Source organism: Ammospiza nelsoni, chromosome 9 (genome assembly GCF_027579445.1).
Source record: "Ammospiza nelsoni isolate bAmmNel1 chromosome 9, bAmmNel1.pri, whole genome shotgun sequence".
NCBI classification, from domain to species: Eukaryota; Metazoa; Chordata; class Aves; order Passeriformes; family Passerellidae; genus Ammospiza; species Ammospiza nelsoni.
The window spans coordinates 7351157-7492776 of record NC_080641.1 but is presented as its reverse complement, the minus strand read 5'-3'; the positions used below and the strand labels follow the sequence as shown (position 1 = coordinate 7492776).

The 141620-nt window shown below is 42.8% G+C and overlaps 6 protein-coding genes across 16 annotated transcripts; 2 read left to right on the top strand and 4 right to left on the bottom strand.

Annotated features, from left to right (window-relative positions):
• Positions 1-5906: 5906 nt before the first annotated feature.
• Positions 5907-13375, bottom strand: SELE (selectin E). Its single transcript, XM_059478090.1, has 13 exons — positions 13283-13375; positions 12954-13026; positions 12148-12534; positions 11707-11814; positions 11402-11587; positions 10609-10794; positions 9942-10127; positions 9191-9376; positions 8842-9027; positions 7770-7877; positions 7464-7485; positions 7279-7350; positions 5907-6919 (listed from the first exon to the last, which is right to left on the bottom strand). Exons 2-12 carry the CDS (start codon positions 12988-12990, stop codon positions 7293-7295), a joined length of 1650 nt encoding a protein of 549 aa, XP_059334073.1. The 5' UTR covers positions 12991-13026; positions 13283-13375; the 3' UTR covers positions 5907-6919; positions 7279-7292.
• A 12784-nt stretch (positions 13376-26159) lies between these two features.
• On the top strand, positions 26160-29065 carry LOC132077081 (14 kDa phosphohistidine phosphatase-like). Its single transcript, XM_059478539.1, has 3 exons — positions 26160-26378; positions 27218-27342; positions 28895-29065. Exons 1-3 carry the CDS (start codon positions 26249-26251, stop codon positions 28985-28987), a joined length of 348 nt encoding a protein of 115 aa, XP_059334522.1. The 5' UTR covers positions 26160-26248; the 3' UTR covers positions 28988-29065.
• Positions 29066-33180: 4115 nt separating this feature from the next.
• METTL18 (methyltransferase 18, RPL3 N3(tau)-histidine) lies at positions 33181-34960 on the bottom strand. 7 transcript variants are annotated; one of them, XM_059478788.1, is made up of 3 exons: positions 34761-34882; positions 34550-34678; positions 33181-34460 (listed from the first exon to the last, which is right to left on the bottom strand). In XM_059478788.1, exon 3 carries the CDS (start codon positions 34334-34336, stop codon positions 33296-33298), a length of 1041 nt encoding a protein of 346 aa, XP_059334771.1. In that variant the 5' UTR covers positions 34337-34460; positions 34550-34678; positions 34761-34882; the 3' UTR covers positions 33181-33295. The 7 variants fall into 7 exon arrangements, with proteins under 7 accessions (XP_059334771.1, XP_059334770.1, XP_059334775.1 ...); XM_059478787.1 differs by having other exon boundaries at positions 34550-34683; positions 34761-34808; XM_059478792.1 differs by lacking the exons at positions 34550-34678; positions 34761-34882 and adding an exon at positions 34909-34960.
• A 719-nt stretch (positions 34961-35679) lies between these two features.
• Positions 35680-52401, top strand: FIRRM (FIGNL1 interacting regulator of recombination and mitosis). 2 transcript variants are annotated; one of them, XM_059478329.1, is made up of 24 exons: positions 35695-35719; positions 36427-36515; positions 37754-37858; positions 38406-38543; positions 40321-40483; positions 40810-40894; positions 41406-41544; positions 41993-42073; positions 42407-42471; positions 43800-43948; positions 44436-44544; positions 45058-45244; positions 45566-45648; positions 46028-46079; positions 46339-46428; positions 47096-47281; positions 47925-48047; positions 48930-49025; positions 49443-49556; positions 49957-50061; positions 50310-50390; positions 51073-51186; positions 51466-51647; positions 52029-52401. In XM_059478329.1, exons 2-24 carry the CDS (start codon positions 36450-36452, stop codon positions 52030-52032), a joined length of 2517 nt encoding a protein of 838 aa, XP_059334312.1. In that variant the 5' UTR covers positions 35695-35719; positions 36427-36449; the 3' UTR covers positions 52033-52401. The 2 variants fall into 2 exon arrangements, with proteins under 2 accessions (XP_059334313.1, XP_059334312.1); XM_059478330.1 differs by lacking the exon at positions 52029-52401 and having other exon boundaries at positions 35680-35719; positions 51466-51917.
• SCYL3 (SCY1 like pseudokinase 3) lies at positions 52283-68829 on the bottom strand. 3 transcript variants are annotated; one of them, XM_059478327.1, is made up of 14 exons: positions 68747-68829; positions 64749-65023; positions 63731-63916; positions 63001-63114; positions 62017-62073; positions 61236-61338; positions 60616-60727; positions 60212-60289; positions 58719-58858; positions 58246-58433; positions 57071-57242; positions 55153-55296; positions 53878-54605; positions 52283-52729 (listed from the first exon to the last, which is right to left on the bottom strand). In XM_059478327.1, exons 2-14 carry the CDS (start codon positions 64911-64913, stop codon positions 52667-52669), a joined length of 2250 nt encoding a protein of 749 aa, XP_059334310.1. In that variant the 5' UTR covers positions 64914-65023; positions 68747-68829; the 3' UTR covers positions 52283-52666. The 3 variants fall into 3 exon arrangements, with proteins under 3 accessions (XP_059334310.1, XP_059334309.1, XP_059334311.1); XM_059478326.1 differs by lacking the exon at positions 68747-68829 and adding an exon at positions 67624-68110; XM_059478328.1 differs by lacking the exon at positions 68747-68829 and adding an exon at positions 67166-67236.
• A 4742-nt stretch (positions 68830-73571) lies between these two features.
• KIFAP3 (kinesin associated protein 3) lies at positions 73572-141043 on the bottom strand. Of its 2 annotated transcripts, none has more exons than XM_059478646.1 (20): positions 140891-141043; positions 137081-137212; positions 135734-135888; positions 134597-134652; positions 133972-134113; positions 132796-132895; positions 131941-132065; positions 131401-131499; positions 130541-130719; positions 128287-128449; positions 115507-115607; positions 111159-111267; positions 110021-110133; positions 108925-109090; positions 108582-108710; positions 108256-108354; positions 107390-107475; positions 98880-99069; positions 94358-94457; positions 73572-74898 (listed from the first exon to the last, which is right to left on the bottom strand). In XM_059478646.1, exons 1-20 carry the CDS (start codon positions 140920-140922, stop codon positions 74790-74792), a joined length of 2385 nt encoding a protein of 794 aa, XP_059334629.1. In that variant the 5' UTR covers positions 140923-141043; the 3' UTR covers positions 73572-74789. The 2 variants fall into 2 exon arrangements, with proteins under 2 accessions (XP_059334629.1, XP_059334630.1); XM_059478647.1 differs by having other exon boundaries at positions 108582-108707.
• Positions 141044-141620: the final 577 nt, after the last annotated feature.

The following is a 141620-nucleotide window of genomic DNA, read 5'->3' as shown; positions in this document are numbered from 1 at the left end:
CTGGCAGCATTTGAAACACTTTCGTCAGCCACTAAAGGAACCACTTCTGAATTTAATGCAGCCAAACTGGACAAACAGCAGTCTGGAGAAAATGAGGATCTGTGTCTGGTTTCTTTTCAGCAGAGCCCAACACTTGTAAGCAGTTGCAGTTACTTTACAAGACACTTTGTAAGCCTGGTAAATTTTAAAAATGCAGATTTTAAACCTAGTTGTAGGATTAGAAGACAGAACAGAAGAACCTCTGCTGCATCTGGTTGTTTCCAGGGGTTGCACTGACCAAAAGTGATTTGCTATAGAATAACAGAGATCTTCTGCATGGTCTGACAGTGACCCTGCAGTTCCCACCTCACCTGCAGAGCTTTTCTCTGCTGCCTTCAGCAGAAATGCAGAGAGGGCTGGAGAGAGCCCTTGCTCTCAGCCTTAGACAGGACTTTCCAGGACAGCCCCCAGTGCCTTTCTGCTCAAACTGTGCCGTTTCCCCACGGATATCTTGGTTGTTTGTGCAATGACAGCATTCCTCCATGTCTGATTTTCCTGTTATCTGGGCTGTTTGCACTGACGCATCATGGGGTAAAGCAGGGACATTGCTTTTTCCTGCTGCGTTTTCACCTTGGTTTGGGCCAGGCTGAGCTTGATTTCCCAAGATCCTGAAGTGAATTCATCCTGCATGATTACAACCCCTCCTTTCCCAGAAATCATCCTATGGAATAAGCCCAAAGTGTTTCCCATCTCCCCTTTAACCCTTTTCCTTCCCCCCAAGTGCTCCATGGCCCAAGGCCTGCTCCAGAAGGCAGGAATTCAGCGTGATCCCCTCATCCTGCCCACTCAGAGGCTGTCAGAAGCCCAAAATGACAGCACTGGAGTGCCAGGAGCAAGCAAGTCACCTGCAATTTCACACCTGCCATGGCTGCCTTCATGGCAGCTGGCAAGGTGAGAAGCTGATGAAGGTCCCACTTGGCCCAGGCTGAAAGTCAGAGCAACTGTTGTGCTTTTCAGGGAACGTCCTTCCCTGAAGTAGGAAGGCAGGTAGAAAAGCTGCTGGCAGCTGCCCCGGGGCATCTGCTGCCTTGCTTAGGAGGAATTTGTGCCTTTTGCAGCTGTTCTTGGCAGCTCTCAGGTTGGCTGTTGATATTTGCTGCCCTGAGATGTGCAGGATGTCTCTGCTTCAGCCAACGCAACTGAAGAACGAGTCTTCACTTTTCAGTCTTGAGGTTGTTTATTAATTCTTATCTATAAAATTTTCTTTCTGCCCAGCCGAGGTCTGCTCAGCAGGGCAGCCACAGGCACTCTGTGTTGTCCTTTTATACTACAAACTACGTATAAGATATTTACACTTAATTCCCAATACCTATCACCTATGTGAGACAGTGCACTTCTACTCTAAACCAATCCCAAAGTGCCAACATCACAGCAGAAAATGAAGAACAAGAAGAAGAAGGAGAAAGGCTGGACATGCCCAGATTCCTCCATCTTGTCCCCATAACCCCCCATACCAAAAATCCTAAAATCTACATTTTCGCCCTGTGATTACTTTGCTATTACACTATGCAGACCTGTGTGACTTTCAGGTCCTCATACAAAGTTGGTAACTTGCTCCAAGGGTGAATATCAAATCCCCAGGTGTTCAAGGTCTCCAAGCCCCCCAACGGGGTCCTTGGCAACTCTGGACACCCGGAGGGATGCACTGAGTTCTGACAGGCAGCAGCTTTCCTGAGCTGGAAAAAGCACTGGACACCATCAGCTGTGGAAACACTTTCTGGGCTGCAGATTTCTGTCTGTGGAGCCATGGCTGAACTGTACTGGCCAAGTCTGTGTCCCTTCCAAGTGAGTGCCAGGTGAGTAGCAAAAACCATCCAGCAGGTTTTGGCTCCACTGGTCGAATCTAACCTGCAGTTTTGATTGTTTCTTCCTACAGATGTGCAGGAGAGAGGCCTTAAACCAGGCTAAGGAGCTCCAGAGGACAGCTGTGCAAATGCTGTGACAGGCTGGACTCTGGCAGCTGCTTTCCTGCTTTTCACCAAGTTCCTGTTGCCCAGTACCAGCAGGAACCTGTCCTGCCCGTGGCTGGGCAAGCCCCGCCTGTATTTATTTCTCATTTGCTGTGAGTTATGGCTCCCAGGGAGCAGCAAACCTGTGGGCTTCTCTGTCCCTGACCAAGAGCTCATCACACAAATTTGCTCCTCTAGGTCAGTGTGGGCTGAAGAGCCCTGAGCAAACACCCAGCAGCAGCCACACAAGGGCAGGGATGAGCCAGCCCCTGCCAGAACCAGAGGAATCCAAACAGCAGCAAGGCTCAGCACAGAAAGCAGACTCAGAGAGGCCCAGGAGTGTTGCATTGCACAGACAGCCTGGTCTCCTGGCCCTAAAATATCCTCTGGCAGCTCCCAGAGCAGGTTATGGCCACTGGATCACGGCACCAATTCCTGTGGGAGCTGCTGCTCCTGCCAGGCCTCAGCACAGCACGCGAGGAGCTGCAGAGCCTGGAGCATCACTCATCTTCACAAGAGAAACACTGGCCAAATTCTGGCCCCAGCCCTTAAAAACTGGAGTTTTGGAAGGCAGCTTCAGCCAGGCCCAGGTACATGACTGCTTGTATGAAAACAGAGGGCACAAACCCAATCTTGTGTCTTACACTGTGTCACCAAAGCCCACAGAAACACCCACCCCAAATCAAACGCTGCCTGCCTGAGACTTGAATTTTGTTTCCAACTCCCCCAGTCTGTCAGCCTGTAGGAGTGAACAAGCTGAAGCCACCCTGGGTAGCTGGGTTTGTCAGGGATGTGTTGAGTTACACCACAAACTCCATCCCCGTGCCAAGGGCCAACTCCATCCCCTGCACCAATTCCTGTGGGAGCTGCTGCTCCTGCCAGGCCTCAGCACAGCACATGAAGACCTGCAGGGATGTGCAGCCCCCAGAGCCTGGAGCATCACTCATCTTCACAAGAGAAACACTGGCCAAATGCTACCTCCAGCCCTTAAAAACTGGGGTTTTGGAAGGCAGCTTCAGCCAGGCCCAGGTACATGGGCTTGTTTGGTGGGTAATGCCTTATGAAAACAGAGGGAACCATCCCAATCTGTGTCTTTCACTGTGTCACCAAAGCCCACAGAAACACTCACATTGCCTGTCTGAGACTTGAATTTTGTTTCTAACTCCCCAAGTCTGCCAGCCTGCTGTGTGAACAAGCTGAGGCCACCCCGGGTAGCTGGGTTCATCAGGGATGTGTTGAGTTACACCACAAACTCCATCCCCGTGCCAAGCAGCACACACACAAAGCTGTGAAAGGACACGAGTGCCTCCCAGTTAATGTCACCTTCACAGCTTCCATAGGTCACAGCACAAGCAGACACCACTACAAGATGCCAGGCAGAACACTCTGAACAATGCCACGAGCCCAGGGAGAGATGAGGAATTTCAGGGATGCAGAACAACAGGAAATAAGGAAAGTCCCTCCAGTAAAGGTCCTGTGGCCCATCAGTGGCTGCTCAGCGCTGCAGTGACACAATGGAGTGACTGAATGGCCAGCATTCCCAAGGCCATTGTTGCCAGCACGAGAAGGACACAGATACAAACAAGAGCTGTGTTCCCAGGCAAATGAAATGACATCCACTGCAAATGAAATTACTTCCTGGAGCTCCCCAAGGCCTGCATGCACCATGCCATCCTAGCTGGGAAATCATATCCTGAGGCAGGAAAAGCTGTGCCAGGAGGGGATAAAGAATCAAGCAAACTGCATGGGCACAGGCTGGGTTTTTGCCTGTGGTGGCAAAACTGGACCAACATTAATTATGTTGCCTGTGTGCTAGACCAAAATTAATTATGAGGATAGATGGAACTTGAGCATCACTGCAAGGAAAGAGATCCCCTTCAGAGAGTCCTTGTCTGGCCTAGGGGATATATGGGAGAGGTAGAGGATGAATCCCACCCAAATGTGATCTCAACAGAAGAGCATTGAGTCACAAGTCGCAACAGAAGAGATTCTAGAAGTCACAAGGCTTGGAGAAAGAAGAGGGATAATTTTATTTGCTGGCAATAAAGCCCCTGTAAGATCCCAGGGAAAACTGCTAGAAGCACCAGCTCTGGTGAGGAAAGGAGAAGCTGAACTGCCCTGGGCAGCAGGGTGGGATCCATGCTGGATAAAGGATGGCCATGCAGTAGAGGACACCAACAAGGGCAGCCCAGGGGATCCATGTGGTGCTTTAGCTCTCAAAACAGCTCCTCAGGGATTCAGAGCAGGGCGTTCCGGGCTAATCCCTGCGTCCCTCAGGGAACCTGAGGATTACTGCTCTACATCTGCTCCCAGGGCTGGGCCCCACCTTGGCCAGGCAGTGGAAGTGCTGACAGCCACTCTCAGCTCTTTAATCGCTTTGGGACAAGCAGCAATGGGCTCTGTCCCCTGTGGGGCAGCACCTTGGGGCATTCACATTCTCTGAACAATCCCTTCGCCCAGGGTTTTCCTCCTGGGAAGCTGAGAAGCCTCAGAGAAAAGGAAAACAATTCTTATCTCAATTGTTTCTCCTGTGTTGTGCTCATGTGGAATGTGTTTGGAGATTGTTTACCCACAGGTGATTGTTCCATTGGATTCTGCTCTGAGTTGTTTTGACTCATTGGCCAATCAGGACCAAGCTGTGTCAGGACTCTGGAAAGAGCCACAATTTTTCATTATTGTCTTTTTAGCATTCAGCAAGTATCCTTTCTGTATTCTTTAGTATAGTATAGTATAGTATTCTTTAATATAATATATTATTATAAAATAATAAATTAGCCTTCTGAGTACATGGAGTCAGATGCATCATTCCTCCCTGCCATGGGGAACCCTCCAAATACAGCAGCACCTCTAAGCCTCTAATGGCTTTTTTTGACTTTTGGTTGGGGCAGAAATGGCCCTCAGATTTTGTCTGGAAGCAGCTTCAGAGGTACAGTGCAGCTTCCCTGCTGTAGTGGGTTTGGTTTGTTAATTTGAGGTTTTGTTAATTTTGAGATTTCTTGATTAACGTACTGAAGAGCATTGTGTGTTCGGAGATGGTTAATTATTAATGTGTTTATTTTTTGTTGTGAGATGGGATTAGGAGAAAGGTAAAGTAGGTTTCAAACTTTAAAAGGGTATAAAGAAAAATGTATTCATTATCTCAGACCTGTGATAACTCCTTCAACATCCCAGCATAAAGAGTTGCAAAAACCTGGGGTTTGTGCTGTTAGCTATGCACCAAGATCACCTGCTCGCTTCTCTTGCTGCTCTCCTCTCCCTCCTGCACTGGCCTGCCGGAGCTGGGGCACTGGTCCTTCCTCCTCCCTTTCAGACTGGGGATGCTGGTTTGGGATCAGCCCTGGTTGTCCCAGTCCCGGGCAGTCAGCCCCATCTGCTGGCTGCTAGGGAAATGCGGGAAGCTCCAGGGGAAATTTAGGTTGTATTTTAGGGAAAAATTTTTTTGTTGAAAGAGTGATAAATACTGGAATGGTCTGCGCTGGGAGGTGGTGGAGTCACCGTCCCTGGGTGTGTTTAAAAAAGGATTGGTTGTGGCATTCAGTGCCATGGTTTAATTGAGGTGGTGTTAGGGCATGGGTGAGACTCAATGGTCTTAAAGGTCTCTTCCAAGCCAGTGATTCTGTGATTCTCCAGTAATGGACAGCCCTGCTTTTAGCCAGTCTTTTCCCTACCCTCTGTTGAAGCCACAAGTCACAGGGCCAACCTAAATATGATGAATCTGACTCCATTCTTCTGCTGAAGCCACAAGTCACAGAGCCGACCCAAATAATTTAAATTATTCACATTTACAAATAGGGAGTGTTAAATTGAAAAACATTTTATTAAAAAATGTTACAAATAGGACAATTCACATTTACAAATAGGGAGTGTTAAATTGAAAACATTTTATTAAAAAAAATGTTACAAATAGGACAATACATATCAGGTTAAATGAGAGATTTTTAATTTATAATCATAACTTAAACATAAATTAAAAGAGTCTCATTTGAAGACTTTTAACAGCTAACAAAAATCATATTTTCAATACATAAACATACAAATCTCAGTCTTCCATTTCATTCGTAAACATTATGCAGTCATGCAATCCTTACAAACACTTCCCATTTAGTTTCAAATAAATTCTGATCAACAGCCACAGACCTACTCAAGAACAAGTATTTTACAACACATGTACAGTTAAGAGCACAGAAATATCCACAATAAAAACTGCTCAAATAAATACATATGTATACACACATATTACAGTACAGAATCCCACAGGGATGAGATAATTTCAGATCTACCTGCTGTGTTCAGAAACCAGAGTACCCTGTGTAAGCACCATGGCTCCTAGTGCTGTCATATTTAAAAAAAAAAAAGGCATCTAAGTTTTCTGGGATATGCAGCAGAAATCCAAATAATTGCCCATATCACTGCAGGCATATCTATTGACTGGGATATAAAAATATAAACTGACTTTCACAAACCAGATCAATAAGTTTCAAAGTTGTTCAGTGAATATTTTTCCATCCTGATTCTTCTGTTTCTGCAGGCATAACCCCTGTGACTCCAGAGGAGACACCTGCAGCAGAGTAGTAAATGATGTGAAATAATGCATTTCTTCACCTCACCTTGGTACCTTTGAGTGGAGCAGAGGAGGAACCAGCCTCCTCTTTGGGCAGCAGTGCTCTGCTTACTCACCACCTGCACAGGAGATGGCAAGCTCCCAGTTCAGGATAAATACATGGCTGAATGGAGGCAGGATTTGGCCTCAAGGCCAGAGTTCTCTGTTTGTCATCAATGGAAATACCAGACAGCTTGAGTTCAAGATTTCTGAATCACACACAAGGTCAATCTTCTTGTCAGCAAAAGGTAAAAACATCTGGACAGCTGCTGATTTGCAGGCAGTTTCATTCTCCAGAAATCTGAGATGTAAGTGAAGGTGGCTGCAATTCCTGTGGAGAGAACAAAATTCCTCCATAAATCAGAAAACTGGCAGAGATTTGTATTTGCTCTCATCTCAGAGGAATTTTGTATGCAGCAGGTAGCAGAACTGCACAAAAGTGTTCCTAATACCATTTGCAGCTGGACAGAATGCTGAGCACAATCATCCTTCAGGAGCTGAACAATCATTTCTACAGCAATAAATCCATCAGTCTTGTTAGGAACTGCCATGCAATGCCAAGATGCATATTAGGTGTCCCAAAGCACACATTGCTGTGTCAGCAACTGTACAGCAATTAGCAGCTCTGATTGATTGCTTGTGTGATTAAAAGGAGGAGAATTTGTGAGTGAAGCCATCACATGTGCTTACCTGAAGCACCTGGGTTAGACATTCTCGCCAGCACTTTGGAAGCTACCTTCACTGGCTGTTTCCTGCCAGTCCCTATAAAACAAAAAGTGAAAAGTACTTTAGTGACAACAGGTTTTTATCAAATGGATTTTAGCAAGGTGATGGCAGGGGTTTTTTTCATGTTGCTTTTTTGAGACACAACTTACCTGAAAGGAATAAACTTCTTTGCTGCAAGAAGAATAAGAAAATATATTAGTATTTCAAGACAAGAGCCCTAATTCTTGTTGTCTAAATATTTGGGGTTTACTATTTTTTTTTTCCTTTTCCAGATGTCCGTCCAAAAGCCAAACATGGCATACATGGAGTGTACTTGAAAATAATTTTGGAATTATAGGTATGGGAATTACTACTTTTTCAAGGAGAAAGGTATAGAGCTTTGGTGGTTTGGAATAGGGTTTTTTCCTCCGCAGAAAACTTTTCAGGAGGATAAATAAAGCAGAGCAGGTGCTCACCTTTTCTCCGGAAGCGCCTTGCGAGCCAAAGGAGGAATGATGCTGTGGACAGCAGAGAGGCAGAGGTGGCTGCTATGCCCACAGAGATGTAGCTGGCTTGGTCAGAGGCTGAAAGGATGAAAAGATTTCAGTGAGATCAAGGTGGTCTTTGAAGCCCTCTCTCCTTCTTCCCTTTCCTCGTGCTCTTCAAGAGGAACCAGAAGTGCAACTGGTAACGCTTAAATTTTTGCTTGCTGAAACAGGATTGTTGCTGTACACAAGGTAAAAAGCTGAATACTAAAAATTACCCCATCCATTGCCAAAGTAATGGCAAAGGCAAGAAGCTCCCTACACCAGGGTCTGTCTCTAACCTCCAGCCTTGCATAGCAATTTGTGCTCCTCTTATTTTTCATGTTGCAGTGCATATTTTAACTCCCTCTGTGCTATCTTCCTCTTTGAGCAATCCTGCTGAGATCAATGAAATTCTTCAAGGATCTAAATTCTGCTCAAGCAAATGAAAGTGGGATTGAGCTTTTAGGACCTCCAGCAAAAGCATTCCAGGCAGGCCAGGGGTGTTCCAGCTGAGGGCAGTGACAGAGCTCTTACTGCCTAAATGAGAAGGCAAGGCTGAGCTTCTGTCCTTTGAAATTGCAGCCTCTGAGAGAAAAGCTCTGGGAAGTCTTTAGGATGAGGAGTCCTTCCAAGAAACTATCACACCAAATCAAAAAACCTATAAAATTTTCCTAATGAGAAACAAACTTATGAGTGCAGATTTCCCCACAAGGTTCTGCTTGTCTAGAAAAGCTTTGAGAAATGTTTTGTTTAAAAACCGAACAGAGAGAACTGAAATCTGGTTGCAGGGGTTTTTTATAGATAAATATATATAAGAAATCAATATTTTCCATCAAGATTTTTTAGGATTTTTCCCCTCTTCTATTTTCAAGCATGAGTGATTTTGTTGGGCTTTTGAATTAACGGAGTTCTCCACATGTTCTAACTCACTGGTTGCTATTACCACCACTACCACCCTTCCACGCCTCATCTGACTAAAAATACAGTGCCACCTCCCTGTGGCTGCTCACAGACAAAATACCTTCACATGTGGGCAGGCTGGCACTCCAGTTTCCTGAGGAGCTGCACTCCAGAACACGAGAGCCATTGAGACTCCATCCTTCCAGGCAGCTGAAGTGGCAGGAGGTGTTGTAGGTGAACATCCCAGCCCCGTGGGAGCAATCCATGGAGCCTTTCTCAGGAGAGCTCAGTGCTTCACACTGTATGACTGAAACACAAAAAGATTTGGTTATTCCTGCTGTTTGTCACCCTGAACTGCTGTTTCCTCACTAAAACACGAGGCTAAATGAGCCCACTTTGGGATCTGCTTAGGAAAAGTGCTGGGGATGAATGCCACTCTTGGATTACATCTGACTGAGAAAGGGAATTACCTGCACACTGTGGCTGCTGCCTGTCCCAGGCCCCTGCAGAGCCACACTGCAGGGTAGCTGCTCCTGTCAGGGTAAATCCTTCCTCACAGCTGAACTCACAGGTGGTTCCCCAGGTGAGCTGCTCTGAGGGGTGGGAGCAGTTCACAGCCCCGTGGGCAGGCACGTCCAGGGCAGGACAGGTCACAGCTGAAAGGGACAAGAGCACAGAGCTTAGTTTGGGGTAGGTCAGGATGAGCAAACACTCTTCTAGGAGCTGGCAAGAAGACATGCCCTGCCTGGATCTGTTCCTACAGAGCCATCATACCTCCCTTCCAGTGTCTCAGAAACAGATTTCAGCAGGTTGCACAGTGCTGCCAGAACCCTTAAATCTGCACCCAAAGCACCCAAGTCGTCCTGGGAATGGCTCCAGATTACTTTCCACCCTAGACTGCATAAACAGACACTTGCTCCATTTGGGGAATAAAGAATCCCTGCCAGAACACTCCACTGTTAAAGTGTGGTGTTGTGTGTGTTGGGGACACTGCCCCAGAGTGTTGTTTGTCACTCTCCTCTGCTGTTTCCTCACTAATACACACACCTAAATGACCCCACCTTGGGATCTGCTTAGGAAAAGGGCTGGGGATGAATGCCACTCTTGGATTACATCTGACTGAGAAAGTCTCTCCAGATTCTTCCAACTTTAATCAATGATTTCCAACCCAGCAAGCCTCACCTTTGCATTTGAGCAGGGAGAAGGAAATTAGGAAATTACCTGCACACTGTGGCTGCTGCCTGTCCCAGGCCCCTGCAGAGCCACACTGCAGGGTAGCTGCTCCTGTCAGAGTAAATCCTTCCTCACAGCTGAACTCACAGGTTGTTCCCCAGGTGAGCTGCTCTGAGGGGTGGGAGCAGTTCACAGCCCCGTGGGCAGGCACTTCCAGGGCAGGACAGGTCACAGCTGAAAGGGACAAGAGCACAGAGCTTAGTTTGGGGTAGGTCAGGATAAAGAAATACCCTTCTAGGAGCTGGCAACAAGACATGCCCTGCCTAGATCTGTCCTCTACAGAGCCAGCATAGCTCCCTTCCAGTGTCTCAGAAACAAATTTCAACAGGCTGTACAAGACAGCCAGAACCCTTAAATCTGCACCCAAAGCACACAAATCACCCTGGGAATGGCTCCAGATTACTTTCCACCCTAGACTGCATAAACAGACACTTGCTCCATTTGGGGAATAAAGAATCCCTGCCAGAACACTCCACTGTTAAAGTGTGGTGTTGTGTGTGTTGGGGACACTGCCCCAGAGTGCTGTTTGTCACCCTGCTCTGCTGTTTGCTCACTAAAACACGAGGCTAAATGACCCCACCTTGGGATCTGCTTAGGAAAAGTGCTGAGGATGAATGCCACTCTTGGATTACATCTGACTGAGAAAGGGAATTACCTGCACACTGTGGCTGCTGCCTGTCCCAGGCCCCTGCAGAGCCACACTGCAGGGTAGCTGCTCCTGTCAGGGTAAATCCTTCCTCACAGCTGAACTCACAGGTGGTTCCCCAGGTGAGCTGCTCTGAGGGGTGGGAGCAGTTCACAGCCCCGTGGGCAGGCACTTCCAGGGCAGGACAGGTCACAGCTGAAAGGCACAAGAGCACAGAGCTTAGCTTGCAACAAACCATTTTAAGTCTTTTTCTTTTCTGAAATTTAGCAACACATGCACTAAACAGGAGCAGGTTTAGAAAAGCTACTACTATGGCATACTGCTATGCCACCATCCCACAAAGCAGACAGAAGGGGAAATATTTTAAAATGGAAAACTGGCTCTTCAGGCAAGACTGTTAATTTATCCTTAGCTCATGACAGCAACTCTTTACAATCCAAAATTTCCCTATTTTGATTGTTGCTGGGTGACCTTTGATGCTTTCATTTGCTTAGAAAAGTATCTTATTCTAAGTCAAACACCTCAGAAAATTATTCCTACAGTCAGGAGTAATTGAGAGCAGTCTCACAGCTAGGTCATCTCAATTCCCTGTTTCCACCTTAGAGCTGGAAAATTCTTTCCCTGCAAGGAACAAGGCCAGAACATTCACCCTACTCATCTCACCTCGTCAGGAACAGAGACCTGAGTTGCTGAAATAAAATAGCACCTACATCACATAATGTCTTACAAAGGAATTGGCCAAACTTCCATTTGTACCTACTGCCTGAGGTGTAGAGGGCCATGTGCAATGCAGCAAACTCACCTTTGCATGCTGCAAGGGGGGCAGACCAGAGCCCAGCAGAGGTACAGTGCAAAGACTCCAGTGCAGTCAGCTCATAGCCCTCCTCACACTGAACTGTGCAGGACGAGTTGTAGCTGAAGTCCCCCAATGGATGGTGGCACTCAAGGCTCCCATGGTCAGGTTTCTCTAGTGGATCACAACTCTCAACTTCAAAGAAGCACAAGAAGATACACAGTCAGTGTCTTTGGCTGAGCAGTTAAACCAAGAAGCCAAACTGAGCACTAGGCAGCATGAGCTGGTCAAAAAGCAGGATGAAATAATCTTACCAAACTCGCATTCCGGCCCATAGAAGCCAGGGTTGCAACGGCAGGTGTAGTTGTTGATGGTCTCTATGCATTCTCCATGGCCACTGCAGAGAGATGGGTTGCAAGAAGCTGGAAAAAAAAAAAAATAAAGCAAATTATGAAAGAATCAACAACAGCCACTAAGAAAACCTGGCTAGCACTTTGTTTATCTTTCTGACACTAAACAAGCTCTTTGTATAGGAAAAGAAAATCAGGGGGTTTGCTATTTAGGGTTATCCTGTCATTTCACAGAAGAATTTCTGAAATGCACACCTTTTACAGACTAGCTCACAGTAAAAGGATTCTGCTGGCTAGAAACTCCAAGACCACTTTCTGAGGTAAATATTAAATGAAGTTAAACAACTCATCCCAGCCACCACCTCAGCTCCAGCTCACACTGGAGTGACCTTTATCAGGCCATACCTGTGTAGCACAAGGCAACCTTCTTCTTCTCACACTGCTCATCATTCCATTTGCCATCATCCTTCCCTCTTTTGATGTAGATCTCCACGCAGTCCTCGTTGTTCCCTTTGCCATTTGGCTCCCCTGAAGCCCAGTTTCTTGCTTCTTCTGTCAGTTCTTTGTTAGTTCCAGTCCAGGTCCACACACCATTAATTTTTCTGATTCCAATCCAGTAGTAACCCGGATTGAAGGGTAAGAAGGTATTGAGATGATTGATTTCCTCCTTGTTCTGGATGGCAACCAGGTTGGTATACTTCTTTCTGCACCACAGCTCTGCTTCCCTGTAGGTCATGTTTGTGTCTGAATAATGGTATGTCCACCCATTCACCCCCTGCAGCACTGTGAGTCCTAGAATGAGAAAATATCCAAAAGTTGGTGTGTGACTTTTCCCCTCCTCTCTCTCTAGAAGAGGACATTTAAGCTGTATAAACACTGCAAACTTGTCAATATCTGAAAAATGCATAAAAACTAGTGGTAATTATTTTATAAACAATCACCTGGCAAGCTTCAAACCAAGCAAGTCAGCTTCAAGTCCAGGACTTCAGCCTGTGAAACTACAAAAGCTCTGAGACTTATAGGAGCCAATTATGGCTTTGACAGGAAAGCAGGGAAAACGTGCCATTGCATCCAAAGGTTTTTCTGTGTGAGCACAGCCTCAGGTTAATTAGGGCAGGTTCAAAAATTCTCTTTGATGCTGAGCTCAAAGAGAACAGTCACACTAATATTGCCATCCCACTAGTTTTCTACACAGAGAAATACACGCTTACCATAGGTAAGAAGAGATAGGAACTGCAAGCAAATCATGTTTCTGAGGGTTTTCTCTGTCTTTCAAGCAGATGGCTATGAGAAATCAAAGAAACACATTTGTAAAAAACAAATTAGTCAAAAGTTCATATAAAGTACTGGTCATGCAATTTTTGCTATGTACTTTTAAACAAGTAGGATTTCCACAAATTATTAATTTAAAAACTGGTTTTAATATCAAGACACTTTAAAATGTAAGCAGCTTTTAAAGAAAATAGACACAGATTTCCAGCTGTCCAGTTTTCCTTTAGCTGGGCAGTGAAGCAGAATATCAGAGTCCATTTCTACTCACATTTTGTAGCTGCAGTGTCCAGGTGACAGAATTCCTCTGCGCTGCTTCCCGGAGACTGTGGCAAAGTGGATGAACTCAGCCTTGAAAATCAAGTTCAGCTCCAAGTGTCTGGACTGTGAAATGCTCTGCCTTTTATTCCCTCAAGTAGCCTGCCCTCCACGAGATGGGAAATTCCGCATGGAAAACAAATTTCTTGGAAAATCCCAGGATCTGGCCCTCCCACACGTCAGGACGGATGTTTCCCCTTGCCAGAGAGACACACTGTGGTGACAGAGTGCCAAGTGCCACATGACCAACTTTTACTGACAGAAACACACAATTCCAGGATATCAAGGAGGAGGAGGAGGAGGACAATTAGATGGAATTAAATGCATGAATAAGCAGATTGCAATTTTTTTCACCTGGCATAATGTTCTGCAGTAAGGAGGCGTCAGTTCTTCCGGCATCTCTGTAGGAAAGGCACCAACACTCAAAGCTGGAGCAAAAATGGGAACTGCAGCAAAGCACAAGCCCTTCCTATGGATCTCAGCTGTGCAGAGCTCTCATTTGTGTCAGGTTTGTCAGCTCCAGGATTGCTGGAACTCTTCACAATACAGTCAGGCTTGAAACGTGGACCTTGCTTTGAAGAGTCCCTTGAACCAAATTCTTCAATGTCCTAATCTCAGTAGAGTTACAGCACCTGAACATATAATAATTTCAGTGGACAAGATATAATATTTCAGTGGACAAGGCAATACACTAGGAATTCATGCACATTTATTGTGTATACTTTGATTAATTATACTGCTTATGGATGGGATTTAATGAGGCTGAACATGCAAAGGACTCATCAAGTGCTGGCAACAATAGGAGGCCACAGGGTAGCACCCACTTCACATCTGTAAAGCATTGATTGAGTTTATACAGTGCATGCTGGAGCTCTGATTTTGGAGCCTCAGCCTGTTCTTACAGAATAAAAATCAGTGGCTTCTGGATTCCAAGCTGACATCAACTGGTATCGCCCATTTTTTTCCACAAAAAAAAGAAAGAACTGTCAAATAGCCAAAGATCTCTGCCCCATCAAAGAAATTATCTCAGAAAAGAGCATGGAATAAAGAGTATATTCTAGAACAGCCTCAGTTACTAACAAATCAGGAGAGTTGACTAGAAATTGCAACAAAGTCTTAGAAAGCAAGGCAGTTACTGAAGAGTGTGAGGATTAAAAACAGCAATAACAACTGAATATTTGTAGGCACATGAACATTTTCTAGCAGGTGAGAACTAGAAACACAAATCAAGAAACTCTGGAAAGCTGAGGTCAGCTTTTGGCTGGCCTGGGCAAGCCTGGCTTAGAGGCACCAGAAATCCTGAGGTCTCCAGGCAGCATCAGATCAGGGCTGCTGTTTATTTAGCCTCAAACTGGAAATGAAAACTTTTCCTGTTTGCCAGCCCTTCTCTGTTAGGAGGCTTAACCACCTGAAGGACACAGACAGAAGCTGGTATTTTAATGCACTTATACAGCAGGGCCTAATTTCAACATTATTCTACAACAAACTAATGTTAATAAATCTTGATAGGGCAGGGTTGTTGTTGTTTTCTTTTTTGTTTTCTAAAACATTGATCATCTGTTACAACTGTATGCACAGAAAATTTATAGACAACTTCAGGAGAGTTTTTATCCTCCCAGGCACCAAAAGGCAGAAAATGCTACGCCTTTTCCTGGAGATTCCCTTTTCCAAGTCATTTAATGAGCTTCCTACTGGTAAGCACTCACCCTTGTCATGGCAGAAACTGTGAAGAAAGCTCTGAGGAAACTTCATCAGAGCTCATTTGCCAGTGGAATCTCCGGAGGAAGGAAGAGTTTATTTCATAGTTTACAGTAGTCTTCCTTTGCAGGGGCTGTCTGAGACCTCTTGTCTGCAGCAGATAAAGAAAGCCCCACAAAAAATAACAGAACACCAAAGCCTACAAGCAATGTGCTTGTAAAAACTCCAGCCTAAAAAAAGACTTGTTTCTTTTTGTTGGCTGTATTCCCTTGTGCATCATTGCCATGGGGCTCTTCTTGGTTTTTCCCAGGGAATTCTGCTGTCCACTGATTGTATTCTTATTTCCCTCTAATGTACTGGAAGATGAAGGCAAAATTTTCAGGAAAAAAGAAAGCCTGAAAATCATTCTCAAAACCCCACAATAGAGGTTAAAACCTCACTATTAAAAGTCAAAAGCCCTTTAAAACTGAAGGGGGACTGGGATTCCTATGAGCTAAAGCTCATCTTGGATGCTAAACTACATCTATATTTCAGGGAAAATACCTGGGATACATTTTCTTAGGTTGAACTGGAGATAATCAAGCTAAAAATACCATTTCTGATTTCTGTGTTACTTATTTATTCTCTTCTCAAAATTATTTCACATTTATGCTTTCTTACTCTTTTTCCAGTTGATTTGGGAATGTAATATCCTTGTTTTTTGTGCTGTACAGAGCTGGATGAAGTGGTTGTTCTCTTCTTATATTACATAAGCACAGAGGTAGTTTCTTAAAATTAATACAATTCCTCTCTGCCAGAATAACAGGAGACTCTAAAGACAAGTTTTTAGAAATGCTGAACACTTCTTGTTTTTATACACTCCAGAATTTCATTTGCACAAGTGAAGGCCCAGCTTTTTATAGGGAACACTCCAGATCGCCTCTTTTCCCTTACAAACAGAGGTGAATTAACAATTATGTTGCCACAAATGATTTTCCAGTTGAAAGGTGCACTTAGGAGGCCACTATGAGACATAAAGGGTAAGAAAGGACTTTATAAACATATTAGGAATAAAACAAAATCCAGCCAGGTCTGCCATTTAAAGGACAGCAATTGAAAGAGGACATGTCAAATGTCATTTCTTTCTATATAAAGTTAATATTCACTGTAATAGTGTGGGAAAAGAGAACAGGTCAGATTATGGAGTGAAGAATATTTAGGTTGGTTATAACCAATCAAGCTACAGTTAAAAGATCCAAACCTCAGTAATTAACTTTGAGAATATGAGCAAAAAAGATGTAAAAAAATGAACAAAAAGCAAATATTGCCTCTCTGTATCTCAGAAAAGAAGATCAAGGTAATTAGAGGCCAGACCTTCCATGTGAGCACCTAGAAAAGACATTAGAATATTGAAAAATGTTAAAGAAAACCACTGAAAAATCAGCAGAAGGCAGCTAGGCTGTCAAGAACAGCTGACATTGAGGTGATTGATCTGTTCCTGGTAGATCAACCTGGCTTGTGCCTCAAGGCTGTGTCAGTAATAAAGAAACAATGGTGCACTGGGGTTTGTAATAATTAAGATTTTTAATATCATCCCCTGAGACATTCTTATGAGGAAACAAGTGAAACAATGCTTAGCTGAAATCACCATTAAATGAGCACACAAGGGATGGAATCAGAACTCAAAGGGCAGATTTTCAAACAGTTCTGTCCAAGAGAACTGTTTTATTCCCACCCCACTGTAAAAAAAGGGTGCTGGAGGAAAGAAATCTTTATATTCTATTTACAAAGAAAGAAAGAAATCTTTACAATCTTCTAATACCCAAAAGGTGTTTTAGAGAATTTAGGAGGCACGTGATCAACAATGTTTCACATCCACTTGGTGCATAACAAGTAGGGGTGGATTGATTTATAGGGACAAAGTTTTAATTGAATTTTTTTCAAAGGGGCCATGAATTGCTAAAACATGGGTTTTGTAGAGTCTGCCTTTCTGCTGGAAATTTGTAAATTTTGGTTTGAGAACCATTTTTTCAGTATCTCAAGAAAATTTAATGCAGTGAAAAATTATTTAATTTTATCTAAAGCTCTGTTGGACTTGAAGAAATCAGAAATTCAAGACAAACAGAGAATGTGGTGGTATCCCAGGTAAACAGAGTATATAGATATACATTTGTACATGCAGAAAAAGACAGAGATTAATTTCCCATGTGTTTTTTAAAGACTGGTTCTTTATCTAAAAGATTGCATCTGCATTTACCTATCAACAGATAAAAATATACCTGTAAGTGTCTCTGAGTACTCCAGTTCCATCTCTCCTAGAAGATATTTTTGTCATTCCGAAATTAAAACATTTAATAGGTATTTATTTCAAAGTGCTTTGTATAATGGACATTTATCCCATGGCCAAGAGTCATAGAACCACTTGAAATTTTGAAATAGTGGAAAAACCTCCAGCCTCACCCACAGTAATACTAGGAGAGGCAAAGTAAGAGATTTAGCCAGCCTGGAGGGGGGGAAAGGAGTTCTAGCGCCAGTAGTGAAGGTGTTTCCTGTTTGGAGAGGAGCTTGCAACACTTAATTCTTTAGAAATTAAGAGACAAAGGGTTTAAATCACAAGTTTTCCCTGAGGTCCAGATGGGAAGAAAAGATAATTTCTGAAAACATACTCATCCCTCAGGCTCTGTGTGTGATTAAGTGTGAATAAGGTAGGCAATGCAAGCGCTCCAAAGGCGCTGGAATTTCTCAAGGCTGCCTGAGGCAGTCTCCACTCTGTCTGGAGTGGAACCCCAGGAGTCAGAAAATCTTATCTCCACTTCTCTTTTCGGGAATTCTGATGTGACTCATAGCGTTCAATTTCCTCCAAACAGGCAAAAATACACACTGAAGAATCTAACCTGGGGCTGGGGGGTCACTTGCACTGGCCAGGTGTGATTCAGAGCATTGAGACATGAAAGGAGAACCAAAAAGCAGAGGAAACAACAAATCACACCCCGAGTTAAGATAAAAGCAGGGATGGCCTTAACACCACACACTGGCTGCCTGCAAGTGGAACTGATCCCATGCAGAACTTGATTCTTTCTAATTCCACTGCTGGAAATTGTGGCACAGAAGCTCTTGGAGCCTTGTCACCCTTCATGTACAGATAGAAAGAATAGAGACAGAAATAGATACAGATAGAAATAGAATAGAATATATATATATAATAGTATATAATATTATATACTATAATAATAATATACTAATATAATAATAATATACTACAATATATAATAATATATTGATATAATATAATATAATATAATATAATATAATATAATATTATATTATATTATATTATATTATATTATATTATATTATATTATATTATATTATATTATATATTATAATACTATATATAGTAATATATTATAATACTATATATAGTATTATATTATAATACTATATAGTATAATACTATATAGAATATAGTATTATCATATATATAGTATATATATTATATATATAATACTATGTTATATTATAATACTATATTATATTATAATATTATATTATAATACCATATTATATTATAATATAATATACATTATATGTAATACTATATAGACTATAATAATAGCATATATAATAATATATTTTATATAATGATATATATAATAACATATATAATAAAATATTATATAATATATATTATAATATAATAATAATGTATATAATATAATTCTATTTTTATATATATAGATAGAATAGAAACAGATAGAAAGAATACAGATAGAAACAATAAGTATATAATGCATAAAAGTGGTCATCATGAGATACAGTTTTTGTTTTGCAGATCTTTGCAGAGCTTCTGCCTAGCTCTGTTCCATTAAAATATTGTGTTGACTTATCAGAGAGCATGTGAGCTTATCAGCAGCACTGGATAGCTGACATGACCCACCAGTCCTCATTTGCTGTATCAGGAAGAAGAGGCTGCAAAAAAAGGAAGAAAATGCAGCAGCTTCACTTCCTTACTAATGCATTTCACCATGGGTTTATGGATTCCAAGCTTCAGGTCTGTTCTCTTCAGTGCTCAAGTTCAACTTCATTTTTATACATCAATGGACACAATATTTAACATGTTTGGGTCCTTAAGTACAGCAGTATTCAAGAGCAATGATTAAATCATTAAACACAGCATTCATTATAACAAGTATAACAGTCATGAAAGGTCCATCACCAAAATTAATGGAATTCTGTGGAATGAGAACTTGCCATGGGGTATCTGAAATCTTCAAGGCAGAAGACCAAAGCACAAGGAACAAGCACAGCACTGAGAAGTAAAACCTGACCCAAGAACAGCCATCAAAGTGTATCATTTACACCACTTTTGACTTTTCTCAGTCAACAGACCATGAGAGAACAGAAGTTGAATTCTGTTCTTCTTGAATTCGAGTCCTTGAATTAAGGACTCTTTCAGGATTTTTTTTTTTTTGCCACAACCATACCATCTATGAATTATTCAGAGAAAGAAATTTATTTCCATCAGCAGAATAAGTAATTACTTTTTAGGACAGGCATTTTAAACACAGAATTATTGGTGAAGTCTACTTTAATTGCTGCATATAACTGTTGTTTCAAGAACAACGAACTCATCACTAACTTTGAAAGCAATGATGTTAAATTACTTAATTTTATCACTTCCCACAAAAAAAACCCCAAACAAACTGGCGCCACAAAGCCTTTTAAAGTTCCAGTTAACTGCCAGCAAAAAAATTAGGACTTCCCTTATTTCCAGGGCTTGAAAACAATACTTTAACTTTTCCAACAAAGATTTTGCACTTCCAACACTTTTAGATTTCTTGACTCATCAGGAAGGATGACCTGTCACCTATCCTGAAATTGTTGCACTTTTATATTTGAGCCGAAGAAGAGATGCACAAAGTGGATTTTCTCAAGTGCTGAGCGTGCACCCCACCCAACAGACCCTGTTAATAATCCTTAAATGTTAATTAAGGGTTGTCAAACACTGGAACAGCCTACCCAGGGAACTGATGGAGATATTTGGGTGCTTAGGCACATGGTTTAGTGGTCAGTTTGGAAGTGTTAGGTTTCTATTTGGATTCTGATCTTATAAGGCTTTTCCAAACAAATGATTGATTCTGTGATTCTGTATTTATCCTTCCTGGTGCATACTCATTTTGTTTTTTTCCTCTCCTTATCAACAGGCATTTACCCATCATTTGCAGCCACATGATGGCAATCAGTAGCAGAGTCTGGTTATTTGGGCCACAGAAATAATATCACTTTCACAACAGATATTGTATCAGCAGGAAGAGAAGGAATTGCCATTTAGCAGCTATAAAATAATACTGGGCTGGCATAAAACATTCTTACTTCAGGCAGTTAATCTAAATCCCCACAATGGGGGTACACAAATACAGTGGGGAAGCTACCCTAGTCTCAAAATAAAGTGAAAGATCCAGATTTATGGATCTTTCCATAAATGCCACCTGAAGATAAGTAAATTAGGAGTGCAGATGCTCTATATCCTCTAGAGTCAAAGACAGACAAAGGTATATCTAAAGGTTAAGTCAAAGGACATAACTTCAATTTATATCCAGAATTATGCTGGTAAGACTTCATACCTTTACACTCCCCATCCATCTTCTTCATTCTGATTTTTTCTTAGGAGCTGCCATCCCAATACCATGACAAAAGAAGGGCATGATTTCCCTGCTGAATGCCTCCAGCCCTAAATCTACCAATCAAAAAACCCCTCATATCACCAAGAATGCAAATGTGTGAGCTTATCTTGAAGAAAGGCAGCTGAAAGGCCCATCCTGATATTCAGCATGTCACATATCCCACATGAATGAACTGTGATCAATTAAACAGCTCATTCACACTGTTTGTCTCTGCAGAGCACAAAGGAACAGCTGGGCCTCAGGAACCATCACCTGCTCACTGCTTCCATCGTGCCCCCAACATATGGAGAGCAGGGAAGGACAACCAAAGGACAGCAGAGCCCTGGAAACAAACCTAGAAAGTTGTTTCATTGAACAAGGGGATTCTGGGCATGTCCTGTTCTCTCACTTCACACATTAACAACCCTCTGACAGGCTGGAGATATTTATGGTCACTCAGAAGGAGAGCCAGGAGAAGGACACCTCCTGGTAGGACAGCCCAGGTTTTCAAGGAATAGATACATGGCATGAGATCCCTTCTGAAGAAATACCTCTCCAGAAGACTATTAAAAATTTGTGTTTGGGGATGAGGAAGCAGCAAGGAAGGCTCAGAAAAGTAAAGAAGGTGCTCAGAAGTTTTCTGTATATGGACAGATACAGCTGGTACAAAAAACCCCAAATGGATAAAAAACCCTTTTGTGAGTAAACATAGACCAGAAATTAGAGGGGATATGTCACAAACATCTTTTATGAAAAATCCTTTCCTTAGGACTTTTCCTCCTGAGAAGCTGGGAGGCCTCAGGAACAAAATGTAAACATTAATTATCTGCTGCTGTGGAATGCAACAGGTGCATCTGTGATTGCCCCATGTTGGTTGTTTGTAATTAATGGCCAATCACAGTCAGCTGGCTCGGACAGAGAGCTGACCCACAAACCTTTGTTATCATTCTTTCCTCTTCTATTCTTAGCCAGCCTTCTGATGAAATCCTTTCTTCTGTTCTTTTGGTAAAATTTTAATAAAATATATATAATAAAATAATAAATCAAGCCTTCTGAAATATGGAGTCAGATCCTTGTCTCTTCCCTCATCCTCAGACCCCTGTGAACACAGTCACAGGGGTTTTTAGCCAGCAGAACAATGGGGTTATAAAACTGCCTTCTATGAGGAGCAGAACAAAACTTGGTTTCCCCCAGATCTTGTTCAGTTTCTCAAAGGGATCATTATTTATGTCAGCAAGATATGAGGGGTCCAAAAAAGGCCCTTCACAGATGCCAAAGATGTTAATCCCAAGAGAGATAATGTAATTAACCTGCATTTGTTCTGGCCTCTTTGCTAATCTGAGGAGCTGCTAATCAACAGCTGTAGAAGAAGAATCTTTATTAAATTCTATTAAATTGAATGGGCCCAAACAGCAAAGAAGACTTGTGATCTTTGATGTCCATGGCAGAATTTAGAACAGTGCGTTTCCTTTGTACAAGTGTATTATGATCCATCTAATCAATCCCAGGGTTACTCATTCTCTGGAATAAAAAATAAATTTGCAAGTACAGCTAAACATCAGCCTTCATTTTACTTTCTCTGTTGTGTGAGGGTTACATGGGATGGAAAGCACCTACTTCAAAAGCCTTTCCTTAATATTTTCCTGTAATACAAGCATGGGCTAAATGTATCCTTACATCTTGTGCTCTCTGTCAGAGAGCTCAATAAAAGGAGAAATTTATACACCTGGAATTCAAAGTGATTGCTTCCCCTTTCCTGATTTTAGTAGCCTGGATTGATCCAATGGCTTGAGAGAATCTCATGTTGAGTTTCACTGCAGCACAGTGTGTAGTTAAGAGCTTTGCAAAATAATAATATAGCTTCTCTAGTCACTTGCCATTTAGAGTTTAAATTGCTAAAAAGATGAAGATGTTTTGGCATTAGGATATTCCTGGTTTACAGGATCTGATGATAGGAAGGACATGAACAGAGCAATTTTATTCATTTGGGTGAAATCCAAATCCTGCAAACTGCAATGCAAAACAAGACCCAAACAATTGTTTTTAGGACTCCTCTGCAAAGAGACAAGATGTCCCTTGACCAAATAAATAAAAAACCTCTCAATTTTTTCAGAAAACAGTGCCAAGGCCATGACAAAAGGAAAGTCCCTGTGTGCAGTTTTGTTGGAGACAGGCTGTGTCTGGCTGAGGACCCCTGTCACCCCGTGCCATCCTCTCTGCACCCCTGAGGCCCACAAAGTGACGCACCAACAATTCCCACCAGCAGCGGGGAATTTTTCTCTAAAAATGGCCTAAAAGCCAAGAGGAAGCTCCTGTACCTGGGCATGGCATAGGAAACTACTCTTGGACAAGATGGGTGCTTGGGAAGGGTGAAGCATTCAAGAGAAATGGACGAAGCTCTGCTGGGATTATTACTAAATCATCATGTAGGGTGAAGCCTGATGCCTGTCCTCCTTGTTGAGAGCAAATTCCTTTCAAGTTTAGCTTCTGAGGTATGCCACAAGTATTTCCTTTGCCATCCTCACCACTATTGTTTGTTGCTAGTTCCTTTCGTGCATCATAACTAAAATGGGGCAATAAAAGTTTTCACAGCCACGCAACAGATTTCTGTGCTGGAGGAAATGAAGGAAATCATTCCAGTGAAAAAGAAAAAAGAGATTTTGTGCAAACAAAACAAGTTCCATAAGCTGCGTTAGTACAGGATAAATCAGAACATGAGATGTTAGGGGTGATTGGTAAACAAAGTAACCAACCACAACCAAGCCAGACCTTCCAAGATTACTGGAAACAAACTTAAAACGCTAATCCTACAGGCCTTTAGGGCCAGATAAAGCAAGCTTAAACAACCACCTCAGCTCCACAAGACTCTCTAAGCCTCATTATCCTAACTAGGCACTGATTTTATCACTTTCTCTGCCTGCCTTGAAAATCCCAAACAGCTGAGGCAGGAGCTTGGTTTCTACTTAAAGCCCTTCACACCTTTTCATCCCTCTAAAATTTAGTTAGTAAGGGTTCAACTCCCTAGGGCTCTGGGCATTTTTTTCTTTTTTCCCTTTCCAGATTTGCTGTTGCTCTGTGCAGAAACAAGGTAACTAACGACAGTTTCTGAAATAACAAAATGCTTGAATTTTTTAAATTAACCTTTATCGCAGTGAATAAAGTAGCTCAGGAAGCAGCTATAATTGTACAGTAACCAATAATTGTCTAATTAACCAGCAGTCTAATAACAAAATAGTCTAACTGGCCCCTAATTTAGATTTATCTTTGTAATATCTCTAAATACTAAATTTAGATTATATGTTCTCCTCTGTTTTACTGATGATTTCATTATATTTTAAATTATATAGCATTTGTGTATTTAGAGAAAGTATTCAAGCACTAGTTTTAGATTTTAAAGCTATTGTTGATGGAGAAATTAATTTCAACAATAACTTAAATATTTGTATGCATGAAAAGAATAAAATAGTTTACTTAGAAGTGATCTACAACGTAACAAAATGTAGTTATGTGGAAGTGCCTGATGTTTTGAAGTTTTAAAAAAAATTCTAGTCTTTAAAATCTGAAATTTGCCTGATTTTGGAGTAACCACTTTGTGAAAAATGCGTATTTTGTGATTGGCTTTTCGCAAATATTAAAATGAATATTATATGTGTTGTGTTAGAAAGTTATGCTGTATTAATTCTCTTAAGTAGCGTGTTAAATATAGTTTTAAGTTATAACAAAATTTTAAAATACAAACTATGCTATGTAGGATACTTTTTTTCCTAAAGAAAGGACTTGCAGTGAGATAGCAGCCACAGGACACCTGAATCTTTCAGAGAAAGAGAATTTATTGCTCCATTATCAGAAGAAATAAACTTCTTCCTGCCTCGCTCAGCTCTGAAGACGCCGTCAGGATTAAGAGGAAGAAGCTGACACTGCCCAGACAGAATCCTGTGTTTGAATGGAATTTATGCATCGTGTATGAGGTGTATGAATATGCAACAGGCTGTTGCTTTTAAGGGTTAATCCTCTGTTAACGTGGGTCCTTTTTCGGGCTTATTTTGCCCAGAAAAAGGTACCTGGACATCCATAACGCTTTGTTTCTACTGTCTCATATTGTCCTAATTCAAATTGTCCAAATTATTATTACTCTAACTGTATTACTATTTTTATAACCATTTTATTACTTGTAAACTTTTAAAATTTTGAAAATAAGTGATTGGCGTTTTTCACAAGTTCATGCAAAATATTTCATTTCTCTGCTTTTTGGTGCATTGATGATCACAGAGGAGCTCAGGTAAAAGCAGAGTTTTATTGCCATGAGGGGTTTTGTCAGGTGGAGACGCTGAGGCTCAGATGACCCCAGTCCCAGGTCAGAAGTTAAAAATATTAATTATATTAGTTTAATGGTTCTCTTGACTTGGGGATTTGTTGTCAGACTCTGTAACAGAAGCACCTTAGTGTTTTATTGAAACCAGAGAAATGGCCATTTACTTCTTTTTAGGCAGATGCTGTGCTGCTATTTTTAAAGCTGGATGTGGTGTGAAAAACACCAATCACTTGCTTTTAAAATTTTAAAAGTTTAATAGTATTAAAATGGTTATAAAAATACTAATACAGTTAGAGTAATAATAATTTGGACAATTTGAATTAGGACAATATGAGACAATAGAAAGCTACAGACGTCCGGGTACCTCTTTCTGGGAAAAATAAGCCTGAAAAAGGACCCACGTTAACAGAGGATTAATCCTTAAAAACAATAACCTGTTGCATATTCATACACCTCATCCATGATGCATAAATTCCATTCAAACACAGGATTCTGCCTGGTCAGTGTCATCTTCTTCCTCTGAATCCTAACATCGCCTTTAAGGCAGGAAGAAGTTCATTTCTTCTGATAATGGACCAATAAATTCTTTTTCTCTAAGATTTAGGTGTCCTGTGGCTGCTATCTCACTGCGAGTCCTTTCTTTAAAGAAAGTATCCTACATAGCATAGTTTCTATTTTAACATTTTGTCATAACCTAAAACTGTATTTAACACACTGCTTAAGAGAATTAATACAGCATTACTTCCTAACACAACGCATATAATATTCATTTTAATATTTGCAAAAAGCCAATCATAAAATACATGCATTTTCACAAGGAGCATCAGGTAAAAGCGGAGTTTTATTGCCATGAGGGGTTTTGTCAGGTGGAGACGCTGAGGCTCAGATGACCTCAGTCTCAGGTTAAAATATTAATTATATTGCTTTAATGCTTCTCTTGACTTGGGGATTTGTTGTCAGACGGTAACAGAACCATCTTGGCGTTTCATTGAAAACAGAGAAATAGTAATTTATTTCTTTTTAGGCAGATGCTGCGCTGCTATTTTTAAGGTTGTATGTGGCTACACAAAAGTGATCTGCAGAAGCGCAACTTTGCAATTTGACATAACGATGGAACTCGGCTCGTTTTTGTCGGCGGGCACCTGAAGGCGCCCACAGCCGCTGCCGCCCGTCCCCTCAGGGTGGGCCGCCCACAGCCCGTCCCGCCTCACGGCCGCCATGGCGCCCGCCCCGCCCCGCGCCTTCCCGCCCTCACGGCGGCAGCGCCATGGCGGCCGTGCGGGACGTGGAGATCGACCCTGAGGGCACCTTCAAGTACATCCTGGTGCGCCTGCAGCGCCCGGGAGGCGGCGAGCAGCGGGACATCGTCCGCGGCACCAAGGCGGCCGAGTTCCACAGTGCGTGACAGCCCGCGGGGCCGGGCGGGCAGCGGCCGCAGCGGGGCCCCAGCGGCGGTGGGACGCGGCCGCCGGACCCCGGCGGGTCTGAGGCGGAGGGGGAGCCCTGCCCTAAACAGCTCAAAAGTCCCCTTTTCTCCACTTTCTGCGTCCCCTGGGTGATGGGAAAATTTGGGGCTATATATCTGTCATGTGCTGTTTTGGAGCCCATTTGAAGGGAATGAGGAGGTGTCTTTGCAAACCGCGGGCCTGAGGGTAGATAAGGGCAAATACTGAGAGGTGAAAAAAGCAATGGAGGGGGAACCATAAATTCCCATGGAATTCCACTCATTGACACAGACTTGCTCAAGACTGTGTTAAATCCCTGGATGTGCAGAAAAAGAACAGAGACAAAAGGAGAAAGAAAAAAGGTGGGAGGTACACATTAGAAATGGGGTCTGTTAGGTGGCTGGGGAAGTCTGTACCTTTAAAGGGAAAGAGAGAAGAGAAAAAGTGATAATAAAAAGGAGATTGTGTCTTCTAACAATTTGAGAGACCCCACGGGAAGTGCCCATGACCTCTCCCTTCATTCAAATAAAGTTACAGGATTCCTCTGTATCCTTTGTGAACATAAACCTCTGGTATTAGTGGATTAATTTTCCTGACAAAATCACCTTACTTTTGGAGAACAATATACTTACTAAATAACAAACTAAACGGCTTTAACTGCAGCTTTTCTGTGCCTCTGAAGAGAAACCTCCCTGCCTCATAGGTGAAATAAGAAAGTAGCCAAAAATGAGTTCTAGACTATGTAATGCCTAGTTCCTGTTCTAATGTCTCTCACCATTCTTCTTGTGCAGATCATATATTTGAAAAAGTAAATCCTGAGATGGAAAAGCTGGGATATGAATGTAAATGCCTTGGAGGAGGGAAAATTGAACATAACAGCAAAGACAAGAAAATCAGGGTATTTGGGCTCTCAACAGTAAGTGCATCTCTCATTTTCCTTCAAATGCTTCTGTCTCTGATGCTGTGTGATTTTTAGTTAATAGCATGATGAGTGTTGGCAATTTACATCACATTTCAAACATTAGCTGGAAAAATTACCTGGCTCACTTGTGAGTTAAATTAGAAAAACCATGGTTTTAAGGCAGGAGAGCTGTATTATTAATCTAGCTGCCAAATTAAGTGTTAGAGGCAGTGGTCAACTCTTGCAGTCTGAGATACAGACTTTATCCTCTGCTGTTGGTGCCTTGATGCTCACAGAGGAGCATCAGGTAAAAGCAGAATTTTGTTGCCATCAGGGCTTCTGTCAGGTGGAGACCCTGAGGCTCAGATCACCTCAGTCCCAGGTCAGAAGTTAAAATATTAATTTTATTGGTTTAATGCTTCTTTTGACTTGAAGGTTTGGTGTCAGACTCTAAAACAGAAGTACCTTGGTGTTTTATTGAAACCAGAGAAATAGTTACTAACTTCTTCTGGAGCTGTGCTGCTATTTTTAAGGCTGGATGAGGTCTTCAAAGTGGTTGCCAAGGCAAGAGTGAGCCATGGATCTGTTGCTTTCCAACTGACATAACTGTATTATCTGTTATTTTTGAAAAGCTTGCATTTCATAATGCATCAACTTTGACCTTTTCAGTTTAAATGCTTGTTTATTTAAGCTGTTCCTCTTTGGGGCTGTCACTGATGAATAAGAGTATGTTTTGTTTGATAATACAACCTTGGACTCTTTTTTTCAGTATTCTAAGTAAACTTTCATGTGAAATGTTATGGGGGAAAAACAACCTGTAAATCAGAGATTTCTATCTGTGTACTGCACTGTTGTTATGTGTAGTTCTGAAATAAGAAATCAAGATAACTCTGATCATGTAAGACAATAATGGAAAAGCCACTTTCACCACAACTGCCTTAAATTTCAGTGAAACAGTAACACTGTGACCAGTGATTTTTAAATCTTAAATTTTAGATTTTAAAATCTAAAATCTAAAGGGCTAAAAACCACATGGGCCATCTGACCTTACCTGGGAGTTGCAATGGCTGAAGAGCACAGATACTTAAAATTGTGCTATTATCAGCTGAGGCAGGATGGGAAATAAATAAAACATGAAGGCTGTGATTTCTTTAGTGGCCAGAGTAGTGCTCAAATGCTCACACTTGTTTGCTTATTCCCTTTCCCTTCAGCTGAGCCAAATCAGTTGTTTGTATGCTCACACATCAAAGTGGGTCAATGCAATCTCTGTGGTTTAAAGCAACATTCCATAAATACAGTGCCTGATGGGTTGGGAACATTTTAAAGCAAACTTTCTGCTGGAGAAATTGTGTAAAAAATGCATTTTATATGTGACTCTATCTCATTTATTTTCTGGAACTTCAGTTTGGGGAGGAGGGAAGTGGAGAGGATAATAGAAAAATAAAACATAATACTACAAGAGTATCTATTTTACAACTTTTGATTTGCATGTGAACAATTTTGTGCTGATAAGAACTGAATGGTTCTGAAGACTTAATGTCCATGTGCAATTTGTTCTGTCTTGCAGGGCTATGGAAAAGCAGATCACTCAGTCACTGTAGAGATACTGAAGAAAGAATATACAGATTATGAAATTACATGGTCAGATGACAAGAAATAAACTTGTGAGCACAATGAGCAGTTCCAACCTGGTAACTGTGAGCTGCACTTTGATAAATAAAATTGAATGTGTGCTCTATGTGTGTAACCATCAATCTGGAGTGAGTGGACTCTGCCATAGTTTGTAATATAATCCTCAGATGTATCTTATTTTTTAGATCATTGTGCAGAATCTGGAGTTCTAACCCTTTTTCCTGACCTTTTGATGTTCCCTTTAGTTAAACACCCCCACACCACCTTACCTCTAATTTGTTTTCATCCAGTCCCATTTCACTGATCTATTGTAGGATACTTCAAACACCACTGGGCCAAACCTGTTCACTGGTCTTCAGTGTTTTCAATTTGTTTTTCTATTACTCTTTAGGCTTTTCACCTTTCTTACCCACTATCCTAATTTTTAAAAAAAATTGTTGTGGAGGGTGCAGTTGACTGTTACAGTTCTTCAATGATCCAAATCTTTGATTTACTCAATGATTTTAAAATCTAGTATTCTGCAGAAGTAATAGTCAAAATATTTGATTTTCCTGTAAGAACCTTCCCTAGAGCAGACTGGTGGCAATGTAAAACTTCTGCTTCTTTCATTCTGATTCCCCTGGACTGCTTTGATTTGTGTGAATTTAATAATGCTTTTTTCTTTTTATTTTCTTAGCAGTAATTATTTCAAACTACCTCCTCAGTACACCTAGACAAGTGCCTGAATTAGCAAACATCACCCTCTTGTTGTGACAGGATGTTGCCTTTTGTTTGTTGTAAATTTACTTGTTAGTTTTCAGGCTTTTTGTTTCATGATACTTTTCATTTAATTCGTGGATTTATTGACTTGCTGTCTTGAAGGCTTGCTGACTTGCAGAGGTAATTCTGGATGATGATATATTCTAGATGACTGGTATATTCTTCCCTTTTCTGTGGTTCCTACTTGCACTTACCCAGCAGTATCTGGTGGTAGAGGGAAGCCTTTTCTTTTCAGCATGCAAGTGATTCTAACAGTACAAACCAGGAAATCTGAGACACTTCAGGCCAGTTTCTATCACCAAAAATCCTGCTGTTACTCCCCCTCTTACAGCTGTGATCCTTCTGTGCTTTTGTTTCAGTTGTGGAGAGGAATTTTCTGTTCTCATCCTCAAACCTTTCAGTCCAGTCCTCACCAGAGGAGTTCCAGGGTCTCCACCCCAATAATCTCAGAGGAGAATGTCCTAAACCTGGTGCTCCAGGTCTCTTGGTTGGCACCACATTCCCTCACTTGCAGCCTGGATTTTCCCCTCCACCATCCTTGCCTCCTTTTCCATCTGCTCTTTTTGCTTCTCTTTGAGTTCCTGGTTGTCTGGCTGCACTTCAAATACTGTGGTAATGATGACAGGATTGATTTTACTTAACAAGATTTTGATTTCAGTGCCTTAGAACCAAGAATAGCACACAAATCAGTAACCTGCAAATTGGGCACTTCCCAGTTCCATGATCAAGGGCTTTTTTTCCCCTAAGCTTTAGTAAAACAACTGTAGCTGCCAGTATACAGACTTGAGTTTTAAATAGCCTCATTTCCCAAAACTGGCAAATAGTCTTCAGATGGAAGTCATCAGTTAGGGATAATTGTGTTAAAACAAACAAGCCTTTCAATTTAGTTTCCTGAGGTATTTAATGACTGATTTTAATCTTTGTCTCTACAATAGTTACAGGAAAGACATAACTTACATTGGATTTATTATTGTAATGACGTGTTCAAAATGTGAGGGGAGGAAAAACAGTGATGATTTGGAGTGAGCTGATCAAAACTGAGTTACCAGCTGATCTCTACCTTTTATTTCTTCATAGATTTTAATGTGTCATTAAAAAAAAATACTTTGAGGGACCTCCCAGTTCAGTTATTTTTTTAGTGCAATGTCATTTGGGGCAATTTAATTTCCTTGGTCATTAAGTAATACATACAAGTGTTACAAAGGAATGAAAAGTTTATTTTCTTCTATTCCAGTTTGTGAAGAGGAGCAGGACTCTGGTTACTAGGGTGGTGAGGATTTCTCAGATAGTGGCAGCCTTAACATAAATAAGGGAAATTAGTATTATTTGAAGTTAAAACATCAACAACCTACAAAACTAAGTGTTGAATTCTGTTTCCTCTCAGCATGTACCTGCTGAATTCTAACAACACAACTCATCTCAGATATGGAAATCCCAATGCTAATTGTGCTGATTTCACCTGAGAAAAAGCATCTTCCATTTTCTAATCAGATTCTGAAATTGGAAGCTAATTATATTGTGTGGGGGTTATTTGTTTTGCAGGTGTGCAGTCACAATAAGATTGTGGCTCTGCCATTCTTCCCTTGAAGTCCTAAAAATTCTGATTCTGTATTTGCACAAAACCAGCTGTGTTTGAGCCAAATACTGAGTGAAGGCACAGTAATTAAACCAAATACGGTGAGTTTGATAGTGGAATATTATCAAGAGGAGATATTATACAAGATTTTAAGTACTTTCTTAATTTATTCATCCAAAATTATATGAGATTCTTGTTCCTAACCATATTCTTTGTAATATTTTTTATTACTTGAAGTATGGTTCTCTGGAACTGCACTAGACTAGCAGGTGTAGAACAACCTATTCAGTGCAAGCCATGATTTATCTAAGAATTGAGTTTTAAAAATGACAAATGGTAACCCATTTGTTTCCAGCATCTGTTTTGGCAGAAAAAAGAATAAAAAGAGCTGTTAACAGTACCTTCTTGATTTGCCAAACCTAAAACTTTTTTTGTTCCTCAGTCTGTAGTCAGCAGTTATCATCACTAAGTTTCAGAGTTGATGCAGAAAAATTCCAAAGCACTGTGGCAGTCATGGCAAAACTGACTTTGTTCTTCCCTCTCCTATCCTGAGAGGCTAAATCCAGTAGTTTCCAAAGCATCCCTTCAAAATACCCTGAAACAGTAGTGAAGGCTCTTCTGTGAAGTACAGGAAATCCTTTACAACTCTCTCTTAATAGCAGCAGGTTCAAAACAGGAACCTTGGGATTGACTTTGGGCCCCTTCAGTGATGGAAATGTGATGGCATAATTAAAGTGATTTAGATCACTGCTGTGCTAAGTTCCTTTCCATCCTCTCAGACTGTTTCCTTCTGCTCTACACTGAAGATCCTTGCATCCAGTTCACAGCAGTGGTCACTGCCTCCAAATTTATATTTCTGCAAGGGCACATGATAAAGCAGCTAAGAGCTCTCTGTCTGGTTTTGGCCAGGGCAAAACATGCAGTGGATTTCCTTTTTTTTTTGTTTTGTTTGAATTGCCAGTGGCAGTGAGTGCTCAAGACCGGGTTGTGTAGTTCTTTGGGGCTTTGTCTGCAGTAATTTCTTCAGCAACATCACTGAAGAAATTTCCCATTTCTTCAGCCTAGGGAAGTGCCTTGTATTTGAGGCTTTTCTGAGTGCTTCTGTCCTGCCAAACTGTGAAAAGATTGAAGAGGTGTGGATGGATGTTCAGTAGTACCCCCAGCAAGTTTAGACAAAGGGGAAATTAATTTCTGGAAAAATCATGTTAAAACAGTACAGCAATCTATTAAACTCCTGTAATAGCTTAGTTTATCTCCTTTTCCAATTATCTCTAAAGCTCAGTTCATCATCCTCCAGTATTTCATTTGTAGGCATGTTGGTTGGTAGAAGGAACTTACCTTGTGTAGAATATTCTTTCAAGTCAGCTTCTAAACCAGCATGGCTTTTTCTAATTCCTTGCTGAAATTTTCTTAGCCTATGACAGAATCTAAATACAAAAATTTACAGACTACACTAGTTAACATTGTTACACTCTTTAAAGGGCTTGAATAAGTTATGTGTGCATTGCACATGGAAATATTACATGGATTTCTGAGATCCCCACGAGTGATAAATACAATCACAACTCCCTCTGCTGGCAAAGCAGCAGAGCTCAGAGGAGTGTGGTCCCTGCCTGAATCTGGCTGCAGATTGAGAAAAGCCTCTTGCACTAATTTTGGATGCTAAATTTACCTCATTCAGCCACAATATGTCATGTATGTCATTCCTGTGATGTACAGTTCTGCTGCTGACAGAGAATGTGAAAGCCTGGCTGGAGACAATGACTTGCTTAATCTTATGTATAAATTAATTATCATAAACAGATGCTGCTTTAAACAGAACTCTATGCAGAGTTAACACCAGAAAGGTCTCTCACTTCTAGTCAAACACCAGAATTTGTCAGACATTTCCACAACCACCATCCTTAATTTGTTAAACCAGAATAGCAGAGGAAAAAGCAAAGAGAGACATGAGGGTTAAAACATTTTTGAGTTATTTTTTGGAAGATCATTAGTTTAATTTTAACAGGAATTTTTAAAGGCAATTTCCATAATGCATCTCTGCAGACCCTGATCAATTGTTTTAACCAAACTGGTTCTAAACACATTTTTATCTTCAATGAACTTCTCAAAGAGAGAGACACCACCACCAACCCCAAAATAATGCACTTTGCTTGCCAAATACACACGGCCATTTGCATCCAGGAGCTGAGCCAGTGTGTCATGCAAAGCACTGTAGTAGTCAGGGTTGTAGATGGTCTCAGAGGTGAGAATTACATCATACTTCAAACAGGGTTTGCTGTTTGACAGGAGCTGGCTGACTTGAGACCACTCTCCAGAAAAAAATCTGCATCTGCTGAGCACATCAGGTGAGCTCTCTGCTTTCTTGGGCCTCTTTGAAGGAGGATTGCTGGCTTTTCTGTCCTTCCCACTCCTGCCTTCACTGATACAGTTGGCCACCACGTTAGGCAAGGTTATTTCATCAATCACTGTGCTGTTGTAGTCCTGAAAATGGACTCTGGCAGCTTCACCCTGTAAAGCAACAATTCCCAACAATCCAGCCCCACAGCCAAGATCCAGTACAGTCTTGTTGGTAAATTCTATCTCAGCCTCAGTCAAGTAGTCCATGAGATCAAAGGTGCATTCCCAGATTTTCAGCCCTCCTTCATAGACTCCTGGGATGAGATCAGAGTGAGAAGAAACACTTTTGGACACAATGCCTTCGCTGTCAGCATCACCTGAACACGTCCTTTCCACCACAGACAGCTTTACATGAGACAGGCCCAATACTGTTTCCATGACTTTATTTTCCAATACTTTGTTGAGGTCTTGGGGAATGCTGTGCTCCTTGGCAGCTTTAACACAGAGGTTTTTCTTCAAAGCTGCCTCATCCTGGTGCTTAGCAGCGGCCAGCTTTGGGCTGGGCTTTGCTGCAAGATCAGCATTTTCCCTGCTCTTATGTGTAGATTCCTGCTTCTGTTCTGGAGAGCACAGCAGCAAGAAGTGAGCATCTGCCTCGCTGTTCTCATTTTCATCAACAGCAAAATTAAACTGAAAATCCATTTTCAGGAATTACGATTTTTAAAAGCTTAATTTATTACAGCCAAGCTTTTATGTAGGTATTGTTGCAGGACAGAGTATTTCACCGGTGCAGTATCAGACGTCTTGCCAAGAGCCAGGTGAACTGCTGCTGGAAATAAGAGTAAATAGTTTTATGTATCATTAATATCAGCACAAATCTATTTTGTCTAGTTGTAGCATCCTGATTTTCATTACCAGGCTTCCCTGGAAAGCGGTGGAGTCTCCCTTTCTGGAAACATTCCAAATCCACCCGGATGCATCAGGGACGCTGCCTTGGCAGGGCGGTTGGACCGGCTGATCTCCAGGGCTCCCGTTCAACCCTAACTATTCTGGAATTTTAAAAACGGCTCTCTAACCACTTAATTTTATTAAAACACAGCGTCACAGCTGACCCCATCCCACATACCGGGCAAGGGAATTAGGACAGCTGCCAGCTCGCGTTTCAGACTCCGCGTTTCAAAGGGCGCAAACCGCTCGGAGAGGCCCCGCAGGCCGGGCTGGGGGCTCCGGGAGCGTTTCCCACCCCGCTTTCCTCGCGCCGTGCCCGCACCCACCCGCGGCCGCCGCTCTCTCCGGGCCATGCTCCGCCATCCCCGCCGCTCCCTCACGGAGCCGCTTCCGCTTCCTCGGGCGGGCGCGGGGCGTTGTGGGAGCGCGGGCGCCGCTCCCGCCGCTGCCCCGCGCTGAGGGGAGCGCGGCCGCCGCCATGTCCCAGGCGGACCCCGAGCAGCTCCTGCGGGAGCTGGACGGCTGGGACTGGGAGCTGTGCCGCCGGGAGCTGCCCGCCGTGCTGCCCCGGCTCCTGATATCCTTCCCAGCAGGGCTCGGGGTGGCTGTGGGAAAGGCACACGAGTGGTGTTTGTTGGGGGGTGTTTGCTTCCTTCGGAGTTCCACGGTTCGAGAATGTGTGTGAGGGAGAGCGGTGGGACCTTTGTGAGGGGCTGGGTGCCGGGAGTTTCGCTGGAGACGGGTACAGCCTTTCCCTGGAATAAAAAATTTATAGAGTCTAGAACATCGCGTGTGGTTCATTTAGCACTGTAGGTAATCCCCGACACACCTCTCACCTATCCTCCCAAAAACAAAAGAAAGCCAACTCCCTAAAAAAACCCAAACCGAAAAAAAACCCAACAAAACCAATCCCTCAAGACTTACTCTCTAATACATTTTGGAAATACTTTGTTGATCCTGTGGATACTCCGGGCTGTCAGCCTGCGTTGGTTGTGGAGCATCCCCAGCAATTTCAGTAGAAGTCGCTGTGGCTTCTGCAGATGCTTTAAAGTTAGCCTTTATAGCAGAATAAGTTTGATTTTCTTTAACGTTTTTACTCAATGTATGCAGAGTCTGAGGACTGGACTGAGCATATTCGTAAGTAATGGCTAAGAAATGCCTCTTCCTGTGGAGCCCTGTATTGCAATTGCATTAAAATTAAAATCGCTGCAGTGCTTAAAATGCTTCTGCTACAACTTTTCGGAGCCTTCAGCAATCCTGCTAGACCTTGTATATTCCACTAACTGCACATTGAATAAGCTTTATAAATGCCCCTATAGAAACTCTGCATCTAAGGCTGCTTTTTCCTTTCTGCCACTTCTGATCTTTAAATACACAAAAAAAGTGTTTCTTATCTAGTGTTTTATTGTCTTTCGGGCTGTTATCTTCCCGGTGACAAAGCTAATAGTTTAAAGAAAATTAGGCTTATTTGTAACCGTTTATGAGTGTTGCTAAAATTGTTACATTGCATATTATGTTGCATTATAAAACTTGCTACTGTTTGCAGTTTGGAATGTGGCAAATTGTGGATCTGCAGGCTTGGCAGTCGTGCTCAGCCTTCAGCTAAGTTTAGTCAGGTGTGCTGCTTTTTTTGATGGGTTTGTGCATGTTGGAGCTATTACAGTTCCTTGATTTTTCAGGTCATGTATGTGTGTTTTCATGCATTTCAGATAAGGCAAATGTTCTGTTGCCTGTCTCAAAATCAAGTACCTGTTTTGTTTTTTGCTTTCTGCAGTTCTTTATTTCCTCTGGTAGGTTGATGTATATTTCTGAGAGTTACACATTGTAAATGTTTTTCTTTGCAGGTATTTTGAGGATCCTGACTGAAATGTTTTTGCCACATATCAGCCTTGAAGATGTGGAACAAAGTTTTTTCTCAAAAGTATTACCTAAGGTAGGACAGCTTCCATTAACTGTGGAATTTTCTGTCAGTCCAGGTTAGAACCTGCTTAGATTGCAATGATTCTTCTTTGGGGTTGCAAAATATCTATGGGATACAAAAATTGAAATTTACTCATTAAGAGTTTTCACAGTGTTGTGTTGAATTGTTTCTGTGATTGTTCTTGTTCTTTACAATAGGGAGAAAATCAAATATGCAATGTTCTACTTTCTATATTCAGCAATAAACTTGGCTTTTATTTCTTTCTGAAAAAATTGGGCTTTTTGTAAAATTACCAAGGTGGAGAATTTTTAAGTGAGGGAGCTTCTCAGGACAAGTAAACTGAAGAGCTCACCACTCCCATATCACAAATGAATGTTGTGAAATTTGTGAATTAATATAGTGAATAATCTTTTAGACCATACTGACCTCACACGTGTTTTCTTTTTTTAATAAATGGTGGAGAATTTTGTGCCATAGGTGTGTTAAAATCAGTGCTTGCATTTTAAGTGAAGTAAAGAGGTGCCAAATTACTGATTTAAGTTTCAAGACTCAGCTTGTCCATTTTAAGAAGCCAGTAAAAAGCACTTGATTTTCCTTTCTCATATTTTATCTCAAGTAACAAGTTTTTGAAGATTACAAGAATATTGTCTCATAATAGGCATATCCTGAAAAAGGATCACTGTTTATCCTGCATGTGCCTCACTGTCTTTGCAGTCTCAAAAGTAACACTCATCCAAAAACCTCAATTAAAGTAGAAATAAATGTTGTCTGTATGTCACAGACATTTTTAATGTATTCAAAATGTTAATAATCATTTTCAACAAGCAAATATTTTTTCTGAGACAAAATGAAAATATTTTTTAAAATTATGTGGTTTTAACTAAGTAAAAATCTTTGGTATAATAATATATTATATTTAATATACCATATTAAATAATATATAATATTATTTATTATACATTATCTGTATAAATTAAATATATTATTAATGAATAATATATAAGACAGCTAAAATGTCTTCTGTCTATAATATATACATAAAAATGGTTTTTACTTCTTGTTATATCATGCTTTATGACTGAAATGCTGCAAAGTGTTTTCTGCTGTGAGTTCTCTCTGTGCCTCCATGCCAAGGCAGCAAGCAGGTATACAATAGTGTTATTATTTGTTATTAATTGTTTAATCTTATTATTTATTATTTTGTGTACCTTTGTAAGTAAAATGTTTCATTTTTTGTTGTGTTTTCCCAGACTCTACAGTTCTTTGATAACTTGATGTGTGAATTATGCAGCAAGGCCAAAGGACTGACCAGCCAGAGTACAGAGTTATGCAGTACTGTGAGGAATCTGCTCCAGGCAAGTCCCATCTCATAAGCTGTCAAAATAATGTTTACATCACTCTTTGCTTTTACCTAAACTGCTAAATTACTAATTACTAAAAAGGTTTTAAGATGTTTTTGGTGGTTAAAATGTGATTTAATCTTCCTTTGTATTTGAAGTTCAGTTAACATTTTGTGAATGTTGTGATTTGATTACATCTAGCATGTGATGCTAATAATAATTTTAAAAAATCATCTCAAATTCTGCTCCAAGTCCCTCCTGCAGATGGAATGTGACTCCCCATATTTAAAGAGTGAACCTGGCACCCGTTTATACAAATGTCACTTCATTCTGAATTTTAAAATTCAGAATAATAGTGAAAGAAACAGGAGTTTTCATGAAGAGTACGGTATGGAGAAAAGGGTACGGAGAAAAGCTCTGGAGCTTCATTCATCTTTAACAAACTTATTTATACAAATAGCAGTGAGCTTTAAGTGCCATAAAGCCCAGGTGTATTTCAGCTCAGAAGAGATGCTTTTGGAGGCATTGCAGGAGTGTTGATGTTGTTCAGTGTTGATCCCAGACGGTGGTGCAGCTGCTGGAGACGCTGACGGGCTGCGTGCGCTCGCTGTGCTCGGTGCAGGAGCTGTCCCTGCGCGGCATCCGCTCCCTGCCCTCCTCCCTGCTCTGCGTGGTCAAAAGCACCTTCACTCACTGCAAGGTAGGGCTCTGCTGGCAGCACAGGAATCCTGCTGCTCCTTGGCTTTTGGGAATGTAGGAATGGAAGAATCCATGTCTGGGTGGCTGTTTGGGTCCAGTCCAGCTAGCTACGGACCCCAGCCCACACCATCTTACATGGACAAAGGGAGAAGACCAGAAGCTCTTCTCCACGTGGGGACAAATGTCCTCAGTTTGTTCCCAGGAGAACCACCAGATGGAAAGGACCCACAGGGAAAAAAGAGGCCAGGCCAGCTGTCTCTAAGGGGTTTTAAGGGCTGGGAAAGGGGGCTGGAGGAGAGGGACTACAGCCAGTGGGACACAAGTGAGGAGGGGCAATGGGAGGTGTAAATCAGGGAGAGACCACCACACTGATGCTTGGGGGCCCATGGAAGACCATGTGGTGATAGGATACAAACAGCCAGTGCAAACAACTTAATAACTATTTAGTGCAATACAACAGGGGAACGCTTCAGAAGATGATCTTATTTTGAAATCATGCTGTTGTTGAAGTATAGTTGTAAGGTGACTCCAATGTGGGGAATAATGTGCTCTGACTCCATGATTCAGAAGGTTGAACAATTGTTTTTTTAAGGTATACTATATTCTCCTAATACTATGCTATATTGCATATTAAAGAGATACTATACTAAGGAATATAATTATGATAGTTTTGATATAGTTATCAAAAGAGATACTAAAGGAAAACCTGTGATTGTCTGAAACAATCAGGACACAGCTTTGACCCAATTGGCCAAGGAATCAAAACAACTTTCACTGGTGTCCAATTAACAAATCACTTTGGGTAAATAATCTCCATAACACATTCTACATGTGCCAAACAGGAGCAGTGAGTAGAGATAAGAATTGTTTTCTCTTCTTGTCTGAGGTTCTTAATGCCTTTCCCAGGAAAAATCCTGGGAGAATTACATCTCTCTCTGTTCATCTCTCTGTGTTCTCTGTGAATACCACATTAAAGTATTATTCTTTTAATTTTAGTTGTTAAGTTGTTTTCAGACTGCACTGAGTGCACAGGTACAGAGATGATTTTTCATCTGTCTGCCCAGCAAATCTGACCTGCTGGTGAGAAGCTCACACTGGGCTGTTTCCATCCTTTGCATCAGTGCTAACTGAACATTCTGCTCATGAGCAGAGTGCTCTGAGGCATCTGTGCAGTGATGGCTACAATATTTACAGAGCTACAAATGGCAAGTTCCAGAGTGGATTGAAAGCTGAGATTAGCAGGTTTATGTTGGTTACAGTGAGCACTGTGTATCAGTTTCAGATATGGACTGATCTGGATTTTCAGGTGCAACAGTAATTCCCTCCAAGCATTGAAAATAATACAAGATTAGGACCCGCTAACTTCTGGTTGCCTTTCATTTTAATATTTTTAATACTTCTTTCTTATGGGAACATTTACATCAGTTTTCCATGTCAGGACACAAACTCAGGTGCCATATCTTTATATGGTAATTCTAATATGAAGGTGTTGGGAAATCTTTGGAATGCTACTTCCTTTGCTGCTGACATTGTCAAAAATTTGGTTCAAAAATATGGAGGCCTGATCCAGCCAGACCTCATTAGTTTCCCACAAGCTGCAGGTGAACATATTTTACATTGAGTGCTCAAGGGCTGTGTATTGAGTTAAAGTAGGTACATCTGTGCCTTGTTCTTTTTCTCCAGAGAAATGTATGGCAAAGCTCTTGATGCTTTCTGCATGTGAAAAATCAGGCTGTGAGTCCTGAGCTGTTTTACAAACCTCTTCCTCCCCATTTCAGGACAGTGAATCAGTGTACTATGGACACCTGCACTTAATTTCTGACCTCCTCCAATCCATGTTCAAGGAAACTTACTCCCTTCAGAAACAGCTGATGGAACTGGTTGATCTGATTTCCATAGACTCTGCTTCCACTGAAGATGACATCACATATATGGTGTCAGGTATACATGGATTTGATACTTTTTTAGTCTTACTCTGTCCTTTTTTCTTTGGAGAGTATGTTTGAAATTTTAAAACAGGTTCCTGAGTGTTCTCAGTTCCTACTGTCTGGACCAGCTTTTCAGAAAGCAGCATTTTGAACCTGAAATATTTCCATTTTTCTCCTGAAGCTGTAGGAATATTGTGCAGATTTGTAGGACAGGGGCAGCACCTAAACACTGAGCCATTTTCCTAATGTATGTCAGTGTGCTGGTATTCTCTCAGTATTCTTTTGGGATTGCTGTGAACTCATAAATCTGATTTAACTCTGTTGCTGTTATTTCCTTAGTAATCCACACTGTGCTGGAGATCTGCTCTGTCATTTCCAATATGGACCATGCTCTTCATGCCAATACATGGAAGTTCATCATCAAGTATGTAGCTAAACTCTTTGGGTTTTATTGTGGTGTAGTTTTAAATAATGAATCAATCAATTGCTTTGTGCTCAGAGGTTCTAATAAAATTAAAATGAGAGAATTTAATGCAGCTAGTAAGGAAATTTAGCTAGGAGCACTGCCAGTGAAAGTAGGTAGGAATGGGTATGAAAAGTTATAGAAACTTGATTTTCTGGAATTAAATGCACAAGAAAATTTGCAACACTGTTGTCTGAGTGATGACATGAAGAGGTCTGACCTGCAGTTCTGTTGATGTTTTTACCTTGATTTTGCTCTTTCAAACTTCCATCCTGACTCTGCCCTGGGTTTCAGTCATGGCCATGGAGAAGGTTGTTCTCTGAGTTTCTGCTTTCAGTGCTCACAGATATTGCACCAATCACTGCTGTATAAAAGGCTAAATTGAATAATTACTCATTTGGGTTTGTTAGAACTCATTGCATGATCACTTCTGACAGTTAAATACCTGTTTATATATATTCCTGTCATTCAGGCAAAGCCTGAAGCATCACTCCCTGCTGCAGTGCCACCTGAAGCACAGTGACATCCTCAGTGGCCTGTGCAAGGACATTCTTCTTTCTTTTGACTCCTGTTTGCAGCTGGCTGAGCAAATGAAGGTGTCAGAAGTACAGGTGAGTTAAAAAGCTCCCAAAGCTGCCAGTGAACTTGAAGAGGAGAAATTCTTTGTGCTGTATTATTGCTTGGAGTAATTTGGTTTGGGTTTTTGGGGATTTTATTTATTTCATGACAGAATACCTTTGAAAGCACATGAAAATGAGGCCCACAGCTTTGTGTAGATTGAGGATGTTTTAGTGAGACACTAAATTTTCACCATACTAGGTGAGAATTTGTCTTTATTTCCTAAACTGACAATATCCCAAGGTCAGGCAAATCCTTAATATTGCTCTGAAAGTGCTGAAGCATACACACTAAATATTTTTAAAGTTTTCCCCCCTTAGCTGTACAGTCTGTGAAGAATCAAATGTGAAATAGGGTTTGAACACTGTTAGCAAGCTAACTTTTATTTTACTCTCTATTAATTACTCTAAATTAACTTTTAGCACTGCTTCTTTTGGGCAGGAGGGCACTGACTTCAGGCTGTTCCAGAGGACAGTGAAACTGTGCAGGTTCTTTGCTAACTCCCTTGTACACTACACCAAGGTAGGTTTTAATACTTCAGTTCTATGTTAGTATTAAATTTAAGCCTCTGGTCTGCAGATGGAATCATTTTCTACTGTATAATATTTTAATGATTTACAGCTGTCCCATAGGGGCAGTATAATTAACATCCAGGCATAACCTGCTTTAGTTCTTCCACCTGTAAATGCTCACAAGCCTGTGCAGGATTTCTGTTGGGATTTCCCAGAAAAATAAACTGGAACAGGTTGTTTCATGCAGTGGGACTGAGGAGTTGGTAGGAGATGTGCAGTAATTAATGTAATTAATAATGGATTTTATTTTAAAAGTATCACTCAATATTGATGGCTTTTGCAGGAATTTCGTGCCTGCCTCTCTGATTCTTGTTCTCAGTTACATCAGCTCTTTCTTCAGATCTACAGGTATGTGAAGTACAAACAATTGATTATTGATAGTATCTTAATAACATTTCAGTATTACATTCTTAAATTACAAATATTTTGATGTGTAAAAATGCACTTCTCATTCATGTACTGAAAGCTAAAATATTTTTAATAAATTAGGTGGTTTAGTGTTTTATAGTTACCTTAAACCCTATTCTTGATCAATACTGTGCATGTCCCATAATGACAAACAATTAACTTCATAGCAATTATTTATGCAAGATTTATTAACAAATTATTTGTAGAATATGCAGAAAAAAGCCTCTACAACTAAATGCAGGTGTCAGCAGTGCCTTTTGACAGATTGTTTCTACTTTAAGACAAAGTTTGGAAAAATTTGTCCTGGAGAAAGAGGGGATCAGAAATAGTGTCCTGAAATTTTTCATAACTTTATTATTGTGTTAATAATCTTGTGGAATCTCACAGAAGGACTCTGGTTCTCCTGGAAGCAGATACTCTTGTAATGCTACACTTATAAATGTCTGCAAGAGTTTTATCACTTTTCTTTCAAAAAGTTTGGTTGCTGCAGTGGTTGGGAAGCATAAGAGAACCCAGACTTTATACTAATAATTGTTTATTTTATGAAAGGGCTGATTTCTGCCCTTTGTTGGAATTCAAACCAGGCTCTGTGGTGAGATGTGCACCTGAGTTCAGTGCATGTTCCACTGCAAGATGGGGTGGATATTTTTTTTATGAGTTTCTTCTTCTAAGTTTACCTCCCCTTGTAGGTTTTTCCCAAGTGGAAGGTTGTAAACTTTTATTCACTCAGGGAGTAATGAGCAGGATTTTTGAGTAGGAAAGCAGCAGTTTTACAGTTCACTTTATAAGCTGCAAGATTATAAGGTTATTTCATTATCTTTTCCTTTATTCTCATATTGGTAATTTTTTTCTTTTATTGCTCAAGGTGTTTTTTTTCCTCTTCAGAGAAGCTGTGATACCCTTTTAGGGTCATGTGTTAAGTTAGTGCTGTGATATTTATGGCTGTAAAATCATGTATAAAAGTGTTTTCTTGGCTTTTCCCTTTCACTTGACTCTTTGTGATCTGATATGTTTCTTCTGAGAGATGTTATGTATTTTACACACATTTTTCTGTGAGCTTGTAAGGTTTTCTTTAAATGTTTAGTAAAATATTGGATTGTGATGCTTATTTTAAAGGCTGGATGCAGAGTTATAACTCTTGAGCTATAACATTCTAAAATGGGGAGCCTTTTCTGTTTTTTATTTCACAGGAACAAGGAAATAATGAATTTGCCTAAAAATGCTACTGAGAATATTTAACTTTTTTTTTTTTTTCCATTTCCCCTCAGCAAATTTCCTCCCAGTCTTTATGCTCCAGAGATCTTGGAAGTTCATCAAGATGAAATATCCCAGGTTTTTCTTGTGGCTCTGGACCCTCTCATCACCCAGCTCCTTCCCTTTAGTCCTTTCATGGAACAAGTGTTAAGTGAAAATTTAGGTGGGTTGAAAGTGCAATCCCAGCATTGACATTTTGACTTTCTGGACCATAATATTCTGTACTCACTTGCTTGTTTCTGGTTTTTCTGTAAGTGCTGTGATAGAGCTGATGGCCTGCTAATTTGGGTGGATTTTATAACAGATAATTTATGTTGTGGCTGGATTCATCTTTTCCAAAGTACTCATAGCAACTGCACTGTTAATCTGATTAGCAGAAATCCTGTCAATTCTGTTCTTTTACATAATTTCAATCCACATTTGCCACAAACTTTCAAAGATGGATTTTAAGACAGCTTTTTTTCATAAAGTAAATATTTTCTGTGAAAAGTAGCACGCCTGGGAAAATATCAGCTTTTTGTCTCAACAAGCTCTTCTTGATTTCTGCCCTCACCAACATCTCACAATTCTCATAGCTCATCAATTTGCCTCTACACTTGCTTACAAGCCAGCTTACACACTTTTCACACTTGAAACCCAAATTTCTACAGGTCTCCCTCCTGAGCAGCAGCTGCCCCAGTGTCTCCTCCTGCTTACCATAATGGACAAGCTGTCCTCTCAGCCAGAAGAAGTGCAAACTCTCTGGAACACAGGCAAAAGGTACAAAAAAAGGTTTTTATTTTAGTTCTATCACCACAGCAGTCAAACAGGCAAACAAAGGGGCTCAGCTGCTGCAGCTTCCTTTGCAACTGAACTTGGAAAATTGTCACTATGGATTTCCATCCTTGTGCCAAGACTAACAGGATCTGATCATTGCCTCAGGAGTGAAGGATACAGAGACAGAGATGGCTTTGTTTTTTCAGGGAGGGAGTGGTATTTAATGTACTTGTAGGGTAGGAATAAGGCTCTGAATGTAACTAAGTTAAAGTCTCACACTTTTATGCCTGAACCCTCTAATAATCACTTGAACTGGGAAAAGAGGAAGGCAGTCAGCAGCATGAATCTGATGTAAAAGCACTGAAGTTATTGTTATCTTTTCTGGCTGAAGACAAAGATTTTGTAATCCCAATGTTGCTTGCAGGATTTGGAACTCAATATCTGTAATTAAACTGTTCTCTTTTTCTCTTTTTTGTTTTTTTTTTTTTTTTTTTTTTTTTCCTTTCCCCCTTGCAGCCTGTCTTTGTTGTCAGCTCTCTTCCTCAGTTTCCAGCAGTGTTGTGGGGAGCTTTCTCTCCCTGTGTGTTTGCCACAGGTGCTCAGTCCAGGACAGCCAGCAGTTCCCATCAGCCTCTATCACTATGTCTGTGTCCACCTGTGCTCCTTCATTGCTTCCACACTCCCATCACACTTCCCTCAGCTGGTAAGATTGGCTTTTGCTTATCAATTTGCTTATCAAGCTGTTGTGATGCATAGGTGCTGCTTAAAAAGAATGGGTTCTTTCTAATGAAAAGATGCTCAGAGAGAACCATCTCAGAGATGGTTTTGTAGAAATCAGCAGTTGCATGGCTGGAATTCAGTTACACAGCAAATGTCACTTTTGGGAAAAGGGAAAAGAAAGTTTATGAGGACCTCAGTGGTCTTGCCAATTTTTATTCTCTTTCAGAGTAGGGAATGTTATAAAAGTTTAATGTTTTCTTTTCTGTGGTATTCAGGCTGTGGTAATTTTGCTTTTTCTCCTCAGGAGCATGCCCTGCTGGAAGCTGTGCTGGGTTCCAGTATGATCACATCTCTGCTGGCAATGGACTCCTGGTGCTTCCTTGCCAGGTAACATGCTCCTAGTACAGTCAAGCAGGTTTCCCACAGATCCAGTTCATTCTCTTGTACATAATTTGCAGTTTGCTTGAGAGAGATTTTTGTAAGACAGAATTGTCCCAGACTTGGATTATTTTCAGATACAGAACATATTTTGAAAATTAGGAATAGAAATGGCTTAGCCATTTCTATGTTCTTGCAAGCAAGAGGAACACAGCTTCTCTCTTTAATAACTGATTTTTGAAATGGTTGTCTCAATTAAATTGTGTCTCTGCAAATCAAATTTAAATATGTTAGAAGAAATTGCAATTTCTCAGACCAGATTTATGATATTTAGTCTGCAGAAGAATAGGAAGTACAGATTCACAAGCTGCTGTCTCTCATGTTTCAGGTATGGAACAGCTGAGCTCTGTGCTCACCATGTTAATGTGATTGCCCACTTGGTAAGAACCACAGTTTTAAGTTTCTTGAGTGCTACCAGCAAAGATTCAAATGGAGATTTGAATTCTGCAAACTGGCTTAATAATTAGCAGAAGTAGTACAGTGAAAATACAAACCCATATGCCCTGCTTATTTCATTTCCAGTGTAACTGCTATGATCCCACACAGCAGCTCTCAGAATATCCTGCACAGAATTTGTTTGCTCAGTGGTGATTTTTCCCTCAGTGTAATGAGGTGCATTTCTCTTTTACCCCAACGCAGGTAAAGGCTTGGCCCAGTGACTGCTGCCAGGTCCCTGCCCTGGCTGTGCTGCTGAGGAGAATGCTGTTCCTGATGGCTCCAGAGCATCAGGCAAGTTCAGCACCAGCATCTGCTGCTGTCACTAGAAGAGATTTGAATCAGTGCCCTGTGTTCAAATATTCCCTTTCAGTTCTGGACAAGTGACAAGATGTTGAGTGCTCACTTGCTCCACTTGTTATTACTTAGTCTAAGTTATTAGGTCACTAAATTATCATTTATTGTGGGTCCCACTTTGTGCAGGTGTGCTCTTTAAAACAAGAAAAGCACATTGACCTTTCTAAGAGTCTTGCTGGGTAGCAAGAAAGTCTTTTTTTAACAAAGTATGAAAACAGCACATCTCCCCAGATTGGCTGAAACTGTGTCCTGTCATTGCATCTGTGACATCTCATGATATCAGGTGTCAAGAGGAGTGTCCTGTCCTGTCAGTGCCTCTCTGTGTACCCTGGAGGGGCTGAAGCCACTTCTACTCACTAGGGCCAATGCTTCAAGCAGCTGAAAGAATCAGTTGCTTAATCATTCTGATGTCTTGTGTGTGACAAGTGGCAGTTTCTAAAAATTTTTCATATTAAAAGATGGATTTTATTGAAATACTTTACACAGTTTTTTTTTTTTCACATAATTAATCTGAAGCAAACCAGCAGTGCATTCTAGTTTCTCGTCTTTCAGGCTACCAAATGGTTTTCTGGTCTGTTTAGATTCTCTTGCCTTTTGTTTCCAGGTGGAATTTGCTCATGAATTTCCTCCTGAAGAGGTGCCCAACTTGGCTGTGTGGCAGCACGTGTCCCTCAGAGCCCTGAGCCCTGACCTCAGGGCACAAGTGTCGTCTCAGCTGTGCTCGGCAGGGCTCCAGCGGTGCCGGCAGTGGCTGAACAGCGGCCGAGCCTTGGGAGGGCTCCCTCCTGTGGTGAGGAGATTTGCTTCTCTCTGGAAAAATGACTGAACTCTCGTTTTTCAAAGGATTCTGTTGTTATCACCTCAGTTCTCTTATTCAGTTTGCTGCACAGCTTTTTGCCATGCCTAGCTGGCATGTGCATAAGCAAGATCTCTCATTTTAATGTTTTCTTGTAGTATGCAGCACCTTAGGAGCTCTGCTGTGCTAGTGGAGGTTCTGTGATTCTCTGTGTTTGCTCTCTGGCTGAGCAGATCTATTTTTCTTCAGAATTTCTCATTTATGCTGTACCTTAGCATACAATTCCTCTTCAGTTTTAAAACCTGCTGGTTTTATGCAGCATCAGTTCTGAAAGATGCTCACTGGTCTCTTTGATGAAGGAACATGAGAAACCAGAGGCTTCCACATGAAATTTCTACTGCCAGTGCAGCAAATGACCTGCAGTGTGTGTGAAACTCACAGGAGCCATGGATGGTCTCCCAGCTCTGGAATCTTTGTTGGCTGCTCTCCTGCTGGATTAGCTGTTCTGAACAGCTGAGGCAGCACATTGGGCTTCTTGCCACCTTGTATCATTTTAGATGTTTCATACGAGCCTGGGGTTTTGGGTTGGTTTGCATGAAATGTGTTCTGGTTGGTCTCACACTTTTTTTCCTCCTAGAACACTGCCCTTTCTGCCCTGCTGGCTGCCTGCAGTTCTGCTGATGCCACTCTGGAGGCAGAACTTCAGACATCTGTCCTGGGAATGCTCAGTCAGTTCTGGTCTTTTCTCCAGGCTAAGCAGGTAAGAGAGTTTGCTGTTCCAGCAGTAAAAACATGTCATGGTGCTGTTTCCTCAGGTTGTTGTTACTCATTTGTTTGACTTAGATTGGGCTGTTTCAGTAGTGTACCTGTGCTGCTCTTAGCTGGTTTATCTGTAGGGCAGGATGAGCTCTGGGAAGCTTGAGTTTGAATTTCCTGAATATTACATATTTGGTTCCTTGTTACTCCATCTGTTACTCAGTGTCACATTCAGACTTGCTCAAGGAGAAGCCTGAAATACCTGATTTTGTTTCATACCAGTTACAAATTCAGTGTATTTTAAATATTCATCAGAATGTGACCAAAAACTCAGGGTGATCTGATTAGATCACAGCCCAGCACATGGAGACACACAGGGACAATCACCCTCCTCCCAAAGTGCTCAAGCAGTGTCCTTGTCACCATGGACATGTTCATGGCTGCAGCTGCATAAAGCAAAGGAAAAAAGGATTGTCAGGGTTTTCATGCTCCAGATTAAAAAAGAAAGTTTGAGAGAGGGAGTGAAGAGCCAGCAATATGCCCCTTCAGAGGTCTTTTCAAACCTCAGCCATTCTGTGAAGATATTTGGCAACTGAAAGTGAAAAGAAACAGTTCAGATAAGCTTTAGGTGCTTATTTTAGTGAGTGGTGCAAGGAGAGGAGGGTTAAGAAACGTTCTTCACAAAAATCAAAGAAAATGGGCTCATAAAATATGACCACCTTGAAATACTGATATGATTATTTCAATATTTTCTTTGCTGCTTACAATGCAGTGTTTTATATCAGGCTATGAATTTTGGAAAGCTACTGTAATTTGACATTCTCTCCTAAGCAGTTATTCCATGAGCTAAAATGCAATGTTACTCATATCTTGTGCTCTCTTCAAGGTCTCAGATGAGCCATGTCTCCAGAAGACACTGTGTTTATTGCTTCATCTTTTGGAGGTTTTCATCCAAGCATTAGATGCTCAACTGATGACCCAGGTAAAAAAAAATCCTAAAACCCCCAACACCACCTTATGAATAATTCACTACATGAAAACCAAGTTCTTTGTGATTTGTTGAAATCTCAAATGAGTTATTTCATGCTCGGGCCTTCTCTTAACAAGGAAATAATCTTCCTTGATTACTTTCCTGGCCTTCAAACCGAGCACCTGGCATTTTGGGAATGCTTTTGAGAATCTCTTTCCTGTGTAAGATAATTGAGATCTAAGGAAGTGCTTTAGGGATAATATTCATTTCTTCCTAAAATGCCCCCTGCAGCTTTATCCTGGCCAGTTCTGTTGGAGGTGCAGCAATTCCTTCAGGTTTCTGAGCTCCCTGTGTTTGGATTTAAAGATGAGCTGCTCAGTTTCACCTGCAGTCAGTCTGATGGGCTCTGCTGGGGTTTGTGTCCTGCAGGTGTTTGCACTGCAGTCATCCCTGCTCCAGCTGCATCCCCCAGATCATGTCCGTCTGGCCATGCTGGATTTTCTCTCCTCCATGGGAAAGGTGTTTATTCCACAAGAAGCACAGGTAAATGGAATGGTGGCCTTAGTGAAATTGCCTTGTCTTTTGATAAAAAGACTTTTATTTAAATATACAGTTAAGGGATCGAGTTCATTAAATAGATACAGGAATGCCAGGACAGTTGTCTTGGATTAACAGTCTGCAGCAGGTTTATTTTTCCTCAAGATGTTCTGAGTGCATGCAAGATGCTTCAAATGCCAGTCCTTTCTCACTGGTGAGAGGCAACAAGAAGTGAGAATAGAATGTCACCTCCCTCCCAGAGGTTCTTCAAGCAGACAGGGCAGTAGCACTCTCACATTTCCCAAACCTGTCCCTCAGTCTGAGAGCCAGCCTTCAATAATAAATCATGATGGTGAGATATGCTCAGCTAACTCTTGGGAACTGCTGGCTGTTTGTTCTGTTGCAGAGGCAGGTTGTGCCCCAGCTGTCCTGTCTGTTTGCCTCTCTGCTGGCTGACCAGAGCTGGCTGATTCACCAGCACGCACTGGAGGCATTCACACGGTTTGCAGAGGTGAGCAGAGCACAACTCTGGGTGCAGGCATTTGGTTCTGTTAACTTCTCTTGTACACCAATTCTCCTGACCCAAATCTGGATCTGGGTTACACACTGAAAGTGCTGAGGGCTGGTGCAGGTGGAAGAGATTTCAGGAGCTGGAAGTGAAGAAGGGTTGGGCACTGGTTGCTTAGATTGGTTACAAAACATCTATTTTGGTCCCTTGTTAGCATGAATGTACTGAACAACCAATAACATTTTTGACAGGAAACAAGACATGAAGATGTTGTTCCTTGGTGCCTTAATTCTGAAGAAGCCAAGAACAAAGTTGTTAATTTTCTGGCTAAGGTATGTGTATTGTTTAACCATTTTACTGCTATCTTAGTTGATGCTGTACATGTGCTATCAGCAATACACAGCATGGATCTACACTTGCATTATCTGCATGGCCATTAAGTAACTTTAAAATAAACTGAATGGTTGAACTTCTCTACTTGCTTTCATCAGCAGAATTAGCAACTGCCTTTCCTATGCACACTGGTCCTCCAATACTTTCAAAAAAAGCAAAGCATTTATCATCCTTAATCAAAAAATACTTACTAAACTGCACTGTTGTTTTTGAAAGAAGTTGCCCATTTAAAATACAGGATTTGATAATTTGATTTCCTTCCCCATTTCTCTTGGATCAGTTTCTGAGATCTAAATGAGCATGTATGAAACATCTCAGTGCCTTTTGCATATTGGGAGAAATCCTCTCAGGGCAGGTGGGTGTTCCTGCAGAACAGTGGTGTTGGGAAAGGGGGGACAGCTGCAACTTGAGACAGGGCTCTGGTTGAGCAGCTTTTGGCAAGCAGATAATTTACAGAAGAACTGGCAGTTGTGGATAACCTCAGTCTCTGATCCACAAGAGTGTGTGAGAAATAATATTCTTTGAACTGCACATTAAAAACCCTCCCTCTCACCCTTTTGTTCTGGCCTATAAATTGTGCCTGTGAAGGTTTAGTTACCTCTCCTGGGGCTTTCTCCCCAGACAAGGCAGGTGGAGGAGACAAGAGAAGCACGAACAGAACGCCTGAAGCAAGAAAGGATTACCTGGAGCGCACAGGTTTTGAAAGTGGATGGAGAATTGGAGTCAGCAGGAGAGGTACGTGTGATTCTGATAATTTCTGTCACTTCTGGGGAGTCTCTGAAAAGCTGAGCTGCTCTTGCTGCCCTCCATGTTCTAAGAAAAAAGGTCACATGCACTGCTGGCCCTTTGTATGATACTTTAATGGTCTGTAGTGCCTGCCAAGCAGCAAGAACCCTCACAGCACAAGGGACTCTTGCAGCTCTGCTCCACCTAAGGGCTTTCTTGCATTTGGATGAAGACTGATCCCTCAAGCACAGTATTAAATTGATGTTTCACGTTTGCTTAAATCTGCAGCCTGTGGCCAAGAGAGCCTGTCACCCACCCTCTGAGGAGCAGTACAAGGCAGCAGTAGGCACCATGGAGGGAGCAGTGGAGGCTGTGAAGCTGCTGCTCCAGAAAGGGCCCCCCCCAGGCTGGCTTGCAGGGAAGCTGGAGGCTCTGCACGCAGCCATTGCCACCCTCAGGGACAGCATGCGGTAGGTGCTTCTCAGGCCTTGGGGACAGTGACCCAGCTCAGCTCCCTGGGGGAGGGAGGAGGTGCCTTCGTGCCAGGAGTGCTGCAGAAGAAAAAGCTGTGCCATGGGGCAGTGCTTTGTGTGCCAGGATGGACTGAGGGGGGCAGTGCCAGCCTCTCCTGCATGGCCTGATGGGTTTGAGTGCACTACTGGACATGGGAGCTGTGGGTTTGTGTATTGCTTGTTCTTCTACTGTGCAGAGATAAACATTCCATGACATTGGATTCTGAACACTGAGAGGTTTGAATCTGTTGTAAAAGTAGCAGTGATCTTGTTCCTGTCACATGCAGGCACTCCACACTAGGGTGATAATTTAAAAATAATCTTTATTGTTCTTTACAGTTAAGAGCAGAAAGAACATGGTGCTTAAGCAGTTTCTGGTTGTTCACTGAATGGTTCCCAGCACCTCTTGAGCCATCCATTGACAGAACTATACATACAGAAATAAATAAGTTGAATAAACTGTACATCATCTTAAAATCATCTCTTAGCTGAAAAGTTAAAAGGAGCCATTTCTAAGGGCTTTATTTTTCTGGGAAAGGGAAAAGAAACCAAACAGGAAAACCAAAGGAAAAAGGCACATTAACCAAGAAAACTCAGTGTGACTTTCATTTATTGTCAGCAGTTTTTCAGGGAAGGGGTAAGTTCTGGATCAATCTCCTCCACCCACCACTCTTGGCCTGCAGTAGCACATCAGCACCATCACCACCATAGCTGTCCTGTCTCTGGGAGCAGGGGCAGCACCACAGCTGGGCATATTGCTGGAGTGCAGGCTCACCCCTGCAGCTTTTGGCACAGACTGGGAAGGAGCAGCCCTGGCAAGAGCTCAGGCCCCACAGGATCATGTGGCTGTGCAGCAAGTGCCTGCCTTATGGCAAAAGCAGTGCTGAGGTACTTTAATATCCACTGTACTGGGGAAGCAGCAGCTCCTGTCACAGGATCCAACACACCATCTATCACCTTGGTCTCCTTCAGAACTGTTACCAGTTTGTATCATCTTCCCAGTTCAACTCCTCTTCTTCACCCCAGCCTGTAGCTTCAGCCTAGAATCACATAAAATTATCAAGATTAAAGGATGTGGAATGTACTCGTGTGCTTAGCACAGCCCAGGAGCCAGGCAGGAGCCTGTGGGGCTTGGGATGGCAGAGCATGCATCCACAAAAGCCCAAAAATGCAATGTCAGTACTTGCAGCTTATGCTCTTAAAGAACTTTGTCTTTAAGGTGATTCCTCCTGTAGTTCAAAAGCAGATTTAGCAGGGAGTCTTTTTTTTTCTTTACTGTTTGTATCAAACCCACTTCCCATTAAAAAATGATGCCATACATTAGAGGATTTCTTTCCCCTAGGAAAGAGCTGTTTTCAGGTTGTATTCTAACACTAAGTTTGATTTCCCCTTCCCACTGACACAGATCTCACTGCCTTCCCCCCACAATGGGGTTGGGGTGATGACAGTCACAGGACACTGTGCCACTTTCAAATGTCATAAACAACCTCAGTTTACAGCCCAGGCTCCTCTCCCCATGCTCCCTGCTGTCCCTGGGGTAGCTCTCTTGAGGCTGAATGAGCAAAACAACTTCAAGTCAACACCTGTTCCCTAGGGGAGTTACATGTTCAAGTGGGAATGCTGCCTTCCCCTCCTAGCAAACAGCAATGGTCTTTGGAGTCTCCCTGATTGGGCTACAGGGATTTATCTGCTTAAACAAACTCCAGTTTTGTGACTCCCCCATCTCTGAAACAGAGAAATGTTTCAGCTATTCTTTCATGAAAACAACACACCCAAAAATCTTTACTCTGTAATCCAGATGTTCAGGTTTCCTGGGCCTTACTTTAAAGGCTATTATGTTTTGCTAGAAGAGTCAGGAAAAACACTTCAGTCCTGAGCACTCTGTGCCTGAGAGCCCCTTCTGTCAGTGGATGGGACCATGTCTGTTCAGCAGCCAGGACCCAGCCTTGTTTTACCTGTCCTGACCAAACTCTCCTTAACAAATCACAGGATTCCAGGATACAGCAGCACAGAGTAAAAGCTGCAGCTAAAACTCCTGAGTGCTTGTAGTAGTGTGCAAATGGAGCCCATTCCCTTGTTTCCTAACAGAGCTCCCTTTGCTGTACCAAGTGCCCACTGCAGTACCTGTGCCTGCTCTGTGCTGAGGAGCCTCTCAGGGCTGCAGTCACCTAAACCTGGAGCCTCTTACCTCAATCACATCAGCTGCTGCAAATTTGGATGAGAACAGCACAGTCTGGGAGGCCCCTTCTCTGCTGGACAGCCCACCTGAGTGGGTGGGAATAACTGCTTCTGTCCTTGCCTCAGGTAAAATCAAGAGGGAGGAAGAAGGTTTAATGTCTGGGATCATGTCAGCAAACCAGTCCAGCTCTGGGTCTTGCACAGGTTTCCTCTTCACTTTGATGGTGAATTCTTCTCCCAGGCCAGACTCTGATGAAGACTTCAGCCTTTCCTGAAAGGTTTTTGGCAGCACAGTTTCTCCCAGTGGTTCCTCATGGTCCCACTTGTCATTGCTCCAGCTGTTCCCATGGCAAGGCTTTGTGGGGGGACTCAGTCTGAGGCTTTTCAATTCTTTGCTCAGTTGCTGGGTACCTGGCAGAGGCCTTTCAGCTGCACCAGCCTGTGTCACAGTGGGGCAGGATCCTGAGGACAGTTTGTGACTGGGGCTCCTGGGTTCAAAGTAATCCCAAGGCTTCTCATCCACATCATGATCAGCAAAGTAAGGTCCTGTGCTGCCCTGCAGCTCCTGGGGCTGGATCTGGATGTTCACAGTTTTCTCAGTGTCTGTCTCCTCTGGCTCACTCCAGTCTGGCCACTCCTCTGCTGGCTTTTCTGAGGTAGTCAGAGAGCTCCTGCTGCTCCCCAGGGTATTCATGCTTCCAGGAATTCCATTCAGGGGGGGCTCAGTGCCTTGCTCACCTGTGGAAGGCAAAGGTGTTACACACTCATTTAAAGAGAGCAGAAGTTCTTGGCATTACAGGCACCACCTGGCATGGGAACAAGCCAGTAATTGATTGGAAAGAAAGCTCCTCTTGGATTAGAAAGCTGGGACACCTTCCTGCTGGCAAAGGAGGGAATTCACCTCAGAGCCCTGGGGCAACACAAGCTGATTGCTGATAAGCACGAGGTGGCTGAGCAAAGGCCATGGAAGGAAACAGAACCAGCTCTGACTGTCAGAATGAGCTGCTCTGTAAATGCAGAGTATCTGCTGAGCTGGGAGGGGTGAAAGCACAGCACAGAATCTGCCATAAGAAAACAAATTCAAGTCCAGGCACTCAGTCTGTGTGTGACAGCTTCCCAAACAGCCATTCCCTAGCATGCTAAGGATCACAATCCCCCTCCTTCACTGTGGCCTTCTGTGGTTCACTTTCAGATGAGCACATGGGGGGAACAGGCACATCTTTTCAAGCAACACTTCCTTGGTGAACACTTGATTTCTGAAAGGAAGCACTAGGGCAGGTTTTACCTGTCTGTGAAGCCAGGGGATTGTCCTGTTGCACAGGAAGCTTTTTGCCAGGTGCATTTGCAGAGCTGGGGAACGAGCTGGGACTGCTCTTCAGGGCCTGAGAGGTTTGGTTTCTCTGATTGATCACACCATGACTGGGGGAACCTGCCAAGATAAAAGAAAAGAAAGGACATGAGTGCACAAGGTGTGCTGTCAGTCTGAGCTGAACTGCCTGAAGCACTGGAATGTTCTTTTTGAACAACACTGAGGCCTGGCACAGCAATCCAACAGCTGCACCTCCTGATCCATAGAGAACACAATGCTCCTCTGTTCCTGCTGCCTGCCAGTACAAAGTTATGGCAACTGTACATGGTCAGCTTTGCTGAGATGTTCTTTCAAGAAACACACAATGAATAAACTGATTAGGATCAGAGCAGATGCTTTAAAAATGCTGTTTGCCACCTGGCTGGATCCAAAATCCCAACTGCATCACAAATCCCCTGGTACCTGCCTTACACAAAAGCACTGCACTCACTCACAGCAATTCCAAGCATAACTCATGACACTACACAAACCCTTTTCCCTGCCTGGGCATGGGCACAGCAGCTCCCTGGAATGAGAAATGAGAGTCTCTACTCTGAAAGCTGCCCTGGCAGTGAGGTGAGGTGGGTGGTGGGCAGCCCAGGCCATGCTTTGGAGCTGCCCAGGGCAGGTGTATTTATTTCCCTGGCTCACTGATGCCAGCTTGGCAAGCACATGGCTGCAGGCCATTTTTGGGAGCTGCAGGGTATGATCAGTGCTGGTGATGGGAGCCTGTGCCACCATTTCCAAATGGCACAGTTTGGGCCAGGCTGCACTTCCTTGCACAGGGCTCATGTGTGTCCCCAACCAGCTGTGCCTGCCTAGGCTGGGCATCACCAGTGCCACCAGACACACATGGCCCACAGGAAAGGAACACAGGGAACCCACCCCCTCCCCAGTGCCCTTCAGTAAGGGCACATCCTCTGAGGGGCTTGAGCAAACAGCTCAGTGAGCATCATAAGCTCAGCCTCTTGTGCTGCTTTTTGCAGATCATCACTCACTGTTGAGGACAAAGGTGGGGTTTTTGTTGTTTATCAATAGTTAAATCAGATCTGATTTTAAGTATGTGCTGAAAAATAAACCTGTGATCCAAAGTGATTTATTTACTACAGTCTACTACAATAAATAATTAAAGGAACTAATGCAGTGAGCCATCCACAGATTTTAATGAAGGGTGGTAGCTGCCAGTACACACATTAACAGGAAGCAAGCACTTAAACTGATCTGTCATGTCTTTCATTTGGTATCTCTACATCTAAAGTTGCACAGATGCTGACTTTTCCCTTGTTATAAATTCTGAGTTTCAATATCCAGAGAAGCTTTCCCTTAGCACACTTGGTTCCAAGTTATCTAGCAGGTGCAGGGGCTACTGTCTTCACTTGCATTAGCTGAAAAGCCTCCAGAGAGCTGAGAAAATAGGGAAGTTGGTATTCCTTTTCCAATCTATGAATAGAAATTGGGGGAAGAACATGAGATTTACTGGTTTTAAGAACAGAAAGGACAGAGGGAATATTAAATAACTGCCTGTGTAAGTCCTTCAGAAAGGAAATACAGTTTTTTCCACAGAAGACACACACACACATACACTATCTGCTTTACTTACAGGGATTCTTAAATGAAGAAGAGATTTCACTTTTTCCCAATATATTTGGTATATTTAAAATGCTTTTATATAACTCTTCTTCTGGTATCAATTCTGTATCTGCAAATAACCTAACTTAAAATCCAAGTTTTGCTGCAAATTAGCTTTTTTTTTCAATTAACCTGTCACCAGGAACAGATGAATAATCCAAGAAATTCTGCCTACACTGCTTGGACAGAACAGGCCAGCACCCCAAGAGCACTCTGACTCTTTTACCTTCTGGGGAGAGATCAGCAGTTTTCATGAAACTTGGTGCAGAGCTTTTGAAGATCTTTGTTCTTTCTCCACCCACAACCACTTCAGGCCCAAGCAGGGAGACAAGGACAGCCAGGCTGTGCAGGGTTATGGCCACGATGGAGTCACTGGTGTCCCTCAGGCCCAGCAACACCTGCACCAACAACACACTGATGTCAGCACAGCACAAACTCTGCTTTTGCACTGCTTGCCTCCTCAAGTGCTACTTTTGCAGCACATCTCATTTCTAATCCCCTGCAGCTCTCAGTAGAGACTGGATGTTGTTTCAGAGCATAAAATTCCACTTTGTGCTACCAGTTAAGTAGGGTGGCTGATGCTAGGGGACTCTGAGCAACCTGGTCTAGTGGAAGGTGTTCCTGCCCATGGCAGGGTGTTGGGTTAGGTCAGGTTAGGTCAGGTTAGGTTAGGTTAGATGATCCTTCAAGTCCCTTCCAACCCAAACCATTCAGTGATTCTGTGAAGTCCCATATGTTGGGCAAGATGAAACAGGAAAGCCTTATAAATATGATTGCCTGGCAAAAGATTTTGAGAATATAGAAAGTATAAGTGAGATTGAAATGAAAGCAAGCTTTGAGATGCCTCAGTTACTGAACAACTGGAAAACAATGGTGTGGCCAGCTGAAGGTGATCCCCTTTTGATGGAACAACACCCTCTGCTTGCAGACAGCTCCAAGGGTCAGAGCAGACCCTACAGCTTGGCAGAAGGGGCCCAAAGAGGAGTTTTTAGGGTTTAAAATGTAACACAGTATGGTAATGTAATGGATTATGTAATGGATAATGTAGGATTTTTATCTTGTATTAGAGTGGTTAGTGAGAATTAGAACATTCAACACAGAAGATTTATGGTATTTTAATGAGAACTTCTCTCTCTTTTACTCTTCCTCACCTTTTCATCCCCTTACTAGGCCCTTGCCTTCTCTCTCTTTACCTCTCTCTCCCTCTTTGGGGCCTGCTCTGAGCTGTGTTTGGCAGCTCCCAGCAGGGCCATGCACCCAGGCCCTTTGCAATAAACCACAAAGTCCACGACCTGGCTGCAGAGATCTCTGGTGTCCATCCATCCCAACCATCCTAGCCCCATATTCCAGCATACAGCACCCAATTCCAGGGTGCAGCACCCCAGGTGTGCTGTCCCTAACCTGGGGCAGGATGATGTTCTTCAGCTCCTCCTGAGAGAAGAGCTCGGCGTAGGCGTGGATGTGAGACAGCAGCACCATCCTCACGTGCTCCTCGTGCACCTCAAAGAGCTTCAGCAGCACAGGGATGACGTGGGCCTGGAACAGGGCTGGTGACAGCAGGCAGCTGGGCTGGCTCTCCCCACTTTGCTCTAGGGAACAGAGGTGAGGATGGGAAAAGGCTGCTTCACCCAGCAGAGACAGCTCAGCCAGCAGCTGCCGAGTGGTGACACCAGGATCATTGCTAATTCTCCCCCAGCAGCAGCAGAGCAGCGCAAAAGAGGAAGCACAGATAACTGTCCTGTCCAGTTCTGTCTCTTACAGCATTTGTTCTGTCAGGGAAACACCACTATTCCCTTGATGCAATGAAACAACTGCTCTGAATTCATTGCAAACTTGTCAGGAGTAATTGTGATGAGGAAGTATTTAAAGGTCACCTTTCTTTGGGCCCAGCAGATGAGGAAGAAAACTCTTGACAGCTACAGGTTCTGCAAACACGAGCTGATTGAGCAGGAGAGGCACCAGCCGTGATGCAATCAGCTCCTCTGACAATCCAGCCACCCTGTCCAGCAGGAATCTGCATTCCAGGAGACAGCAATTAGTATCAAGGCAGCCTTCCATGCATTTATGCCTGTTCCCCTTAATATCATTTTCCCCTTTTTGTGTTTGACTCATCCAGAGTCAGTGTCCCACTGCAGCATTCTGACCTACAGAGAGAATCCTCTGCTCCTGCCTGAGGCAAAGACAGCACAGAGCAGGAGCCAGAACCACATCCTGTAACACCCCACACCTCGATCACAGGCTGGCACAAGCACATCCAGCTGGCACAGGAAGCTGCTGGGGCATCAAACTGCTCTGAGCTGCTGGCATCCCCTGTGAGCTGCAGTCAAACCTGCAGCAGAGAGTTCTCCCCTCACTCCTCACCCTGGTCCATCACGAGGATTTATTTTGCTGCTGCTTTGCAAAAGGCTGTTCTACCTGCCACACAAGGGAAGTTTCCCTTTTGAAACCACTTCCATCTAATGAGGCCAACAGATTTGCTTTATCAGAGCTTAATTTTGTGCAGCTGCTCTTGTCTGTCAGATTTTCATTTTAAAGTACTAATTATCAGTTACTGCTGTCTCTCTGTGCTTGGAGGAGATCAAGAGAAGGGTGCACATGCTGGGAAGGCCCCTCTGCCTGATGGAAGGGCAGCACTCCCCTATCTTGAAGTAAAGTGTTCATCCCCTCCCTCAGTAAACTCTGCTGACACAGAGATAGTGAGAAACTCTCTGAATATTCCTGCTACGGATCCCCATTCTCCTCTTACTTCTCCACTTAAACCTCAAACTAATTAAAAATAACTGATGTATAAAATAGGCAGGAAAACAGCTCTGTGAGAACACCAAGGCTCTTTTATGTGGAGAAAGAAAAAATCAGCTTCTCCCCTTTTCAGGCCTAGATAATGCCATGATTACACAGAAAATTCCCTGACAGAAAAATTCTTGGGGACCACAACAGTGGGATTTACTGCAAGATGTTCCACTACTGCAGCTGAGACATCCATTACAGGCAACAGCTTTACTCTTGGCACCAACATGATTACTTCACCCAGCAAGTCTTACTGCAAACCCTCTCACTGGCAGCTGCATCCCTCTGGAGGCTGGGGAGCATCAGGGTGATGCAGAGCCCAGCAGGGAATGCTCCTCCCAAACACCAAACCAGTCACAAGGAATTGGGAAATGAGAGGTGGAGAGTCTCCTCTTTGATAGAGCTCTTACTTTGGCTGGAGTACCCAGAGTGTTACAGAGTGACCAAGGTTCTGCCAAAGCCACCAAATCTGCCACCTGAGGAATTGCCTCTGGCCAGGAGCCTTCCCACAATCCATTTGCAGAAGGGTGCTTTATCATTCTGAAATAAGAAGCTTCCACATGACAGTTCCTTCACTTACTTGAAAAATTCAGTTTTCTCCTCCTCAGACTTTAGTGTTAAGGTCTTCAGAAAATTCACAACTTCCAGAAAATCATTCCTAAGCACAAAACCAAAAGCTGTCAAGTGTAATCCTTATTGATGCTTACACCACCCACTGTGAAGAGACTGAACCCCCCCCCCCCCCACCCCTTTAGAAGAGAAAACAGAGAGACCCAAGTAAAATGCTGGTGGATCAAGAGTGCCAGCAAGCAGGTGACAGCCAAAGGCTGCTCAGCACCTCTTTGGGAGGGCTGGGAACACCTTCCTCATTCAAGGAGCCTCTTTGTCAAGGATCCCTGCAAGAGGCAGGGATAAAGTCTGCACTCCCATCCCACCTTCAAAGCAGCATCAAGACCAAGAGAGGCCTGATATTCCTGTCCTTACCTGAAGAACTCGTGAGACAACAGGCTGGACAGTGGTGGGCGACACTTTGGGTCTGGATTCAGCAGTGTACAGTGCAAGGTTTGCTGAAAGCTGGAGAGAATATCTGCTGAAACTGAAATCCAGAGCACCTACTGTTAGATTCCTCTCTCCACACTGAACAAGACACATTCAGGACTCCTCCATCTCCCACCAAACTTATTTTTAGCAAAAGTGCAAAAGGAAGGGGAAAGTAGCATTTCCATTTCCCTTCCCAACCTGCCTGGCTACTGGGCCTCCAAGGAGTGCTACTGTTCTCCAAGAAACTTCTGCTGCCTCTCTGCTGAAGTGGCAGCCCCTGCTCAGCTGTGGCTCTCAAGACCCCCCCTGCCACATCCACAACCCTTGGCAGGACCAGAGCAGGTTTGGGAGTGCTCGTGTCACATGGGCTGGTGACCTCCAGCCACACCTGACAACGTCTCCACAGGAAAAGGGGAACACAGGAAAAAAGTCTGCAAACAGGGAACAACCCTGGCCACTGAGCCCACAACACTGCTGCAGAGCAAGGTGGGATGTTCAACCACACCAGGAGTGAACCAGAGGGCCTGTCACCAGCAAAATAAACCAGTGTCATTCATTCTCACCCTGATCATGGAGAACTGTCAGGAGATTCTCAACTGTTGTCCCAAAGGCGTAGGCGTCCCTCGCATGCCCGTAGCTGCTGGGCAGCATTTTGAAGTCTGCAGACTGAAAACAAAACAAAACACCAAAAAAAACCAACCCAGCAAGGCAGGAGCTTATGAAATATGTGGTGTCTTCCATAAGTCTTTATTCCCACCCCCCACCATATACACACTCTAGTTCTTTTTATAGCACTAAAGCATCACTGTGTACCCTACAAGCAGAATATTATGCTAAAAAAACTCCACTGGGGAATTTATAACCCAAAGGAGCAACTCCATCATGATGAAACAACTCCCTGATGAATGCAGGCAGTCAACAGCTTTCAGCATTTCTATGGAAACAGGCAGTAATTAGAGAGCAGAAGCTGTTCCTTCAGCACAGGCAGCTCCAAGGATTCTCAATGGCTGGGAAGTGACTGACAGGTAGGGAAAAGCTGTGCTCAGAGTTACACAACCATGGGACCACAGTGATCTGGGCACTCTCAGCAACTACTCTGATTTTTGCAAAATTTGGTGATTTAGAAGCAACACAAAGAGTTTGAAAAGTAGCATCACCTGTGCCCAACACCATTCCCAAAGCAGGGATGGGACAGAGGAGGGACAAAAGGAAACCTCAGATAATATCCAAGAGCCACTTCCATGCCATTTAGGCATGAGGAAATACAACATGAATGTAAAACTATTTCCTGCCCACCAGGTTTTTCTTTGCTGGCAGCAGGGAGCCCCTTGAGCTGGCACTCACCATCTCCTCGCAGGGGATGCACGACTGGTCTCGCACCGACCTCACGTGGCAGAGGAACTGCAAGGACAAGGGGGGACCATGAGCTGATCCCTGTCCCCTCAGTGGCCATGAGCTGATCCCTGTCCCCTCAGTGCCAAGGGGGGACCATGAGCTGATCCCTGTCTCCTCAGTGCCAAGGGGGGACCATGAGCTGATCCCTGTCCCCTCAGTGGCCATGAGCTGATCCCTGTCCCCTTAGTGCCAAGAGGGGACCATGAGCTGATCCCTGTCCCCTCAGTGCCAAGGGGGGACCATGAGCTGATCCCTGTCCCCTCAGTGGCCATGAGCTGATCCCTGTCCCCTCAGTGGCCATGAGCTGATCCCTGTCCCCTCAGTGCCAAGAGGGGTCCATGAGCTGATCCTTGTCCCCTCAGTGCCAAGGGGGGACCATGAGCTGCCTCTGTGTCCCCTCAGTGCCAAGGGGGGACCATGAGCTGTCTCTGTGTCCCCTCAGCAGTTGTGCCCCTGCCCCTTCTGCTGGCACCCAGGGCAGGCTGTGCCTCACTGCACAGCAAGCAGCAGAAATCAAAACAAGAATTGTTCTCTCTGCTACCAAGCAGTGAAAATGCCACCAGCACAAGCTAAGGAGGCATTTAAATTATTTTTCTTAATGGCTTGTTTCAACCTGACTCTTCCTGCTCTTTTTCTATTTTTATATCAGTCCAGAAGGCAAAGATTTCTCACTCTCCAGTGTGTGAGAAGAGCCAGCAGTAGAAAAGCAGCTGTGTTTTGGCTAATGGAGAATTAATTTGTGTGGACATTTTGGTTTATAGCAATGGTGTCCACAGAGCAAAGCTCCAGGACAGAGCTGGAAGTGAGCCAACACATTTAATAGCAAATCCAGCTCAGTGGAAGGACTTGGGCCTTCACCCCCATAGATGGCCAGATTCCACAGGCCAGGAATCCTCCCCTGGCCATCCAGGGTGCACTTGGCTTGGCTCTTACCTCTGGGGTGGCTTCACTGAATTTACAGACTGTTTCCATTCCTCCCAGCTTCCAGTGCCCGTCCTCACTCACAAACACAGATGACAAACAGACGTTGTTGTGAGTTAGGTTTCCCTAAAACATAAAAACAAAACAAAAAAAGAAGGGTTACTGACTTGGGGGATAGATGAAGATGTAGAATCTTAATCAGCACTAATTAGGTACTGCAGGGGGCTGAGGGAAAGCTGCCAAAAGACCACACAGCTCCTCTGGGACATTGTGCGTGAGCAGCAGGTGCCAGGCAGGAGGGCCAGGGTTTTAGAGCAGACAAAGCTTTAATTGTCACAGCCCCTGCAATGCAACTGTAAATCCAACTGTGAACACAAAACCCCAGAGCTACAGTCTGAGCTGGGATTTACCTGGGCAAACACACAGTGCCCAGACAGGGCAGCAGTGACACCAATCTCTGCCATCAGCTGTACACAAACACCAAGGCCTTGCAGTCCCTAAAGCAAGAAGTACTACAGGCAGATCCAGACTGGATCTTCCCTCATTTCCACAACATTTTCAACTACCCTTCCTCCTCCAAAGCAGGCAAGTTTAGCAGTTTCAGCCTACAAGCACTGTGGGGCACACGTCTGTCCTTTTTGGGAGGAATCAGCAGTGAGTCACCCAGCCAAGGCCAGGTACAACACTGTCACACTTCCTCCGTGTCCCAGCAGAGCCTGATGGTGCTGCCAGGGGTACCTACCCTGTCATGGAGGAAGATGAGTGCCAGCAGCACATCGTAGATGCCTGCACAGATTTCTGCAGCAGAGAGTGTCTCCAGGACCATCTCCAGGGGCTTCACCCGCTCTGTGACCAGGTGGATCCCGTTGGCCTCCACGGTGCAGGACAGGAAGCGCAGGAGGCAGGGGTGGCGCAAGGTTTTCAGGTGCTTCAGGAACAAAGATGTGTCAGACCTGCTCTGAGGCAGCTCCTCCAGGTGCACAGCTCAGCCCTGCCCCCTTAGCCATGACTTCTCATGGAATTCACACAGCCCATCCCTGCCCCTCACCAAGCACCCTGCAAGCTTACTCACTCAGACTGCAGAACTTCTTAAAATACATTGAAAACAGAATCATAGAATGGTCTGGGTTGGAAGGACCTTAAAGACCACCTTGTTCCATCTCCCTCCTATGGGCAGGGACACCTTCCACTATCCCAGCTTGCTCCAAGCCCTGCCCAGCCTGGCCTCGACACTTCCAGGGATCCAGGGGCAGCCACAGCTTCTCTGTGGGCAACCTGTGCCAAGGTCTCACCACCCCCACAGAGAACAATTTCTTCCCCTATATCCAATCTAAACCTACTCTCTCTCTCTCAGTTTGAAGCCATTTCCCCTTGTCCTGTCACTACATGTTCTTGTCTCTCCATCTGTCTTGTGAGCTCCCTGCTGGCACTGGATGGAGAAAAATCTTACACAGAATAAAATCCTTACTCATAATAAATATGGTACTTTGGGTGGGATTCACCCAAGAAAGATCCTAACTTGCATCTGCAGGAGGAGACAGGACCTTGCAAAGGTCTGAACTGCTGTCTGAACATTGCTGCCCTCAGCACAATGACTTCTGCAGCTGCCAACCCCCTTCTGCCGCTGCCAACCCCCTTCTGCCCCATGGCCAGGCTGGCTTCCACGTTCCTCCTGCCCTCACTCCCAAGGGTTTGACTGATTCCCACCCTGCCAACAGAAGGAGGGGGAGCTGTGCAGCGTGTCCCAGGCCAGGCAGTACCTTGGCAGCTTTGTTGACCTTGTCCTGGCTGTCCCTCTTGTACACGAACACGGAGGCGCGTTTGCCATCCTGCAGCACGGCCGGGTGGATGCTGTGCCCGCTGGGCAGCGTCAGCGGCGGCTCCTGCAGGCTGTAGCTCTTCAAAGCACTGTTCTCTGAGCCCATGCCTTGCACAGCTGCCCTGCTCACCACAAACAGGCCCTGGCTGCACGAGGACTTGCTTTGGGCAGCTTTAGTTCCAGCAGGTGCTGTCCAGGTCACCTTCAGAGCATTTTCTGCAAAGCAAGGAACAGACATGAAGAATCTCCTCCTGCCAGAATCTGTCCGGACCCAGGACATTGCTCTGGCTGCCCTGGGTGATTCCAGACCCTGGCAGGGGGCTCAGAGACCTTGGCACAGAGTCACAAACACCTGTGCCTTTGATTTTAGCCCATAGAAACAATTACCAACTTTGTGTGAGGAGTTACAAGGCACATGAGTTTGAGTAGAATGACAGTGAATTTGTCACAGGGTGAAAAAGTAGAATTTTGGAGATTTAGAATGGGGGTTCAAGAGGCAAGATAAAGAAATCTGGGTGTGTTCTGTCCTTCTTCTCCTTCATCTTCTGCTGTGATGGTGACACTTCTGGATTGGTTTAGAGTAGAGACAGAGTGTCTAACATAGGTGATAGGTATTGGAAAATTATTGTAAATAAAGTACACATAGTTCTTAGTATAAAAATTTATCTACAGCCAGTAGAGACTCACTGTCTAACAGGTGATAGGTATTGGGAAATTATTGTAAATAAAGTACACATAGTATAAAAAATTTAACACCAACCCAAGGGCAGGAGCTGTGCCACAACCCGACCTGCTGGACAGATCTCAGCAGGTCAGAGAAAGAATGGAACAGATAAGAGAAAATAAGTTTGAAAAGCAGAGCTGAGGAATCTTGACTTCTTTGGTCATGGGGTTGGGAAAAAAAGACTCTTTAATACCTCAGGAGCCATTCCAGCAACACAAAACCCAAGAAGTATCCTCTCCTTGAGTTTTAAGGACAAGAATGAAATCCCCAAAGTTCACTTTGTAAAGGAAACCCAGTGTCCACAAAAGGGTTTGGATCAACAGGAGCAGCTCTCAGCAGTGGGGCTTGGAGTGCACTGGCACCTGTGTCAGCATCAGCAGCAGCTCTGACACAGAGCAGCACCCACAGCCCATCCCTGCCCTGGCTGAGACCCACCAAAAGCAGGATCCAGCAACAGACACCCACTCCAAGGGTTAAACTGATACTAAGCACAGTTAGGAAGTGTGACTGCCACTCCACAAGCAGCCCCTGGCCGCCTTAAAAACACCATTCCTCAATTCTCCAAGGCAGAGAGAAGAATGCAGTGAAGGAGGAAGGGTTACAAGCTGGATTTCAGGAGGTTACCTATAGCCAGGTACCCTCCAGGAGCATGTTTTCCCCCTTGATTACCTTCTCTCCATGTGACAAATATTCCTTCTGCCTGCCAACACTTCCTTCCTCCCACAGCCTGTCAGGAAGAGGCTGACACAGATTTCTGTGCTGTTTCCTCACACACAAAACCGGTAAAACAAACACACTGATTGCAGAGGCTTTTTTGGAAAACACTGACCCAGCACATGCTCTGTCATCAGGCTTGTGATCACAGGCCAGGGGTGAGACCTGAACCTGTCTGCACACAGAAGCCAGCAAAGCCTCCTCAGGAATCAGAGGGACAGAGAAACCCTCAGTTGTTGTCAGGAAAAGTGGGGGAAATTGCCCATCCCCAAGCGTTTTATTTTTGGCAACTGGAGAATTGCTTCATTGTGGTTGTTCCCAGCCATGACCTGAGGCTTCAGGGAGGCAACACCACAGGAGTCTCCCAGCCCCCCAGCAGAGCTGTTCCCTCCCAAGCTGCTGCTCTGGCCCCTCACCTGTGTCTCCAGTCTCCCAGGAGCCCCGAGCTCAGAAATGCTCAGAGCCTTTGCAAAGAGCTGGTTTGTTACAGTTCCCTGGCTCCTGTAACCCTCCAGAGGGTACAACAACCCCTGCAGCCTGAAATGGGGGGGGGAACAGGGGCTTTTAATTAATTCTGTGTCCTGATCCACCTAAAATCTGAATTAACTACAGAACTTGCAGCTCTCTCCCCTCTGGTGTCAGGCAGGGATCTGCACCTTTTCAGCACTGATTCCTTAAATGGCACCTTTAGGACATAAAGGGAAAGTTATGGAAATCTAAACTGCAGCTTCCCAGCACTACACAGAGGGGCTGACAGGTAAAAAGGAAACACAATGCAGCAATAACACATGCCTCTAAACTGGATTTTAATTTGGTGAGCTCCCTGGCACAAAAGCATTCATGCTGCCCCCAAACAACATTCTCCTCTCCAGACAGAGCCTGGGAGCTCTGCCCTGGCTGCCCCAGCTCCTCCTCCTCACCTGTGTGCAAGGCACCAGCTGCTGCTCCTGGGCACAGCCAATGCACTTCTCTGCATTCTGCTCTTCTCAGCTGTGCCTCATTTAGCTGTTCACCTCAATGATTTCTCACTCAGGACACCTGAAAATATCTGGGCTCACCTGATGCCTCAGGTTCCTCCAAATGCACATGGACATATTTGTCATCAGAGACACACACAGTTCAGGAACAGAACCACAGAATGGTCTGGGTTGGAAGAGACTTTAAAAGCTCATCCCATTCCACTCCCCTGCCATGGGCAGGGACACCTTCCACTATCCCAGGCTGCTCCAAGCCCCATCCAACCTGGCTCTGGGCATTTCCAGGGATGGGGCAGCCACAGCTTCCCTAGGCAACCTGTGCCTCACCACCCTCACAGGGAAGAATTTCTTCCCCACACCTCACCCAATTTTCCCCAGGTTCCATTTGCAACCATTCCCACCTTGTCCTGTCACCTTTCCTGATGAAGAGCCCCTCTCCAGCTTCCCTGGAGCCCCTTCAGATACCGGAAGGCTTCTGTGAGGTCTCCACGCCACCTCCTCCAGGCACAACAACCCCGACTCCACCAGCCACAGGGGAGGTGCCCCAGTCCCCTTAGCAACTTCATGGTCTCCTCTGGACTTGCTCCAACAGTTCGGTGTTCTTCTCATGCTGAATATTGCGACAGCAGAGTCATCCTCACGCCTGTGATGTAGCTGAGCCCTGCTGTACCAACAGCCAGCTGCAAACACACCGCCCCTCGCCAGGGAAACTCCTCTGGGGATCAAACACGAGCAGCCTGCGGCACCCAGGGCTTTTTTTACGGCTATTCAAACTCCAGCTGGCAAAAACATCGGCAAAGGTCTGTGCCCAGGTGTGGCTCTCCGGAGCCAAAACAAACCATTACTCACGCAACTATGAGTTAAGAGCATTAACCCTTTTGGATCTTATTTCCAACTAATTGTAAACGTGAATGTCAGATGTAATACACAGAACACCCTGGAAGAGACAGGAGCCCGGCAGGGAAAGCCAGAGCGATTGGTAGTAAAGGACAACGTGGATTTGCTACCAGAAAGAGATGGAATTCCCATTTAGCTTCCCTGCGGAGTGAATGACAGCCGCATACAGAGCATTCGCCTGAAACACACACACCAGCTCAGGGAGAGGTTGTTCCAGGCTTTCCCGGCTTTCCAGGCGCCCTCCCAGGCCAGCAGAGCCTGCGGGAAGGGCTCTCAGCAGTGCCGGGGCTTTGCTCCCACAGGCCGAAGTGTCCCAGGGTGACACCCCCAAAAGCCCGCCCGCACCCCGCACAAGGGCCCCTGGCAGGCAGGGGAACCAGCAGCAGCACCCTGGGAAGGAAGCCCGGCTCCACCGCGCTCTCCCGAGGCCGGTCCGACCCCGGGCAGAGCGCGGTTTGAACGCCCGGGAGCCCCGGAGCAGCACAGCCAGAGCCGCCACTGCGGGAGCTTCGCCCGCTGCCCGCGGTCACAGCCCGGCCCGGGGAGCGGCACCGGGGCTGGCAGGGCCCGGCCCGCCCGTCAGACCCCACGGCAGCCCCCACCCTCGGCCCGCCCGTCCCCGTTCACCTGTGCCCGCCGGGCCGGGGCTCCGGTGCCGCTGGGCCCCGCCGGCCGCTCCGCCTGTCTGTCCGTCTGTCTGTCCGTCCTTCCGCCCGGCCGGCCCGGCAGCGCCGCCCGCCTCGCGCGCCCCCTGGCGCCCGGCGGCCGCAGCGCCCTCAGAGCGCCGGCCGCCATTTTGGGTGAGGGCGCGCCTGCCTCCGGGCCCCCTCAGGAGCGGGAGCTGTGGGACCGGCGGGGCTGGAGGAAACCTGTGAGGAGATGGAACAGTGCAGCGCCACTGGAACCGCTAAACCCAGCGTGGGGTCCGGGCTCCTCCTAAACACCGCCGGGCATGGTGACTCCAGCACCCCCCTGGGCAGCCTGTTCCAATGCCTGACTGCCCTGACAGTGATTTTTTTTTTCCCCCTCATATCTAATCTGAGCTCCCCTCTCTCATCTTGGCCATTTCCTCTCGTTCTCCCACTGCACCCCGGCAGAACAGACCGAGCCCCCTGAGCTTCCCCGAGCTCCACAGCCCAGCTCCCGCAGCCGCCCCTCACAGGCTGTTCCGTAGCCCCTTCACGAGCTTTGTGAAGTGACACGCTGCTGCTCCATAATATCCAATTTAAAATAAATTTTTAAATATCCTTGCCCTCCCTGTGCCCCGCTCAAGCCCGGGCCGCAGGGTGGTCTGACACTGCGGCGTGAGGGGATCCATTAAATGCCATTAAATGTAATTGCTCTCCGCGCTGCGGCGTAAAGCGACCCCGGGGAGAGATTTCACGTGAGTGTTTTGGACGGCGGAGCGAAGGTTGAAAGGAAAGGCTCCAGGGCGGTGGGAGGTCTAAGCTGTTCACACGCTATTTTCATATCGCCGGTGTTATTCCAGTTTCCTGCAGCGCCAGGACGTGAGGATGTGGTTTGCACGGTCGCTCTGAACAGCAGCACAGCCCAGCCCCGTGGCCTCGTCTAGACGCGGGTTTAATGGCCAGGGCAGAGTGTTTAACACAGGTGGTCTGAGCTCTGCAAGCGCCTTGGCTTTCTGCAGTAACTCAACTCCACGAGTTTAACCTGTGCTGAGTCTTGTGCTGCCAAATCCAGCAGGAACTGTGTAGAGTATGTTCTTTATGCTTTCCCCCTTCCATTTCTAGGGAAGCCTTCCAGGGCTTGGACAGCACGGATGGTCCCGGACACACAGCTCTGCTGGACATTGGCTCATCAATGCCAGAGTCCCTTCAGCACAGCTACAGTTCTGGATAGCAGAAGGGATTCCCTCAGATCCACAGCACAACCCTGCTCAACTGAGCCTCACCTGAGAGAGGATTTCTCCCATGACTGTGCAGGGGAAGAGCTGTAAGGTGGCACATCAGGATATGCTGGTAGATGGATGATCTGGGGCTTTTTAAAAAAAATAAGACATATGATGGGAGGAGCAAGGTGCAGGAAAGTGAAATGGGTCACAGTATGTAGTACATCACACATTACAGGGTAATATAATGCACACAGGAACAGAAACTAAATGACGTTCAGGTACACCACCTCTATCTGTCAAAGGTAGGGAAGATCCAGAGTCTTTGGCCCAAATAGGACAGACACCTAAAAAGATCCTAGCCCCAAAGTACAAACTAAAAGAAACTGTGTAATGTTCATTAAGGTGTACATTAGTCACCAGTTTACTCAAGGGGCCAGGTGTGGGTTTGTATGTCCTATGTGTGTGTGGCAGGGCAAAGGCAGAAGGTCAGAAGACAGGAATAACTGGAGGTAAAGATAAAAAATTCTTAATAAGCAACAACTGATTTCTACTCACAGCCCTTGGCTCCAGCTTCAGGCTGTGGTGTGATTCATGTGGCTGTCAGGAAGAAAAAGCAAACTTTGGCTGTTCTGCATCATTTCTGGTGTGTTTCCTTTGCTGGGCTGTCTCTGTGGAGCAGCATTCTTTCCTTTACCTGCTTCTCCTGAGTGATCCTGCTGTCCCACACAGGCTGAAGTGGCACTGAGGAGTGTGCCCTGTCCCCAGGTGCTGCACAGAAACCCCAGCTGGGTTTCTGCCCCAAACTTCACCCTCTGCCTTTGCTAAGCACAGCCAGCGTGGGCTCCTCCAGAGAACCACCCAGGGATTAGGATCAGGGAGGTGTGAACCTCTCAAGGGCAGAGATGGAACCAGCAGGATTACAGAGCTCCTAGCAAATGCCTCATCAGCACTGGAACTGCTTCTTTAAATCAGTTGTGCAAGAAAAGATTGGCATAATGGCCAGAGAGACAGCTGGTGACTGCAGAGGGGGATGGGGCCAAAATCACTTCAGTGGAGCGGAGCCTGTGAGGTCTGAAGGCACAGCTGGGGAGCACAGCCTTAGAATCCCAGAATGGTTTGGGTTGGAAAGGACCTTAAAGCTCATCTCATTGCAACCCTGGGCAGGGTCACCAGGCTGCTCCAAGCCTGTCCAGCCTGGCCTTGAGCACCCCAGGGATGGGGCAGCTACAGCTCCAGCCTGCCCAGCACTCTGGGCAGCTCTCAGGAGTGCAGAGCTGTTCCCAACTCTCTGGGAGAGGCGCAGGAACAAAGGCTGCAGTGGGGCTCCATGATGTCCCACTCCTGCATGGCCATGTGAATGACAACTACAGCACAGCAGCCTTTTGCTTCCAATGATATTTCTCAATTTCTTAATAAACAGGAGTGGAGTTCTTTTTTTTTTTTAAGGCATATTTTTTCCAGCTCTGGTAAAGTCCATGAATGTTTTTATTCAAGTGGGTGTCCAGACCAAGGGGCTGCCAACACCACCTTGTGAGTATGAAACCCATGCAGGGGAGTGCAGCCCTCCTCTGCCTGTGCAGCTCCAACACCTCCCTTGGCACCTCAGAGCTTTTTCAGAAAAAAACCCCACAACCTCTACCTGAAGGAAAAAATGAGCAGATCACAAGAGCTTCAAGGCAACACAAATTGCAGCAGAAATCAGCTCAGGGTATTCCATGGGTTTTGAGGATGGCCACAGAAGGAATGGAGGCTGTCACCCCTCTCAACCTCTGGCCATGGTGAGTGGACACATGAGGGCTGCACTACAGGAATTCCAGTAAAGAACCTGCCAGAGGAGCCCAGAATCTCCTCTATCTAAACAGAGCTTGTCCCGCTTATTCCAGAGGAAGATACATCTTGTTCCTGTGTAATTTAATCCAGAGTGGATAAAATTAAACAGAATCAGGCAGTCTGATTTCAGAATGAAATGCAAATGTTGAACTGCAGACAGCTCCACAACCCCGTGGTATTTGCTAGACCTTGAATCAGGTCCTCCATGAGCTCTGAGGGAGGAGAATATTTGTTTACTTTTGCTTTCCCCCACCCTGCTGCCCTGGAAAGCTCCTAAGTACTGGTGTAGCACAAATAATAATAATTTAACACAAGATCTTAGGTGGCTGCATGGAGCAGATTGCTCCTAGAAATGAGCCTGTCCATGTGCACAAAGCCTCTCTAATAGCTACCAGACACAGGAGCTTCTCAGCCATTGCTTATTTCATTGTGCTATTAACTTTACAGCCTCATTATAGCTAAAACACTTGCCTAACCAAACTCATTAATTAATTAGCAGCAGGCTGGGAAAGAGGATACTCCTAGGATGGGTCAGGATTGCTGCTGTAGGGAAAGAAGAGAGGAGCTCTACAAAGCCTGGAGGAGAAACCAGGAAAAAGAGGACAAAAGTTGCAGAAATTGTTAAAAGAAAGCAGATCCCTCCTCACCCTTTTTGTGCAGTGTACAATACCCAGGGACTGAATCCATAAAATACAGATAATTAAACAGCTCAGACTCTCCCATCTTCCTCTGACACCCACAGGAAACGTGATATAGGAAATGTGAAAAGTCTATGTGCTCCTATCTTTTTTTTCCCCCCTTTCTGGCTCAGGAACTGTAATTAAAGGCAAAATCAGCCTCTCTCCTTGCTTGGAAGTGCAGTGGCACAGCTGGTTTTCATCTTGGCAAGCAGGCTCTGTCCTCAGGCTACTAAGTGCTGAGTAATTTTTACCAAGCTCTGTTTGCAGATAAATGATGTTCTTTTCTTAGCTGCTGCCAGGCAAAGCTACAAATACTTGATCTTTTATTCATTTCCCATAAACTCCTAACATTGAATACTAAAATTCCAGCCAGAGATTTTTTTTTTCCACTGCCATTTATGCTCAGCATGGTCACAACTGTATTACAATTACAGACACCCAGCCTTCACTGGAGCTCCACTGCAGCTCCTCGTTAACCTGAAGCTTCCAATTAAAGGCTCCTTCAGTTTCATTGATAGTTTGCATATACTCCAAGGACCCACTTCATCTTGGTTTTCCCCCAAAACACATTCCATGAGCAGGGCAACTGCTTTAAATAACTTCACACTAATTTCTGGAAAAGCCTGACAAGCGAGTGCCAGGCTCAAAGAACAGCCTGGGTGTGCAGTTTGGGGGATTTCTCTCACAGCTCTAACTATAAAAATATCTGAAAGCTTTTGACTGAATGTGGCACAACCTCTGGGCAAATCCAGTGTGGACTCAGAACAAAGGAAATTATCTAGGAAGGTACAACACTGGAAATTTGTTTGTGTAGTTCAAGTTTTCTGCCATGTTTCTTAGAAACTGTGTAAGAATTAGTTAATAGTGGAGAAAATAATCTAAAAAATACTGCCTAATTTTGGCAATGCTGTTCTTCCATCTACCTCCAGTGGGTGAAGCCCTGAACAAGAGGCCAGCCCAGAGAGAAGGCTGAAAACTGCTATGAAATACCATGGCTAATTTTAGACTCATTTCCAGTCATACAGCTTGGAACACAGGGAGTAACAGTGCTTATAAAAGTACTTGCACACATTGGAAAGATAACACAGGGTTTCAAAACAATTTTTATTTCAAAGGTATTTTTGAAGTATAAGACTAAGAGTTTGTCAGATTCCCCAAACAATCCCATGTCTTTGAAGATCACCTTCCCAGCACAGACCCCAGTTTTATGGAATTACTAGTGACTGGTTTTGTAGGATCAGCCCCTGATGAAAGTCAACTTTCTGTTTAACCCATAAAGGAGAGAGGAAGAAGGAGAAAAACAAATCTGCAAATCAACAGGCATTAACAAAAGAAAAAGGATGAGGTAGAGGTAACTTTTCTTTTAAAAAGTGAAAATCTGAATTGCTGCCTTGGTAGCTGTGGCAGAGGGGGCATTATCATCCCTTTCTGCTGTCTGTTACAGTGGGCATGCACAGCTGAAGAACAGCTTCAGCCTGAATTCTGTTTGCAGGTTGTTTCAAAGCATGACACAAAACAATCACCACACTGGGAGTGCAGCATGAAGGGGTCCTGGCCTGATTCTGCTTAAAGCCCAGAAACCAGCATGACAGGATGGATTTGTGTTTCCAGATAGAACACCTGGGGTAAAGGCTCTGCTCTGGATTCTGAAATTCTGAACCAAGGTACAATGTTTCTTGCTCTTGCTGGCCCTCAGGATGGATGTGGCTGTATTCTCTCAGCCCACAGAGCTCTGTTTAAACACTAGGGTAAGTAAAGATATTCTCTTGGGTAGTTTCTAATTTTAAGTGTTTTCAAGCATTTTAAATGGACTGTAAATGTCTGAAGCTCCAGGGGAGTGAACCTGTGCCATCTTTCCATTATTAAAGTGGTGACCAGGACTGGACTTTGATCCAAACTATGTGTCAGGGCAGTGCCAGGAGATGCTGGGGCTCAGTGCTGTTCTGAGAGGGAAACAGTCCATGTTAAACACGCTGCACATGGAGCACTCTTCTTAAGTGCCTTGTAAAACCCACAAAACATCTCTTAGAAACACATTCACCACTGCTGACCACACAGGTTTTTCTATTTAATAGAAATTAAATTAGTAGCTTAATATACATAATGTGACACTTTCCAGTCCGGCAGTTTCCAATTCCCGCTTTCAAGTCGCAGTCACCGTACAAAAACAACAACAACAAAAGCAACCCAAGACTAAACACTGTCACAAACACACAGAGCCAGGAAGGCTAAGTGGAGCTACACATGCCAAAGGATACAGGTGCTGGAGGCTGGGGTGCAGCCATGCAGGAGCAGCAGTGCCTGGCCCTCACCGTGCCCCGTAGCCGTACAGGAAGGGCTCCTCTGGCCGGTAGCCGTAGGCGGTCGCGGGGCGCCCGGGACCCCCCGTGCTCGGGGCAAAGCCATCCACTGCAAGGCTGCAGAAATGAGAGAGAGAGAAACTGCACAGCTCCGTGTGCCATGGCAGGAACAGCAGTGCTGCTAGCTGCAGGTGCTGCTGGTGCCTGTTTGGGCTTGCCTAAAATAGAGGTCACACAAAAGAAACAGCAGTTCTATTTATTGAAGGGCTTTCAGGTGCATTTAGGGCACACAAAGTCCCCCAGAGGCTACACCCAAAAATGGACCACGGATCACAGATTTTCACACTTTTATAAGTTTAATTCCCAATATGGAAATGGACCAATCTTCCAATTACAGCTTCAGCTAATGGAGTCATTTACCCCAAGTTTGCTCCCCCCCAACTCACTTTTGTTTCCATTTCTCAGGGCCTGAGGCAGTGAGGCATCCTTGATTGCCAGGCCTGGAGAGGAATTGTGTCTGACTAAAATGTGAAGCCAGTAGCCAGCACTGGATATGGAGATAGAGCTACACACTAAAGAACTGCAGGATTGCAAATATATGAAAAATATACAAGCTAAAATCCTAAGGCATGATGGTTTTGTGAGGAAACTTTGCCAGCTGTGTTCCCCTTCTGGACACCATTTCCCTGGTGGGAAATGAAATGCTGTGGAGACATCAGTGCAACTCCAATCAGGGAAAGGCTTTCAGGTCCAAGAGGAATCCCAGGAGAGACCAAAGTCTTCTCTTCCCTCCTTTCACAGCTTTACTGGCCAAGCACTTTCTTCCATGACTCAGTGTCTCCCTGTGTACATTACAGTTACCATGTCCTTCAGGCTCTGGCAAAACCTGCTGTAACCCTGCCCTGCACACACATCTGAGGAGTCTCTTTCCCTGCCTTCAGTCCATTTCTGAGGTGCATGGAGAACACCAGCTAGAAGAGAGAATATCTGGTGAAAGATGGTGCTTCTGGTGGGATACAAGAGTGGCAGCCAAATGGCAGAAGGAATTAAACACATACTGAAAAGCTATGTACTAATGAGACAGAGTAATTATTTTTTCATGTAAAACAGCATTTTTTACACCTAAAAAGTCCCACAACAATGAGTTAGATACTAAAACACAAGAACTGCATAGGGAAAAGTGGCACATATTTCATGCTCAACAATAACTCATGCAGGAGGTAGAGAAAAAATGAGCATTGCCTAAGACACTGGATTGCTGCCTATTCATAGCTATGTCACTTCTTAGCTTCCCCTTCAGGAGGGGACAAATGGAAAAGGATCCTGATTTATTGTCTGACTAAAGATGCATTGAGAGGAGCCCAACTTCCCCTCTGAAGACTGTCAAAACACAAAGAAGCAAAGTGCTTTAGGAGTGGGGAAAAGCTGAACCTCATTACTGCCAATTATCCATATGGAACATGGGTTATGCAAGAGCCAAGGCTGGGAAAGAATGACCCCTGCAGAAGATGTACAATGGGTGGGCCCCAGGCCCTGGCTCTGCAAGAAGCTGGCACAGCTCAATTGGTTGGGCTGAAAGGGCTCAGCTGCATGGGGGGGACCATGTCCATCTCTGTCCTCACAAAGGCACTTTCCTTGGATTGTGTCTCAGTGAGGCCCTAGAAAAGGATCCCTAGTGCCTGGTTTCTCAGAAAATGAGTTCACTCATGGGATATCCTGATAGTCAGGTGAAGGTGGAAGGTCTGAGGCTGAGATTTGTCCTCTGAGATAGAAGGGACACAATCAACAGCCAAGCTACAGAGAAAAAAATAAATCACTGTTTTACTTGATATACCTTGAGAAATGCTGTGAGCTGAAAGTGCTTTTCATTTCCAGTGTATCTGAACTGGCAGCACCCATCTCCTCACCCCTGCACAGAGCCCTCAGCCCCACCCTGCAGGCTGAGCAGCCCTTCAGCACAGCAGGGAGCAGCAGAGTGGCCCTGGTAGATCCTGCAGTGGTGCACAGCTCTGTGAATGCATTCCTCTCACCACCCATTCCTGCCTGTACCCACTCCAAAGCCCTCTTACCCTTTTCCAAGCCCATTAGGAAATGAGCTGGTGACCTCTGAGGCACCTTCCCCAGATGCCTCCTTTGTACCTGGCAAACAACAGCTTTCTCATTATCAGCCCTGAAGCTTTGAAAGACTCCTTAAAGAGAGGATTAAGAGAAATCCTGTTACTTTGTGTTTATCTCTCATCTCCAGAAACCCCAAACCCAGCAGTCACCTCAGCCAGCCCCTGCCTCTCCTGTGTCACTGCTTTCAGTGTGCAAAGGCACAGACAGACCTCACCCAGGCTGCCCTGGGCTGCAGAGTCTCCATATCAGGCCCAAAACTCTTGTGAACAACCCAACCAGGACAAGCATGAAGCTGACCAGTTTGTTTGGCACTTCAGAAAACAAACCATTTAACAAACTTCTATAAACCAATGCCAGAGGCATAGTGGGAATTGGGACTGCAGGCTCTGGTTCTGCTGTGCTCCTACAAATTCCCAGTGACACCAGAGATGTTATACTGCAGAGAAGCAGGACCCTTAAAGGCTACCTTTAAACTTAGGAATTTCATTGTTTGATCCTTAAAATATCTACAGCTGATTTATAATGAAGAGCGATTTTAACAGAAAATGCTTTTCTGGGTTTATCTTTCCATGATGTTTTCTGTGAGTGTAACAATGTTAGTTGTGGATAAGTTTTTATTACAAGTGTGGTAGAACAGGGCCTATTTGCATTCCTGCAAAGCTCATTGTGGAATGATGTTCAGGTGAGTGAGGAGGCTGTGGCTGCCCAGCGCTTGCAGCAGCCATACCCAGGCTCACAGCAGTGCCACCCTCAGGTTTCCTGTGGCAAAGGGACACATCAAAAACAGGAGCCTGGAACCTGTCCCGAGTTCCCTTGTACCCCAAGCTGAACCACCACGGGCTTTGGGGTGAGGTGCAATAACGCCCTGAGCCACGCGGTGGCAATGGGCCTCCATCCCTGCAGGCTGAGCTCTTCCAGCCACTTCCAGCTCGGTAATCCCCACTCAAAGAGCTTCTAAATGTATTTAAACTGATAACGAGAGCAGGGAAAATATGGTTTCAATCACATTCTCAACAAATCAGGTTTTTAATATTTTTTTATAAATGTGTAAGTAATTAGGTAAAGATCCCGAGAGTTTAAACTTTGAGGAGCATCAGTTATTTCCAAATGGTTCAGACATATGTTAGTGTCCTGAAGAAAACTGGAAGAGATGGATCAGCTGATAACTGCTTTGGACAGTCAAAAAAAAAAAACCTCAAAAAACCAAAAACAACCACAGAAAATCACATTAAAACACCTTGATCAAATCACTACTCCCTCCTATCGAAATATTTCCCTGAAGTAAATGAAGTCTTGACCATGCTTGAAAAGAACTGGCTTCATTTTGCACATTAGCGCTCTTGAAGCATAGCAGCTTTGCCTGCTGGATTGTTTGCACTGGCAGCCCGCAGCAGGGAGCTGTGGGAACTGAAGGGAAGGGTCTTGAGCCCAGGAGGTGACACAGGGTGGGACAAGCACAGAGCCAACACGGGCCTGCAGAGAGAGCCTGGCTCGCTCCCGAGGCTGCCAGGCCAAGGGCACAACCCACCGAGGTGAGGATGGATTTAAAAACAAGTCCTGATGAATCCCTGCCCCCTCTGCCAACAACAGCAGAAGGGGAGAGCCAGCAGAGATGGCAGCTCTGTGGCTGTAAACACTTGCTGGATAACGACTGGCCTGAGATCATGATCTGTGCCATGTGTGCTCAGATTTATACCAGCAATCAACCTCAAGACTTGCTCCTAGGAAAAACGTTGTTGGTTTATGCTACAGCATCTACCAGGAAATTCAGTGCAAGAACCAAGCCTGTCTCTCATAATAATGATACTTTGACTCAGTCCTCACAAGGATGATTATTCTTGCTGGGATGCTAATATAGTGGTAGAGTTTATGCGGAGAGGAAAATCACCAAGAAAGGGACACATAATTGTCCATTGGGGCAACAATACTCATGCCTGAGTTGGTATTTTTCCTCCCAGTGCTCACTGCTATGTATCTGGGCAGGCAGAAGTGCATGCAGCCCTGCAACTGTGGGGTGATTTGGATGCCAGAGCAGCAGAACAGGCTCAGCTGCAGCTCAGGCTGCAGGCACTGCAGGCAGCCCTGGCTCTCAGCACAGCCCTGCTCTTGTGCAGAGCTCAGCCCCATGCCTGGGGCTCACAGAGTTAAACAGTGAACAGCCCAGCTAATTACTGTGTACTGCTAACCTCAGTTGCTGGTTCATTTTGAGATCCTTTAAAATATGAACTGTGTATTTTACCCCTATGCACTCTCTTAATGATTTGTTTTTTTTAGACTGAAATCACTTCCAGCCATCAGTTATACTCGAGGTCTCTACACATGCACTTCTCCAAGCACAAATATTTCTTTTTCCTATTGGTCTGCCAGCCCCTGTCAGAGCAAATTTCACTTTAAACTAAATGCTGTGATACTTAAAACCTCTTGGATTACTCAGGCTGCTAGTGTGATCTATGACCTTCCCCAAATGACAGCTGAACTTTCCAATTTGCTTGTACTGCTAGGGAACTGAGGAACACATGCCGAAGAGGAAAACGTTCCTGATGTGCATGAGTGAGGAGAGATTTCTGAACAGCCCTGCTTATTGATGCTTCAGAGCATCCAAATTCATATACCCATGTAGGATGTTAGGTGCCCTGACAGAATTCAAGGTGTAAAGAGCAGTTGTGTCCTGTCTCCCAGCAGGAAATGGCAGCCAGCATCCTGCTGCATCCACAGAACCCTTCTGAACTAGGCAGAATTCATGGATGTGTGGAAGGCTCAGCAGGCTCCCACAGGGAACACTCCATGGGGAATCCTCTGCTGGGGTTTCCTTCCAAGTGTCTGTGCTCCTCCCCAGGGCAGGGCATCAGGAGAGCTGGGTAATTAACAGCTGAGTAATTAACACCAGGGTGCAGAGTGACCGTGGCACTGCACACCCCCACCCTGTCCACACCAGTGCTCACACTGGGAGCAGTGCTGCTGCTGACAGGGGGAGCTCAAACCACAGCCTAATTCCCAGGTACTAATTCCTCAGAAAGAAAAGTCCAGCATCACTGGGAAGATTCTTGGTCAAAAGTAAACACCTGAAATCCAGCTGAAAGCCCCCAGTAGGATCCATGGATTTGGAGTGGTCCCAGCAGGAAGAACTGCCTGGGAAGCAGGTCTGAAGCAGTTTGGCACACACTGTACCAGACTGTCACTGCCTGTGTGACAGTGGCTCTGGAAAAGCCTTTGAGGGTGAAATATCAGTTTAGGAGCTCACACTTTAGGGACACAATTTTATTTGTTTCTGCCCAAAATTAAGGCATCCTGGAATCACTGCTCCCTGAAAATGAACTGCAAGCTAAACACAGAGTGCTTCCACCAGAGCCAAGATTTCATCCCTAATTTTTTCATTCTAAACTACTTCTAAAACCCTGTCAGTCCTCCCTCCTTACTCTGCATCAACGAGCCCTCATGTCTCAGAGGCTCTCAGCTACTCAGTGGAGATACAAGATTTATAAGCTTATTAAAAATAAAATCTAATTTTTTAAAATCTGTAGATTTTTTAATTATGTAGATGCTCAGACCAGCCAAACACTACCTGCAACTCTCAGCTCATCAGCAGCCCTACCAATAATCCCAGAGAAGGACTCACCCCCAAAGCTCTCCAATGCTCCAGTGAGCTGCCAGGAGGTTTCCATGCAGGTGCAAACAGGCAGCCTCTGCTGACACATGTGGCACCTCTGATCACACCTGCAGCTCTCCAAAACTCCTCTTGAGGATCAGAGAAAGGGGTTAGAACCAGAGGAGTTCTGAGCATCTTTCAGAAGCCTGGTATCAGTACAGTTCACAGCAGTCCCACTGTTTCCTCTGTACCTTCTCCATCTATACCCTGGCTATTATTGTTCCTAAAAATCAGTTTTCACTCCCAAGCCATCCCCACCTCAGAATTTCAGCAGCACATCACTGAAGTCCTACATTTTCTGTTCCAGGAACCCACTGATGTATGACAGCACAGTTCCCATCCCATTCCCTTATAAACTCTGATGCCATGAACCCCTGTATTGCACAATGCTGGATTGATTCCTGTGTGTAGCAGACAAAACAAATCATGTTCTGATGAGCACTGGGGCTGTGCTTCCCCTCAGGAGGTGCCAGAGCCATGGGAGTGGCACAGCAGTCTCTAATCTCCAGACAAGCACAGCATTATAACCTGTACAAATGAGATGCAGCTCACTGATCAGAACTCTTGCCAACAACACACAAGTTTGCCAGCAGCAAAGGCTGATTATCCCTCATCTTAGTGTTTTTGTTTGTTCCTGAAGTGTTGATGAGAGCTGGTGTGAGACAAGGACTGCAGGGCAGTGTAATCACAAAGGGGATGCTCAGCCCCATCAGCAGAATGGCTGGTGAATGCTGCAGCTCCCTCCCTCCCTTCCTCCCTCTCTCCTGAGGTTTCCTCTGCATGGAGAGCAGGGGGAGCTGGGGCACCCAGCCCTGACCCAGTGCACAAGCAGGGATTAAGGCACTGTGTGCAGGTGGGAAATGGTTTGGAATCCCCCAGAACACACACAGACTCCAGCTTCCAAAGCTGCCTGCAGGTCTGACACATTCAGCCAACCCTCTTGAGGGACCAAGAACCTTCACAGGTGAGCCAAGGCTCAGAGCTCCTGAAGCCATGGACTCTGTGGCCTTTCTGCTGTCATTCCCTGGCAGCTGAGTGCTGGGTGGGACCCCATTCTGCCAACAGCAGCCATGACAGGTGAAGGGCATCACAAAGGGACACAGGCCTGTTCCTTCTGCCCTTGCTTTAAATCCAGGGATTGAGATGATGATCCCATTTCCTCCTACAAGCCAGTTACCTCTGGTTTCCCTTCACTGACCATAAATTTTCTGTCCTTCAGAGCAAGAGCACAGACCATGGGTTATGGAGAAACTCCATACAACTGAGAAGCCTGAGGAAAAAACAATGTTTCTTTATATAATGTCTTGTAACTGTAGTTTGCCCCACTGCTGGTAATGACGTTAAACTATAAACCACAAATCTCCTAAATTCTGCCTCTCATGACCCCAAGTTGTTCTCCCATATCTGTGAAGCTTTTTGTTTTCATGCTTTTTATTCTTCAAGCTCAAATGGGAGGGGAGTTTTGTGGCAGTGTCTGTGACTGTGCCCACTGCATCAATCACCCAAGTCCATCTCTACATTAGCATTAATATCCCTTAAACAGTAATATTGTACCTGCTCATAAGACAGAAAATATCCAAATGAACCTGTGCAATAATACTTTAGCTCCCTCATGCATCATAAGACAGCTTTTATGGATATGATCATGTCTCTCTTTCCATGTGATCCAGCTTTCTTCAGTCTGCTTAATGACTTCAAGTTTCCAATTGCTTCTGGACTTGTTGCCCAGTTGTATCTCAGCACAATACTGCTGTTTCTGCCATTTAATTACAAACAAATGGAAAGCTGACAATGGTGGAGAAATGAGCAGTGTCTTCTGTGTCAGGCTCCAGCTATGCACCAAGCAATAACCACGCCAAAATTCACTGGGGGGAGGCAGCATTAAAAAAACTTATTTCCCAACTGAATAGTAAGAAAGCACTGAACCAAAACCAAATGACCTTGCTTAGCCAAATTCAGTGTGAGCCTTGCTTGAAAGCTGTAGCTGCTGCCATCCCTGCTCTGCAAACACAGCCTGGGATTTGGCCTCAGTTTCTTGCTCTGTCAGTTACCTGCTGTGTGATCCTGGACAAGCTGCTCCTTTTCTCCGTGACCTCAGTTTCCCACTGGAGTATTGGAAGAGAAAACACCCCAGACATTAAAGACAGCCAAATGACAAACTAGAGTAATGAGAAGACTCAAATTAGACTGACACAGACAGAAAAGGCTTTAGTAAAAAAGATTATCTGTGCTCTGCTAGAAAGGCAACCAATCCCCAGCAGAGCCGGGGGGCAGAACAGCAGCTCAAAGGCTGCAGTTGTGTCCTGCAGCCAGGTTGTTCCTGTGAAGGGCATCAGGAGAGCTCCTGCAGCAATCCTGCAGCCAGGCTCACAGCTCTGCCACACACACAGGGACTTGCTCAGCCATTCTCTACAGGATTTCTTAAAAGGCCAAGTGCACAGACAGAGCTGGAACGGAAATCGAGAGCTCTGGCTTTCCATTCCAAGCCTGACAGAAACATCTCCTGTCCTCTTGGCTCAACAACTGTCCAAACCCACTGATTAGATACATCCATTTCTTAAGAATTAATTAAGAACTAAATCAAATAAAAAAGCCCCAAGGAACAGGCAGTAAAAAGCAAGATGTCCTTTCCTCCCCCTCTCTGCTTGCACAGTCCAAAGTGTCAACTCCATAAACTGAAGAGAATATTGCCTTAATCTGAACTAGGGATAGGCCTGGCTTGGGGAGCTTTCACACCGCTCTTTCAATTGTCTCCAGTAAGCTCAGTGCCAGGCTGGAGACAGAAAGCTTCAGGAAAATGCCTGAGCAGAATAAGATGAAGGTTCACAGAGATGACTGGTGTTACTGCCCACATCAGGATCTGCTCCAGCTTCCACCAGCCTTCCCATTTCCACACATGAACTGTTCCTTGCTTCCTTGCAGAGCAGCTCACTGAAAATGACCTCAGAGACAAGCAGCTGAAGCAAAAATGCAGCTTTTTGGTGGAGAATTTTCCCTTTAAATGTTTATACAAACTCCTCGAGCCCAAGCACAGCCACTCAGTTCTGTCCATGAACACAAATGGTGACAAAAGTTCCCTGTTGTGCACCAAAGCAAGGCCACAGGGCACTGGTGACACCGAGCTGTCTGCAGGGCAGCCCAGTGGGGATGAGGATCCAGATGCTGGAGGGAAGGAGGGAGGGAGAGTCAAGAAATCTGTTCTGCTCTGCCTTCCAGCTGCAGCCAATAAAAGCTTTCAAAGCCTTTCTGAAAGTGAACATTGCTGGGGGATTTGCAGCGCTCGCTCCAGCACACACAGCAAATGCAGTTGCAGTGTTACTACTGATGAAGAAACTTTAAATATTATTTTACCACCACAGAGGATTGTCCTGATTTCAAGCACTTTTATATATCAGCACAGGGCCCTAGTGAAATCTTGTTGAGGTCTATCCCAATCAGCAAAGATTTTAGTGAAAATCAAGAAGAAAATAAATCTCAGTGTCTCTCACTAATTTTTTTTTCCTTAGGAATAACATTGGATATATCAGGAAACAAGGCAGATACAAATACAAGGAATGTGTTCTTGGAGATCTATATCTTGGAGTAGCATTATTATATATAAAAAACTCAACTTAAAAAAATTAAAAATCAAATGTCTCCAGACCAAAAAGGTTGATCAGGGAGTACTGGAAAAAAAAATTTAAAAAGCTCAAAATCCCAAAGGCGAATAAACTTTGTAGGCCCATTTATTATTTTTTTTAAATCTCAGAGTTAAAAACCTATCATCTTGGTTTTCCAGAGGGAAAAGGGTGGGTCAGTCTTTGGAGTTGGATGGTTGAGACTGATAAACACAGAATCAGAATAAAATTTTAAAATCAAAACAATTCTAAGTATTTGGCAAAGAAATTAATTTGATATATTAATTTTTATGCTAGAGACTTGCTCAGAGCACATGTTCAGTTCAGATAATAACCACAAGAAATATCCCACTGATATATGGGCCTTTTTAAAACTCCTCATTTTAAGTTTAATTTTGATTCCTGTGAGCATGCTTAAACCCAGCACACAAAACACCCCTCACTTTATTACAGTTTTAAATCTTTCTTCCAGATCTGGCCTTGCAACCACTTGTCTTGATAAAATAGGTCACTTGAAAAAGGAAAGCTCAATAAAATGAATTACAAAACCAACAAGATTAAACTGATTGTGCTGTTTTTGTACAGTGCAGCCGAATTCTGCAAATATGCTGCTGGCTGTGGTTTGGCATTTAACAGCATGTGATCAGTGAGAAGGAGGAAATTTTATTCTCATTAACTGTTGCAGATTTACTGCAGTGAAAAAGGGCTATGTAACCTGAGAAGTGACAGAATGGAAAGATCAAAGCAGCAGTCTGGAAACTAAATAAACCTTCTGGCTACTTCCTGCAAGGAAAATTCACTCTGGCAATGTAAAACAGAGTCCAGTTAAAAACTACTCTCAGTTTTATGAGCTGTCACAGCAGCTTGAGTGGTTTGGACCAGTCAAGTTTAGAACATTATATTTCCTTGTTTTTGTCTCAGATACTTCTGTAAGCAGTTTTATAGTTTCTTTTTCTTTTTTTTCTTTATTTTTAAAGAGAAAAATAAAATTCTTTTCTTTTGGTTGAAATCAAGAAGGTCACAACTAAACTCATTAAAACAAGCAGGTCTTCATTTGCACATTCCATTCCACTTTACTGCATTTTAATATTTTACTTTGAGATTTATAAGCAATGTACATTTGCTTTAATAACTCTTCCTCATTCTGTTCACTTATTGTTTAATATAAGTGCAAATCAGTTTACAGAGCCCAGATGGCTTGTAAGCAGGGAGCCAGTCTATTCCTAGTAGCACATCTGGAGGGACTGAGCAGCAGACTGAACGTGGGAATTAATTAATGTTACATTTCAGAAGAGACAGGCCCAGGTTTGGGGGATTTTTTGGTAAAACATTCCAAAGGACTTGAGCTCACTGCTACAGCATTTGGGTATTCTTTTAAAATTCTTAATAGCCACCTAAACTATGATGGTTAAATGAGGCCAACTGCAGGTGGAATATAATAAAATAAAAAGCAACTAAAAAAATGTAAAAAAAAAAGTGACTGCAAGTAAAAGAGGCCCAAGTATCCTGTATTCCAAAAGAGCTGAAGTGCATTAAAACCTCAATACTTATTCTCTCCCCAAAAAGCATCTGCAACTTGCTGAAAAAACTCTGCTATTTTAACACTGTTAAAATATTCCCCAGCAAGCTATTTCATCTCTCCCATACTGCTGCAATTGTTGGAGCAATTAAACCTCTCTTACAGTAAATGAAACAAGGGCAACCTGATCCTTCCCAGCTCCAGACCACACACCTTGGTGAGATGGTGTGGTCTGGTCACTGTGGGAGGAATCAGGAGAGCCCTGCCCTGCTCCATCCTTGGCACCTGACACTGCAGGAGGAGCTGCCCTTCTCCTGCTCCAGAAATGGCACCTGACTGCAGGAGGAGCTGCCCTTCTCCTGCCCCATCCCTGGTACCTGACTGTGGAGGAACTGCCCTTCTCCTGCTCCAGAAATGGCACCTGACTGCAGGAGGAGCTGCCCTTCTGCTCCAGATGTGGCACCTGACTGTGGAGGAACTGCCCTTCTCCTGCCCCATCCCTGGTACCTGAACCTCCAGGAGGAACTGCCCTTCTCCTGCTCCAGATGTGGCACCTGAACCTCCAGGAGGAACTGCCCTTCTGCTCCAGATGTGGCACCTGACTGCAGGAGGAACTGCCCTTCTCCTGCTCCATCCCTGACACCTGACTGTGGAGGATCTGCCCTTCTCTTGCTCCATCCCTGGTAACTGAACCTCCAGGAGGAACTGCCCTTCTCCTGCTCCACATGTGGCACCTGAACCTCCAGGAGGAACTGCCCTTCTCCTGCTCCAGATGTGGCACCTGACTGCAGGAGGAACTGCCCTTCTCCTGCTCCATCCCTGGTAACTGAACCTCCAGGAGGAACTGCCCTTCTCCTGCTCCATTCCTGACACCTGACTGTGGAGGAACTGCCCTTCTCCTGCTCCACATGTGGCACCTGAACCTCCAGGAGGAACTGCCCTTCTCCTGCTCCATCCCTGACACCTGACTGTGGAGGAACTGCCCTTCTCCTGCTCCATTCCTGACACCTGACTGTGGAGGAACTGCCCTTCTCCTGCTCCATCCCTGACACCTGACTGTGGAGGAACTGCCCTTCTCCTGTCCCATCCCTGGCTCCTGAATCTTCAGGAGGAACTGCCCTTCTCCCTCCCTTCCCTTCTCCTCCTTTCTCCCTGCCCTTCTCCCTCCCTTCCCTCACCTCCACCTCACCTGTGCTTCCCTGCCCACCTTGGCTATCAGCTCTCAAGGACTGTGAGCATTGTCTTTGTGTGGGGGATACATGGAGAGCTCTTGGGAGCTTCTCCTCATGCTAAAAACACAGTGACAACAAATGGAACACACAAGTACATTCAAAAGTTGTTTTAGATCAAATATTGGATGTGAATAATATTGTCCTTTTATGGATATTCCTCAATTACAGCCCTAATCTTTCAGTGGTGCAAAAGTTCTCCAAACTGTGGGAAAATCACATTGATGAATTGCCACAGGGTAAAATCTTCATACTCTGGAATAATCAGACTCCTGTCTTCAAAAATGCTCCAGTAAGTGCCCACAGCATAACAGCAGAATTTGGTCAGACACTTATTAGTGACACCTAAACTGGATTATATGATCAGGCTGCAGCACTTCTATAAACAAGGCTTTGAGAAGACAGTGTGAAAAAATAATGAAGTGACAGCTAGCAGGAATATGACCACTACCAAAAAAAACCAAACCAACCCAGAAAAGGACAGAGAGCTCTAGTTTAGTACTGAGAAATTGCAGCTCTCATTCAAAAGCTCTCAGCAATGAAGCCTTCCTGTCCTGGAAGCACCACTGCCACATGTCAGTGCTGAAGGGGAATAACTACACAGTGAATTTTGGGTCATTTTAGCTACCTGGAGCAGACAAGTGAACTCTTTCAATAAGCTTGTCCCAGACTGAGACCAAAACCCTGCAAAAGGCAGCAGTCCCCACTTCCTTCTCACATTTCTTTAGATGTAAAATCTCAATTCTTGTATGTAGGAATATGTAGCACCTGCAAAGACACTGAGGAACAAAACATCTCTGCCAGGTCCCCAGGAATAGTCAGTGCCTTTAACTTCTATAGAACTAAACATGTAGGCACAGTTAGGGTAACAGAATATGATAAAAAGGTGACTCTGCTGCCACTAACAGATTTTTGTGGGATTAAAAGAAAAATACATGAACCAAATTTATTTACAAAATAAACTCCCTTATTTGTGTCCAGGAACTTCATTGGTTCTGGGCTTTTCTTTAAGGCCTTTTCAAATTCCTTTCAGTGGGATTTACAATTTGCTAATACTGATGTGTGATAAACTAATAAAACCTGCCTGCAAGGTTATAGGCCCAATTTACTAATAAAACCTAATTTAATTCTCCTGGGAAATGCAAATTAAATAGTGTCCAAATGGCAGAAACAGAGTACAACTCTGCTGAACATATTGCAAAAGCAACTAAGTTGGGTTTTGTTTTTAAAATAAGGTTTAACTATGGAAAAGAAGAAATTCTGCCCAGAGCTGTAAGAAATATCATTATGATAAAATGGTTCAAAGTAGAATCATCTTGTAATAGTAATTTATACACTTGCAGGTTTTCTTTCCATTAATTAAAAGATTTTATACTCACTGTATGTCCACCTCTAAGACAGGGAAGCATCACTGACTCTGTTCAAATGGGGAGGAGAGAGATGTGAGTACTCTCAGCACAGACCCTGCATGAGAACATTTTTTGTCTAAAGGAGCATGGAACAATTTGTTCTGTCACTGATCCCTGCTGCTGTCTGCTAACAGAGTGGGTTCTCACCCTCAGAGACAGCCTGCAAGATGGTTCTTACCTCCTGAAAGGCTGGGAAGGGAATGTTCCAACTTCTAAATAAACTGTGCTGAACTTAACTGAAAACAGAGGGTGGATGAGACACACTCCCTGGCAGGGTCACCAAGATCCCCAATTCCTTCAGCCCTTTCCTTCAGTAAATCTAACTGAAGATGAGGATCTACATGGAAGATAGCTCTAGATGTCAAAGTAGGATGCAAGTTACAGGTACAATAATTTAGAAGTATTTTGATAATCATCAGAAAGTGCACATTTGCAGTTCCTGTAGCTGCTCCAGCTGGGAATTCACATCACAGTGCAGCAATCAATGGCAGTGAAAGGCTACAGCTCTGGGTTGTTCCACCATGAAAGCTCCCAGGTTTCCAAGTGAAAAAAGGCCATGGACAGGAGAATTCTTGCCACTCAGTGTGGCCTTGCAGCACATACAGACATCACACATGCTTAGCTCAGCTCCAGATGAGCCAAGTCCCACTGAGAGTGCTGGAGCACCAGGAGCTGTGGCCAGGTTTCCATCAAGGCCAGACACAAGAGGCTGGCTGTGCAGCCTGGAATTTGCCAAGAGCAGCCACAGCTTCCCTGGGGGAGCACAGAGCAGGGCCTGGCTGCAGGCACTGAGCTGCCAGAACATCCCAGTGACCTGCCATGGCAAAAACAAGACATGCAGGCACAGCTTCAGGCTGTAAATCCAGGCAGAGGAAAGATGTCCCACCAAGGACAGAGACATGCAGTCAGCCCATAAAACTGGCTGTGCCTGACATGCCAAACCTCAGTGCTTCCTGGGAAGAAGCCTCAGTCAGATCTCTGCTGGGAAGAGCTGGGAGTGCACATGAACACTGCTGCTGGGAACAGCACACACAGCAAGGCCTTGTCTCAGGGAAAATGAGGTGGAGCAATGGCAGCTCTGCTGCATTTTATAACAAGGTTAAAGGATCCTGCGCTGGTGAAAAACTTCCTCAGGGAAAAAAAAAAAAAAAAAAAGAGTTCTGGCCAGCTCTAGCATTCCTAACTATTAATCTTTTCAAAGCTACAGACTGAGAAGATTTGAGAGCTCTGTTGAGGATATTAACCAAAAATTGGCTTTTGCACTCAGAGTTTGTACCATTACCTAGCTGTAGCTGGGAAAGGTTAAGAAGTTGCCTCTTCCCCAAGGGGCAAGAAAAATACTGTGGCTATCTCTATTATAAGATATTTAGCCATCACTATTATGTTTGTGTCCTAAGAAAGTAATTAGTCTCCAGAAGGTGATTAAAATTTGATGAATGACCATAGATTCTGGAAGATGTCTTTCAGCTGCTCCTTATCCCCTGCAGCTCAGACACTAAGCTGTCATCACATCAGCCAAAGGTGAGGGATTTTTGTTTGCCACAATCATAAAACTTTCACTCAATATTAAGCCTTATCAGAACCAGAAACCTTGAATTCAGATTTTAATAACACATGAAAATTTCAAATCTATGCCTAATGCCCATCTGCTCCTGAAAGACAGAAAGATGATTCAAAGCTGGTAATCTAATCATAAAAGTATTTTCCTAGCCAATGAAAAAAATCTGGATAGAAGCTGTCAAAACAACCTCCTCAGCCACATCTTTTCTGCTGAATGGAAAACATACTTTACAATCTGTCTGCATTATGCTCCAAACCTTTGAGGAAAACAAGAGATGCTGTTTATGGGCTTTATCACTGCTCCTGTGGATGTAACATTCTGAAATAATTCTATTTATAGGCCTCATAGGTAACGGTACAACAGCACTAAGAATATAGTTCATGGATAAGAGCTGTAAACAGAAGCTGCAGAACACACAGGCTACATCCCCAGAAACAGAGCATTTCCCAGGGTGGCACTATCAGAAAAAAGGCAGCTGCACAGGTCTTCACTTTTGTGCTGCTTCTGCTTCATGATGACAAATAACAGAAATAACAATTATCAGGATGTGGATATGTCCAGAGCAGCAAGCATGCAAGCAAATCTACAAAGTGAATTCAGGGCTAGACACTTTTACAATTTCCTTCAAAGCTGAATTCAGGGCTAGATACTTTTACAATTCCCTTCAAAGCTGAATTCAGGGCTAGATACTTTTACAATTCCCTTCAAAGCTGAATTCAGGGCTAGATACTTTTACAATTCCCTTCAAAGCTGAATTCAGGGCTCGATACTTTTACAATTCCCTTCAAAGCTGTTCCTTACTTCACAGTGCATGATGATGTGAGGTGGCACTCTCAACTCCTGAGAGTAACACTACTCCAGGTGTCAAAGGAAAAGATATCCCATGAAGGGAAGGCAGTGTCTTTGAAAAAAAACCCTCTTTCCCCAGATCAAGAGATGTTTTTACTGTCAATGCTGCCACTTCACGTTACCCTCCTGAAAATGACCAGGAAGAACAGTCCCAGTGTGGTAACCCAGTGAGTACAGATGCCTATCCATAATTCAACTATTTTGAATTCCTGTTCTGCATGACTTGACAAAAGCATCTCCCTACCCTCCCAGGACTGTGCAGCAGCTCTGGGTGTGTGGGTCCAGGGGCTCTTGGGGCAAGGACTCCACCAGAGATGCTGGTGGCATCCCTGCTGCATCACAGGACAGTCAACCACTTCAGCAACTGCACCTCTGGACACAGTTGCTGCTCCAGTTGCCCTGAATCTTCCCAAATGAAGCAGCCTGGAATTGCAATGGCAGAGTATCCTGGTTTGAAAAGGAACCGAGTTTTCTGGGTACCCTGGAGCTCTGCTAGAACAGCATCCCCCAGCCAAGGAAGTTCACAATGGAACTGGAGTAACAATAGGACACATGGCAGGTGGTGGGGGCTGGGTTATCAAACAGAACTTACAGGGAAAATCTTCCAGACAGTTTGAGTTTCACTGTGGTCCTTGACAGCCACTCCTCACAGACACAGTTCTTTGGCTCCAAAAACTGGGATGGTGATCAGAACACACTCAAGGCCTGGTAATGCACTGAGGGCACCAACACCAGCTCAACACAAACTCAGTTTCTCAGATGTGCAGCCACTAAAAACGTGGGATTTTCTGGCTGCCTTTTCTTTCCTCCTGGAGGCAAGGCAAAGTCCTGATCCATACTCTGAGCACATTGCAAGGACAGGAAACAGCCTCAGAGAAATTAAAGAGGTAACATACCCTCATTCTTTCTCATAGGAATGCAGAAAGGAGAAGAAAGGATTAAATTATTCAAGGCTAAGGAGCAAGAAGTCAGCTCATGGTTGTTACCTACCTCAAAATTCACAGGGTGGTCTTAAGTGGCAAAGAGACTCTCTCTTAAATTGACAAAGAGACTTCAGAACTCACCCCATTGCTTAGCAAAAACTGCTTCTATTACAGAATTGAAAAGCCTTATATTAAAGGCAAAGACCAGAAGACAGAGGCATAACAAATAAATGTATAATAAATGAAAAAGTATAACAAATTAAAAGACCAAAACCAAGAATCTACTCATAATTAGCAATCTCTCTCTGAACTTCCAAGCCATGTTACTATTAACTGACTTGCTAATTGTCTATGAAAACCACAACTCAGCTTTCTTGCTAAAAAAGTTTCCTGAAAACATATTCAAATATTATTAATAGAAAAAAATGAACCATTTTTTTATAACAAAAATCTTGATTTATTAAAAGCTGGAACTGGTTAAAAATAAATCCTTGACATAAGGTTCTTGTTAGCTTTAAACTGTAAGCATAAAAATCCCCCAGAATGATGTTTTGCTGTGGCTGAAATGTACACTATATAACACATAAAAAGCGCCTTGACTTGCTGCTATTATTTTTAATTAGGCTCTGTAGCACGTATGGTTTTACCTTCCAACACCAATTCCAGTTGGGAAAAGGGAGCTCCAGACCCATGGGACTGGCAATTCCATGGCTCATGCCTTGGAGCACTAATGCATTTTACATTAGGTCTGAGCATCAGGAAATCCTGGCTGCTGGCGCCAGGCACTTCCAGCCCATAATGATCCACATGTGAGCAGTCAGATTCACCACTCAGCTGCCACTATCTATTCTATCAAACAATTCACTCCTGCTCTGCTACAAATAAGACAGAACATTTGCAGCACTCCACACTGTTTCCAATTAGTCTGTGTGTCTGGACTGCAGATAAGTCCATGGAGCAATCATATTGGAAGAAATCTTCCTAGCAAACAGAAATTCCAATATTTCCAGAGGCCATCAGCAATGGGCCAACCTGCAGAATTTTCTTGCCTTGAAACATGCAAGTAAGGTTGATTTAACTTAATTTAACTAGGCATACACCAGATGTATTTTGCTACTCATGTTAGCTGGAATACAATCAGATTAAAAAGCAGGTTATATTGGAGCTCCCTGATGAGGGACTGCAATTTGAGGCTGACTGATGTGCCTTCACTTCTAACCAAGGACACTGAAGATGGTTTTGTTTCCCAGCTGAAAACTCTCTGTTTTCAGAGTATCTTGACTGGGACTTTCTCTAAATTAACTAAGTAAACTTCTCTAGGAGTCTACAAGCTCTACCCTACACACCTTTCCCCAAAACCTGCAGGGAGCACCCTCCAATGTTCTGGTGAGCAGAGAAATCCATCACCTCGTGGTTGTGTGTCTACTGTGAAGTTAAAAATGGTGAGTGACCCACTGAGACCCCAAGAGCAGCACAGAGCTCACACTTACCTCAGTTTCTCTCCCACCTGCAAGCTCTGAAACAAAGGTTGAACATTTGGAAATGATCAGCACAGGCACCAGCATTCCCTTTCCCAAACACAGCCTCACACTACTCTGAATTTGATGCTTACTGAGTATAAATATTTACTTTTCTCAGAAGATCCATCTCAAATCTTGTTTCTTTTTGTTCCCTAAACATGTTAGTTATTTTAATTTGTCTCTATATTGTTACCACCACTCCAACCCTTACTCAGTGTTCAGCTTTCTGGGGCATCACAGGTAGAATAAACCAACCAAAGTAACTGTTCACCACCCTTGATTAATTACAAGAAGCCAAAGTAAGGGAGGAAAATCTTTTTTGCTTCATCTGTACATACTGTGAATGACTTACATTTTACAAATATAAGGTGTTAGTGGTGAAAAGAACATTCTTCCTCTGGAAAGAAACAGCTTCAGCCCCAGGGCTGGGCATATCCACATAGCTGGATCCTGGTGAAGCAAATGCTGTACCTTGACTATCAAGTGTTTGAACTATTTCCTGCTCATGAGTGCACAGAATTAATGTTTTTATAAAAGGCACTTCCTAAACTCTACAGCATCAGGATTTATGAAGATTCCATTCTTGGAAATGAGTCTTTTTTATTTTGAACTCATGGGAGAAGTTTATTCAGAAATTCAAACTGGAACAGCTTGCCAACTTTGAGAGGGAGAGGTCTTTGAGCAGAGGGGAAATTCTGAAAAAGATCTCCAAGAATATCAGCAAAAGCTGATGCCTTTTGCCCCTGTTGCCCATTTTCAGGAATCTAGCTGAGAATACCTTGGGAAGGCTTAGGTTAATGGAAAAACACCAAAAACCACCAAACCCACAGCAGCTGAAAGACTTCTTTTAAATTTAGGAATATTGGAAACAAACATCATCTGGATGATCAGCATCTCAAGCCTCTCTCTAGATGTTTCCCAAATACTCTGAGGAGTATTTGAGTAGTTGTCATAACAGGTGGTGTATTCTGTGTTATTATTCTATTCCACAGGTTTTGGAAGCTGTGATGTATTACAGCATGTTAGGATGTTAAAACAGACATGTGATTCAGACAACAGACTAGAACTGCTTGTGCAGTGTAAATCATTCCTACTGCTATGGGGGCAACAATTACTGAGCACTACAAATGAAGCCCTAAAAGAAACTTGTTGGATTGTAAGAATTCTTCAGTAGGAGCTACTTACTTGGCAGAGAAGGGGTGCTGCCCAACCAGGTCTCCATTCTGCAGCTGGTAATCCCCAAAGATATCAGGACTCACTGCTCCATCAGGGACTATCAGCCCATCTAGAAAACAAAACACAGCCACTTATCAAGAGCAGGATTGAGGGAAAGTGGCCAAAACCACCTGGTCCTGGTTTCTTTTAGCAATTCAAAAGGAATTTAACTTACAATATTTCTGTGAGGAACAAAAATCAACAATAATACTGAAACCCAGCAACTTCAAGTACAAAGAAGTCCTTACTGGGACTCCAAGGAGCTTCAGCCCACTGCCCTGAAAAATGCTGTACCTAAGAAATATTCTCTTAGCCCTTCTTCCTTAAGACTATAAAAGTTATTTCAAGACAAATCTTGTCTCACCCATCAAAGTAAGCACAGAAAACAAGTAATGAGAAAGGTAAAACATTAATGTGGGCCAGCAGCATAAAAATAAAAAAGCAGCAAAAGTCTTAATTGTTCAGACTCTACACTGCACCACTGTATCTTTTCAAACTTGTGGAGAAAAACAAGAAAGTGACTTCAAACTTATTTATCTTGCCCATCTTTTAATATCTCAGAGCTCTTTCCAACAAGGGCAGGCTTTTCCTGTGATATCCTTTTAAGAACACAGGTTAAAGATTTTTTGTGCTCCCTTTACATTACAACACTGACATGTGAAGATGCAGACATTTGTAAAGCCAGAAATATTCCTTAAAGGCTTCACAGTCTCTGCCTGCTTTATGAGGAAAAGAAAATCAGGAGCTAACATCTTCCTTCTGTTCCATCAGTGTAAACCCAGAGAGTGTCTTTGAAGTAAAGTCACTGAACTGACCCCAGCTGAATGAGAGCCCAGCTTAACTCTTTGCTGCTCCCATTCACAAAACACATTTCTTTTTAATATTAAGGGCACAGTTCTTACTTGGTAATTAGTATTAGGCTCTAATCAGATAAAACAAGCTCTTTCATTTAAACAGCCCCTACATCAGTTTGTCTCCATCACTGTATGAAAACCATTCCAGACCTGAAGTGCAGAAAGCATCCCCATAAAACCAGGGCAGAAACAGGTACACCCAGACTGATACATTAAGAGTTTAAGAGAGGGAACACAGAGATTCCTAATGACTAGGAAGTTACAAATGCCATTCCACTTTAAAGAAAGAGAGATAAGATCCAGGGAGTCACAGGCCACTTAGCTTAACCTCTGTGGTTTCCAAACTACTAAAACTGCCTGCACAGGAAGCAGTGGAAAGTTACTTACAGACACAAGGGCTTAGAGATGATGACTCTGGCATTCAAACAAATCCCCCCATGCTTTATGAATTTACCTGATGTTTTTTGAAGATAATATAGTGACAAGTGATAAAAGGAATAGAATTGACACATCTAGATTTCTAACAGACATTTGATGAGGTGCTACAGAGATTCATTTAGAAGATAGTACCTCATGGGAAAGTGACTGAATGCAAGGCAGCAGATTGCAAATGAAAAATGCCAGCCATGATCAGCCCACATTTTAGCAGCATCAGATTGCTGTACATGGCCATGTTCTAATTGCAGACATGTGTGTACAGTATGGGAAGGAGTATGACTTGACAAGCAGGAGTTCTGGCAGGGATCAATATTCCTGTCTCTCAGCATGTTCAGCAGGACAGGGGTGCCCTGTGACATCACACAAACAGAAAATGTCCAAAGAAGTGAAAGGAAAGTTGAAATAGCCTTTATTAAGGCTTGTGCCAAATTTTTCTAGCTCACCTCCTAGTCTGTATGCTCCACTGAACTGAAATGAGGAGGAGCATGATCACTTTTATACCTGCAGCACTTCAGATCAAAAGCAATCCATGTAAGTAAGTGACTATGCATTTTAAATAGCCAGGCTAGGTTAAGAGAAACTGAAATAAAACATATGTCTCTGTATTAATAAAGCAAGCACTACATTTTAACTCTGAGGCTACTGCTACCACTACTTAAAGTGTCTTCAATCAAGAGTGTTAACAGTCAAACCATAACACTCAGAATTATGGCTCACATGAATGTATAGGAAAATGAAAGCACATGGAGAGCATCAGCTGCAGAAAATGTGATTACACAGTTAAAGGACATCTGTTGTTATGTACATTTCAACATAAATTAGATTATGTACTTTCAGAGCAAGAGAGGCACTGAGCTCAGGAAGGTAACTTCAGAGATTCTACCACATTTTTCATGTAGATTTAAATTCCTGTGCAAGAGAGGGATTGGTCTGTCATGAATTAAGGAACTTATCTTGCCATCAGTGAGCTCAAAAATGATTATGGTCAAGGTGGGACTTGTGCTGTCAGCCATCAGTGTAGATCACTTCTAAAATTATCAAACTGAAATACAAGTATTTCATTTCTGGCTGCACAAAGATTTGTACTTTTGGTGGGTTTGGGTTTAGTTTTTTTCACTAAGTAATGATCTGTCCTTCAGAACCCAAATCTCTGCTCCAATTGGTACCTTAACCTTAACTTTCAAAGGAGTATTATGTCCCTTTTGAGATGCCACATTTCAAAAGTTGAAGTCTAGGAAATTGCAGAAGCACACAATTACTGACATTTGCTGCAATGAACCTGAGAAGTGAACCTACCTTTTGAATATAACCACTCTTGAAAAAGGGCTACCTTTAAAACCAAAACCACATTTCAAACATCTGCAGAACATATCACCAGAATTCTACCCTTCCTTTCCAGTCAAGTATCAATTCCAGCACAAAAAATCCAAAAGGGAAAAATTATCACACTAAGAGGCAAGTAGCTATGGCAGAAGAAAAAGAAGCTTTATGTTCTGATATCCTTTGAGAACAATATTTGAAATGCTACTGAGATCTTGCACAATTATTTTCTTGCAGCAGCTATGAGTGAAGACAATGGGGTTTAGTGGTTTTGTTTTTCTAATTACTCTTCCTGCAAATTGATTCAGAGTCACAGAGTTTTGTGACTCATGCTTCGTGGCAGAGGACTGGACACTTCTGTGGAAAATTAAAAACACAGACTCAAACCCAGCAATTAAAAAAATAAAGGCAAAAATTCATGCACTCAGTTATCCAGGAGCTTAAAGAGGATCTAAACCCAAAAGTTGGAGAGGGTAAGCCAACTCCTAGTTACAAAAAGTTATGAAGACATTTATCCACTGGGCCAAATTATTTCATTATAGTCTGCTGCAAAGTTTTATTGGACCTTTGTCCTGAACATCTGGCAGCACTGGATTAGATAAATCAGCATTTACAGAAGAGATACACACACTTCCCTAAATCCCAGATATACAACAGCAAAAAAATCATACAGATAGATTAAAGTTGTGAAATGATGGCCTCTGCTAAGGAATCTACAAGTTTGCTGAGAATCAAGTGAAGTCTTTCATCAATATCTGCAATAAAAATCCCATTGCACAACTAACACAATAGGCAGAACAAAATTCAGCATAAATCCCACAGCTGTGAATTTAACAGGGATGAGAGGGTTTTGTTTACAGAGCAAACAAACTATGGACACAAGAAATAGGTGGGAAGAACAAGGCTGGGCTATCTTTACTTGACTCCACTGTCATGTTCCATCAGCTATCTGAGACAGGTTTACTCATATTCCTGCAGACCTGTAACATGTCCTAAAATCATGGATGTGTAGTACTTAAACCATCACTAACATCCTGATGCCTTAGGATTTTAGATTTTAGATTTTTCAGATCCTGTACTGATTTAGTATATAACTCTAAATTCTATACAGTTTCAGCTGCTGCCTTCACATTTTGGTCAGACAAAACAATCCCTCTGGGCCTCAAACTCAAGGACACCCTGCAGCTTCAGGCCCTGAGAAGTATGAACAAAAAGTGAAATGGGGAGGAGCAAACTGAGGGAGTATAACTTCACTACCTGAAGCTGTAATTGGAGGATTAACCCCTGATATGTGAATGAACAAACTTATAATTGTCTGAGAAACTTGTGACCATTGTCCATCCTGGGTGTAGCCCTTTGAGGCTTCTGGCTGCCCAAGGAGGAATGATAAACAGATTTTCCTTTGCACTTTAATGTGGTTGTCCTTTAATTTGAGCTGCAATAGGGTTCATTTGATGTGATTCCTCATACTGAACCAAAACTGGCTGTACAAAAAGTACAAAGCTCATTATGTTCAAGGCTCTACATAGTGATTTGTTACATTCTTCATTAAAAACCTACTGTTTACATAAGAGATTCAATTAACCATTTATTAAGAAAGAAAAAATTGATCTTGTCTAGCTATTCAAAAGTTAGGCATGTGATTTTAACTCTGTGCCTCTATAAACCAAGCAGAGAAACAGATGCCCAAGGTATATTGAAGGCCTTCAAATAGCTAAATACCCACTTTTATTGTCTTAATCTTGTTCTAGGTAGGCATTCCATGGCATCAACCCCAACAAGGACAAACCCAACCATGGCTGAGTCAGGCCCAGCTCAAGCTCCCACTGCAAATGCAGAGGTGGCAATCCCAGTGCTGAACACTGACAGTGCTGCTTTACCTGCATTGTAGAAGAGGTCAGGTCTCTCCAGAATGTCCCCCTCGTGGATGTAGGGCTCGATGGGGTCATCCCCATACAGGTACTGCTCACTGTCGTCCATCTGCCGGCTCTCCACCATCTCCAGCCACTGCGAGTTGTGCCATCGGAACTTCTCCGTCTGGATTTTTTTAGCCCATTCCTCATCATATTCCTGGCAAAAATCACCACACACTGCTTTAGGATCAGCTGTAGACACAGCTGGTGTAACAGGAAATGGCAGGGTGTCACCCTGATTTTTTAAGATTTTTTCTAAGCCTTCTGATGTTGACATTCTTGTAACAAACTTTCCTTCTTTTATGGAGGAGAGAAATTTGATGGACTGTTGGTTTGGCCAGTGTCACTGGAGATGTGGCACTTTCACCCTCCAATCCACTGTCACTTTTGGAAAACTATTATCTGACTCCAAAATTTATAAACTTCCCTTTTTCTTCACCTTGAGAGCAGCAGTGTGTGCGCTTGTGTTGTTTTGTGTCCTACAGTGACATCAGGGGAAGCCAACATCAGCAAAAATGCCAGCTCAGGGCCCAGTGACTTCAATGCTCTGCTCAGCTGCATGTTCTTTGAGCAAAAGGGATTTTGCAAGCATTGGGAATTATATGGGTTTGTGCTACAGCAGTACAATCTTCCCTTCATGGTTTGGAACTTCATTCCATCCAGAAAAAACTCCTGCTTTCAACAGAACAGTTCCATCAGCAGTCTCCTCATTTGGTTTAATTAAGAAGACCCAATTACTGCCAATCTCCAGGGGATTTTTAGTAATTAATTATTAACACTGGCCAAATACTGCACATCTTCATTAGATGAGCATTTCCTAGGACAACTAGTTACTAAAAAATCTATTAAGGAAAAAGGCTGTGATAAAACAAATTTCTTTCATGAACTCCAGCAAGAATTTAATTTCAACTTCATGTCAAATGTTATGTACAATGTCTAACAACCACAAAAATGGTAGGCAAGAAAACTCTGAGGGGAACTTCTCCAGAAAGCTGAGTAAAACAGGATATAGGTTCCAGTCACTATGGAAAAACATGCAGGCATGACATTTCAATCTGGATTACAGCCTAATTGCACTCAATGATGAGATATTCGTGTAAAGGAACAGCAGCATGAAGTGAGATAGCCTTTGGTCACTGCAATCAGCTGTTCTGAGAGGGATCTTCTGAACAGAGCAGATTTAGGGCTGGTGATTTCCCATGGGTAACACTCAGCTCCTCAATCCTGCTGGAATGATAAGGCCCAGCTACCTCTAGGTAGCTCATCAACACATGAAATCTGCAGATTGTATCCATTTGGGAATAGTCACAAATAATGCACCACAATTTGTGTTTTTTTAAACCAAAGTATTGTGAGCAAGAATAATATCCCTAGCCAGAATGTTTCTTCTTGTGGGAAGAAATATCCTTATGGAACACATCCCACTCCACTTCTGACCTAACTACAAAGGAGAGAAAAGTTGAAAATAATTTCTGAACTCTCATGGTGGTGAACACATGATCTAGATAGACTTTCCTCAGAGTAGTTTAAGGCTTTAAACATCTGTTTTACTTAGCCCTGAAGATGTTACACAATTAGTGACAATGCCTTGGTTGTGGAAGCGGGAATTTCTGACCTGCCAAAGTAAATCTGCCTACAACCAGAGGACAAAAAATAGCAGAGAAGGCAGAATCAGCTGGTTTAGGAGCTCAGGTTAAACTTCTGAAAGCTCCACAATCTGAACTAGAGGTTTTTAACTGACTTAATACTCAACCAGCCTTGTCTTCATTGCTGTCTATGTGTTCCACAGGGAACACTCTCTTCCCTGTGTCTTTTTTGTGTAATAACACAAAAACCAGCTGGCCCTGCCAGTCTGGCAAAGGCTTCTCTGACATTGCCAACAGGTATCTAGAACATCCAAGATTTCATTATTCTCCATTTCTCCAATTCCACCTATGATCAATACTGATTTCTACACCTTGCTAATTCCACTCCTCACCATCTGACACTCCTGTTCAGTGATCCTGTCCTAAACATGGTGTCCTGCACAACTTCCACACCCAGAGCTGGTATCACCTGTGGGATCTATATTCTCAGTGCCTAGGGAAGCAAAATTCCACTTTGTGTCTGTCAGCATTACTGCAGCCCTAGGGAGGGAGAAAGACAAGACCAAAACTCAACAAACACACACTTACACTACATACTGTTTGGTAAAGAACACCTCAGGCTATTTCTTGATTTTATTTCCCTCATTTCCACTCTTGATTATAAAGAAAAACTAGAAGTAACAGTAAAAACTTGGAAAAAGCAAGCTCGTCACTGAGATTTATAAAATTACCTATAAAAAAAGGACAAGGCATGACTTTCAATGATGACATCTGACCAGCACCTTGGAAACAGCTCCTTTGCTGCATCTGCCAGAGCTAACCCCTGGGCTGGCTGTTATGTCACCCTCCAGCAGTTGGGAATTACTTACAAGCTTTAGAGAAACGTCTTGTAACTGCCAGAAATCATAGTGCACTCTTAAGAACACTATTCCCAGAAGTCACGATTGCAAAGAAAGGGAGGAAAATAAACAAATTTAACAAACAGCAAATTAGATTAACCTCTGTGAAAGCTGAATCCCTTCTACATTATCCTGTTTACTTTTCAAAGTTCTCAAAAGCCAAAAGGCCATCAGCTAAATCACCTCATTCACATTTACCACCAATGCACTTGGAAAACACTTGAATATTCCTGAAGTTACAACCCTAAATGTATCCCACTTCCTGACATCAGAGTTCCACTCACACCACTGTCTGAACATGCTGAATGTCTGTCAGAAATAGACATCAACTTTTTATATCCTTATGCAAAAATCATTTTACATTTCTCAGATTCTTACTGATTTTTCCTTCAGCTCATGACAGCAGGGCAGAATATTCCAACATATTCTACATTTCCCATCCTATATTAAGAGGTTTAAGACTCCCAGATATTTTTCCTCTATCATTCATCTAAATTTTGGAAAATTATTAGCAATTATTTTGGAAACGTATTACGTTGGAAAAGTATTAGCAATTGAACAGCAATAACTTAAAAACCACAATTTATCCATTCAAGTACTTTGACATCTTTGTTCTTGTTGTTCATTCTCAGTGAAAACAGCAAGGTACAAATGTTGCAAAGAAGTGACTGCCCCAGAATTAGATGAATGATCAGTTTTGTCAGGAGTTTCATTCTGGCAGCAATCACAGAAAAGGAAGATCTGCAATAATCTAGAATGATTTACAGAACCTCAGCACTAAAGAAGTCCATTTCAGTAGTGCTAGATCAGGAATATATCTGTAGATTTTCCATGGAAATATGCAGAACCACCACTGGGTAAATGATTAATGGAATAACATCAGAATGGAAGAAAAGCTGTAAATGCAGGACTACGGCCAAAAGGCATAAAGAAACCAAATTAAAGACATTTAGAGCAAAACAATTCCCTAAAACACTGCAAGTCTTCCAGTAATTATATTTTAAGCTATTAAAATCTTTTTTATTATTATTTTGTGGGGCAGGGTTATTATTTTGTTTTGGTTGGGTTTTGGTTTTTAAACACATGAAGCACTCCTCCTTTACAAGGGAACTTCTGCAAACATGAAACCAGAAAGCTAAAAATTATGGAGATCCAGCTATAGCTTTGAGCCCTCCAGTCCTTTTAAATGTCAGGCTACTGGAAAAGCACAGCAAGGAAGATGAGAAGGTGAACAGAATGTGCTTATTTTCCAGCACCACCCCCTTCAAACACCCCAGTCATGGTCAGAAACTTAAAAGGAGGAATTCTCAAAGCTGATTTTATTCTCTTTGGAGCTCCCTGACATCACTGCTTTTAACATTCGGTTTCCATAAATCCAGAAGTGTCATAGAAGATGTATGGCCTGACTCTGGGAGGAATGTGCCATCCTTTTTGAAGTTCTCCTTGCAGCTTTGTTTACCACTGAAGCATTGAAACATTATGAAGCGTTAACTGGCCCATTATCAGAGCGTGTCTGTTCCCTATCAGGGTCCCCTTTGTCACTGGCTTCCGTCACACCTTGTATCTGATTAACACACTATAGGATAACACAGAGCTACACAGATCTGCTTTGTGTTCCCTCACAGCTGATGAAAAACAGATTTTCCTTTGCACTTTAATGTGGTTGCCCTTTAATTGGCTCTGTAATAGGGTTCATTTGATGTGATTCCTCATACTGAACCAAAACTGCTGTACAATAAATAGAAGGCTCATTATGTTCAAGGCTCTACTTAAATGATTTGTTACATTCTTCATTAAAAACCTACTGTTTACATAAAAGATTCAATTAACCACTTATTAAGAAAGAAAAGATTTATCTTGTCGAGCTATCCAAAAGTTTGGCATGTGATTTTAGCTCCTCTATAAACCAAGGAGAGAACCAGATGTTAGGGATCACCTTCTGCAGGTGTCTACCAGGATAAATACCACTGCAGGGCAATTCCTTCACAGGGCAGGAAAAAAAATCCTTCCACCCTTTACACCTGTGCAACCTGGAGTCACTGCTTCACAATCAGCTTTGTTACAATAAACTTATTCTGACAGTAAGCTCACAGAAATCTGACAGATGAAACTAATGGCAAGGCAAAGAAAAAAGAGTAACCATTGATGCCCTCTAAATTTAGGCGGCTCCATAAAATGTAGGGCACCCTCAAAGTTCCTATATTGCCAGTAGCAGACTAGAAAAACTTATTTTCCTTCCCTTTTGGAGGAATGTAAGATATCTCACTGGCAACCTGCTATGCAAGTAACACATCAGGGGTTTGGCTCACCTTCCCAGTCCCACAAAGCCAGAGAGCAGCGCTGAAAAGGAATCTGTCCAAGGCAGGTTTTATGTGAAGACAAAAACAATCAGGACACTCTTACCCTATCTAAAGCTGCCTGTGGTTACTCTGCTGCAGGCAGAGCCACAAAAAACAACCAACACCAAAACAGGCTGTTGGCAAATTGAACAATGAGCAGAGCAAACTTCAGCAGCTCAGCTGCAGCCCCAGCCCCTCACACCCCTCTGTTTTCATGTTTACGACAGGGTAACAAGATGCACCACAGAAAGGGGTCCTGTCAAGTGAAGGGAGAGCCTTTTTTCCTGGAGTGACAGTACTCTTCATGGAAAGAGGACACCAGGCTGGAGTCAAAGGTTATCTGTTTTCAGAGCATGCTGCCTATTCAAATAAAGCCCACACCAAATCCCTGTGCTCTGCTCCTCCTTGACTCTAAGAGAGCTGGCCAACATCTCATACAGCTGGCCCCAAATCCCAGAGCACAGAGGGTTCACAGCACATTCCTGCTTCTTTAGGTGAAATTCCAGCATTCCCAACATGGAGGATTTCTATCAGGGAGCTTAGCTAACACAGAAAAAGGCAAGCTGCTCATTAACAATGAATTCCATACAAGGCAAACATTATCTGCCATTTATTACAAGTACCCAGGGCAAAAAATGAGAGCTGGAAAATCACCTTAGGCATGAGGCCCTTCCTAAATCCCATGGACAATGCTGTAACTATCTGAAAGATGTTTTACTGCTGCAGGAGTGTTGTGATCCACTCTTGATCACAAGAGAAAAAAGATGGTACAGCAGGTCTGGATTCAAAGCTGCAAAGGCAATGAAGAGGAAAATCAGGGGAAAGGGGGAGGGTCAGAATACAGAGTCCTAGGAGCTGATGATGGTTAATTAAATATCATTTGAATAAATGAGGAAAATAGTTTGACTGCAATAAAACTCAGCTAGGAGCAGAAAAATAATAAGAAACCTGAGAGATTAGTTGGCTCTTGATAATGTTGCCTAAAGTGAACAGAATAAAACCATCTCAGGTAAGCTGACATCTCTTTCCACAAGCTTGGAGCTGCAGCTCTCCAGGCTTCTGAAGCAGGGGAAGATGGAAATTAATTTGCTTGAGACTCCTATAGCAGCTGCTGATTCCAGGCTTTCAGCTGAGCCCTGAGAGCTGCCCCACTTTAGGGGTACAAGAACACTGAACTGGCTGCTTGCTGCCAAAGCTCAGCACGTGACTGAGACTGAAGCACTCCTAAATCATCAACTCAGACTTTTTCTGACAAAAGGGATCTCTTGCTTCTCCCAGTGCAAAGCTGACACTGCCCAGTATATTCTGTGCTAAAGCAGCACATCTGTTTCAGTTCATCAGTGGCAGAGTCCAGCCAAGCTATATTAAACAAATCATCACTAGTGTAACATTTCCATAATTTCTGTGACAATTACTTTACTACAGAAAGCATTTCTCCCCTAAGGCTTATAAGCCATGTGATTTTCTCCAGTGCTATTTCAATCACAGTATATACAGCTCATTGATGAGTGAAAGAAGCATTTGTCTCCCTGAGTAGAAATTATTTTCAAATCTACTCCCCAACATTTATTTTCTGATTTCCATCAGAGGACCCATTCCTGCCAGCATGTGTGTAACAAGACTGAGAAGTGAAGGTTTGCTCGTTGTGGATTTAGCAGAGATAAGTTCCACCACTGTTGGAGACTGTTCAGACACCTCAGCAGGCACTGCTGGTGTAAAACTGCCCCCCAGCCAAACACCTCTGTGTTTACAGCCTGCTGTAACATTCCTTTAACACCTACCCAGATCTGAGCTTCTGACAACCTTCTCTCTTATAATTCCTATCATCACTATTTAGAATACACTGCATTTTTTGCTTGTGATTTTTTGTACTGAGAGGTACAAGTGCAACCAGATTCCAACATGACTGAGAAAGCAATCAAATAATTAGTGGTTCTTTTTCTCTTCCAGAAAAGAGAGCACATTATGCTTCCTGTTCCCCTCAGGGGCATGGTGTTTATGCAGCTTATAGCCCCAACACCCAGATAATAAAGCCAGAAAACCTTCTTGGAAAAGGAATTCTCCTAACTCACCAGCTAGCACCATTCTAAGTGTGGCAGTGCTCACAAGCAATGAAAAATATAACTTACCACACCATGCAAGCTGCTCTCAGTGTGTGTTTGGTGTCTCCTCCTCCACCCCCAATAACCAGAGTGCCACATCACTTCTCCCCTTTATTCTTCCTCAAGAAAGAAGGAAGGAGTTTCCTTCCTGAAAGCCCTGTCCAGTGCTTTTTCCAAGTTGAGAAACTTTTCCTGTCCATTGTCTTAGCACTCCTCACTGACTCATGGTGAGCATAAAGATTTCATATTCTTCGGAAGGGAAAAAAAGCCAAGTACATTTTATTCAGATGGTAATATTGGATATAAAACTGTATTTTTATATGTTTATTCTTCTAGAATCTATAAATTTTGCTTAATAATATTATAACACACCTCACTGTAAAGCTTCCCCATAGGAACAAATCAACATGTGAGTCACTTGGAAACTGCACTGGCCTCAAGGTAAAACAAGTGTTGGATGCACTCAGACTGTGCAGCCTCACCCAGAATGAGACTTTATTTTAAGAAGTCCTTCCACTGTTCCTATTGGAGATGTCCCTAGAAACAGCTGATTGTGTTAAGCTGAACATGATGCCTATCATAAATAAGTACTAAGTGCAAATTCATCTGAGTTTAAATCTAGTCCTTAATGAATATCAACAGCAACTCTGCCTCTGGAGCAAATTTTCATTCCTTACCTCCATGAAGAAAAGACAGAGCCAGCTAAAAAGAACTCCAGTTCAGAAAATGTTATTTCACTATTAAATTAGAAGACATTATTAATGAGTATAACAGAAGAAGCCAAACCAGACTATATATAGTATTGTGCAGTGTAAGTTAGGCTTAAACTATACTGAACTTTTCAGAGAACAAGCTGCAATACATGTAATTAAACTGAAAAAGGAACAATATAGATGACTGAAAAAGCCATAGGTACTGCTGTTAAATTGTTTTTGACTATAAAATTTAATTTCATGACAGCTACTCTATACCCAAAAGGATGTAGAGTCACTACAATCCTCAGCAGCACTTGATAATTCAGTATTCTTTTTTCCAATTTTTATTAAATTCCAACTTTTCCAATCCCAAAAGTTGACTGTGATCCATGGATAGCTGAAGGAAGCCTATCCAAAAGGTGAACAAAATATTAGAGTGTCTGTTCCCTCAGCAGGGAACAGCCAGCATCAGGATTACTGCCACATTTTCTTTTTGAAATAAATATTGGCACCAGGCAATGCAGAGAAGCTGAATAAAGCTGCTGGGTAACAAGAGCCATTTGTTTGGAGAACTAAGAAATAATGAAAGCTTGGCACACTTACATACTGTGATTAATTTATAAAAGTCTAAAAGCACTTTTAAGAAGTGTAAAGTTAACTTGGATGAATTTTCAAAGTACACACACACTTTTTAATGCACAGCCTAACGATTATCATTGTGCCTTGAAAATTCATCTTTTATCCATATGATTAAAAAGCTGCACAAGAAAAATACTTTCAATTAGCAATATATTTAGTTCTTTTGGAATTCTCTAGTGCAAAGAGGCTCTGGAAGGATGAAGGAAGGCAGACCTACCGCTATGATATCCAGAGTGTTGTCACAGACCTTGCGGATTTCAGCGTTTTTGTCGTGCATCAGGTCTATGAGGTATGCTGGAGCTTCTGCACAGCAACTGTTAAGGAGAAATTTTTTTTTTCCCCTCCCTCACAACTCTGGGTTCTTCAAATTTCATTAATTTGGAGGAATTTTTCATCTCACGTAGCAAGAAAGTAATTTTAAATGTTGCTGCTTTATCGTTCCAGAATTAGCAAGAGATGCAACTTCTTATCTTTAATTTTTTAAAGCAGCAACCTAGGAGTGCACACAGGACACAAAGAACAACCACCCAAATGGCTTCTCAGATATTCCACAGAGATTAAAGGCAAAAAGAACATGAAGAAGTATCCTTTCTATTGCTAGCAATGTAATCACTAATTTGCTATCCCTCCCAGGGCTCTTTCAGCTCATTCTGAATGCTTCAATAAAATTCAACATTCATTTAAGACCCACAAAATTTCAGACCATGCAACATATTTGTATAATTGTACAATACAAAAAGTTTGCTTATGCTCTACATATGTTCTTCTATGAACTGTGAATTTCATTATGATTTGCAAAACAAATTCAGTAAATCAGATTGGATAGCAACTAATGAGTCAGCTGGTGCAGTGATCCCCTCCTACTCCCCTCCCTGCTTCAAAGCAAACTAAGTTTTCATCTTTACTATTAATCTTACAGTCCCTTTACATGCTTAGGCTGCTTGGGTTTTTTCTTCAGCTGAAATAAACATTTACAAAGAAACCTCTGAGATCATGAGGTTACTGCAAGAGAAACAGAAGTCAAGCACCAGCAATGGCAAATTAAGTGCTGCAACTCCAGATGTTTAATCAGTACAAAGATACGTGTTTCCTTGATGATGACATCTCTGGTGGCTTGGTGGAACACCATCTGATAAAATACATAGATGATTTGGCAGACAAATTCATCATCTTCCTGCTGAGCTGCAAGGAGAGGAAAAATCCAGCACAATTTCAAATCTCACAATAGAAGCTTTTCATGGTTAAAGAGTTGTGAATGTGCTGGAAAAGCCAAATCTATGGAACCAGCACTTAGAATCTATCACTAACAGAGTAACTGCTGCTCCTTCCTCACACAAAGCCCAAGCCCTGCCTTGCAAGGGAACAGCAATGCCAATCACAGCTCCTGCTGTCACACATGGCCAGTTTACCATTCAGCAGCTCGATGAGGGCAGGGATGATCCCAGATTTGGCCAGCAGAGCAGCACAGGAGTCATCCATGGACACAGTCCCAATCATGATCACCACTTCCAACACAAGGTCATCCTCAGCAGAACCTGCTAAGGCACAAGGCAGAAATAGGAACTATCACCTCTCTCAGGAATTCTTAATCTACTGGTAGTTGTGTATTTATCTGCAGACATGATTCTATTCTTCAGTGTTATGTTTTCCTAAACAACCACAAATTGTAAAGGTAAATGGACTCTGCTCTGAGCACTCTAAATCATCTTACAGAAACTCTGCTTTGGAAGCCAAACCCAACTTTGTACAGACCTGGTTTTAACTTATCCTTGAGATATGGAACCAGTTTGTATTCCTTCAGCACAAGTTCCCAGTCCAGCTCTGGTAAGGTCAAATTTGCAAGTGTTCCCAGGCATTCAATCACAAATTCTTCTTCTTCTGAATTTGATATTTGAGCTGCTAAATCACCAACATATTCCTGAAGAAAATACAGCAGCGAGCATTACAAATGGATAATTTGGGTTTCTGAAGAACTCACACCTTAGCCAAACTAAAGCTAGTTCTCAAAAGAAAACTAAAGAAACTTTGCTCCTGAAATAAGGATTAATAAGGCAGTTTCAATTCCAGTTGATGAATAATCCAAGAAAACATTTCAGCACTCTTCCCCTACATCCTTTCACTTTCAAGGAATGTGGATCTTTGTTTCAATGTTCCAAAAGTAGTTACTACAGCACAGAGCTTCAAAAAGCTCTTAAAAAAAAGGAAAAGAAGATAGAGAAAACCATCATGCATTACTGGTAGTAATGGAGTTCTTTACCTAAAGATTTTAATTAATAACTACAAGATTTCCTGAGGACATGAACAGGGGAATAATGGCTTCTACTTATTTTATACTGCTTTAAGACAATTTGATATTCAATCCACATGTAAGAGTATGTTTAAAACCTTCATGCTGGGTTTTCCTCCTTTCTTTTGAAAGGGCAGCTTTACAGGATCAATATTTAAATACTAAATATTTAAAATACCCACAAATAAAACACACTTAGCACTGTGGGGGAAAAAAAGCACCAGATTTTTATCTCTAGGTCCAAAAGCAGAAATTTAGGATAACTTAATTGTTATGATGCTCACCCCAGCAGCTGGGGCATTTTTGTTTGTTTGCTAGGATTTGTGTGTTTGTTTTGAAACTTACTGGATAAGGCTTAAGGCCTGTTTTCCCCTTAGTGGGGGATCCAAACTCTGATCTAGCAGCTGAGATAGCCTTATAAAACAAAACATAAATCACCCCAGGACAGACAAGGAAACTTAAACTGGACACCCTACAAAACAAACCACAGCAGCTCTCCAGAGCCAGACTTTTCAGAAGGATAAAATCCAGAGATCACATCAGGTAAGACCTAATACTTACAATAAACTGGCTTTTAGTTGGCCCATCATGTTGTGAAATATTTCTGATCATCTTCATTAACAATGGATCCTTAAACTTCAAAGCCCTCTTCATGAGCATTTTCAAACCATTTCCTGAAAAGAAACAAACACTTAGTAAAAAAAGAGGCAAGTACTGGCTGATCAAAAAATCAACATGCACACAAACAAATGCTTTAAGCTGTAAAAGTTTAGAAAGAAAAAGTGCACAGCAGTTAGTCCAGGCACAGAGATTTCTCTCCCCATTCCATGGAATAAATATGTTGTTAGGTTTTTAAAAGTTTATTTACCAAAGATCAATGCATGGGAACAGATCTGAAGTATCTCACCACATAGAGCAAATGCCAGTGTTACCACTATGTTTAGCATTGCCTACCTAAAAGGTGCTGCTAGCTTGAGTTTTACCTTTAATATCAAATTGGATCTCCCTGCTCCCCCTTCTACAGAGCTATGCACAGAATTTTAAAGTAGAATTTCAGGCCACAGAACCTCCTGATTGCAATTGTCTCCTTTGAAGGCCAGTAAGTGACTGCAGCAGTTTTTGGGAAAATGTTGAGCACAAGTGAAAGTTGGAGCTACTGAGTAATATTGTTTCATTTAAAACTGCTATTATGAAAATAATGAAACTTTAAAAGCAATCCAGAGTTACTGCAAGAACATCAGAACTAAAAAGACTATGAATCAAAATATTAGAACCCAAAAGAAGCTCAATTATCTTAAAAAATAAAAAAAGGAAATATGCAACTGACAGACATCACTGCTATTCATTTGAAACTGGCAGGTGAAACACCAATCAAAGATGGATTTTAGGCATGAGGCAGAATAAAATGCTGATGTCTCCATACAGCCATAGTTTTCCACAGCAATGACATCAGCCTGTTTTTCAGAACTGTGGGCATCTCCCTCAAGTGTCCTTTCTGCCACCAAGAGCAAATTGTGAGGAGGATGTGGCCATTTGTCTGCAATCATTACCCAAACACATGCATTTTATTTTTTAAAAACACATATATACATTTATAAATAACTCAAACATATATAATTTACCTATGTTAGTATAAAAAAGGAAAATATACAAAGTGTTGTCATCTCCAACCCCCCCAGCAAAACCTCAGTCCAGTTACCTTCACAGATAAGCTGCACATTTCTTTTGTTGGCAGCAAGGTTAATACAGAAAGAAATAAGTTCCAGGTCAACTCTCTCATCAGGACATTCAAAAAGCATCTTCATTAACTGCCAAGAAACACAAGCACACTTGGGTCATTAATCTTTCAAAAACATTAGAAAAGCGGTGTTATGATATCAACTACACTACCTTTTTTAAAAATCAGTATTCAGCATTTCTGCAAGAACAGTGAAAGTTACAAAGGTCAGGGGCATGACATGTATAGTTCCATTATTTAGGGATAACAATCCTTTAAAGTGCCAAAAATGGCAATCACTCATCACCTTAAATTAACTTGACTTAGTTACATTTTATTGCTACCACTGAAATTTTTGTTTGACTGGTTTTTAGTATTTGTGAATGGATAAGTTTTGAAAGCTTAGGTGAATTTAATATAGGAAAAAAAATCAATCCCACAACTTAATTTCACAGAAAGTCAGATTAATACCTATTATCTTAATAAAATGATCACTCTAAAGAGGTAACTAAGTGCAAAATAATTTTACTACTATTTTGCTGTGTGTTACTCCATTGATAGGCAATTTTAGCTGTTTCTGCAGCACTGTTCTGTCTCTTTGCAGCTTTCAGTGTTCAGCTAGAGCTGAACTGCCACATCCACAGACTCCTCAGCAGTAATCCCATTCTTCATTAATGTAACATTAATGTAAGCAGACAATCACCTACAATCCTGTTCAAACTGTTCAGCAAATGTCAGTGAATTCCCAGGTGATTGCCAAGGCTCCTAAGCCATGGATTGCCATCATTTCACACACCTGGCCCTGCACTGTCCATTACATCACAGGCTGGCTATCCTGGCTCATTTGGTTCAACAGGAACATTGAAATGGCATTTGGAATATATGAACATGACTGAAATAAACCCATTTCTTTTCCCTCTGGTTCCAATCCTGACAGACAAGCCCTGCACAACTTCAGGGTTGGGGGACATCACCCTGTTTGCTTCTACAACCCACTCAGTTCATCAGACATGGTTAGATTATAATGCAAGCCAGTGTGATGACAAGACTGAGATTACTGGAAGAAGAAACAACTAAGCCTGAAGATAAGCAGGACATAAGGTACAAAAACTGCAGCTCAGAAAGGGATGGGAGGACAAGAAAGCAAGAAATGATCATTAAATTTCATGACTAACTAATCATTAAATATTTGTGTGCTTGCCCCCTGGTGGAAAGACAAGTTTGTAATGCATTAAAAGCTAGAGAAAGTAGGTGAAGAATCCATTTAAACAGGAGAAAATAAAAAGAAACAATAGGATTGCAGGAATTCCCTCCAAATTATTTTACTCCAGCCATTCTGTATGTTTACCCATTATCAGATATCAGGCTCTCATTCCAAACAGAACCAAAAACCCCCAAAATAAAAACTACATTACAACACAGCTATTTATGTCTTTCCTGAGACTTTCAGGTACTCATTTAAAAGCTATCATTGATTTCTTCCTCCTTTTCTTAAAAAGGTAGAATCAGATTTCTCTGGGTTGTTTTAAGAACTTATAAAATCCCTGGTTTATTAAATCCTTAAGCCTGACAGTCACATAAGAGGGAATTAACAGAGAAGAAAATTGCCATTTAACGAGTAGAACACAAGCATTCAAAAATCACCCCCTGCAACTCTTCTGTTACAAAACTTTTAAAAATAGATTTTTAAAACCCTTCAAATAATTTGAAGGGAAACATTCTCATTTACTTTCACAATACAAAATCTGTGGAAATTAAATGTTTAACAAGATGGGATTACACTGTTAATTACTGAACTACTTCTCTATAAAAGAAAAAATATATCCAGTTTCAATTAAAGCCGTTCAAATTTTAAAATAATAGTTTCATATGAGTTCCATGTTTCCCATTATGTCTTCATTTAATTTGATTGCTTCTTGTGCCACTTCAAAAGGAAGAGTAATTGCTGCCAAATAGGAAATATTAAAATTAAATTTGTTCTGCTTTTACTATGTCCATTGTCATCTTTTACTGATTTAACAGGAAGGCAGTAAAAAGACTGCAGCATGTGCAATGAAGAGGCAGTAGTGTTCAATCAGACAAGTCCCATATTGAGTATCAGATACCACAGACCAGCACTGAAATCACTGTGTCTAGACTCTCTGGCACCTGCCTTCACTTATTTACCAGTGACCAGAGGCCAACCCCCACAGCTCTGTGTTCACATACACCTCTGTCCAACCCCCTCCCCAAGGCCAGCTCCAACATCTTTGAATGATTATGCCAGAACTGCATGCCTCAGGAATCTCTCCTGAGCGGCTACTCCCAACTCTGCTGTTTGAAGTGATGCTCTGGTTTCTGAACTTCAGCAGATAATGGCGGACAGGAGCAAAGGGGGCTGTCAAGAGAGGACGTTTACCAGCATTAAGCTGAAAAGAAGCTTAGAGATCAAAGAGGGCCCAAACAGGACAAGCGTGGTGGAAAACATGTGGGCAGCTTTGGAGAACCTTGCACACCGCTCTGCGGTAAAATATTAAATATCACCATGACATCACTGCCTAACCATGCCCTTTGATTGGCCAGGTTATTACCAATAAAGGCTTTTATAAGCATCTGGATGGCATTTGCACCTATTTAAACAAAACACGCATTGCTGAGGTCTAAACAAGAATGAACTGTTAATACTCACTTTTAACTGTTACTAGAGTAGCACCCACTAACTCCTGCAAACCACGAGCGAGCCCCAGGCAAGCCCTGCAGGCAGCCACAATCACACAGGGGCTGCTTTCTGCAAGCACTTTCTATACTGCTAAACATTAATTAGTATTTGTTAATGAACACCTTTCTTCAAAGAGACAAACCCACACGAGGGTGTATAGCATTCTGAAAAGAGATTTTGGGTTTCTCCGGTAGAATTAGAAAGCAGGGAGCCCATTTAAAACAATTTTCTTTTCCTGATGCCTTACCCACTTCCTAATGTTTTCTGCTACCTGTCTTCCTTGATAACCATGCTAATTTTGAGCATTCATTAGTAAAATTTAAGCTCTGGTTGCTCAGCTTCTTTTTGAACAGTGTGTAGATGTGAGCTGCGAAGCATCAACTGCCACAATAGCCATAGTTATACTTTCCAACTTTGTTGTTTATTTCACTAAAGCCCAGTGAAGGCAGCAGAATTGTCTGCTGCTCCACCAGTCTTTGAACACAGTTCTGTAAGGATTGGGGGTCCAGGAGTCACACCAAGATTCCCTGAAAGCACATCACAAGCAAGTCCTAAGACACCAGTGCAGGAGTTTGAGTTTGGCTGGTAACTGCCAGCACAAAGCAGGTCCCTTATATCACACAAATGCCTTAAAAGGGAATTGCTTCTTGTGGTAGAAATTACAGCAGGATGTTTACAATAACACTTTGCAACATAGATTAGTTATTCCCACCAGTTCTCCCCTCTCTATTATCCAAAATCATCTTGTACATGGAAAAACTTCACCGATTTTGCCATAAGGTAATGACCAGAAACATTCTTATAACTTTCCATGACAACTTTCCATTCTGGAAGTATTTGATGTTAAAAAGCTATTTGGCAGGAGAAGATACCATGGTGCAATTCTGAAGAAGCTACCAAAGAGCTTTTACTCTTAGGCAACACAGGCTTTCTCAACTCCAGCCTCACCAGGGCTGAGAAAAAGGTCAGTGAGAGAGGACTTGGCGCTTGAAAAAAACAAAAAACTAAAACAAACAAGAAACAAAACACATGCACACAAAAAACCAAACATACCCACAAATCCCCAAACCCCATGATATTGTGTCTGCTTGAGTCAATGAGTTAAGTAACAAAATGCAGGCTGAAAGATCAGTGAAGAGCCTTCCACAGTCATCAAGTCTCCCTTGCTGTACATGCCTGCAGTTGGAAAAGGAATTGTCATGTAGGAATGCAACCCTCCTTGGCTGGTTTCCAGCTCATATCCTGCAATACTGGAGACACTGACATTTTGATACCCAATGGGATCAGGCAAGAATGCCTTCTAAAACTGTAAAGGAAATACTTTCCACTCCATTCCCTAAGGAGCTGCTCTGCACAAGCTTTAATCTCTCTGAAGCATTCCCAATCTTCTGTAGGAATCCTCCGGGTCACCTGTAATTTCAGGAGTTCATTGGTGCAGCTCAAGTGTCAGCAGCAGTGACAGAGCTCGGTCACCTCTGATTTTCAGGGGACCGTCAAAGCCCAAAGAACAGTCCCCAAGCAGCACCGTGGCTGTTCCCTCTGTCACCTGCGGGTGTCAGTGCGAGCTCTGCCATGAGCGAGGGAGGCGCTCGGAGCACGAGGGAAGAGGGATTTGATCAGCTCATCACGTACCTGAGGGATACAGTCTGTGTATGCAAACATCGATTTAAAGCAATCGTCCATGCTGATGTGATACAGAATGCAAATCGCGACTTTTTTGTTGTTTTCGTTTCCTAGAAAGAGAAAAAAATATATCATTCTATTAGCTGTTGTTAAATACTCAAAAGAGGAAAATGAAAAGCAGAACAATCCTAGCTAATAGATGGAAAATTTAAACCAGAAATGACACCTTAATGAAAGGGTCCTGGCCTGGCCAAATGAACCACATATTAATGCAAAGAGGGAACCAGGGCAATGGTAAATATTCCTTCCTCTTCCCAGCACCTCAAAACACTTCCTTAGCCCCACTCTGCAAGGTATTTATTTTGTGAAAGGAATGCTTAATAATGACTGGTCATCCAGAGAAAGGCTTAATCAGTTTCCAGCTAGAAAATTAAGATTTAGCTGTGGATATTCCTATTGAAATTAATAAAGAATTCACCAGTGGCAGAGAGAAAAAATAAGAACTAAGTACCACTAAGAGGTGTTGTAGAAGGAATCCACTGCCTTTCAAGCAAATACTGATTGTTTTACTCTCCTAAATAACAATATTATCCCCATTGGTGCCTTTTCTGTTTCATATATACCAAAAACGACATCAGTGTATTTTCACAGTGATATTTACCAAAGACTCCCAAGGAAAACTGGAGCAGTTGAGTGGGAGTGAAGTATTTAACTGAAAAGTTCTATAAAATCACCTTACACAAACATACAAATGTTTAAGAACAACACAGACAAATTTGCTTCTGACTCACTGCTAAAACCCACTGAGCATTCTCAAGTTCTCCTCTAGCCCTGCACGAGCAGGATATTGGCTATATATGGGATAAATGCATCTCAATGTGTACATGAGTGAAACCAGGATGTAGTAAGGTCACCAACTCCAGATTCATTCACAGTTCTTAACACAACTCATCAGCAATACCCCACCTCCCACTTCTATTGATGCTAAGTCAGAAAGTATCTGTGTAACAATTTGGCAAAGAACAAAGATGTCAAAAAGCAAAATTTCCCTTCTGCATACATCACTGGGAGCTGGAATTTCCTTTGAGCAGCAAGGATATGATGCCTTTATCCTGAGAATGAGCCCTTTTCAAAACTGAATTATCCAAAGAGACCCATGAAAGCCCTCTGGTAGCTGCCATACAAGTGAGTGAAGTATTCTTAGCCATGTTAAATCTAAAATCAGAGCTGACCTTTCAAAGCTTTTTAGTCTTACCTGCTTGAAAAAATATAACTGGTATCACAATTGTCCATACATTTAATGTGGGAGGAAGGATAACGCCCGAATGTGAAAGCTACTCTGATCATTATGAAAATAAAAGCACAGAAAACAAAATGAAGTGTGTGTTCTCTTTAGTGCTTCTCCTGAGACTGGTCACCTTACCTACATATTCACCTGCAGAACACTGGGAAAACAATAATTTCACAAAAAAAAAAAAACAAAAACAAAAAACAACTTCCCACACATACAGGTAAAAGTTTATGCTATACAAATTTAGAAGTTTACAGAAGAAGTTATTCCTCCAAATTTCAAGGGTCTAAAGAAAAAAAAAAATCTGTTTATACTGCTCTTAACACTCCATGCCTGTATTTAGGACTTTTAAGACTCAATTTACAATTACACTTAGCTGATAATGCAGGAAACTGTGTGAAATAAAAGGTAAGCCAGTATAAAAGAGAGAAAAGCTCCCCAAAACACCAACAAGAAGAACTGGAATGAAGTCTGACCAGACCTTCAGCACATATGAACTGCCAGACCATTAACAAGAATGATGCTAAATGTTACTGTTTAACCTTGTCCTTTGTGGGTTTTTTCTTCCCCATTTTTGCAAGTTTCATTTGTGCTAACATAATGCATCAGTGAAGGTACAGTTTTATATTTGGTAAGCTCAGCAGCTCCCTGGTATTTGGCAATATTAGTGGCTTATTTTCAATCATAATAGGCTGATATTAGTAAAGTAAAAGTAAAAGATAAAGACCTTCTGTTTTCTTTCTTAGAGGAAACTCTGCAGGATTTTCTAACCCCTGTTTTTTCAAAGGTCTACTGGTCACATTAACCTTTCTGATGCCTGAACACCACCTTGGCTGTCAGTGCTAAATGACAGCACTACCTCAATTTCAAAACTACCAAAAATAATAAAAAATACCCAGATACTCAACCTAAATTGTGAAGAATATGTGGAATCCAAATAAACTTATTTTATTTGAACAAACTCCTAAAGAGTTGCTTTCTAATGACCAGCACCTAAATCATTCTCTAAAAATGCGTTCCATAAAGTAGATTTCATGACACACAAAAGGCAAAGACAGTTATAGTTTTCAAGAGAAGAACTGAATTTAAATTCCTCCTTGCTGTGCAGTTACCTGACCAATTTTCCTGAATTGCCCCTGTTCTATTGTCAGCAGGGGGAACAGAGAAGGGTTTAAAGCATTTAAGTCACAAACAACCATTGGACAGCCTCAGCAAGGAAGTGCTTTTCAACTGTGAGTAAAACAAGTGAATTTTACTAACTTGTGAATAAAAGTAAACTGCAGAACAAAATCTGAAGGCAAACAGTCTGCCATTAACCTATCTTTTAAGTATTTAACGGTATATGTGTTTTAAGTTTCGTTTCATTTGAATTTCCCAGAAAGGCAGAGATTTCAGGCTGATGACTGCAAGTTTCACTGTTCTACTTTCCCTATGGATGCACTCTGGAAGGAAAAGCAGAACCTTGTGATTTTGTCAGTTCTCACACAAAACAGAGACAATTCCTGATCCAGAGAGTAAAACACTGCAGGACAATCAAGAGGAAGTGGTTGTACCAAGCCAATTCGCATCCTTTTACACTGGTACTCCAAAAACATCAACTGGCAGCTTACTTAAATATGTCAGTACCAAGCTTCCTTTTTTTCTAATTATTTTCTACTCATCTGAATGCTAATTAATTAACCCTGAGAGAAGCAGTGCATAAAGACTTGGCTGTAAAAATGTCAAACCCTGCCCAGCAGCTGGCTGGAAAGCAGTTTTCCAAAGCTCCAAGTGATACCTTTTCTGCTATTTTTGACCACTGCTGAAAAAGGAGCCATTGCAAGGAAGACTTCCTTATGACTGGGTAGAGTAAGGATCAATTATTGCCCTAACTGGAAAAAGCAAGAGGGAAAAAAAACCCAAAAAACAGATTTCTGCCAAATGTGTTCATAAAAAATCACCAAAGTTTTGGTGGAGTGCCAGAAAATTGTGGCCTACAAATGCTGGTAAGTTTTGAGCATCAAGCTTTTTATGACTGAAGGTGGAATAGCCAAATGGCCTAAAGCAGTAAGGGCAGCCCTGGAAAATAATGGCCTAGTCATTATGGATTCTTCTGGTATTTATAATAAAACATGAATCATAATGAACTCATTGGATATTAAATGTGGGGGTCATAAGCACTTTGATAGGATTTCCACAAGAATCTACCATTAATTAACCAAACAATTATTTGAAAGTGTAACTGAATTAGCTTTAGTTCTTATACAGCCATTCCTGAGAAATTGGTCATTCCCAGCTGAGTGCAGTTAATGCCTTAACAAACCAGTCATTAACTGCAGTTACTGATTTTGTGGGAATTATTATGTTATAAAATACACTCAACAGTTTATAGAAACAATACTTAAGTTTTTTTGGTTTTTTTTTTTTTTTTTGCAGCTGTAGTTCAGCTGGAGCAGATGGGATGGAAAAATATCAGGTCCCTGGGGCTGTTTTCACAACTAGTTTTCTGCAAATTAGAGAGGGAAATAAATACATGATGGGTTCTCAGTTCAAAATGGCTTCAGATTTTTAGCCTTTGAACATTAATAAGAAGCCATGTGCCAGTTCTGGGGACCAATGCCTGAATTCCATGTTTAGTTCTTATTCTGGTTAAAGATCTAAATAGTATTAGTAGCAGAGGCTAAAGGAAAAAATATGATTTCTTGATCACAAGATCAAGTCCTATATTTTGGTTGACTTTGTGAGCTTAAAAGCAAAAAATCGTTCATTAGCTCCATGACAAAAAGAGAAACTCTAAAGCTGTAAAACTGAATTGCCAGTCTCAGCAGCAGCATTCTGCTTTCAAATGCTAAGGTAAAAAGGAGAATATAACTTCTGGACTAAATTATTCAAATATAACACTATCAGTAAATCAAGCAGCCATCACTTCTAATGGAATAATCAATGTCTCCACATTAGATATGAAATATGCCCTATCCCACCCATGTGCACAACACTACCAACACTAAATCAAAACCAGAACACAAATGAGGATAAATACTTGTTAAAACAGAAGAGTGAGTCTTTATTTCAGTTTCAAACTCTAACACCCTAACACGATCTGCTGCAGAATTAGGCAAGTCAGAAATCTAGATTATTAGGAATGCCACAAACTGAATATCACACCTCTATCTGTCTCACCCTAATGTCAGAAAACAGATTAATAAAGAATTTATTCAAATGTATCATAATTAGCAGTGATTTTAAGAAAAAAGTTGATAGAAAGGTATCTCCACTTACCTCTACCCCATATCATTCCTCACAACCAGCTCTGAAGCAGTTGGACTGAGTTAGTCCATGTGTGCTCTAGACACATATTGGTTTGATTTACATATGTAAATATAAATCAGATTGGCTATATCAGTTTATTTTATCAAGAGAAACTGAAAGATTTTTCAAATCTGCTCAGACTCAAGGAGACTAGACATTGTAAATAAAACATTATGATAGTAATTACATACTAATAACCCCTCCTGTGCCTCCTTTATGTTATTTAAAACTGGCTTCATACCGTAAGTCTAATTTAAAATCTCAATGTTGTCATGGTTAGGTTTGGGATTTAGCTTTTTTGGGATTTTTTGGGGATTTTTTCCCCCTTCTCCCAAACAACTCAGTACATACCACATCTGAAACCTGGTTACAATTTTTTTTTTCCCCTAGGAAACAAAAAAAGAACTTTAGTGATGAATCCTAAAGGACTAAAAACTGACTAATTTGAGTTATTTCATGTTGCAGCACAAGGAAAAACAAAGCTGCATGTCTGGAACCTCAGGCTTATTTCTAAGACAGACTGAAAACCATTCAGTAAGCACCTCAGTGTAGGACTGCCACTCAGAAAGAATGGTAATTAACACATTGCTGTAATTGTGTCTTTTTCTGAGGCAAAACATATCCCATTTGCTGTCCTTAGGATGGGCTATAACCAATCATACTTGAACTCCTGACTTCACACAGAAGCCGGAAGCTGATTAGTTGCAATATCCCATATACCTCACAAAGCAGAAAGAAATCAACTAAAAATTCAGATTAGAGAGAAATCAAGAGGCAATAGGATTATCCCTGAAAGAACAAGGTAAAGCTGCTTCTCTTTTCTCCACAGAATATTATGTTTTGGGTTAGGCTATGACCAAGAAAGAAAGCAAGAGATAGAAAAAAAAAGAGTTAAGGACTGAACTAGAAATCAGAACAGGTTCTCAGTCTGATTCAAACTAAGTAAACACTTCCAAAATAAGTGGAAAAAATCTTAAGCAAAGATCTTCTTCCAGAAGTCTCCACCACACTACTTAGATTAAATAGAAATATACAGGACATGCATAATTTTTGCCATATCTGCACTATGATTTCATTAAAGTACATCAACTGTTCTGACTGAAATTACTACAAATTATTGAGACTTTTTGGATCTCAACACACCCTTCTAATTTAGTTTGGCATTCAGAAGGAAAGGAAATAGGTGGAGGCTTTCTGTGCTCCTCTGGATGGATGGTGCAGGTGGATTCCAACATGCTCCTGCTTGGAGGAGGAACAAACCCAATGCAGGATGGGTTCTCTTGCCTTGAGAAAGGGATGATTCACCACTCTGAAATGGAAACTGGTTTTACCTGTCTTGAAGATGCTGAAGTACAACCCTGAGGTTCAAATCTACTAAGCCCAAAAAGTGGAGTTAAATATTGGTTGAGCTTTAGAGTCTTCCAGATAGCAAGAATTGAATTCCATACTCTTCAAGCACCCATTTAAAAGGGTTTGAAGAGAATATTATCAACTGACAAAGCATTTCTCACCTCAGCAACTGCAGACATGAGGAATCTACAGTTGGTTTCTTGGACTGCACCAAGCATTTGAGAAACTCTTAAGTAGGGAACAAATTTGTGAGTTAAGATGCTTGCACATGTCTTGAAGGAAAGCAGAGTGTAACCTTCTCCCTTACAGCTGAACTTGTAAAATCCTCAGGAGCTCTAGGTCTACCCCAGCAGCAAAACTGTTCAATCTGGTGCTTTGAGGGTGTCCCTCTGCCTGCAGCCCTCACAACAGCTCTGGGGAAGGTGCTCCTCTCTTCCACCCTGGCCCTCTTCATGATGATGTTACCACAGATCAGCAGAAATGCCCCACCCCTTCCTTATGGAGGTTTTTCCAATAAACCAGAACTAGTTGTTTGTGTTCTGTCATGCTTCAGGCATCCAAGTTAAGCTCTGTAAAGCTTGCAGATGTCAACAGCTCAGCAGAAGATTTACTTTTTACTGTGAAATATTAATTTGCTCTTGCAATAAGCTAAGAAATCATTAAAAGCATTGAATTAATCAGTCACATCTTGTAAGCTCCACAACAGAAATACTGGCTCAGGGATCCTTTCCATTCCTGAGTTCAAAGAATTTCCAACAACTTGGATCCCTCACCTTTAGATTGCTGCCATCTCTCCACTCCTGTCCTTGCTGCTGCCATGAGCATTTTTATTTCCAGTCAACACACATAAAGTTAGTTTCTTATGTTCCACTGAAGCTATCCCCTTTACTAAAAAAGCCAATAACTCAGGTAAATTCAGACATGCACTTGCACACCACAGCAAGGAGTTTTCACTCACATGATAGTGATGTGTCTCTACACTCAATTCTGTATTTCTCAAAATGAGAAGTCATCTCTTCTTTAAAGTTTGCTGTCTATATCCACATTCAAAGTATCTAAATTTAGATGCTGAGTTCTAAAGTTCTAAGACACATTGTGCACTCCCCTCTCTTTATATCACTCAGACATGTTTAAGTCTATCTGCACTTCTAATAAGGATTTTGAAAATCAATGTTAAGAGATGTTTTTTGTTTGTGGGGGTTTTTGTGTCGGGGTTCTTTTTGTTTGTTGTTGAGGGTTTTCTTTTTTATTTCAGTCTTGGCCATACTCACCACAAATGATAAAAAAACTCCCATTAAAATAAATCCCTTAATAATTGCTGCTTTCCAACAGACTGGTCCCTGTAGTTGAACTGTTACTTAATGTGCTTCAGCCAGCCTTCACTATAAAGGAATGGAGACACCCCAGGCAATATTCACACAAGCAGTATTGGAACCAGCTGCTGCAGAGCCACCTTAGGAAAAAAAGGTTTCTCAATTTAATTGGGAAAACAGGAGGAAGCATAAATTTTACTGCCATTAATAACTTCAAGCAATCCTGATATGACTTTACCTCACCCTGATGGCTGGACATGTGCTTTTTGTTAGGGTCTTTGCCACATCTGACCCTCATTGTTTGCTCACTTGATCAGGTAAGAAAATGTATGTTTCTTTATAGGATAAACGAGGCCTATTAAAGTCAGAAAAAACACTGCAGTAGCCTATAAGAAGCTCCATTTTTCAACAGATGTGTGAAGCTCCATAATAAGTTCATTACAAAAAGGCCAAGTGAACGCATAAAGAGAGCACATCTACTTTAAGCCTTCTTAAAAGAAACTTTCATAAAAGGAATAGAGCATTAAAAGCCCACAGCACTCCGTTAATTAGAGAGCAAAGTACTACTTGGCTTTTTTACCAGCAGTCACCTTATAATCCAGCTTGGCTGCACACCATATCAAGCCTTGATTGTTAAGAAGCCCAACACACAACTGTGTTTGGCAATTCTTTGATTGCTCATTAAACCCAACTTGTAAAGAATGGAAAAATATCAGAGGAATTTCAGCAGTTCCCAGAACAGATTCTACCAATGAATCCAGTGCAGACAGGCTCCTCACTGAGGGCTAAATATGACTGTCAGTGCTACTCTCTGCTCTGGCTTCTTCAGCTTAAATGAACAAGACAGAGAAGCCTGACTTACTCTGGAGTTTCCACAGCCCATGAATTTTAATCTAAAATTAGTTGGATACTCCTTCTCATTGTGCTTATATTAAAGAAATTAAGAACATCATACCAGGATGCTCACATTAATAAGGCAGAGAGGCTGGGCACAATCTGTGACTGGCAAAACCATACTGGTGCTACCTGGGGCTGCCCACACTGTATTTCAGAGTGCTGTATAACAAACCCTCATCTGCTTGGCTGAAACACAAATCCACAAGGCCAAAGTGCTTTCAGCCACTGTAATCTGTGCTGGAAAACATAACCCAGGATGTTCCTCACCACCTCAAATCTATTTGAGTTTGACTGCCTTGGCACTGAGTGGCACTTTCACAACCCTTCTGTACTCCAGGTTCCCTTTGGGCCTGATTTGCAACCAGTCCTGTTTTGTGACCCACTCACTTTTCAGCTCACCAGTATCTGTGTTCAATCTTCCATTTTTAAAAGCAGACAGTAACTGCAAGCAACAGAAGAGATACTTAAGTCTGACTTCCAAGCATGATGGGGTTTTATTCTTTCAGCATGGCTTGCACTGGGGAGTGAATGAAACGAAAATGGCATTTCAGGACAATATGTATTGAGTACACCTAAGAACTGTCCAGCAGCTCTGGGAGATGAACACACACATCAAAGAGATGATTTGTTCCCCACACAGTCAGACTTACCCTTTTTACTCTCTGAGCAGCACCACAGTTCCTTCCCACTGTAACAGCTTTTGCAGAATTCCCTGCAATTTGCACCCTTGGAGAGGGATATCTCACTGATGACAGGACAGGGCTGCTGCCAGAAGCTGCTTCTCAACAGGGCTCCACCATGAGCTTTTCAGGCTTAACCCCCACAGCAGCACTCAGCTGGCTCTGCTGTACAAACTGCCTGCTGTTCTCATGGCAAACGGGAACTATTTGTCTCACTTCACAAAGGCTAAGGAACAACTCAGAGTCAGCATAAAATAGAGCCCTTATTAAAAGACTATGAATCACAAGCTGTGCCTATATTTAACAGAGCTGTACTAAAAGTTTTGTATTCAATTTGGCCACTTAACTGAAAAACAAAGTGGATTTGGTCCAAACAAAAAATGAGGGGGTTTTATTTTTCCTTGCATGTTTTCTTCTGTTTGTTGCCAGGGCATTTACTTTAGAAGCCAATCACACATCCAGGGGAAGAATTATGTAAAAGGGTAACATTTCCCTGATGTCCAACAATGGAAGAGCATTTCCAGGAATCAAGAAAACAGATTTGTATCCTGTTTTGAAGTTCAGCTCTGTGCTTCCCCCTTTCCAAACTCTACCATAATTGGGGGCAAGTCACTCCTATGCTCCACTTCCCTTGAATACTGCCATGCAAAGCACAATGAGAGCACTCTAAGAGTGAAGCAAACCTGCAAGGAGAGGAGTGTAGCAGGCTGCTTTGGTATTTTACCAAGGGGATGACTGGAAGACACTGAACCTGTGTTTTCCGCATTTCAGGCAAAAATCTAGTTTAAACCACTTGGTGAATTCACATGAATTCTCACCTTAGGCAACTCAAGTCACACTTCACATATATTGGCACAGAAAGATGACTCTAAATCTAAGATGACTTAGAAATCTAAATGTGATTTCAAAGTATTAAAACAAAGCCACACTACAAAAACCATTCTCTGCAGGGCCCTGGTGATTCAACATTTAAAAGGACTTCTTAAAGGATGGAAGTCACACAAAGCAAGAAAATCTCTTTTCACAGCTCCTAACCACCCTGTGCATGGAAAAAGCTGAGTACAGCAGGCTGTATCTTACAGGCCTCCACAGCTCTGCTCCAGCTTCAGATCTAAAATCTGAAGCCAAACTTCCCTCAGCTGCACACAGCTCTTTGAGAGTCACAGACTAACAAAGATCAGCTGTGGCTGATTAATTTGGGTGCCTGCAGGGAGCAAGAGGAGCTTTGTCATATACAATACTTGAGACTTGTGAAGAGAAGCAAGTGGTGCTGACTGGCACAGCTACATGGGGAAGCAGGCATTGGCACTGTTAAAAAGAAAAAGCTAATTAAAATGGAAACCAAGACTTAAGCAGAGTTTCTCATGTCCATGCTTTCAACAGCAGCCTCAACACTCTGGAGTGTGATGGAAAGAAAGATGTTCCTTCTCCATTACACCCATGGCATATTTATTCCTCTCCTGAGAGCTCAGTTGGAGCCAGTTCATCCCCACTGTTCAGCCTCCACCTCCATTTAGAGCCTTCCTGCTCCCAAACAATTCAGTGTCCCTTGGGAGAGCAGAGCATCTTCCAGAACTGCAGGCTGCATTCAGCTCCATGCTAAGCCCTAAACCCCTAACAAACAAATCCTTTAATTCTTTGCAATCTCAACTCTCCCCTTAAACACCTATTACACTTAATTTGTACCCATCTCAAACCCAGTGCTAAAAAATTAGAGGCCCAGCATGCATAAATGCTAAATTTCAGGAGGTTGAGTCAGCACACTTGACCTCTTGGCATTAAGAGTTGTACAAGGACTTGTCAACAGCTGTTGTGCTGTGTTAGCACTTGGAGATGACCTGCAAATGTAAACTGAAGGGTACTGACTTGAATAATGTGTGTTTAATATCCAAATAACCTGTATGAATGGGGCATCTGGCACATGGCAGTTTTATTATTCAGACTGCAGACTTCTCTCAGACAGGATATGGCAAGTGATGCAATTGAGAATTGCTAGAATCACCATACCAAGAAAAGTCTCACAAACCCTAGTCATGGCTTAAAGAAGCAAGTAATAGAATTTTTAGCACATCAAAAGTAAGTATCAACCAATTCTACAGGGAGAAGCAAGAAGAGCACATGCCTCTATGAAAAATTCAAAGTAAAAAAGAAAGAATGGTTGAATACATCTTAGGTGAGAAAAAAAACACACTGTATATTCTGGAAGTACCAGCATTACTTGCAATAATTATCCTAACAACTACAAATTAGCAACCAGTTCTTCTGAGCTAAACAGCCTTCACACAGGCCTACTTACAAGTCTAAGAGAATGGCATTTGAAAAGCAATTCTCCTCTCCATGTTACAAACAGACACTAAAAGCAGATATTTAACTGATGAGTTCAGTCTGACTCTGATATTAAATGGAGAATTTCTGGAAGCAGGGACTTCAGTGTCATTGCCAGGGGTGACAAATCCCCAGAAGGCCCCCTCAGACCACAGCAATATCTGCTGTATGAACAAAAGGGACACGTTCCTGCTCCAAAAACCTTACAACCCAAGCTGAACCAAGAAGATTCAAAGATTTCCTCATCAGCTTCCATTTCTCATTGACTTTACTACCAAATAACATTGTCTTGAGGATATAAAATAAAGAAGAGGGCTTTCAAATGCCAATTTTCACCATCCTAGCTCAGACCAGAGCAAACAGAAAGTATAAAAGGATGTGAGGCATGGCAGGCTGTACCACGTAGCTGTTGTATAATAATCACCAACAGGATCAAGGCTTCCAAAGCACTCTAAGTTTTTATGGTGTTCAATAAACAGCAAAAAGGCTGTGATGAGGTTGAAGTAGAATTGAGAAGACAAACAACCCTAAGAGAATTGACAGCTAGAGGAGAAAGCTGAGATTCACCACTGCATTACCCCTGCCCCAGGCAGGATCTGATACGCCCTCTGCACTGGATTCAGCACATCCCAAAGCCAAAGGGTTTCAGAAGACTTTAGCAATGTCTTGCATCAGTGATTCATACAAACAAGACTCTCTATTCCCACTCAGCAATCCCTAAAGCCAAAAGCTGCTAAACCTTTAGTGTATCAACCAGAGCAACCCCCAGGTCTGGCCTCCTCAGCCAAACAACACAAAAAGCAACACAGTCCCTCCTCAGAACTCCAGCATACAACAGTGATCAAATAGAGCAATCCTCTGCTTTTTCCAAATTCCTTATTGTTTCCACGGCTTTCCCCTAGAGACAACAAAGTTTCACTTGTAACTGATGTACTTACATGATCTTAACACAAGACTGCCAAGCTGCAAGTCTAGAAATCAGTACACCCTAGATTGAAAACTAACAAAATTGGGAGATTTCTGATCTCTCTGGACAAGTTCCAAGAGCTAGCAGGTATACCAAGCTTCACTAAAAAGAAATATTTATATATATGTAGTTTGTACCTACATCAGCCCTGTGAAGTTGCTGGCTGTTTTTCCTAGGTGCTCCCCCAGAATGACAAACATCACTCATATGTCAGCTCATGGGGTTTTCAGATAGCTACTGAAGTGATTTTTGAAAACTAACAAAACTGGGGGGTGTCTGATCTGTTTGGACAAGTTCCAAGAGCTAGCAGGTATACCAAGCTTCACTAAAAAGAAATATTTATATATATAGTTTGTACCTACATCAGCTGGGCTCTGTGAAGTTGCTGGCTGTTTTCCCTAGGTGCTCCCCCAGAATGACAAGCATCACTCTGGTGTCAGCTCATGGGGTTTTCAGGTAGCCACTAAGGTAATTTTTAAAGACTGGAAGATTCATTCTACAGCTCAAGAGACCCTAGAAGTAAATCTACAGGAATCTACAAGATGATGTGAATGCCAGGAAGCTGGGAGTGGTGAGGAAGTGGCAAAAACACAAGTGACACAGCAACTCTCAGGTACATCATACCATGATGCAAAGAGCTTCACTGCAATGTCTGTGTTAGACCAAAAGAAGACATACCCAGGAGTGCAGTGAGTTTGGGAAGCAAACCAACATGGACCATTTTACTTCTCAGGCCTGTGTCAAAGGAGAGATTCAGCAAGAGTCGAAGAGTAATATTCAGCAGGTCTTCATGTTCACATGGCACCATTTTCACAAGTTTTTCAATAATATCCATTTCAACCTGTATTTCAAGGGAAAAAAAACCAAAACCATAATCCATCCAAACTTACTCTGGCTTCAATATCCAATTTGTAGCCATAACAGTGACTGTTAATGCAGTTTCATCTGAAGTAGTTTCACTTATGCCTTTGTGGTTGAAATCTTCTAGATTGGCTTAGTGGGAAACATTGATTGAAAAAGGCTTTGAACCAACAAGTTCATATGTCTTGAAAACATTCCTCACTGTTGGAATACTGCAGGAATGTGGTAAAGACATCACCTGCAAAACTAGATTGGGGTAAGCAAACTCACTTAAACTTTAACACATGCAATCCTGCAGCAACTGCCAGTGGAGTCAAAGATAGAGCCAACCAAGAAAGACAGAAAATTGGCACCCAAAAAGAATTTGAGACCTTTCATTATGATTTTCAAATCAACCCCTAGCCAGAAGTGTGCATGTGCTCTCAGAAGAGGCATGCCATCCTACATGTCAATTTAATAAAAGCATGAAAGTCATCTTGAAACATGTATCACTTTCAAATTAAAAAGTGGAATCCAGAAACTGAGAAGTGGTATCAGTTCCTGAGATCATGTTCACTTCACCAGCCAGAAAACACATCTGAACTGGCAAGACTTCAGAAAGTTTTTATCATGTTTTAAGCAACATTTCTGAGCTTTTATTTGACACAATCTTTTAAATGCATTCCTTTTTTTTTTTTTTTTGTACCCCAGATCCTTCTTTGGCCAGAAGGAGGCACATTAAATTACTTGGCATTCTTCAGACTTCTCCATGTACATTACTAGTCTGGTTATAAATAGACACTGAATGAACACTAAGAAAAGAAACTACAGCTCTCCCCACACAGCCCAGTGCAATAATCAACAACTGCCTGGACAGCTTTGATCAGAAACAATCAGATAGCAACAACTCCTACCTCACTGCTTTGAATTTCATATGGCCCTGCAACAGCCAAGGAAAGAATGTGCTATAAATACACATGAATTATTCATTGGTACTCAGAATCAGGTGCTGAACAACTAATCTTGGTTCATTTTGCCTTGGACAGTTTTGTATTACTGCCCAATACAAATATCAGAACATTTTCTCCTTCACTGGTAGCTTTCCTTAATAATACCATGGAGAAAAAAGCATCATCTTTATTATCAGTAAGGAATGCTCACACAGCTGACCTGAAGCACACCAACATTTCCAAAATTGTTAGAACATTCTGAAATCAAATTGATTCAACAACTTTGTTTATCTTTCCAGTAAATCAGGAGGAATGGGGAAAGTGTGCCAGCATATCAGCGGGCTGGAGAGCAAATTCTTATTTTTCTAACCAAGCCCCATATATAAATAAGGGAGATATTGCTTGTCTGCAGTGTTCAGTGCACACGCATGCAAAGGTCCAGTTAATTCACTGCTGCTTTTACACAGATCTTTTCACCTCACAATCTCTGTACACCACTGATCTCAGATTACCTCTTGGATAAAGAAAATGTATAATTTTCATCTAATTAATTGAAATAGAGACACAAAAGTGAAGTCAAGCATCTATTACAGTATCAGTGAAAGAGGTACTTGGCTAGAGTTTGAAGTCACAAAACAAATTATGCTACAATTTCAGAAGTGTAAGACTTCACAAAAAAAAATTATGAAGAATAACTGCCTCCACTTCTTTGGAGGAAGGAACCAAACTGACACAAGAAATAAATAAATGAGAATGAGGAGAATAAATATCTCTCTTCCCAAGTCAATACATGGCAGAAACAACAATATGTTGTCACAAGAGTATAGTCTGGGGGCAGAGTCATGGGCACCACCATAAGCGGGGATAAAACAAGACTCTGAGGTGCTGAATTCAAAATCTGGAATTTTGTGGACCATATTTTGCATCATATTCTCTGTTTGGGATTTCCTCAAAACAGTTTGCAGTAGGTTATGACTGGATGTTGTGCTTTTCTTGCACTCACTTTACTTGTAACAAAACAGAATAATCAGTGCTAGAGATACTCAGTGTGAAAACAGAGATGTTTCCCTCTTCCCTCCAACCACACAAAGTTTTCAGATCTCCAACCTTCCCAGCATTCCGTGGAGTGCTACAAGCCTCACCATATCATTTTTGTTCTCCATGAAAATGCTGAGTTTCTTCAGGAAGGTCACAACGAGGATGAGCAGCTCAAAATTATCGCGGTCCAGAGCTTTCACCAGCATGTGCACAATGTTCTTGTTCCTCATCTTCAGCTCAATGCGAGTGTCCTCAGCCAGGTTGAGCAGCAGGTAAATTGCAACTGGCAAAGGTCAACACAAATCACACCAACAGATCACACCCAACACAACAAATCTCTATTTATACTTCAAGTACTGAAGACAAGACTTTCAGAAGCATTTTGCTCCCTTTTCAATGCATTTTGAAGGAAATTGCCAGTGAATGCCTTTTTTTGGCCTCTTTAAGAAGCATTAAGAACATTCATTCCAATTGTGGCTCTGAAAAAAATTAGAATTATGATAACTAGAAGCTTTTTGTGTTGTGTGATTTGTGTTTTTTTAAATTCCAATTCCAACAGGAAGCAGTAAAAAGCCCCTCTCAGGAAAGGTTTACCACTCGGATCATTTCAATCTAACATGAAGTGTATTTTAATACAAAAACTGGGATAGAATGAAATCTATTCAAAGAGTCAGATACAAGCAAAATTAGGTAAATTTTAAAAAATTTCAAATACCCAACTCCTCCCAAACCAATATAATAAGCAAAGAAGAGTGGATCACTTTTGCTTTTCTACTGACAAAAGGTTTTTAAAATTATTAATAATGTCAAACAATCTGATTAAGTATTTGTCTTTTCCCTGTTCTTGGGCAACACTCTTCCATACTCATCCATGTTTAAGACATCCTGGTTGTAAAAAGAATCCCAGAGGATCCCTCAGCCATGTTTACCCACAAGAAAATAATTTGCTATTTGGATTTGGTACCTCTAAGCAGCTGCTCCTGCTTGACAACCAGCCCTTTGTATTTCTTGTAAGTTTTCTCAGAGTCCTTCTTCAGGGTTTGATTTTCAGGATCTTCATCAAGTGAATTAGAGAAGTTAAGGAGTTCAGAGAAAAGTGATGCAGGCTAGGTGACAATTGTCCTGGAAAGTGTTTCTCAATCACCAGTGAAAAGCAAGGGATCTATGGAATACCCAGTGCCAAAACTCTCCCTCAGCACCAGCTGCTACACCTGCAATCCAGGCCAGGATATTTTACACCCTACTAAGCAGCACAGATGTTCTAAGACATATTGCTGATAAATTTTTTTTTTCCTTGTGTTGCTTTAATAGCTTCAGTTTAACCTCTTCCACATCCCAAAATCTTCCCCCTTGGTCTTTCTCATATCTGCAATTATATTTTGCACTTTCTGGTAAATTCTGCTGCTTTCACAGAAGGTGTTGTGCGCTCATCTTGTGTAACCCAACAACACTCATCAAGACAAGTCAGAAGCCATCAGGCTACAGCAGAACATCAAAAGGATATCAGCTTTCTTCTTTTTAGCAAGTTCTTCCTGCCAAAGCTCATGTCTCTTCAGTTCATGGTCTATGATATTCATACACAGAGCTCCAATTTTGTAATGTGTGATTATCCCATGAAACTGAGAGAAACTACATTGAAGAAATAATATTTGTGAGGAATATCTACTCCATATCTACTGTGACATCTATGGTAGTAATAGTGCACCACATCCAATATTAAAAAAGGTATTTACAGTCTGCCCCATTAAAGCACTCTCCTATTGGAAAATTATTTCAAAATAAGAGCAATCCCTGAAAACATGAATATTTTCTCAACTTGTAGAAAAATAAGGAATAGTTTGTTGTTCCAGATCAAAATAAAAACACATTTCAATTTTTATGCATAAAGGAAAAGGTTTTCCCCTCAGCCCTGCCTTCCATTCTGCAAGTGCTTCAGAGCACTCTCCTCATCAGAAATAGAGACCTAAAATCAAGGTAAATGCAATTTCTGCTTGAATTATTTCTAGGCAGGGTATGCAGAAACACTGGCATAGCTAAATAAGAGCAAGTGCTCACTTCAGTTTTGAACAGTTTCCTCCCTTAGGTGTGCAGATGGAAATTAGAGGTGGCAGCTCAGCCACCTTTCATTTCTGACACAAAGCTATGAGTCAATCTTTACTAGCTCCTTCCCAGCTCCCTTACAAACTGCCCCATCATGAGAGTTCTTTTTGTTTTAAGTGATAAAACTGAGGCACAAGCATGTTTCTGTCTGTTCTTCCTGTTTCAGTGAAGTTTTGTAGCACAGAGCAATAAACAAATGAAAAGCCACTAAGCAGAGCTACATTCTTTATGTTCCTAAATCCAGGGACTCTGCACTCACCTTGAAAAGCAGAAGAAAATGTAAATTATATTGGTAGCCAGTTCAATGCTTTGTTTCCAGTCTTCCCTCAGCACTCTGGCCAATGCACCCAGGGCAGTTTCTGAAGTGAAACAAGATTTAGAGAAGCATCAGCATTTTGTGTCCCTCCTTTTTAGCTTGTGAGCCTCAGAATTTGAAAACATCTATCAGTTTTCTAGTGGAACACTCTCACAGGTGTCTTACTTTAACAGGCAGCACTGCTCACCAGTTCTGTTTGGAGGCAGTACCAGAGAGTGCCCTGGGTGGTCAGCATGTCACAAACCCTAGAAGCAGCAGCATGGAAGGAAAGTGCAACCAAACACTGAATTCATCTCAGAACTGCCACTAACCTTCAGATTTTGTGGCCTCTGCCAGCTCTGTGTTGCACACTACATTGTGTCCCTGTGTTTTAGCCATTTTCACTTTCAAATTCCCTTTAAATTCTGCCTGGACAGACAATATTTCTCATCCCTCTTTCCATTTATTTTTCCCCCTGAATCTACTTCATATTATTTAACAATTTGGTTGCTCCTTGTCTTATTTAATTTCACTTTTCCAGTCATGCTCCCCTAGCTAGTCTCTATTCACGTTACACCTTGATCACAAAAGCAGCAACTGGGAACTTGAAGCACTAAATATTTTCAACAACTCTTAGGGACAAGCCATTATTTCATGGCTCACTATTCCCATCCCATCTTCTGTGGAGACACTGCAAGATGGGCATGTACTGAAGTCATCAATACATGAGGGTAAAAGGGCTCAGCAAAGAGACAAAAAGGGCAAGGAAAGAAAATTTAAAAAATTAACTCATGTCAGCTTGCAAATTCTCTTTTCAAGGCAAGTTCCCTGATCTACAGAATACACCAATACATTCCCATCTCCAGCAATAATGCCAGCTGGAGTTAATTGAGCATCAAAATAACCAGGATCAGAAAAAAAATAGCTGAAGCTCTAGAGGCCAGGAGGATTTCAGTATTAGCCTCACCTAAGACCAGTCTGAGCAGAGAGACCCAACAGAGCTTTGATGGTCACCTTATTATATACAGAGAAACAGAGCCTAGCAAACTAAAGAAAACCCCAAATGAAAGGTGAGCTACTTTTCCCTGGACACAAATGAACAGCACATTAAGAGAAATTACCACTGGGTTTTAAAATTACCATTTATAAGCAGCTCTTCCAAATTATCAGGATTCCTGGCCAGCTGCAGGATGAGGGCAGAGCCCCGCACCTTGTCAGGAATGTCCTCGTACAGTAACTCAATGTACTCATCCATGTCATTGATGTTGGCAACTTCATCAATCTGAAAGCAGTCAGAGAAAGGCTTTCACTGAGAGACGGGGCAATTCAACACCAGCAATCACAATTCAGTTGTCACACTAAAGGACACTCAGCTTCTGAGTACAGATCTTAGGCAAAAATGAAATACAAGCTAAAAAATCCCAACACATGCAGAATGACTGCCAATGAACAGCAGGAAATCTGACGAGACGTAATTCCTAAAAATCAAAGGATGCTCAGGATGTCTTGTCTGATGTTGCAGTCCTCACTGTCAGTCCTGCTGTGTGCTATACTTGGAGGGGTAAGTATGCAAGTCAAATATTTTACCCTTTTAGGAGATAATTTTTTCCCATTGTGCAGTATTTCTAAACCAAGTTCTTTGTTTAAAAATCAAGAAGCAAAAAACCCACAAGAATTCAGCATTTCCTCTCCCCTCCTCCCTTTTGTAATTGCTTACTGAAGTAGCAAACAGGGTTTGCATTTCTCTTTTAACATCAATACTTACCTCTGTTCCTTCAAATGGGGGTGGATCTTTTGGCTTGCTGGTTTTCTCTTTCCTTTCTACAAAGAAAAAGATGTGGGTGCAGTTAAGTTACACATAAACACAGATCAAACACATGTCCAGTGTTCTCATAATGAGTTAAATCAAGGTCAAAGTCCTTTGTGTCCAGCTGACCTGCCAGACTAACACAGGTTTCTGAACCCCAACAGTCCTAGGGAGTACAACAAATCCTCAGCTGCCTTTTGACAACTCAGTCTAAATGATCAGTGATAACCTTATCAGCTGGGGAGATGGAGGCTAATAAACCATAGAACAAGCCTAGAACAACAACACTCACTCCCACAGTGAGACATCAGCAGCTTTGATCCTTCTTGTGCCCTTGTGTGTCTTGTACCCAGACACAGAAATGCAGAGTGAAAGAGGGTAAAACCTGCAAAGCTCTTACAATCAAACCCCATTTCTAACATAAATCTTCATTTTAAATTTGTCTCACTAGGAATCCAGTTTGAAAACAAAGCTTACCATTTCAGGGCTGCAAGAAACCTGGGTAACCACAAAGTAATGTAGAATCTTTTGTTAAATATTCAACTGTGCCCTGAGCAGAAAGTTTAAGGTGAACTTAAGACATAAATAGGAGCACCAAGATGGAACTTTAGATGATGAGATGAGAGAAACACCCCAGGCATCAAAGCTTGTGAGGCTCTGAGAGTCTCCAGCTTTACACACAGCCCAAACTGAGCCTAGGCACCCTCTGTACCCTTGCAGGAGGTGATGGCAGAGATCTTTCTAGGAAGATCCCCTTAGAGACTTTTGATGTCACTGAAAATGCAGATTCAATACGATGAGGCTTCACCCAATAGCCAAATCTGTACCTCTCAAGTCCTGCTAAAGCACAAGGCAGCCAGTAAGAAGCATCAATATTAAATGTAAATAATACAATAAATTTGGTTATTTAAAAGGCAATTTCCTGGCTTCAAGATCATAATTGCTTCCAAGGGTGATAAAGATATGTTTCCTACTGTGACCATCCCCAGAGAATTGGTACATCAGGCACACTGGGCTCTCAGCCAGGAACACCTCAGTATTTGCTCAAGGCTGAGGCACCCCAGTCCCAAGCTGCTTTGTTGCTGTATGTTTTACCTTTCCCTGCTGAGGAATCCCTGCGGTTCTGCAGGTAGTACAGCAGCTGCTCCACTTCTCCAAGCTTGGAGGGGTGAATGAGCTTGCATTCTTCAACAACCTTTCGAGCCAGGGAACCAATGTCTGTGTTTGCATTGAGGCTCTTCAGTCGAATTCTGCAACACAGACAAATCTCTTTTCAGTTTTTAAATTTATCTTCAGCCCTTTGATTATGTTTATACAATCAAGAATTTCTCAAAGCAGAAATGATCCTGATACACTCAGTGCCTGTGCCTTTCATGTCCAAGTGGTGCCTCTGAACTCCAAATGCCAAGCAAGTGTCAAACAGATTTGGTGGAGTATAACTGTTCATGAGCTGACAAGCAGCAACATTAAAGGCAGCTGGATGAACAGATCCCTTACAGCCATCTTAGATACAAAAGACAGTAATTGATTTGGTTATACCACATAAAAAGGGCACAGGACCACAAAGGAGTATTGGAGACAAAAAAAGTCCCAAATGAAAGACAGTCCTGGGTGTTTGTCTGCACAGAAAGGTTATTTTGCAGTGCCAGGAGTCTCCCACAGCAGCCAGGTCCACAAGCAAAGAGCAAGAAGAAATCTCTGTGGGCATTAACAACAGGCTGGAAAAAAAAGGAATTCCACCATCATGAAGATGCAAATTATGTTGATTCATCTGATGACAGAAGTATGCTTCTGATATTTTCAAAAATTTGAGACAATTTAAAGACTCTCTTTTCTTTTTCCCTCAACATGCACTCACACAGGCAGCCACTTCAGTTCAAATTTTCAAAAAGAAACCAGTACAGAGATAAAACCCCCCTAGAACAGATCCAACCTTGCAGCTTGAAAGATGAAGTTAGGATAGTTCTCTCAGCTTTTCCAGTGGGGAATATTTTAATGGTCTTGAAAGAAATTACCCAGGCAAAATTGAAATGCAGAAAAAGCAGTGAATTCACTGGTTGGGCAGATGAAAACAACAGGAGAGGCAACAGCTGGAGCACAAGGCTGTCAGGAGGTTCAATGGTACTCCTTGCTCCAACATGAACTACATTTGCACAGGAAACAATAACTTTTCTCTGCCTCAAATACCCATCATGTAAAACAGAAGTCATCATTTTCCTTTACAAAACACCTCAAAGGACATGGCTGAAAAGCAATTCACAACGTGTGTTTCAGATGTTAACCTTCCCAGGCACCTGTTATTTCCCGGCTTTGAAACCCTCTGCTGCTCCAGCACTAAGTTCCACAAAGATTATAAACTACAATTTCTCAGAGCAGGTGGTACTCTGAGTTATTGAATATAGAAAAATTGAAATAAAATATCAGAGCTTGCTATGACCTTACATTTTCTGACATTCCTTGCGTTCCCCCAGCATGGGGTCTCCCAGCTCTCCCAGAATTGTTGCTTCCACTTCATAATGGACAATGAGGGCTTTCTCAGATGGATGCACATCTATGTTACCTCCTTTTACCTTCCTGCCATAAAGGGAAAAAAACAGATTAAAGGAGAAGCTCAGAAAACACATCAGAGCAGAAATCAGGTACCTGCTGTGCAGACCCTAAACCCAAGTAGTGCTTGGGTTGCATATTCCATCCCACATAAATGTACCAAAGCCTGGTGCTAGGGGCATATTCTTGGTTACTGCCTGGAGTACAGAAATATCCAAGCCCCTGGTAAAGCCTCACTCACAGAAATGAGGAAAGAAATCAAAGTTATCCTATTCCATATCAACATAATGAATAAAAAGATGCATTTCACCAAGCAGGTGAATTTCCCAGTTGGTTCCCCATTACCTTGTCAGTATTGACAAATCTTGGTCTAATGCCCTTCACTTAGTGCAGTGCTCTACAAATGGAATTTTTTTGTCATTCTCTTGGCTAACTCCTAGTAGTTACAATTCTCTGAGACTGAATTACAGATAATTTGTATTTCAATTGAACTACTGTCTTTTGAAACACAAACCTGTTCTTCACCTCATTGTGCCTGCTGCCAGGCTTGAGGGATTACAAAAACCAAGAGCTGCCATCAAAAGCAATAAATCCTGTCTGCCTGCTTTTCTACAGCTACAGATCCTTGGGAGAAGCATTCTGGGCTATGCCAGTGCCAAAAGGGCCTGTCCTGCTCTCTCCTCCTTGTGCCAACAATTCTGTGTCCATGCAGATCCAAGCTCCTGAGGAAAGGCTCACATGGATGAAGACACACCTCATTTCTGTTTTCAAGCAGTGGCAGAACACATCCAGAGAATACAGGGACCTATTTTTATTTCTTGGTAAAGATGACACTTGTCCCTTGTCCACTTGGTACAGTCATGCCATAAACCAGGCTGCTAAACACTGCAAATTAAAACCACCTCCAAAATGTAGGTTTGGCTTTTGGGATGTGGAGTGGGTTTTTTGTTGGGTGTTCAGGTTTTTGGACAGATCATGTCCTTAAAGAGAATTACAAGTGACTTCACCAGTGGTCATATCAGCACCTAGGAGATAGCAATGACATTGGGTCAATTAGATCAGGAAAAATTACTTTAACCTCATAAAGTTGGAAATGTCAGCAAATCCAGATGCAGCCTGTGCTGTAACCATTGTCAGCAGAAAATGTTTGAAATGTGTCTCCATCTAATCAGCTACCCTGGCGTCCAGTTTTCCTTCTGCAAGTACAGCTGCAAAAAATACCTTTGTCTTGAGATACAACTGCAAAAAATACCTTTGTCTTGAGATACAGCTGCCCAAAAACCCCACAAACCACAGAAAGGTCAGAAAACCAAGAGTCTAGAAAGTCTTGAAAGGATATAAAGCTACACAGAGCAAACAAAAATATCTCTCTGGTGCTGGAGAGTAACATTTTCCATGAAAGCATAGCAAAACTCCCTTTATGACTTGAGATTTTTTGAAGAGACTTGGTTTGTTCCCCTTTAGCAGTACCTTGAAGCAGGTGTTAATGTTTTTATTTCAGAGGGATAGATGGGTAAACTGAAGAGCTTAGAGCTGCAGAGATTTTCTGCCCTCTCACACTGACACACACCCTCTCTGCCTGAGCTATTTCTGAGCTAATGAAGTCACAAATCAATACACAGCCAAGCTCCCTCTCTGAAAATCCTGCCTTGTGAAATGCTTGAGGACCTGCACTAAAATGTACTCCGCAGCCACTGAAATTGGTTTTTATTTGGAAAACACTGCATTCAGATTGTCAGCATCACAAGGGAAATCTTCATTTACAGAAAAAAAATTCCCTCAAATCTACAAACACATTTACTGATTTTTCCACACAACCTGAGTCTGTAAATCACCTCATAAAACATTTGAAACTGCAAATATTATAATGAGCAGAAACAGCAATGCACTGGGGAGCTCTCATGCACATCAGCCTGTCCTTTCACTCCACTGCTTGCTTTGTCAACAAGAACCCAGCTCAGTTCAAGCTTTAAAGAGGAAGGCATTTTTCCACAGACAAAAGCTGCAAGCTGAGCTCACGTAACCAAAGCTGGAGCGTTAATATCCTTTATTAACTGATTCCTTTAGAAGGAAAAAGCAAAAGCAAACTGTCCTAATGAAAAGTGGCACAAAGCACACGTGGGTAAGGCTGAAAATACAATAACAGATCCCAGCAAGTGAGGCTGGGTGGGAGGGGGAGTGCCCATGCAGGGTGACAAAGGGGAACAGGGAGCACAGGAGCACCAGACTTGCACACCACAAACAGATAGGTTTGGGTTTGTGCTCCCAAAAAAGAGAAACAACTACACCTGTTGCAGGGATGACTACAAAAAAAAAAAAAAAATTCCTACAAAATGGCACAAACTGAACAGGTAAGGCTAAAAAAACAGGCACTGCTCTAAAGTTACAGCTGTTGATTTAATTAAGGGTGGCATTTGATCTTTACCCATCATGACATTGCTATGACAGAACTGACATGCAAAGATTATTATGCAGTTTTTCCCCTGCACTGTTTACAAATATGGAGCTTAATATGTGGCATGTAAGGGGAAAAAAAGTAAAACCTAGACAGTCTAAACAGGAAATTCTGCAAATACTAATAAATGGAAAGGAAGTAAAAAACAAGAGCAGGAACTCCTTGGGATTCAAGACAGGATGGATAAAATCACCAGTATGACAGGAGGAAGTGACACTGCCCATGTGTGACACATGACATCTGGACAGAGGCCTGGATGAGCTGGCATCTTTTGGGATTGATTCACTTTTGCTCTGAAACAGCTGACAGAGATCCAAGAGCTGCCAGTTCAGGCCCTATTCTTTATGCTGACTGGTCTCACTGCCAAACAGATAAAAGGCACCATTCATTTATCACACCTGCAACACCAAACCCAGATCATACACTTTACACCCCACAGTTACCTCTTCCATTCACACCACCTGCCCTGCCCAATCTGCCAGGCCATACTGTTGACATCTCCTCCGAATCACTCTCCCTGCTGCTCCTTGAACCTGGCCTTACTGTCTCATATCCCGTCCCTGATCCCCAAAGCAGCCACCTGCACCTGATACACAATGATCCCCACCACCCATCTCCTAATAGCACCTATTCTCCTTTCACCCTGCTGTCACTTCAGTGCCCCATCCCAAACACACCATAAAATGCCACCACAGCCACCCCCAGGCCAGAGCACCCTCCAAATCCCTCTTTCTCCTCCTCAGCAGCACCCACCCCACCTCTCTGCCCACGCTGCCTTTGTAACCTTCACTCATCTTTAACCTTCCCAATGCTCATCCAAACCTTGTTCCCAACAGAGTGGGGCAGGCTGAGGGGGGACGGCCCAAACAAATCTGTCTGCCATTCCCTCACCCACCCCACCCCAGCTTCCAAACCAGCCCCTCCTCACTCGCCATACCTCCACCCACCCCATCATCACTCACCCAAAACACTCCATTGTCACCTCCCCAATCTCCCGTCCATCCCCAAGCCAGTCCTCACTCCAGCCTCAGCCTCACACTCCACCCCTCAGCTCCCCCATATTCCCCTGCAAACACCCCGCAACACCTGTGCCGCGCACCCCACAACCTGACACACTCCATCCACCCTCGGCACAACCTGCCGCGCCCCAACCGCCGCGACATCCCCCCCGCCCCCCCCCCCCCCTCCCCTCACCCCGTTCATCCCCCCGGCACGAACCGCCGCCCCTCGTGCCCGTCCTCCCCGGTTACCTCTTGAGGTACCGGGCGTCCTCGCCCTGCATGGCGGCGGTGAGGGGCGCTCAGGGGCCGTGAGGGGACGGGATGGGGTTGGGGGGGGCGGCCCGGGCAGGGCGCGGCCCCGCGCGCGCGGTGCTCGTTACCAGGGAGAGCGCGAGCCCCGCCCCGCGCATGCGCGCCGCCCTCACTGACGCCCCCCCGGCCCCGCCTTTGCCTCCCCGTTAGCGCCCCCTGCAGGCGCGGGGGAGGCGCTGTCCCGCCCGCTGCCGGCCCCTCACGGCACGGAACGGCCCGGCTTGAAATAAAAAAGTTGTGTTGTTGTTTTTTTTTCCCCCTAAATATGTACGCAAAAGTTAAGTTTATAAGCTTGAGAAACGCTGCGTTTCTGGGCGTCGATATGATTCAGATTATTAGACACTTGGCTGAGAGTGAAAGGTGACCTGACTTCAGGACAGTAGAAGCAGGTGGATTGGTGCCCTTTACTTAGTCTTCTGTGTTTGTTTAATTCCTAATTATTTTGAAATTGATATCACTGCCACCTCCTGCCAAATTATCAATTTTTTTTTTATTAATCAGCGAGTTGTTTTTGGTCAGAGGTGATTCAGCACACTGCCAGCAGCAGGACCTGAGGGAGAATCTCAGAACATTCACAGAATCACAGCACGGCTGGGTTGGACAATCTCCAGGGCAATCTCTGGAGATTGTCCTGGCCAAGGCAGAGTCACCACAAGCAGGTGACACA

Bases quoted from the DNA above. Each gene is read 5' to 3' on its own strand.
- SELE (XM_059478090.1), bottom strand. From the start codon at position 12,990: ATGATTTGCTTGCAGTTCCTATCTCTTCTTACCTATG. The intron at 10,795-11,401 runs GTGAGTTTGCTG...TGTGCCTTTCAG, and splicing joins CCCCCTTGCAGCATGCAAAG to CTGTGACCTGTCCTGCCCTG. The intron at 7,878-8,841 runs GTATTTTGTCTG...TCATCCTTTCAG, and splicing joins CAGCCTGCCCACATGTGAAG to CCTCTGACCAAGCCAGCTAC.
- LOC132077081 (XM_059478539.1), top strand. From the start codon at position 26,249: ATGGCGGCCGTGCGGGACGTGGAGATCGACCCTGAGGGCACCTTCAAG. The intron at 26,379-27,217 runs GTGCGTGACAGC...CTTCTTGTGCAG, and splicing joins CAAGGCGGCCGAGTTCCACA to ATCATATATTTGAAAAAGTA. The intron at 27,343-28,894 runs GTAAGTGCATCT...TCTGTCTTGCAG, and splicing joins GGGTATTTGGGCTCTCAACA to GGCTATGGAAAAGCAGATCA.
- METTL18 (XM_059478792.1), bottom strand. From the start codon at position 34,336: ATGGATTTTCAGTTTAATTTTGCTGTTGATGAAAATGAGAACAGCGAG.
- FIRRM (XM_059478330.1), top strand. From the start codon at position 35,683: ATGTATGCAGAGTCTGAGGACTGGACTGAGCATATTC. The intron at 42,472-43,799 runs GTATGTGAAGTA...ATTTCCCCTCAG, and splicing joins CTCTTTCTTCAGATCTACAG to CAAATTTCCTCCCAGTCTTT. The intron at 45,649-46,027 runs GTAACATGCTCC...CTCATGTTTCAG, and splicing joins TCCTGGTGCTTCCTTGCCAG to GTATGGAACAGCTGAGCTCT.
- SCYL3 (XM_059478326.1), bottom strand. From the start codon at position 67,831: ATGAGAAGAACACCGAACTGTTGGAGCAAGTCCAGAGGAGACCATGAA. The intron at 62,074-63,000 runs GTAAGAGCCAAG...TTGTCCTTGCAG, and splicing joins TCAGTGAAGCCACCCCAGAG to TTCCTCTGCCACGTGAGGTC. The intron at 57,243-58,245 runs GTTAGGGACAGC...TTGTTGGTGCAG, and splicing joins AGAACATCATCCTGCCCCAG to GTGTTGCTGGGCCTGAGGGA.
- KIFAP3 (XM_059478646.1), bottom strand. From the start codon at position 140,922: ATGCAGGGCGAGGACGCCCGGTACCTCAAGAG. The intron at 132,896-133,971 runs GTAATTTTAAAA...GTTTCACTTCAG, and splicing joins GGAAGAGCTGCTTATAAATG to AAACTGCCCTGGGTGCATTG. The intron at 132,066-132,795 runs GTGAGTGCAGAG...TCTTCAATGTAG, and splicing joins ATTTTCTTCTGCTTTTCAAG to TTTCTCTCAGTTTCATGGGA.